This window comes from Corvus kubaryi, unplaced genomic scaffold (genome assembly GCF_017639235.1).
Source record: "Corvus kubaryi isolate FWS band 111438036 unplaced genomic scaffold, C.kubaryi_AGA036_p1.0 37397, whole genome shotgun sequence".
In the NCBI taxonomy this organism is placed as follows: domain Eukaryota; kingdom Metazoa; phylum Chordata; class Aves; order Passeriformes; family Corvidae; genus Corvus; species Corvus kubaryi.
The window spans coordinates 1-111,222 of NW_024581136.1; the positions used below are offsets into that span (position 1 = coordinate 1).

The 111,222-nt window shown below is 44.3% G+C and overlaps 4 protein-coding genes across 4 annotated transcripts; 2 read left to right on the plus strand and 2 right to left on the minus strand.

The window, feature by feature from the left end:
- Window positions 1–3,984: 3,984 nt before the first annotated feature.
- Window positions 3,985–18,273, minus strand: AMER3 (APC membrane recruitment protein 3). Its single transcript, XM_042042413.1, has 3 exons — window positions 18,156–18,273; window positions 8,308–11,358; window positions 3,985–6,179 (listed from the first exon to the last, which is right to left on the minus strand). The coding sequence occupies exon 2, from the start codon at window positions 11,335–11,337 to the stop codon at window positions 8,326–8,328; it is 3,012 nt and encodes a 1,003-aa protein (XP_041898347.1). The 5' UTR covers window positions 11,338–11,358; window positions 18,156–18,273; the 3' UTR covers window positions 3,985–6,179; window positions 8,308–8,325.
- A 21,540-nt stretch (window positions 18,274–39,813) lies between these two features.
- GPR148 (G protein-coupled receptor 148) lies at window positions 39,814–41,143 on the plus strand. Its single transcript, XM_042042500.1, has one exon. It carries the CDS (start codon window positions 39,814–39,816, stop codon window positions 40,870–40,872), a length of 1,059 nt encoding a protein of 352 aa, XP_041898434.1. The 3' UTR covers window positions 40,873–41,143.
- Window positions 41,144–47,039: 5,896 nt separating this feature from the next.
- On the minus strand, window positions 47,040–68,622 carry KLHL6 (kelch like family member 6). Its single transcript, XM_042042355.1, has 7 exons — window positions 68,267–68,622; window positions 63,077–63,242; window positions 57,029–57,478; window positions 55,049–55,286; window positions 51,552–51,754; window positions 50,398–50,611; window positions 47,040–48,031 (listed from the first exon to the last, which is right to left on the minus strand). The coding sequence occupies exons 1-7, from the start codon at window positions 68,524–68,526 to the stop codon at window positions 47,730–47,732; spliced, it is 1,833 nt and encodes a 610-aa protein (XP_041898289.1). The 5' UTR covers window positions 68,527–68,622; the 3' UTR covers window positions 47,040–47,729.
- An 18,596-nt stretch (window positions 68,623–87,218) lies between these two features.
- Window positions 87,219–109,108, plus strand: KLHL24 (kelch like family member 24). Its single transcript, XM_042041774.1, has 8 exons — window positions 87,219–87,343; window positions 89,283–89,388; window positions 92,751–93,738; window positions 98,735–98,919; window positions 99,824–99,942; window positions 101,017–101,205; window positions 101,635–101,823; window positions 103,001–109,108. The coding sequence occupies exons 3-8, from the start codon at window positions 92,819–92,821 to the stop codon at window positions 103,199–103,201; spliced, it is 1,803 nt and encodes a 600-aa protein (XP_041897708.1). The 5' UTR covers window positions 87,219–87,343; window positions 89,283–89,388; window positions 92,751–92,818; the 3' UTR covers window positions 103,202–109,108.
- Window positions 109,109–111,222: the final 2,114 nt, after the last annotated feature.

A 111,222-nucleotide genomic window follows, 5' to 3' on the forward strand; every position in this document is an offset into this window, starting at 1 on the left:
AAAAAAAAAAACTGAGGGCATTTTTAAATTTGCCAGTATTATTCAAAATTTTACAGATTATAGTTGAAGAATACTTTCAAGAGATGAAATGATTCAAGTACTATCTTGTTATTGATTGAAACTTTAAGAAATCTAGCTAAAAAAAGCATCTTGCATTGCAACCCTGCTGTTTCCTGGCATCCTTTTGCTATTTCAGCAGCAAACTACTTCCAAAGACATAATCACTCTTGCCATCCCACCTAACCAGCCTTGCCCTGATCAGATGGACTCACTGTAAAAACACACAGTTGTTATTTGGGAAGCAACAAACCTGGGGGTTTTGCAGGATGTATTTTTTGGGTGGCTAGACCACCATCTTAATTATAAATGGGTTTCAGGGAGTTGGTTGCTATAGCAACAGTCTACTTAGTGCTTTTTCCAGAGCAAAACCCTACTTGCCTGTATGTTCAAGGGAAGACAGAATGGCTAAGGAAGGGAAATTGAGCTTTTATTTCTACAAGAGCCATAAATTGCAGCATCCTCTATTTTAAGTACACAGACGGAAGAGCTGCTCCTTTTCCTCAGTGTTTTTTCTGCTGCTGAGAAGCCCCATTGGATGTTTGTGTGAAATACAACCCTCCCTTATTTCAGAAATGCAACTGCACCAGGGTTAATTAAGGCTAACACCCAATCAGATTTTTCCTAAAAGTGCAGCTGAAAGCGGAGGGCACAATGTCTTTGAAAAGCTGGAGCTGTGAAAATTTCTGATGCAGTCTTTTGTCTAATGTCTCCTGCTGTAAATCAGGGTCCCTCTCCATCCTACTGAAGTCAGATAGAATTTCTCTTGCCATCAATTTCTCTGCAGCTCCCTGGTTGTGTATCACAGACCCAAAGCCACCTTGACTTGATTTTTTTCCCCTCTGTTGGCTGTGAGGTGGAGAAATATAACAAACAGGTTGGGGGATGTCAAAATTCCTTAATCCTGCCTGGCCATAGGTTGTGATCCTCCCACGTCCTTCAGTGATCATCTGCACCTGTGCAGCATGAGCAACGCACAGAACACAAGGCTCAGTTCTGGGGAGTTAAGTAGAGCTTGGATGGCATTTGCAGGCATGGCACCGTGTGTGCTGGGCAAACATGTATGCTCTCAGTGTGCTGAGCACTCTGTTTCCATTTTGTGCATAATCAATTACAACATGCTGCATGTTTGGAGTCTGTGGAGTCTGTACATTTCCTTTGCAGAATGAAAGAGGGAGAGGGAGAGGAGCCCATGACAGCAAAGGGCCAGGTTTAAATTATGGCTTTGCTTCTTTTATGTGGAACTCATTTCCCAGCTGTTCCCCACTGCTTCAGACCAGTGAGGTGGGGATGCAGGGAACTTAGGAGTCTAGGGAGGAAACTACCTGCCTGAAGAGGGGTTTCCAGGCTCTTGAGGGTGGGGAGAATTGTCTGGTAGGGGTGTCAGCTTCACAGGCATATGGGAAGGGGAAAAGGGTTTTGAAGTAGGTTCAGTCTCAAGAGGGAGCAGAAAGAATGTGAAGCATGTGATAGGGAAGAGTTGAGACTGTCTGGGGCAAGTTAGATGGAAAGTTGTCATGAAAGAAAAAATAAATCTATTTGGAAAGGAAAGTATTGCAGCTGGAGAAGACTAGTGAAGAGGAGATGGAGAAATACCCTTTCTTTGTTCTCTGTAAGACAAAAAGGACCTTCCTCTTTATGGATCTCCAGTAATCTTTCCTGTATCTTGACCTGCAGACTGACAGTTTCCCCTTGGATAATATAATCATCTCAAAGTGGAGGATAGCTGATTGTGGGAGGAGAGAAATTTATGGCTGTACTACCTTGGTATCACTTGTGTATTTGTCATCACTGGCCGACACTATTATTAATTGCCACAAGATCTTTAAAGCTTTCCTTGAGCAGGCCTGCCACATGCCTGTAGAGAGAAGCTCAGAATATTTCCTTACTCCACAGGAAAACCCTAACATACAGTACTTCTTTGTGTCTCTTTCTCCTGAGCTCTATTTCTGTCCAAGAACTCTGAATATCTTTCTCACCTTCAAATGTAAAAGAGATGCAGTCCCCATGATTTGAGTGACAGAAGAAACTTGCCACACCAGATATATACCTTCCAATCTTTCTGGAAGAACTGAGCAGTAGGAGAGTTTGCTTAAAACAGAACAGCCTTCCATAAGACCTGATGGGGAACGGTGTTCATTTTGGACATTTCAGCAAAACAGTGCAGGCTCCCAGTGCTCCAGTGCTCATGACTAGTCCTTCATGCCTTTCACTGAATGGTTATTTTTTTCACTCTTAGTTTAGCCAGATTTAAAATTATCGGGGTTGGGGTTTTGGGTTTTCTTGTTGGATTTGAGTTGGTTTTGTTTGTTTGTTTGGTGGGGTTTTTTTAGACAAATACAGAAAATCTATTGATGCTGGGGATTTCTGTGCTTTCCATCTCCCTGAACTCTGTCTTCATTTACACAGAGACCCCAGACTTACATACTGAGGCATGGCCTCTGCCCTGAATCACAAAAGGTCTGTAATCTTCCCAGTGTTGCTAGACCACAAAAGGGACAGTGCCTGTTTTAGGAACAAACAGATGTCAGAAAAGGAGAAAATTCAAAAGGAATATTTTTGAAGTTTTGCAAAGCGTAACTGATAAGTGTAGCACAAAAGACAGGAGATTTTAAGAGTTGCCTTAAAGACATTAAACGATGAAAGGTTCATAACAGATATTAAAAGGCTTTGAAGTTCCCATGCTTAAGGGAGTTTGGAAAAGGGAGGGAGCATTAAACCCAGACATCCAGGAGGAGCCAAGGTCTATCTCAGAGAGTACTGATTGCCAGAAGATAGGAGATTGATTATTTCAGGTTTCAAAATTCTCCATTTGCCCTGTTTCTGACACTCCTTTTCCAAACACCTACTGCAGCCCCTTGGCAGAGTAAAATAGAGAGTTGTCTGGAGGCCTCTCTTTCTGCCCCTCTGCATTTTCTGATGGAGGAAATAGAACGAAATATTTTACATTTGAGATCCAAAAAGCTGAAGTCACCAGGCTCTTCATCCTACTCTTTTTTTACTTGCTGACTTGTGAGTATAAATGCCGTCAGACTCTTACAGCCCATTCTCAGGGTGAGGATCTCCTTTGCATTCAGTTTCTCTGTATTCCAGAGGGGGCCGGATTCTCTCCTAGATGAAAGAAGAAGCCTGCTTTGGATACAAGGCTCTCACTTCCCCCTTCTTCCCACTCTTATGCCTTCCTGACCTGAAGCACGTTTTCTTCAGAATGGTAACAACTGATTCATTTGAACAAAAAGGGCCCAATTCCATGCAGATAATTTTGTAGCCAACCTTCTGTAGCCCAAATCTGACTTGTATTTTTGCACTTAAATCTCAGGCAAGACACAAAACCTCTTACTGAGTTAGTGTGTTTGCATTCTGCCTTGACTTCTCCCCATTTCTCATACAGAGGCACTGTGGGTTTCATATATCCTCTCCCTCAGACCATGCTGCTGTTCTTTTCCTTTTTTCCCTCCATTGCCATCCCCTTTGAAACCTCAAATTCAGGGCTGAAGGAGACTGGGAGCCAACTTCTGCTCTCAGGGTTAAATCCTGGAATCATTCCCCTAGCTTCAAATTTATGCTGGTGCAGTGAAGATGAGAATTTAGCTTTCTGTACTGTTGTCAACAGGGGGAAAATAGAGTCCCTATAAGGCTGTATCCATGGAAACCATCCTGCTGCAATAGCGGGTAAAGCAGCAAATCAATTTCTTCAGTTTTAAAATGAAACACATTATAGTGCATCTGGCATATAAGAGATTATCTGTGCTGATAACTGTGTGGAAAAACCCTCCTCTAGCAAGTACTCTGGAAAGAACATTTCCTCCTGATAGAATTCTGATTTTGGGTAGAATTAGCACTGATGACAAAGTACCATGAAGACAGTACAGTGAGACAGAGCCAAGTCCAGAAGCAACAACATTTAATGAAGGAGAAAATTGTTTAAATTTATCATTTAGCCCAAGTATCTGGGCACATGGTGACTAACATTCAAATGTATTCGCAGAGGCAGTGACCTGTCACCTCTGTCTCCCTGCTCTTTGCTACCACATGTGACAAACAGTACATTTGTACTCTGTGATGCATTTGTCTGAACAGGAGTAACAGGAGTGTGTGTGTGTGTGTATGGCCGGTGGGCTGTCAGATGAGATTTCAATATCCACTGCAACATGGTCTGGGCAGCTGACTTTACACAGGTGTATGTTTCAGAGCCAGAGGCGTTTCCAGTGCACAAAATGTGCTGGCTGTCTCTGTGCTGTATTCTTGTTATGTTCCATCCAGTGCAGCTTGAGAGACCATCCCTTTACTGTGCCATGAAGGGAGCATGGAAAGAGGAGGATTTCTTACACCAGACTTCAGAAGCTACCACACACTTTCCCTGCTGTGTGCACAGAGGTTCTGCCTTTATTTTTCCATCTGTTAAGGTATCTCTCTGACCATTTTGAGAAATAATACCCTGCTTGAGCAGAAAACTGCCTATGTGCGGATGAGAGTTTATTCTGCTTTTCCTTTTTATCAAATCCAAATATTGCAGTCTGCCTTCTCTATACCTATCAGATAGAGAAATTACCTGTCTGAGAGAAGTACAACCTTATTTAAGAGAGAGGGAGTGAAGTTGAACCAGGAGGGAATAAAAAGCTTTACAGGAATTGCCTAGACTTGAGTAGCCCTTCAGTTAGTGATGATCAGATACACATTCCTCTGTCACTTCGCAGTGCCTTGGTTGTATTTTTTCTGCTTCTGAATCTCAGTTCCTTGATAACAGCAATCACATATGCAATGCTGTCTTCTTTTATCTACAGCTGCCCTATCTATTATAGCAATTCCTGTTTGATTGACAGTTATGTACTTTTTTCTGACCTGAGGGCAAGCTTATTGCAATGCACTCCTTTAAGGGCTATCACTGAAACACATCCAAAATCTTCAACTGGTGCATAATGTGGCAGTTCTGCATTTGAATGAAGTGAGCACATATTGTTGGGGGCACAAGAGGTTTTGTTGCTCTGCCACATCTACCAGTTAATGGAAGATGCAGTTCAAAACCCATTAAGTGGTGGAAATGGCTCAGTGGTCTGAAATGATGTTGTTTGCAGAGTGTTTTGTTCTGCATGTGTCCAACTGCTGTGACATCCAGTGTTGTCTGGTCAGTTCCAGATATTTTAAGAGTCAGGAAAAGACCTCCCAATGCACTGCTTGAGGACTGTGCTTCCTTTCTAAAGATGAAGTTTCCTGATGAAAAACATCTGGTTGAAAATCACGAACTTCTGTGCTTGTTTTCTATGATCCATGAAGGTACAGATCTAGGAATCCTCCCAGTACACAAGGGTTGGACTGAGTTCACTTAAGTCCTAACCTTTAGACACTGAAGAATGAAAATTATGGTTTTCATTGCAATTTTTTATCTGTAATTCCCACTTTCTACATAAGCCTTCCATATTCCCATGTGAGGATGCCTGGGGTTCCTTTACAGTCAGGGTTCAGATTCCTGGTGAGCTCAGATACAAGGCATTTGCAGATTTCTCTCTAAAAGGCCAGGGAAGGGAGAAATGGAAGAGGAGCTGTGACTGGCATTTCTTGTACCATTCTTCATCACAGTCCTGTGTCTGTTTGCCAGGGTAGTAAAGCCCAAGCGACCAGGCATGGCCCAGGGGAACCCTGCACACTCCTTGGAGCAGAGAGGATGGGCTTGTTTGTTACTATGGGTCCTGGGATATGTTGAGATGGGCTGACAAAACCTGGAGATTTTAATAACTTTTGATAAGGGATTTTCCTCTGCCCTGCAACCAATGGCAAGAAAGGTGACCTTCTTCCCACCTCCTTCAGGTCAGACCTGGGAGTCCATGGCAGGATCAGGGGCTGCGTTTGCTCTGAGGGACAAAGGAGGAGCCCCCTCTGGATCTGTCACTTGTTTCACAGCTCCCAAGTGTGGCATTTTAGAGTATTCTTTGTGTATAAGCTCTTGCAGTTTGCACAATCATGTCCAGCGTAGGAGTGTTTCTCAGTGCTGTCTGTCTCCATGGAGTCGGAGGTGACACCATGTTTGTACATTGCCTCTCTTGCACTACCACCCCCGTGATTAAGGCAAAGCTCCTGAGTCATCTTCACAAAGATTTAAAATTTCCAGCAAACCTGTAGGCCATCTGTTAATGTGGGCAGGCAAGAAAATATTGAGTAGGAAAACTCAGTCACATGCCAGTGTTTGTCCCCACAGCCAGTTCTTTTAACCATGGTAAATGACATTTTAAAAATTGTCTAAATTCTTTTTCTGCAAAAAATTATAAGAAACAGCAACCCTGCTGTTAAATGATTCCTTAAAATGAGCCCAGTCCTCAAAGTCACTTTATGAATACATAAATCCCATCTATATTCTAAAATTTAATTCATTTTACTGTTTGAGAAACCTTTATCAAAAATCAGCAGTTCCCTATTGGAAAAAAACTTGAATTGTCTTTTCTCTGGGACTCAGGTGAAAGCGTGACCTGGTCCCATTCCTGCCATGGCAGGTATTATCAGTGTGGGCATGTGGTGGCACACAACAGCTGCCACTTGATACAATGCAAAGAGCGTGCCCCAAGCCCAGTAATGTCTACTTGTGTTACGTCTTGTTCAGTGTAAAGATACAGTCTGTTACCACTCCTGACAGTCACACAGCCATGGCTCCCTTCTCTGTTTCTATCAGAAAGCTACTCAGAATTAGAATCCTTTTGCATTCCTAGCCTGCAAAGGCAGGGATATTCCTAGCAGTACCCTGTGGATTAATATTCACAGCAAAATAAAAATGTCAGGCCAATGTATACATTGATCTGTTCTTTTAACCCCAAGAAGCTGTGCCTAGTCGTGGTTCCATACATATGCTAGCTGTAAGCACAAACCTTGCCCCATCTGTACTCAGTCTATCATTTCAGAAATATCTAAAAGAGATGAGTAGTTCTAAGGACTATGGTGTGTCCTTGGACAGCAAGTTCTGCTAATAATTCTGGTGACACAAAAAGGTAACTGGCTAATCAGAAGAACCACCACAAATGCAGTGTTGTTTACAACACAAATGGGAAAAAACCAAGATGACTTTTTTCTGTTGAGAAAGACCTAATTTACTGATGAGCAGATTATAACTAAACAATGTGTTGGTTAAGGATATGGAAGACTGACAGTCTCTGGCCCTTAACCTCATGCAGACCCCTGAAAAATATCCCTGTCTGCAGTGGGAGACTTGTCATTGTGGGCAAGGTCATTTTCACAATGATGTAAATAGAAAAGCAGGTGGCTGAATCTACCCAGACTTTTAAAAGTAAGGGTGTTCTTGCCTCATGCAGAGAGAAACACTGTCCTTTTTAGTTTGTGCTGCTTAGGAAGCCTTTAGAGATGACCAGAAAGCAGTCACACTGCTGTGAGCAGCAAGAGCCAGAGAAATGTTGTGTTCCCTGTATCCTTCTCTTCAATAGTGAGCTGTTCCTTAATTCTCTATCCTGGGCCATGCTGCAGCCTCCTCTTTGTCTTCCACCACCTCCAAAGGGGCCTTCTCAGAGGCCCAGGCTGGGCAGAGCCCAGCCACTCTGTCAGTTTTGGCAGGGCACATGATAGAGAGTTTACCCAAGTTTCCTACTTCTACAACAAATTCCTCTCAGCAGCTGGGGGCCAGAGGATTTCTCAGCTGGCACAGAGTTAGAACTCTCTGTACAGATAGTACCTACTCTGGCCTAAAGCCTCACAGGACAGGTAAACCTGAGCCAGCACAATCACTGTGTGCTTCATCAGCTGTTTCTGGTTTGCAGCAAAGGTGTTTCTTACCCGCAGCACAGGGCAGATTCTGGATCTCCCTATACTATGTGAGTGTGGCTGAAGGATTTTCAAATGCTTGAGTTGCAGCACAGACCCTGTAATCCCTCTCCTGAGAAGCCTGTCAAGCCTTGCATGTGGAGTATGCCTTGGCTTCAGCTCTTGCTCTGCCACAGCACAGTTTGGACAGAGACCAACTGCACCTTCTGAAGAAAGACCTCAGGCTTGGAAGAAGGAGGACCATCCTTTGGGTGCACTTAGGAGCAGCAGCACAGTTCTGTGGCTTTTCCCTTGTGCTTGACAGCAACTGCGGGACAGGGCACTTCTGCACTGTGGTTTCACACTGCAGATCCTGGCTTTCTCATGCGACCCCCTGCATAAATGACAGACCCTGAATACCTCAGACTCCACTGCTGTTAAGTGTCCCTCTGTGAGACGGGAACAGATGTTATTTGTTTCACATTTAATTTTACCCTTCCCCTGAGCACTCACCTTCTCCGTGCAGGTGTGTCACTGGTGGTTCCTGGCTGTCACTGCTGTATCCCGGGCCACTGCCTCTAGGAGAGGGGACAGAGCACTCCCTCCAGCCAGGCCATGGCAGGGGGTCTCTGCATAGTTCCAGGGCCCTGGGCTGCACTGCTTGGCCTCCTCAGGCTGCAGCGAGTCAGACAGAGAGACAGCCGTGCTGTGTGAGGCTTTTGAGAAGGTACCAGCTATGTCTGGGCAGATGGAGTTAAAGAGAGGTAAAAATGTTGGTCTACTAAGAGATGTCTCAGGGCCAGAATCACTTGAACTGAGACCAAAGTCCTTTAAATAGGAGAGTGCTTGATTATTCAGCTGGGAGTATTCAAAATTTATCTTGCTTTGAGTAACCTCATCGGTCATTTTTGCTCTACTTTTCTGATCTTCAGAGCAAATTTGCTCCCCATTTTGCTTCAAATGATACAGACTGCTAGGTTGGAAACTTGTCTCATAGTTGTATTGGTTTGTGCTAGGAATACTGGGATATTCTGGATTTTGAGCAACGCAGTTGCATTCATTTTGCAAAAATAACTTGTTTTTGTACAGAGACATCTTATGAATGATACTGTTCATTTCATTACCGATGTATTTGTCTTCCAGGTGCTTGTTTTCATAGCTAATTTTTAATGATGCCACCTGTGTTACACAGTGCTCTAAGAGCTGCACTATGTTAGTGCTGCTCTCTGTTGGTGTGGGGCTCATGTAGCTCTGGAAGTGATTGAGGGTTAGAGGCTGTGGTGGTTTGTCACAGGAGATAGAGCGAGAGCGATACACTGGTTTATTTCTGTCTTCCCTCTCAAGAGGATCTCGGAGTGAGGTCGCAGCAGTCTTGTAGGAGTAACATGATTCTACTTCGTGATTATCATCTAATGAAGGATTTTCAGACCTCTGGGAGCCACTCTCTCTGTTCAGCTTTTCTGGCAGTGGGTTTTTATCTCCAGATGTCTCACATCCCAATGAAATTGCTAGCTTCTCACTCTCAGTCGAAGATGTCTGCAGAGTGTCTCTGTTAGCCTGTGATTGTGATGCATAACTTGATGATCTGGTGGTTTCCACAGTCCCAGGTGCTGTAGATAAGTCCTTGTGGTGACTCCCTTCTTTTCCTCGGAAACCCAGATTAGATGTGTTCAGGCAGGAGTCCAGGCTGTGGTCTCTTCCAGCAAAGTTTACTGAAGAGGCCTGGGTTGTGTGTTTGCTTTCCTCCAAAGGCACACATACATTAAATATATTAGATTCACCCTTGCCTGGTGTCTCCTGCTGAGCTTCTGTGCTCCCTTTCTGCTCTGGACTGTGACTGGGCAGGATCAATGAATCATTAGACTTTTCTGGCTGTGATTGAGGACTCTGAAGAGAATCAGGGGAGGAAATGAGTCCTGAGTGTTTTCGTAGCCAGTTTATTATCCCCATGGTCAGTGAAAGCTCAGTATCACAGAGCTTTAGCAAACATTCTTTGCCTTTCCATGTGCTGTGGAAAAAACCCTGGCTGATGATATCTAGAGTTGGTTGGGAAGCCATGTTCTCCTCAGCTCCAACATGAAAGCTGTAAATGGACAAAGGGATTTCAATGGCTTGCTCTGAAACACTTTCAGATGCACACAAGTCATCATCAAGGATAGGGTTTACTTTGACTTCATTTGGGTCATAGAAGAGCTCATAAAGGGCATCTCCGCTGTAACTGTCTCTTGGAAATCTACCTGGGACACCAGGGGTCTGAGCTTCCTTCAGTTCATCATCTTGTCCAGGAGAGAATGAATCATAGTAGCCTTCATCACTTGTAGATGTGGATTCCTGGTTTTCACTTTTCGGTGTTTCTGTTTCTGTGGAGCTGTCTTTGGAATTGTCACCTTCTTTATCAGGTGAGTCCTGGGGGTCTGTGACCGGTACAGCAGCCTGATTTCTATCCTTTTCTAAGTCAGAACTAGGTGTCTTCAGTAACTTCTTTTCAAACAGAGCACTCTGATGTAGCCTTACTGATTTGTTGATGTTGTCCCAAAACTTTGCAAATTCCACTGTCTCATTCTGGCCAGGAGAGGCCAGCTGCTCCACCCCTCCTTGGAAGGAGCCCATGCCAGGGCTGTCTTTGTGCTTGCTTCGCCTCAGCAGAAGGTCTTTGCTGTTCTCCAGCTCCAGATGAGCAGAAGTCTCATCAGCAAAGATTTCCCCACAGCCAGTGAGGGAGTCAAAGCTCTTCAGAGAGGCAACATCTTCACACAGGGCATTGCAGTAGTCATAGGAGGAGTCAGACTGCAGTTCACTGTCTGAGCAGTCCTGTGACAAGCAATCAGCTGCACAAGTTTCTCCAGTTTTGAAAAGATACTTTGCAAGACGTCCAGACAACTCACTCCTGCAGCCTGGAGAGGACAGGTTCTTGTCCTTCTCCACCAGAAATGAGAGGCTGTCTGGTTTATTTTTTCTTATGTGAAATATATCTCTGAGCCCTTTCTTAGATCTCTTGAGGGAAATCCTCTTCCTGGGAATGGTTTTTGCGACAGCTGGTACAAAAGGCATCTGTGGCACAAAGTTCCTGTAATCTATCATCTGACTGCTGCATGCAGACTGGCTGGGGCTGACCACACACTCCTTCTTACTGCTGGAGCTGGACATCCCTGTAAAGCTGATGCTATTGACAAGTCGGCCCTTGCCCTTTCCAAAAAATCCTTCTTCGCAAGCCCTGCTGCTGGGGCTGCAGTGCTCTGTTTTGTCTGCCTCAGTAACACAGTCATGGGTTTTACTCTTCCTTACAAGCTTGTAGGAGGATCCAGATGATTTTTCCAGGTTGTGATCACCAGCTCCATTCCTTGCTGCTCTGGTAGAAAATCTGTAGTTCTTGTGTGTGGCCAAACATGCCAGCTGGACTTCAGCCACACTTTGGTTTCCCTCCAGAACTGCCTTTTTGTCTTTGCCCATCTCATCTTTGTTGGTAGGAGCTGTATGCACCGGTGGCACTTTCTCATGTTGTACACTGGATTTTATGAAAGTCTTTCCTCTCTTGAGCTCCATACTGCTTCCTCACATCTGTTTCTGTAAAGAAAACAGCAGAACACAACCATTGTGAGGTTGGTGGGTAGCACTTGTAAATTTTGAAAGCAACTGGAGAACAAAGGAAGGAATATTAAGCACCAAAAAATTGAGCTTGTCTGTCACCAGACATTTCCATCATTGAGTCATGGTACTGCATGAGGAACAGATTGAGTGAAACTAAGGGTGTGTTGGCTGGAAGATCCAACAAGGAGAAAACAGTGCACATTATGGGTTGGTAGCTGAGGCTCAGAGAACATTTTGTCTGTTAGAAATACGCAGATTTGCACTGAGGATTATGACTTCAGGATGGCTTTTAACAAGGTAAAGGTTCTGTTCTGAAGGTAGAAGAGGCATCAACAAAAAGCAATGCCTGAAAAACTTCAACATGCAAATGTGTGCATCAGGGAGGCAGCAGTTCATACATCTATACCTTAGAGGAGAACAAAGATCCCAAGTTGGAAAATCTCCTGAGAAAACAGATCAAACTTTTGACACATGACACTCACTTTATATTAAAATAATTCTTATCTGTGAATAGAAAATCCATAAACCTTGGTACCACCCTGGAAGCATGCAGAAACTGAATTACGGATTTTGCTTCCCCCTGAGCATAATGTATCATTTTCTACACAGCTACTTTTATTGTCAAAAATCAAAAACGCCATATTGAAAATCATTGTTAGTCATGACAAAAGTGTCATCTCCAATTTACAAAGACCCGTGTAGCACGCAGAGGAATCGCCACAGTGAATCTGCACTGTGCATTGATTAGCTGTTTCTAAAAATACTCTAGTACCTGTATCAATGCCCATTTCAGGCTCTGCCTATATAGTTTAATATTGAACCTGTTTTATGTTTTCATTAATTTAATTAGTCATTAATTATTTTAGCCATGTCACTTTCAGTTTTCCGGCAGTTCTTTTGTAGAAACATTTGACCCTTTCCTGTCATACATCAACTTGAATATTGAGTAAGTCAATGGAGTTACATAAAGGTAGGTCAGGGACGAAGTAAGCACTACCTAAAAGCTGTCAGAGCAACCAGATTTTTACTTGGTGGGAAGCAGCACAATAACTCAGAGTCCTGTTCTTGAAAGAGCATGCTTGAATCTCTCCTTAATGAAACCTCATTTAATGATTTATCTTGTTTTGAATTGGTTAGACATAAATAAACAATTGGAGACACTGAACAGGAGATTTTAAATTCAGCACCAAGCCAAGCCTTTGTACTCCTAATAGAGAACTTAAAGCAGTCTTCAGTCTATTTTGAACTATAACAGCTGTCTGTAGCCTCCAGAAGCTTTCCAGTTGCCAGGCCTTGCTGGAACAGCCACACTCTGACCAGCAACTCACAAGATGCGGGACTGTGTATTTGGGAGCATTTCTCCAGCAGGCAGATCAGTGACAGCCCCTTTCTTACAGAAGCTGCAAACTAGCAGGTGATTAGCAATATTTACAGCTAAATGTAGGTCAGTGACAAAAGGTAGAGAACGTAAGGGCAAAGTGTGAATATTTGACATGCGGTGGAAAACGTGGTGGGTAGTGATAGATGGGCGTCTATCAGTGTGATTGAGATGTTGGCACATTTATTTGCACTTGGCACTACATGTGAATGTTACAGAACACCCTTAATGAAAGCCAGGAAACATTTTACTACACTGACAGGTATCTGGAGTTCACTGATGCTGCGGGAAAATTGTTTTGCATATTTAGAAATAGGTCACTGGGACACGATTACACTCCTCTTCTGAAAAGCAAGGTGTGATCAACAAGCAATTCAGTGTGCAGAACTCCAGCAGGGTGGAGAAAACAATCAGAAACAGCTGATGCAAGACCAGTTATTAATATCCCAGAAATAAAGTGTCTGACATCTCAGTCCTTTGCAAGTGCAGAAGTAGGTACCATGTCCCTGTGGGAAGCTCCTGATGCTGCCGAGAAGCTCCTTAGAGGTCTGTGACATTGGCAAGTGCCAGCCTTACAACAATGTTATGTAGGACTCTTTGAAGTCCTGCAGCTGTTTCTGCCCATTCTGAGTATTAAGCAAAGGTCACTTTTGTAGGATATTGCATACTTGGGAACTTTTCTGCAGATGCATTAAAAAGGCTTTCAGGGATGGATTTATTTACTGTCAAGTATGAAATGTATTAAAGCTAAGAATTTAGAATGATATAAGTTAATCTTTGGAATAAAGTAATGTTTGATCTGAATTGTATTTCCTTGATAAGAAACACAATGGATGACCAGTTTGATAACTGGGTATAGAAATTTCAAGGCTTGTTCTTCCATCTTTTTTTTTTTTTATAGATTAGATGAACAGTTTTAACATGAAAGCCAAAATGGCCCAAGTAACATTTTTACTGAGAATATCTGTAGTATAATAATGTAAGATACACTTATGGTAGCCTGTGCTACCTTTTCCATTTCTTCTGATGAGGAAAAAAGTGTTAGCTGTTGTTTTGGTTTTGTGGGGGTTTTGTGGTTTGGTTTGTTGGGTTTTTTAATATCTAGTAGATAGATAGGTAGATAGATAGATAGAATCACCAAGTATATATTCTAATTATTTAATGTCTCTATTTATTCCCATATATTCTTTCTCTAATACTCCCTCAGGATTCATGCCAGACCTCGTATCTAGTTCATTGTGTCATCCTGCTTATTCTAAGACTGTCACATCTTTGTAAAACTTCCCCATTAAAATTGTTATTTAAAATGAACAACAAGAAAGACAGGACCTCCTCAGTCAACTTCTTTGAGGGCTCTTCAGGGCAGACTACCAGAGTCTGCAGATTTTTTAAAACATTCATCTTAGTTGCTGTTTTGTAACTTCCCATACTCTGGGTTTCTCCTCATACTCATGTGACATAAACTACCAATGAACTTCTTTCCAAAAACAGACCAGAAATATTTATGTGATGATTCTCTCTTTCTATATCTATTAATACTTTTAGCCCTTCTGGTTATAATGGATTATACCATGATACCTTTTTTTTTGGTCTCTGCAGGGACACAAGTTCTATCTCTAACCCCAGAAGCTGTACCAGTGAAGTTAGAAACAGATTAAAGTGCTGTAAGGGAAAGTTACCCTCCAGTGGTTGTGTAAAGCTAATCAAAATTCTATGAAATATTATTATAGACATTTAAAACATAGTACATTTTTCTGGGATTTATTGACCCATGCACTCGGCTACACTAGTGCCCATCTCTGTTCCTTTTCAATTATTTTTCTCTTGGACTTGCAGTATATTGCCTCTTCGACAGGGATAAAAGATATACTAGGGCCTGATTTCCACCTTTGCAAAGGAAATACAATTTGCAACTAAAAATCACTGTAAAGAACAGAAACCTGTGGAAACCAGCAGTCAGTGTACTGAGAGTCTCAATGTTTTCTTCATTAATAACAAATTAATGGGTTTTTACTATCTGCAAAATTGCTTATGGAATGATTTTAAATAAAGGACATCCTTGAATCTTACACTGGGCTATGTTTAGTTTTCTTTTACAATAAGATTTGGTGCAGCAGCAGCACTGAGGCTTCCCATCTACAGTAAACAGTACTTTTTATCTGGCTTGATCAGACCAGCTGCTCACTTTTAGGATTTCACAGGTGTCTAGGCAGGCAATTAGAACCAGATTTGAGGCTTATACTATAATGGAAATAAGGTTTTCTTTTAAATTTGGATAATACTGCTCATAAAATGCAGAGATACTTCATGCTCAAACATATACCATCTGTGCAGGGTGTGTGACAGCCTTCTCGTAAAACCAGAAGGTTTTACTGTGTTTGTGATTCATCTAAAAGTAAATTAAAGTTTTAGAATGGAAAGATGAATACACTCCTGTGGGCTGAGGAGACTTGATTTTAGGACAGTCAAAGCAATTGCTTCTGGTTCTGGGTTATGAGGACCTGAACAAGTCTAAGTTAGGTAACTGTTCTCGTTAATAAGAGCCATATTCAGAAAGCCTAAATCCTTCCTAAGTCCAGGCCAACATACAAGGGCCAAAGAGGGGTGCAGTGGAGCTAGATATTCATTAGGAAAGTGGGTGGAGACAGGATTCAAACTGTCCAGATATTGCTTCTGTCATGTGAGTCAAAGAGAAGGGTCACATTTGCCTCTGCCCATGGCCCTCAACACTTTCTGCCAGCCATCTACAAGTTTCCCTCCGTGGTGGAATGTGAGAGAGCCTTGCTTTGTGTTTTGGGCTGGGTGAAAGTTGTATCTTGCTAGCTGATAACAGAGTAGAAAGGTTTGTTTAGGTTATCTTCAAAGAAAAGGTAAAATATCAGTCCTCTTGCATGTAATTCTAGGAATATCATCCTGCTGGGAAAGTAGAAGTATCTGTTTCAGTGAGGTTGCATGGGTAGAAGTAATACTATTACAAAGAGGAAATTTAGATAAAGTCTCCAGCTTCAGCAAGTTTGGTTCAAAAATAACTTTGCTCAAGTAGGAAAAAATATAATTGAGGTTCATTTACTTAAAAATCTTTTCAGCTATCCATCTTGGACCTCTCTTACTTGCTCATTTGATGTGTAATTTATGTATAATTATCTCTCTTGGAGATAGAAATACATAAAATTCAGAATATAGTGGTTTTGAAGGGGAGATAGGACTTTTCTTTCTTTACATTTAGATTTCTTTACATTTAGATCACGCTTACAACTGGCAGGTTGTGGAGGTGGTGCCTTGCTGTCTCTTGTTAAGCAGAGTTCTGCATGTCACTTGGCATCTGAATTTCACCTCCCTCCAAGCATTTTCCCTTTATTAAATGAAGAATTTGATAAACCCTGAATAGTCTTTTAGGCCTTGTAATTCAAAAAGAAGGGAAAACCTCACTTTGTACTGCTTTTATGTTTTTGAATACAAGTTTGGAGTGAGTCCAAAATCCCTTCTCCACAAGTGGCTTCATATCAATCAGACTTAAGATGCTGAGTATCAGAGGTACCTTTGAAAATGTTACCCTGCTTTTCCATCAGAAATTGTAGCATAATAAATTTCCCGAAAGCATCTCTCTGGTTTGGGTATATGGACATGCATTATGCTTCAAATCCATGCATTTTAGGATGAAAATTTTTTAAAGATATTTCTTGATAAATTGTGTAATGGGAAAGGGGAAAAGAACAGAGCACTCTGGGAGGCTCTCCCATTTCTTAACCTCAGGAGGATTTTTACTGGCCACCAGTTGGAAGTCCTAAAATGCAAAAACAAGCAAGCATGAGGTGGTGAAAGCCATAGCTACTTTTAAAGTCAGTGAACAACACTAATTTTTAGTGTTTAGTATCTAATCAATTAGCAGCACATAAGGAACAGCTGGTGCTCCCAGTAAAGTGTGTGAGGGAGGTAGTTTTGGAATAACACTGTTTATTTACAGGCAAAAACATTAACTCTCTATTTCAGAAGATGGAAGTTAATAATGGAAATACTTAGTAATAATCATGAACGTATATTCCATTCTGTTAATTTGATTTTTAATTGCAAAGCAGAATACGGCTTCCTTGCCAGAGAATAGTGATGTTCTCACTGCAGTTATTGTAACAGTGTTTCTAGTAAGCAAATAAACATAACAGTTCTTCTGGTAAAAACCAAAGAGGATTTTAAAGCAGGGCTCATCTTCTCCCTTAAACTGATTACCCTGCTACTATCTCATCTCCATTAGGAAGCAGAAAAGAACAGGTTGGAAAGGATGGAGGATGTAATCAGGGACAGTCATGATTCAGGAAACAGCAGAATGTTTATTTTTAAAGACGCCTGTGTGACACACAAACCTGCATTGAGATCACGCCTCTCCTTAGGAGTACTCCTCTCATCATTGTTAGTGGCTGTATTGTATCATTCCCCTTAATCATTTGGCTCTCTTGGGTAACCCAGGATGCCTAATTATTTGCATATACATTTAGGTCAGGCAATGGCTTTCTCATGAAGAACCAGTGAAAAGCACATTGATTTGTTTTTAATTCAACCCTCATTCCATTGAGCACACAAAGTAAAATCTTAGACTCCGCAGCAGAATACTAGAAAGATGTGTAGTTAAATGCTTAATCTTATTAGCAATGTGCTATAGGGAAGTCTGAACCTTCCTTTAAGCCCTGACAACTGTTTCGTGGAGCTCAGGATTTTTCGTAGTAAAATTAGCCACGTTTCTACTCCCAGCACACTGTCCTGCTGCATGCTGACAGGAAGGATCCCTGGGGACACAGCAGCACCCAGTGCTTCCCCCGGCCCCATCCAGGGCACCCACAGCTTCCCCCAGCCACGCATGGGGTGTGTGGCAGGGCAGAGGGAGGCTGAGGCCATGACAAAAGGAGGCTCCTTCTCTGACAAAACCTCTGCACCCCTCACTCAGTTTTCTTCTATACCTGAGGCTGAAAGAAACATAACTGCTTGAAATATTCCAATTACATCATGTAAAAGGGCAGCTTTAATTCCTGCGCAGGAAGCTTCCGAATCATCGCTGTATTGCTAAGAGAAGGCAGCAGAGCAGAAATTTCCACTGCATACCTGAGAAGGAAACAGGGCTTTTTTTTTTTGCCCTGACCAGCAGCCTGTTGGTACCAGACAGCAAAGTGTTAATACTGACAGCTTTGGCTGTCCTCAGTAATTTATTGCTTTAAAAGGAGATAGGATGTGCATTTTTATAAATACAGGCACAGGCTTGTCAGATGTATGGAGAAAGAGGTAAAAAGCAATGCTTCAGAAAGAAACAGTCATCCCAAAATAATAGTCACTCAGAGTTGCCGTGTCAGAGCAAAAGAAATGCCATTGCATCAGAACAAGCGAGGCAGATCACAAAAATCCTACTCACCATGTTTTATTACTGAGCAGAAATCCTCTGTCTCCTAGCCTTGCTCCTGAAGCTGGTCTTTATCCGGAGGCTCCGGTGATGCTTTCAGATTCTGAGGGGCTGGACCACTGCTGCTCTCCAGTGTTACTCTCCACCCCCCTGTCTTTTCCTCCTCCTTCTTCCTTCATCCCCACCCCCTCATTCCTTCAGCTTGTAGCTTTTTCATACCTTACATAGATCCTAAGCTTCCACATGGAGCTTGATATAGGAAAGATGCTTATTTCAGCCATCTGCTTGATGCCATGGAAATGCCTTCTTTGCTTCAGGAATAAAAAGCCCAGGACGTAAGCTCGGGAGTTTCTGATCCAGCATTTTGGTTTCTCTCTATATGACTGCTTATTAAATAGGGAGGAATACATCCAAATTAATTTCACTTCTCACATGTTGTTTTGTTTCAGACTAGGATTCAGGAAAAGTGATCTGAATGTGTTTTAGGTTAGTGTGATGCTTCACTGGCAGTGTATGCAGGCTATTGGATTGTGCCACCCTTTGTAGAGCTTGTGTTACTGGAGTCGGAAGAGATTTCATGTGGGAGCAAAGTGGTGTGAGGGGAAAGAGTCACTATTTCAGCTGCCCAAGGCTGGAGTGCCTGGTGCTAGCCTCATACCGCCTTCAACAATCATTTACCAAATTCTCCTTACAGTCAGTCTAATTTCTGCTTCAGTGTGCAGAGAAGGCAACATCTGATGTTACAACATCATTCTTTGTTATATAGGTGAGTTTATTACCATCACAAACACTAGGGCTCTAATTTCACAAAAGTGTGAAGCTGGCATCTTCCCCCAGCCCTCTCTCCTGAAGGGCTCCCAACCTGATCGTACCTTGATTGTCCCATTAATTCCTATCTAAGTCCTTTACATCAGCCTCTCAAGCCCCCTGCCTTCTTCCTGCTTGTTGAAACACCTCTGCTGAGGGCATGATAGGAGCCTCTTAAAAGCCAGAGTGTATGCCATGAAGCAGTGGCTTAATCCACTTCAGTAGCTCTCATGTGAGCTCCATTTTAGAGCTGCACTCAGGATAACACAGCAGTTGTTGCAGACTGGTGTATCTGCAGGGAAGATGCCCTCCTGATGTAGGGGCTACTTCAGCTGCTCTAAGGCAACAAACAGGCAGCTCTTGGATGTCTGCGACAGAGCAACTTCAGACAAGTCCAATCCATGGAGGCATTTAGAAAATCTCCAGCTCTGCATGAACTGAAAATGAGCATCCCCTCACAACTGGAGCAGGTGCATCAGCCAGAGAGCTAATCTCTTCTGTCCCCATATCACAGCAGAAAGGGAACAAAAGCCTTAACCTGCTACCTGTTCTCATCTTCCTTTTCACTGTGTGCTTTAGGTGAATCTTGGAGACGGGGAGGAAAGGAGCTTGAACTTTTATGCCGTCTAAGCTTCTAAAGCTGAAAAATCAGCCTGTTAACTTTAAAGCCGGCAGAACAGAGTGCTCCTGCTGTGAGTGTCAGGCAGTAAGCTACTCAAGTGCCCCTGATGGTAGAGACTGGAAAATTACACCTTGGGGGGAAAAAAACGGGTTAAATCCAACCTGCAACAAGTAGAAATCCTTTGTGTGACTTCACCAAGAGACTGGTGGGAGGAAAGAACAAGCTGTGGGTGAATCCCAGTAGTTCTGGCAAGTAGATTAAGAACAATCGTGAGAAGAAATACATTAATTAGAAATAGATTTGATGGGTTTTATTCTGCATGAGATATCTGTGTTAGTATAGGAGGAACCTTTCTTCATGAGAGGTATACAAAGCCACCAAATTTTCAGGTAGTACCTCATTGCTCTGCAGTGATGTTGCTTTTGAGAGCCTCCCCTTTGTTTTGGAAAGAGGAGGCCCATAAAATGCTGAAGTCTTTCTTTGCTCAAAGTAACACCGAGGCATGTTAGAAGTGCTGATAGACATGAGAATCAATCAGAGGTCACAGCTGTCACCTGTGCCCAGGTGGCCAAGAAGGCCAATGGCATCCTGGCTTGTATCAGCAATAGTGTGGCCAGCAGGACCAGGGCAGTGACCATCCCCCTGTGCTGGACAATGGTGAGACCACACCTCAAGTACTAATTTTGGGCCTCTCACTTCAAGAAAAATGATGAGAGGCTGGAGTGTGTCCAGAGAGGGGAATGGAGCTGGGGAAGGGGCTGGAGCACGAGTCCAGTGAGGAGCAACTGAGGGAGCTGGGGGTGTTTAGGCTGGAGAAAAGGAGGCTCAGGGGGAGCTTCTCACTCTCTAAGACTCCCTGAAGGAGGCTGCAGCCAGGTGGGGATTGGACCCTGCCTCCAGGTAACAAGGAACAGGACAGGACAGGAGGAAATGGCCTCAAGTTGTGCCAGGGAAGGGTTCAGATTAGATATTCGGAAAAGTTTCTTCACCAAAAGGGTTGTCAAGCATTGGAGCAGGCTGCCCGGGGCAGTGGTGGAGTCCCCATCACTGGAAGTGTACATAAAGCACGCAGATGTGGCGCCTGGGGATACGCTTTAGCCATGAACATCGTGGTGGTTCTGGGTTAGCGGTGGGTCTGGATAGTCTTACAGGTCTACTTCCACCCTTAATGATTCTGTGATTCTGGTGCTGATTCCAGACTGGTGTTGGTACTGTCTGAGCAAAACTAGGAGCTTAGATTTTCTATTTGAAAGTTATTCACACATACAATTTCTGAGCTGAGTTTCTGAACTCTGAAGTTTAGGCATTAAAGGTAAAGGTACATCAGAAAAGATATACCCAAATATGCCATGTGAAGGATGTAGGGAACAGAGAGCACTTAGAATTACATTTAAAGCCTACTTCATGTTCAAATCAAGTTCAATAAACAAGGAATTGGAGAAAATAATCTGGACAGGGAGGAGCTCTTACCTCCAACATCATTTCAGGTAGTTTCCATACATGCAGTCTCTAGAACAGTCTGTTGCTGCTCCTCAGGAACTGGGAAAGCTCTCATGTAGTGTCCTCATTTCTAACAAATGGGACCTTTTGTCCCTTTGCTGGAGAAGTTAGAGGGGATCACTCTAGACCTGGATGAGATACCCAAAATTGTTCTTGGTGATTCAGGTAAAGCATCTTCCATGATGAGAGAATTCCAGGTTTTAGGATGTTGACTTTGGGATGCCCATATGGACAGAAATTTCCAGCTTTAGAGCCTTTTATTTCCCTCCCTCATGGGAAGTAGCTTAAATCCATCAGCCGTCCATGGCCATAACCTGCATTGACTTAAATCACAGTGCCATTGCACACACTGCTAAATGCACAGTGTGTTGAATAGCAGCTGATCCATGGTAGCCCCTCATGCATTACAGTAGAGCTTTTTTTACTTCCTAAATAATCCTCAACTTGCAGTTCCCTCAACTATCCTTTTTTGCTATCACTTCATTTCAGGCTATTTCACCATGGCTGTTGATCAACTTGGCTCAAAATGTTGGCCATTGGAGAACCTAATCATCCTCTCTGATTAATTCTGAATAATTCAGCCCATCCAAGAATTGTTTGGGGCATCGATGGGCATAAAAGGGAAGGGAAATCAAAAACCTGTAAATGAGGGGCACATGGCACAGCTGCCATCTGTTCAGCAGATGCACACAGCCCTTGGCATGGTGAGTAGGAGGAGGGCCCTTGAAGGAAGAGGGACTAAGGAATGTACAGTCCCTGGCAAGGGAAGAGTAGGGTGGCAGAGATCCTTGGTATGAGGACGGTTGGGGAAAGGTGGAGGAAAACCTTCATGAGGGGCAGTGTGGAAAAACAAAGAGGGAGTTTTTAGATGAAGCAGGCCCAGCCTCCCAGACATGGAAGCCTGAGTCTCCTCATGGTGGGTAGGAAATGTTTGCATCCAGTGATTAAAGACAACTATTAGCATAAGCAATTCACAAAAAGCAGTCTATGCTATTTTTTAATTTTGTGCCATGGAATAATGTAGCAGATTCTTTAACCCTGAGACTCAGAACAAAAGTGTTTGCTGAGCTAGCTCTATTTGTTTCCAAGGAATTGCTTACAGAATGAATTTGATCCAGGCTATTTCCTGCCAGTGAACTAATGAAGAGCCTAACATCCCCAATCCAGTTTCTGCTAACATCAGATTAAACTTAATTATTCATGGATTCTTATCAGTATTTCTTGGGCTTGCATGTTGAAGAGAATTGGTAATGGGATATGGAGCTTTTTCTGTCCGGATTGCTAGCAGGAGACTGCCCTAGGTGGAAGGGAGCAATCCTTGCTACTTATCTGACTCCTTCCCAGGGCTTTCATTAAGTTAATTGTTACTCTCTTCTCAGTTGCTTGGTGAGCTAGTGTATGCTGCAAATTTTAGAATCGTGAATTGCTGTTAATAACATCAGTACTTAGCAAAAGAAATAAAGAGATTTGCATCCACAGATTTCTGCAAGGATGCTCTGCCTCAACGTCTCCTGCTTGTCTTCCCTGTGAGGAACTGATGTTGCCCTATTTGCAGTCAAAGGCATGATGAGGTGCAGCAGGTAGGGTATTAAAAAGCTTGGCTGTCCTGCCTGCCAGCCAGGCCTCCCAGCTGCACCAATGATGCCATCAGGGGCAGGAAGGAATGCCAAGTGCCTTTGGAATGGGACTGATCACAGTCTCATTATTGCTATCCTGGGGACTGTGGATGACTGATTGTGAACTGCTTGTTGCCCCAAAGAATTTAAAGGGCTTTTGAGGAAGAAAAGAAAGTATTGAAGATGTTTCTCCAGCTGCTTCTGTTGGAGTAGTGACTGCCCTTAAGCTTTCTGCTTTAAACAAAAAGCTCTTGAGTAATAAATATTTGTCTATTAAAATCAATGTGGAAAAATTAGCTGCATTATATGCTACGAAGAACTATGTCAAAAGAACTGTTTTACCAAATCACGAAAAACTCCAGGGCTCTAGAGACCAGAGACAACACCTGGGAGGGACAAGAAACCTCAGGGACATGACTACAGAAATGTTTAAATACAAGGCATATTTTCAGAAGCTTTTTCCTTCCAGATATGCCTGTGTGTCATAGACATCTGTCCAGATGAGGCAAGAATACCTCCAGTTTATTGAACTTCATTAGCAGGCACTGCTGTCTGAAAGGCAAAATAATTATTCAGCACAAAGCATGGGGATGGCAAAATGTGCTATTCCACAGCCATCCCAGAGCAACCTATAAGCAAAATTTTCTCAGCTTCTGCTGGGGAAGATGCTGTAGTGATGCCTTGAGGGAAGGTTATAGGAAATATTTTGTTACTGTTTTGTGTGACTTGGTTTCCCTGCTTAATTTTATATTGCTCTCTGCCTGAATACATCGAATGCTCTGAAGACTTTGTTAAAGACTCAGTCAGGAAGCCGAAAAAAGAGATATATAGGTGTAAGTAGCCATAGATACACAGCTTCAAATAATACATACAGTCCATCAGTGAGGCAGAAATTTTTTCAGTGGCTCTCATGGGACAGCCTTTCAAACAATAAAGTTGGGATCAAAGGAGGCCTAAAAGCAAAACAGCTTAAACAAGAAAGAAGTGAGTGAGGATGAATGCAATAACACAGCAGGCTCAGATCTAAATGGAGGGACAGTGGCACATCGAGTTGTGAGCAGGACAGGCTGCTGCTCCCTTTCACTGTTCTCTTTCACTGCTCCCTTCCACTGCTTCTATGCTTGTATTTCATATCCCACTGAAATAAACAACCGTGCGTTGTACAGAAGCTGGCTTGCTCACACTGCAGAAGACACACCTGTCACAGGATCTTGTAAAGGAGTCCTCATGGCTCGTGTGGAGGCCAGGAACCAAATCACAAGTCCTGTTCTGAGGAAAGAAACCTCTTGGCTGAGTGTAAGTGGTTGGTCCTTGAGGAAAACAAGCACTACAGCCAGTTTGTGAACTGTGACATGTAGCCCTGTGCTGTGTGTAAAATCCCACTGGTCTTCCAGTCAGTATTTAAATGCAGACAAACAAAAGAACATTTGGAAGATGGATGAGAGATGAAGCCTTTGAAATTGCCAGCAGTGCAGGTGGTAACAATGCGGTTAGCAACGCTTCTGCTTGACTTATTTGGTGGAACATACATTTTTGAAATAAATCTGTGTGTTTGATTTATGTTGTTAGGGGCAATGTTACGGCCAGATTTCATTTTGAAGTGGCAAGCTGTAAATCTTAGAAGAGAATAAAACACACAGTTTTAAATGCAGTTGGCTAGCAGACCTAGAGATAATCTTGGCAGTGTTGGTTGCTCTTGTTGTCCTGCCTTCCACATCCTGGGTGGTGGTGGCCGACTCCAGAAGCTTCCTGCCTGCTGCTGCCTGAGTTGCCATCATAGCTGGAAGGTGAAACCTCTATGTTCCTCAAGATCACCAAATGATGTTTGTGGTAGAGTATGGCATTACAAGCAAGGCTCTTCTGGTGGTGAAATATGACCACTAATGTATTTTTGCAGTAACAGTAAATAAAGCAGTGAAACTGAAAGGACTCAGCATCTGACGAAATGCTCCATTAATGGATCATGAGTATTGACAATGCCAAGGTCATAATTTGGTTTGCAGTTACACTAATTACCAGCAAGTTTTAAAATATGATCTTTCATGTGTCTTGTAGCTGGCAGGCTATTTAGGGAGGGATGGTTTGCTGAGTACTATTCTTTGGGTTTATCCTTTCATGGTTTTGGCTGCTGCCATCACTCCAACAAAACAATCTCTCACAGCAGTTTGATTTTTCACAGAGGGGTTATTAATGTTTCTGAGCCAGCTGATAGGCCTAGGCGGGACTCAAGCACATTAATCTGTATCACATTTCTCTAACAAATGTGCAGAAGCCATTTTGAGCCAGTAGCTGAGTGCCAGTGCAGGGCTGGGAGATGGGAACAGTTGCTGGGAGGACAGACAGCCTGGAGCCGAGCGCAGTGGGACCATGCAAGTGAGGCTGTGTTAGTGTGGGGTGGATGCTCTGTTCTTTGTTGCTGTGTGTTGAGGAGGGTGGTAAGCCTGCGAAATAGGACACTTTGATTTTGGGAAAGAGATTCAGAAATTATTCTTGAACTGTAATACAGAGATTATAGAAACATAGAATGGTTTGGGTTGGAAGGTACCTTAAAGATCATCTCATTCCAACCCCCCTGCCATGGTCAGGGACATCTTTCACTGGACCAGATTGCTCAAAGCCCCATTCAGCCTGGTCTTGGAGATGGAAATTTCTTGCCCTAAAATCCACTTCCAGAACCTGCACCTTTCAAAAAAAGTGTCTATGTAACTGGTTTGAAACAAGCAGTCTAACTTTTCTTGAAAATCAGACACTTTAAGGTGCTTCAAGGCCCTTGATATGTTGGGATTTTGCTGTGGGAAAAAAAAAGCAGCAGGTGACTGATGAGTTTGCAGAATTTGAGTGGGAGGTGTATGAGAGTGAAGTGGGGAGTGCTGCTGACTGCACAGTTATAGCTGTGAAGTTATTTGGAGCTTGGCAATATCTCAAAGAGCCTGGTTCTTTTAGAACTGACAGTGTGGTATCCCAAAGTGGACAGAATCCCACCACAAAATGAATTAACTTCTTCCTCAGCTCATTAAATGAGCTGCCCAGTCAAGAATGACGTCTGGGTTCACATGTAGGTACGTGTGTTTAGACAGAAATGGCATGAGGATGACAGACCTTGCTTTCCTCATTTGTTGCTTTAGTATGAAGTTCTGTACAAGACGTGTTGCTGCATCCCCTCACTCGAAGGGGAGGGGGTCTGTGGTGGACGCCCTGCAAATCGGTCACAGGAGTGCCAGACAGGGCTGGAGCAGGCAGATTTCCCTGCCTTTGGCTCTTTCCCTTTACAGATGTTTTCCCTAATGCCAGCATGGATCAAACTCAGGTTAGTCTACTCCAGATTGGGAAGCATTGCCCCAGTAATTAGAAATTATCTCAAATAACAAGGTGCTGAAATACCTGAGTAGTGGAAGAGCCCAGGTAATATGCAGAGAAGCATGAGTCAGGGAGGAGGCCAGCTGTGAACTGCTGTGATCTTCTTCCCACAAGTGGCAGTGAGGGGAGGAATGGGCAGCCAGGTGGGCAGGAATCACCTGCTTTCCCAGCAGTGGCTCCCAGGTGAGTCTGTGTGCCTGGCACCGTGCCCCCAAGACATTCTGATCAGGGCTTCAAGATTCACTGACTGTAATATTGCTTTCCCTATCCCTTAAAGGTCTTTTTTTGACACTTGAGCAGGTATTTGAAGTTGTGAATTTTTTGCCTGATCTACCTAATATGTGCTGCTGTTTTTCCAGGTGAAACGTCTGATGTAGTTCTGATTATCGAGGTGCTGGCCTGTCACATCCCTTCAGTGTCCAAGCATATCAGTAATGTGTGCTTTATTTCAGAGTTCTCCCATTTGGCTGTTCATAGGTGAACAAAAGCCTTCAGCGGAGGTGATGTGCCTGTCAGACTGTGGCAGTCATCAGCCCTTTCTGTGAGGAGGGGGACACCAGACCCACTTCTGAAGCAAACAGGAGTAATGACACTGCTCTCAGCAGCCCAGCAGTGGATTATTGGCTGGGCTCAGCCCCCATCCCAAGCCGTGGGGAATGCGCTGGTGACAGCCCAGCTCTGCAGGGACCGAGGACAGGAGGCAGGGGGAGGGGGCACAGCTCCTGCACCTCCAGCTGGGGCCTCCGTGCTCTTGGGGCTGGGGCTGCCGCACGAGCGCTGCAAGAGGCCCCAGAGCAGCTCCAGGGTCCCTCTGGATCTCGCCCTGCTTTGTGGGCAGTGCATACACAGGGCACTCGGGTAAGAGAGGAAGAGGAGGAAAGTGTGGGCAAAAGGAGTCAGAAGAACAGCTGTCATTTTTTAAAATTAATTTGAAATATTTCTAGGCAGAAAAAAATGTTTAGGCGAATGTGAGGATTTATTGTTTCAATTAATTTTTTGGGCTTTTTCAATTTTCTGGTTGAATTAGGCATAATTTGTACTAATATATTTAACTGCTGTACTTATAAGAAAGATGTGGGTTGGTTAGAGAACAGTCCAAACTCTGCTTTCACACTCTGCATATTCTTATTTAATATAATTGTTCTTTAATTTAATAATAAAGAAGAAATAAATAGTCAATGTCAGCTTTCATGGAATGAAATAATTGGTTGCACAGCTTTAAAGAGTTTTTAACCGGAACATTTATCTTAATATTGTAGCTTCTTTTTAGCTTAATTTCCAGATCAGAAAGATTTACGAAATCTTGTTCTTTGTACCTGCCTACTTGCCCCTCCCTTTGAAGAACTTCTACACCTATTAGCCAGGCTTAGCCTAACTTGACAAAGTGAGAGAGGCCTCAGAAAATACTGCCTTTATTTAAAGGTTTCATGAAACTAGGTAGAGACAGGTTGTGTAAGGGGCTCCATGGGGGGGAAAAGGCTGGAAAAGAAACTCCAATTTAATTAGAAATCAGAAAAGCTGCATTGCTGGCAGGTAAACATCTTAGCAAAAGCAGTTGATTAACAAGGTCCCAGAAAAGAAGGCTTTGTTACAGGGCTTGAACTATTACTTCATATGTAAATTGGGGGGGGAGGGGGAACGACCTGTTTGTTAAGCAGCAATGCTTTTATAAGCTTTAATGTAGTAGTAAATAAAACATGAGAAAATGGTAAAAACTTAAATATGAGCGATTTTCCCATGCTTTTGGAAAACCTAGTTGTTTTCCAGATTCACAGTGGAATTTATAGGTAACCCTGCAAATGCTGTAAACCCCACTTCTCACCCTCCTCACTGCACAGATGTGGGAATTAATCTGAAGGGACACCAGCATTCCCTGGGTTATCACAGTCATTTGACCAGAGAATCTGACTCAGAACATTCGATATTTCTGTGAAAAATTACTGAGTCCCAGCCAGCACCCCTATCTGCTTAATTCAATCCAATACCAGAGATGGAGTGTTACACATAAACCAATGCCTTTCTGCTCCATCACACAGTGCTGCCTGATAGTGCCACTGAGCCTTTTTTGCACCTGTATTAATGAGAAGAAAAACTGAAAATTAGGGTTTGGGGGGTCTTGTTGTTGTTGCTTCCTTTTTTTGAGAAATCTTCCCAAAGTCACTGGCCAAAAGAAATTAATTTTAGGAAATGCACCCTTTTGTAGCACAGGATCCTGCAGCAAGACAGGCTTGATTCCTTGTTCCACAGGCTCTCCTGGGGATGCTGTACTGTCTCAGCAGGGAAGCATTCCGTCTGGAGACAAAAACTCGTAAAATGCACTTCTGAGATGTGACAGCCAAAGATGCCTTTGTTCAGGCTGTTGTGAAACGCTGTTTGTTTGGGCTGCTGTTGCACACAGAGACTTCCCACTAGATGGCCCTGCACATCCAACATTGGATGCGTGTCCTGGCGAACACGGAAACAACTTGGCTCTGACTTTCAGAAACTGTGAGCTTTGTCAACAAACCCTCTTTTCCACAATTCACGTAGGGCAAGCTCAAGTCATCTAAATTCCTGAAACTGGGCAGCCTTCCTACATTAAAAATCCTTGTCTTTTTTTACTGTCAACCTGTACCCTGAATATATATGCTTAAAATCCTGTATTCTTGTGTGTGGGAGCTATAGAAGTGGCTGTTAAATGTGCTTTTCATTCACAAACAACAAACTGAGACCTGAAAATTTAGGCTGTGAGACTCTCATACATGTTCATTGACAAAAGAGAGAGCAGAGATACTACATCCTGCTCAGTTGGCTTCTTGCACCTGTTCTGCTTAAAATATTTACATCTGGCAGGGTTTCCTAAGAGTGGAAAAACACAGAACACTTTCAGAGGATGTAAACTAACATTACTGACATTTAAAGAACTGCATTAAATAACCTCAATGTTGATTTTGCGAGAGATCCCTTCTGATTATTTGGCCTATGACAAGCCCACAGGAGGCCATTTCTGCAGGCATCTTCCTTGGAGTGTGACAGAGAATACTTCCTTGTGTTTGTTCCTCCAAGTCACTGCTGTTTGTCCAAATTACACCTTCCTTGGATTTTGCTGATGCTGCCTAGCATTAAATTGCTGGATGCTTGACACAAGTCTCATCTCCCTGCCAAGAGCTCCAAGTTCCATGCAGCCTTTTCAGTGCTCCTTATTCCCAGAGGACAACTCATGGCCCATTAGGGTCACACAACCACTACAAAGCAGGATATATGAGCCTGAGGGCGGATGTGTAGCACAGACTGTCTGATTCTGCTGATGTGCAGGTGCTTACAAAGGGAGTTTCACTAAGGAGCTGACCAGGAGTTCACGTGAAACAGGTCCCTGGTGCTGACTTGGTGCTTTGTGCACAAATGGCAACTCACAGCACCTGCAGCAATCATACACCAATTTAAGAGATGAAAACAGGCCTGAGGAAGGGACAGAGTCTGAGGTGTTGAAGGTTTGGAAGGATATAAAAGCAAAAGTCTTCCTTCTCATTTGTGAAGTGACTCATGGACTTCAGGTCTTAAATGGCTGCAAATATGAAATAGGTTCAGGAAAATTTGAAGTAAGGAGTTGCTTGGCAGGAAAAGGGCAAACACTGGTGTGGGGTGCTACCAACTGTGGCTGGCAATGAGTAAATTAAAACTGCTATTAACAAGGTACATGTGGTTGGCATTCAAGCAGTGCTCAGAAGGGTTAAAAGTTGAAATTAAGCGATCATGACTATCAAAAACAAAAGAAGAAAACATATCCCAAAGTGTGCTTTTGTGAGTAGGCAGAACTGGTGCATTCACTGGGAGGAAAATGCAGCAAGTTAACGAGAATGAGACCAAATATTGCTGTGGGCCCTGGTGAGTGCTCTGTGTCTCACTACATTGCCTTCAAGGGGCTGGAATTAGTTTTTCTTGCTGAGAAGGGTGGTGCTGCTAAATGGTATTATGATAACATAATGAGAAATCAGAGCAGCTAAGTCTTGACAAGGCATCCGGCTCGAGTTAATTAAAATAGAGAAGTCGTACCATGGTGCCAAGGGAAAGAGTAAAAGCACAGATGGGGAGATTTGATTGCTTACTGAGGATTAGTGTGGTTAGTGCAGAGGTCTTAAAAGGACAAAGGGACAATCTGGACAACCTCAAGGCTGGAAACAGAAGCTGAGAATAGATGTGGGCATGTGAATTGCAGTTAGAATAATTTTAAGCACCGCTACTGGTGTGAATTTGTGAAGGAAAAGGCAAGCTTTCAGGTTAAGCCAACCTTTGTAATTGTGGGAGTTGGGTCTATGAAAAAGGGGACTTGTACACAGTCTTGCCTTGTCATAATAAATGTCATCACACTCATACTGTAGCAGCACCAAACCCAGGCCAGGTCTGCTAAACAAAAGACAAACTGTGCCCAGTCCCAACAAGGCTGGCCCATCCTTTTCAGTGTTTCAAGGTAGATGTGGTTCCAAGTGCACCTCAGCACACGAAGTGAGCCCTGGAGGTGTCAGTCACAGCTCTGCTGGGGGCTCCAGTAGCAAGAACCTGTGTGCTCTGGCCCGGAGGGGAAAATGCACGTAGCAGGGGGCAGGCAAGAGTGGCTTTTCTGTGCCACTCACAGCAGCCGTGACCCACTCGTGTCCAGTCCCCACAAGGGATCAGAGGGCAGAAATGTAAGTGGATCAGATGGAGGTGCCTTCCACGCTCTGCCTGCTCAGAGCACACTGAATTAGACAGCCACAATCTCTCTCTCCTCCTCCGCGCATCCTCTCATGGCTGGCCCAATTCCTGCACAGATTCCAAGGCGCAGGACATTGGGGTATTGCATTTGTTGCTGTCTTTACTGGACTCCACAGAGACACAGGAGGCCTGGGCTGATCAGGTCCTAGGACAGGTTTGAACAGAAAAGCCCTTCCCTCCACCACCCCCCTACACCCCCAAAAAGACCCCAACACCTAACCAAGGAAAAGATCAGAGCAGGAATGATACTTCCATGAGAAGAGGAAAGGGATAGTCTGGAGGCAGAAAAAGGGAAATTCCAGAGCGGGTGAAAATTGATTAAGATTTCCAGATTAGGAGAGGTCTTCTGAAAAATAAATAAGGTCCATGAGTGTAGGAACATGTTTCTTCCCACTGTTGAGCTGATGAGATGCTGCTTAACCTCTAGATGTCTCTCCATTAGGCTAGAGATCTTGTGCCTAAAAGAGGAACACAGGCTGCTTGTTCCTAAGGCTACTATATTAATTGAAAACAAAATCAGTAAATTACTTAGTAGTTCAGAGCAGCTTTTGTTGGGCCACTTGCTGAAAACAGTCCCAATTATGCATAAATTATCAGAGAAGCTGGTCATTTATAGCACACTAGAACCAGAAAGGACAGCATGAAGGGTGGGTAGGAGGAGCTGACTCTCTTCCAGTTCATTTACAAAAACAAATACCTTTTTATAATTCTGTATCCCTGCAGACACCCTGTGAAGCTCCAAGGACCCCATCTTGGTCTGACAAAGAGAGAGTTAACCCACTGCAAGCTGTTCCCCAACAGACTGAAAGGCTTTGCTTGGTGGGGGGAAAAGTCCCCAAGCTGGTGTTTATTGATGGTTTATAATGGGACAGACTTCTCTCTATTTTGGGAACAGAAAGAGTAGGCCTGGAATCTTGCCAGTAAACAGCTTGGGGTGTAGCCTCAAGGGCCCCTGCCTTCCTCTGGTCTGTCCTTTTATGCCTTTCTCTCCCTTCAGGGCTGAGGTCACTGCTTCTGTAATGCTTTTAGCAGTGTCAAGGTGAGACACTGGCTGTGAAACCAAGTGCAGACCACGTGGCAGGCAGCTCCTGTGTCAGCCCAAGCAGACAGCAGGGGTTCAGGAACTTTTGACTTGTGTGGAAAGCCTGTATTCCTCTCTGATGAAGACAAGCTGAGAGAATTGGGGCTGTTCAGCCTGGAGAAGAGAAGGCTCTGGGAAGACCCTATAAAACCTTCCAGCATCCAGAGGAGCTCAAAGAGGGATTTTGGACAATGATGTGCAGGACAGGGCCCTGAGCAACCTGGTCTAGTGGAAGGTGTCTCTGCCCATGGCAGGGGGGTTAGATGGTCTTTAAGGTCCCTTCCAACCCAAACTATTCTTTGATTCTGTGAGACTGGTGGTGTAGATTTGAGGGTGTGGGAGCAGGGGGGTTAGATGGTCTTTAAGGTCCCTTCCAACCCAAACTATTCTTTGATTCTGTGAGACTGGTGGTGTAGATTTGAGGGTATGGGAGCAGGGGGGTTCCCCTTATCTTGACTCCTCAGCTTGCCAGGCTGCCAAGAGCAGAAACAGCCTTAGACACATGATGGCTTCAACTAAAATTGGGGGGCAGTGCTGCACATCAGAAACTGCCTCACAGAGGGTCTTGACAGCAGCTGAAGAGGTTCACAAATAGGCATTGTAGGAGACTTTCAGGACAGAGAGCTGGGGATGAAAAGTGGCACTGTGTGTCTCACTTTCACCATCATTCCAATCTCCAGCAGCAGGCAGGAGAGAGAAATAAGTAGAGAGGAGGTCTCAACTTAGAAATTGATGTGGAAGAAATTGGCATGATACTTGGCAGGAAATGAAGAGACGCAAGTGGCAGGGGTTGAGGTGGTGTCCTGGGGGATGGCACACATAATTCCACAGCTGCTGTGCTGGAGCTGTAGCTGGCACTGATGTCACTGCACTGGTTTGAACACAAGATCCAAAATCATGAGAATATTGTCGGCTTCCCAGGGGAACCAGGTGTTTGAAAGGGGGAGGAGTGCTGGGGCAGCTGGTATTGGGGTGACCGACAGAACATCTGATGGTGGTAGTGCTTCCAGGAATGGGAACTGCACAAGAGTGCGTGCCCCTGAACTGTCCCAGAGCATCACTGCGGGGCTTTGGTGAGAGACTGGGGCAGTTCTGATCTGGTTCAACTCACAGCTTGTTGAAATGGCTTCTTAATAAGAATTGCTAATTCATTTAAGTTTTCTTCCTGTATATATTGCCTTGAAGCTTTTGTGCTCTATAGCAGTTTTGTGCATCTTTATATTTCCCGCAGCTGCTATCCATTGTGCTGGGCTGGCATTGAAATGTTTTCTTTGGAGAAAGAAACTGCTGCTTTATGGGAGGAAAAAACAGCTCAATTAAAAGGACCTAGGAATTCCTGAGAAAATGCTAAGCATGGGTTAGAAAAATAGTTTGGTTACTAGTCACACCAGTAGCTGCAAATGTAATGAACTCCTACACGACAGGCATTTGCCTGTGGACAGCTGAGCTATCTCTGAGCTACCTGGAGGCAGTTTGGAGCTGCTTTTGGCTCTTGGTGCTGCAGAGGACAACAGTAAAGGAGAAGAGAGGATGTGTCTCCTCTGGTGCTTCTCATGAACATTGTTTAATGAGCTGGAATTTGAACTGGAGAAGAAGTAAACAAATAATTAAACTAGAAATTATATTAACAATGTCTAGTGAGGATTTCAGCTTGCTGTTCTGTCCATGGCTTGGTCTCTCCCTGTGGTGAGCTGTAACTCTGCCGGTTTGGTGAGAAGTTCTGGACATACCAGGGGGTTATGTGCCCTCCACCCTGTGCCTGTGGAGGTCACCAGGAGAGTAAGACTAATGTGGGCTTACATAACAGTAGTAAAGTTACATTTTGCTCTTCCCCCTCAAAAAAAAGAATTCTCTTCTCTTTATAATTTTGGAACATTTGTGTTTGTACTCCCACCCTAACAGTGTTTTCCTATCAGGAAGTCTGAACCTCGGGTGTGAGACGACAGGGTATTGCTATGGAAATGAGTGGAAGCAGTACAAAGCCATTGTTAGAAGAACAAGGCAGAGTCAGGACTCATGTGGAGAAAACCTAATTTTTAAGCACCTGTGCTGGATAAGTAACAAAGGAAGTGCTGGGAAGGGACAACAGAGCTTGTGAATGGCACTGTGTATGCGGCCCACGGCATGTTCCCTGCTTGGCTAATAAGACTGTGACTCGTATTCAGCACATGCTGGCAGTTAATCTCTCTGCCATATGGCAGCTGTGCCTGGCACCTGCTTCCATCAGTGCGAGATAAGGTCAGCATCTCCCTGTGGGTAGAGTGATTGCAGAGAATCAATGTTGCTTCAGTGTCTTTACCAGCCAGGAACCACTGCTGTTCCTAGGTGCAGCGCTGGGAACTGGAAAGGAGCATCTTAACTTTGGCAGCGACGCTCCTTCCTCCCCAGGATGGTGCTGTGCCTTGTGCCATGGACAGACTGTATCCATTCACTCACAGCTGTCATCAAAAGGCATGAATAGGAAGACATAATGTGTATTTTCTTTCACACTGCGTTTTTCCTCCCTCTTCTGTTTCAACTCCACTTCTGGAGTGTTTCCTTCCATCTTGATTCCTATATTGTCTTTGCCCCCGGGATGTGCAGTCAGGCGAGCATTTCCCAGCTCTCAGGGAGGAGCTGTGACAGTGTGCAGCTGTGGCTGGGGTCCTCTTGGCTGCTGCATCACCACTGAAGCCCCTGCCTGTCAAGCTGTATATGCCAACCTGTCTCTTCTACCCTTTCCAATTCCAGCTCTGTTTTGGTATTTCATTTTGGCTTGCACTTAACGCTCTGCAGCCATCTGTATCCCTTCTCAGCAAGCCATCCTTCAAGGAACCATCATGCTACACGTCTCCTGTATTGCCTGGCTTTTTACGTGAGACAAGATATAGTGAGACAGGGACAGAGCCAGATAACTTCTGCTTTTGCCTGCCTGCAGCAGCCCTTCCTAAGCAATGTTGGAGATCATCGCAGGTGAGACAGGACAGGAACATAAAACTTCTGGTGCCAGCCACCACCAGAAAGACAGCCTGAGATGGATGGGTGCTCTAAGGAGGTTGGGAGATGTATCTCCCCATCTGAGAAGCTTTCTCTCAGGAGGAGCTTTCTCTCAGGAGAAGGAGCTTTCTCCTGTCTTAAAGGAGTCAAGGAGTCACAAATTCAGATGTGTATTTCTAGTTCTGCTCATCACTCTGTGTGGTATTGAATATTGGTTTAATCTCTTCTGATAGCTGCTAAATACCCAGATAAGAATAATGTTATTGTTCTTTATCTAAAGGACTTAGATTTCTGCAGGTAACTCCTGTTAGCACCAGTGTTGTTGTATAGCATTCAGAAGTTAAGCAAGATTTCTCCTTATAAATTAAACTGCTTCAGGAAAGAAGCTAATATTTTAAAAATAGGCCTTATTTAGTAGACTATTTGTCCTGTTTCACAGATGCATTTTTATAAAAAGTAGGAAGGCAGGAGAGATCATTGAATCAAAGGAACAGTCTAGGATGGCTTCTCTTGAAGTCCTGTGAGTCTGTCCATAAATGACCATAAAAAGTAGCAGTTGTTTGCTATAAATCTCTGGTCACATCTGCAGCTTGTCACAGGAAAACATGTTAATGTGTCCTTTCAGCACAAAAGAGGAAAACCTGTCTTTCTTTGCTTTGCCAGGCTCGGGGAATGAAAATGGGTGAGTTCTGCTGGCCTCAGCTCGCAGCAGTGAGGGCCGTGCAGTGATCTGCAGGAAAGCAGGAGGTGTCTGGTACTTAAACTGTTACTTCTCAAAACTTTTGTTGAAATATTTGTCAAATATTTCAGAATTCCATTCTTCTGACATCCAGCTTATTTCTCAATATTGCTTCTGCAACGCCAAATTGGTACAAAATTTTTTTTGACTTTGTGATCACCGTGGCTTGATGGTATTTGGAATTAGGAAAAGTGATGTAGGGATTTAATGCTGAGTCCTCCCAGTCTCTCTCAATGTCCTCTTTAGTTTGAGAGCCTCATTAAAACATCTTCAAACCAGCACTTTCTAATCCCTGTTTTCTTTTGTTCCGAGTTTCCTTTGACCTTTCAAAGCATTGTAATATGTGCTTAGTTTTCACACCCATTTTTTCACTCCCTTAACTTTAGTAATTGCTCTGCCTGATTTGTGGACTTTGTACAGTTACTAGAGCAGTGTGTATGTCTCTTATCTACAGCAAATAACAAGCAGGGCACTGAACAATCCTTCTGGAGCCACGTGGGGACAGATGGCTGAGGCACGGACAAGTTGTACCTCTCCCTGTGGCTTGCAGAAAACTTTAGAGGGAATCTTAAAGGTTTAGAAAAAAGTTGTCTTCTAACTGACTTTTTTTTAAAGGAGAAGAAAAAGGGAAAGCTTAACCAGAAAAACACCACAGTTAAACTGCTCTGATTACTTTCTTCACTGGCAGCAGCAGCTCATTTCCCCAGAGTGAGAACATGGATATAGGCAAAAACTTGGTTCTTCCTGCCCTTCTGGGAGGAGTTGGCCTGCTCATGAGCACTTGGCTATTCATGACTGGGAAAGCTTCACCAGCAAGGGAGGTGCCTTCTGGTCCTACATAAGCCTGGAAGGGGCAGGGGGCATTCGTAGAAGGAAGGTGAAGAAACTCTAACAGCTCATAAAGACTCCTGAGGCCAAGGCTCTGTTACTAAGCATAGCTGGAAATAGACCCATGGAACAACATCCCAGTAAAAATATTGATTTGTTGCACCCAACTGTCTCATCCAAAACACTTCTGTATGAGGAGGTGTGATGGAGTCTGAGGCAGTCTTTCTGCCTTACAGTGCTCTCCCTGGCTCCTGGCCAGGAGCAGCAGTCTCTGGGGCAGACCCACAGCACAGTATACATTTTTTAGGCTGGGACATGGCAGTCGCATCAAAGATTCTGTGATCACACTGAGACAGTGACATGATGGCACCCAGGGAGCCTCAGAGGTGAATGTGGGCATTCCTCTGGGTATCCCCTTCTAACACAGTCTCTTGGGATGAAGGGCTGGAGAAATCCTAGCATTATTCTGTTGGCTTCTCTTTGTTGTCTGGTGCTCCCCGTCTGGCAGCAGTGTACCTGTTGACTTGTTGAATGGATCAGGTAAACTCTGTGAAGCAGGAACTTTCTCTATGTGCGTATGCAGTTATACCTGTGCCCAATGCTGTAAGACAGTAATATTTCTAACCCTTTCTGCTCAGTTTGACAATACCTGTTTATAGTCAGTAAGAGAATACGATGCAGGACAGTCTTTGCAGGAGTTACAGTGCTCAGTATGGCTGGCTGCATCCTTTCTGAGATCTCCCAAACCCATCAGATAATATAACTAAGCTTTCAGCGGGATGCTTATCGAAGCAGAAATGAGTAAAGTAATTAACAGTGCGTGGCTCAGCTTGAAAATCAATACAGAATAAGAGCCAGAAGAGAGGCTGCTAACACAGTGTGTCTGCATCAGCAAGATACATAAAAAGTGCGCCCACCCAACATAAATTTACTAGAGAGCATTTAAAAAAATCAATAACCAGAGCATTAAGGAGAGGTTTGCAGGAAATTTCAAGAGGATCATTCAGGTTGGCACCACAAACTATTGAACGCTGAGGTGCAATGGCAAAAGGAGCTAAATTCAGAATCCTCAGGAGTGGTTCTCAGATCTGTCAACCCCTTGCAAATGTCCAGACGTGGAAATGCCTCCTAAGGTCAAGAAAATGAAAGGAAACAACAAACAGGTATTCTTCAGAACCACCTATTCTGGGTTATATCAGTGTGCCAAGACACCAGCCTTTCACATTTCTAAATCTAGCACAACTATACTGAGCAGTTAAAAGCCCCTGTGGAAGTCTGAGGGGAGTGGCTTTGGCTGGACCTGCCCAGGTCTGGTGGGGTTGAATCTGCCTTCCAGTTATTTGCTGTTGTCCATTTTTGTAAAACTGAAGCCCTCCTGCGCTCCTAAGACTTTTACAGGAGCACAGTTAAAACTGAACAAGCTCATGCCTTAGGGCTTACTCTGCCAGCTGTAGCAGAGGAATAGCTGAGCACAGGACACACAGGGCTGTGCACCTGTGTTGCCTTGTGAGCTATGTGGTACTCTTTGTAGGTGGGCTGAACGAGAGAGTCATGAGATACTTTCCCTTTGTCATGAGGATGTCAACTGAGTGAGCCTTCAGTCACTCATCTAGAACTGGATGAACTTTAAGTTCCCTTCCTACCCAAACCATTCTATGATTAATTTTTCTATCAGCCAAAAGTGTGCAGCTGATACGACAATGAACTACTGTTTTTTCACATTGAATCCTAAGCAGTTGGTGGAAAATACAGTTGTGATTTTATATGGAAATTAGAGATTCTGACCATTAATAGGACATCCTTGGAGTGCCAGGAGCTGGGAGGCAAAAAACACCTCCACTATTAACAGAGATCTGAAATTACAGTTGGAAGTGATTTACACGCCTGAGTTTTCATTCCTTCCCTTCTATTTTGTGACAAAAGTATAATTCAACAGTTTTGAATACTACTGTCTACTTAAGGTATTAACTGTTTTGTGACTCAGTTATAGATGCAGGGCATGACCCTGAAGCCAAATGCATAATTGCATCAATATTGCTCACACACTTTTCAGTGGATGCAGGATTGAGTGAGCAAAAATAATCACCTTGTTTTGCCTGCCCCAGACACCATAGCAACAGAAATACTGTGCTTAAAATTATCGTTGGTTTTTCCTTCTATCTTTTTGTTCCATATGGTGCACCCTGTCAACTGTCTTAACATCCAGTTCCATGGATGCCAGCTATCAGTGTGACAGGAAATGAAATGTGCACAAGATTTGATGACTGATGCTGAGTTTCATGAGCTGTCTGCTTCGTTACTTGGCATGCCCTGAGGCAGCATGTCCATGGCACAGCAGGGCTTTCGGACTTCCTGCATGGTGAGCTGTGCCCTTGCTCCTGTGGAGGAAAGCTGCACTGCTGTGGGCTGGTAGCGCTGGGAAGAAAATGAATACAATAATGCCAAGTTAGGTGGGCCTATAAAAAAACAAAAATCAGCTTTTCTTTCGGTCACACCACCCATGGAAGAATTTGAAATGTTCCTGCTCCACAGTCCAGATCCTTCACAATTCTCTCATTGCACCCCCAGCTCTGATACTGAGATCTGGCATTAAAAGCAGCACAGTGCAGCAAGAGTGTGCGGGCCAGGAAACCAGGAATTGGTCTCCAAATGGACATTGGAAGTGCCAAGTCTGCTGTAGGGTATGCTGGTTCATGACAGTGTATGTCACTCATCCCAGACAATGCACAGATTGACTGGAAGGCTGCAATAGGTGAGAATTCAGTATTGTGTATCATGCATGAAAAAAGGTAGGGGAAGGTTTATCATTCATGAATAACATGGATTGATTCACTGAACCAAAAATGGTTTTCATCTACAAATAAGATCATTTCGTTCACTAGAGTGATTGTGCTACAATTTTACAACAGGATTGAGAGCATTTTTGATTGATCACTTCAAATCAATTGTGTTGTTGCATACAAATTGGTACAATCACATTTATGACTCTTCTACATCAGTACACATGGTATGTTGCTCTGTATCATCGCATATTTGTTTAATCAGGTTAGTATTTCATCTGCCTCATTGGAGTGATAATGTGATGAGAAAAAACAAATTACTGAAAATGATCAGCCCATTCACTTCTGTTCATAGAGCTAGCTGAGGGATTTAGTCTTTTTTAAGCCACCCAGAGATTCATTCTCTTTTCTAAACATTAGGTTTTGCAGAAAGAAAATAAAATCTCCTCTTTAGGCTAAACCATTTTTGGCACCTTGAACTTTCTGTCCTTGAGGAGAGCTGGTAGAATTGGCTACAGAAATCACTTGCTTCCATGGGCTTTTTGCATCCTCTGCTTCATTTGCCTTTCTAAGGACTCAGCATAGAAGATCTGCTTTCTCCAAGTCAGACAATCATCCCAAAATCCTAAGGAAATGGACTTCCCTGGCTGTGCCTCAGTAAGGAGAGCAAATGGAACTGTGCACCACCTCAGGGAGACAGAGTTCAACAGTTCCTCAAATTTGGATGACACAACTTTGCTCTTTTTGCTGGAGGAATGGTCTCTCACCCCATCAGGCACAAACATGAAGATGTTTTTAATCTCTCCAGTTGTCTGCCTCGTGGCAGGTGTCCTCATCATCCCTACCATCTTATTTGTGATCTTCTCTCGGTTTGACATCCGTCAGGAAACAAGGTACATGCTGCTGGGAAATACTCTGCTTTCTGATCTGATCTACCTGTTGGTTTACACCCTGTCAGCTGCTCTCAATACAGCACATCTACACCTCCCAAAGGAAGCTTGTGTCCTCCTCTTATTTTTGCTGGCAGTGGCTTACTGTGGAGGACTGTTCACAGCTGTTGCAATAGTCTTGGACACGTACATAGCTGTTTCATTTCCTTTGCGCTACATTGTTATTTTGCCTCCTTCACGAACTAAAAAAATCATTGCATTACTATGGATGTGTTCTGGAGCTTTCTCTGGGATTTTCTTCTGTGTGCTATGGACTACGCACAGCTTTGTGCCCTGCGTCCTGGAAACATGCTCAGTTCCAGTAATACTAATATTAACTCTGAATGGGACTGAAACTGTGAAACTCTGTTTCTGGGTTTCTACCACAGTTATCTTTCTCTGCCTGTCTGTAATATTTGGTTGCTATGCTATTCTGTATTTTAAAACCAAACACTCGGGTATATGGGAGAGCATCTGCTCCAGAGCCAGTGTGACATTCTTAATGCACAACACTGTGTTATTTTTTTACCTCTTTCCACTCTTGGCTCTTTTTATAGAATCATTCTTGTATGTTAATGTTGCCATCAGACTGCAGACAGGAATCCTGGTCTCCCTGACAGTCTGCAATGTCCTCATGATTCTTCCTAAAGTTCTGTTTCCTTTTCTGTATGGGCTTCGATACAGAGAGATCTCAGCCTCTCTCAAATCCATTGTCAGGAGGAAGCAGCTTCGCACGGTGTCACCTGCTCCACCACCATCCTGAGGCAACGCAGGGCACAGCCACAGCGGAGGAGTTGTCCTTACCTTGTTATCGTGCAGGACTGATGGAAATCATGCAGCTTCTGAAGTGGAGAAGCGATCAACCCGTGGTAAGAAGACAAGGGTTCATCACTGCCTCCTCCGTGCCAAAAGGCTACAGATCTTTCATCATGACACAGCTGAGAATATAGTGAATGCTACCCTGGATGAAGTTCCAAGTTTTGTTCTGATGTGAAAGGCGGGACTTTTAAAAGGAGATCTTGAATTAAGGTCATTTTCACCCAGCTGTTGCAGGTACCTTTCTGGAAAAAGAAAATTAGAAGTAGATAATGCAAAGCAAAGGAGTAACTACAGGTCTTGTGACAGCATCACCTACAGCAGAGGATCCTTAACCAAACACACTGTGAAAACAACAACCATTTCTTTCATACATGCTATATTCTTGCAAGTTTGGCAGCCAAAGTCCTGTTCTTTAAAACACGCGCTGAGAGGTGCCTCTGGAAACTGCTGCACTCAGTGAAACATCATTCCTTAGCTTGTGCAGTGTGCTGGTGTATTCGCTGCCTTATGCAGTCTGTCTGACAGTCTGCAAAACATTGATGTTTGATAAAATCTCTGTCTGCTGGGAAGCCAGCTTTGATCAGTGTCTGCTGGGCAGCCCAGCACATGACACTGCCAGGTCGTTACAGAGGTGGGTGAGGGAGGAAGAGCAGTGAGCAGCGGGTGGCATTCCCTCCCTGCTGGGCACAGAACTGCTGTGCCTGCGGAGCTGAGGGGGTGCTGTGGGAGCCTGGGGTAGCCCAGAGCCCTGAGTCCCTGCTGGAGCCGTGCAGAGCTGACCCAGCCAAGGCTGAGCCCAGCAGCTGGGACAGCAGGGCAGAAGCAGAGAGGTGCCAGGCTGGGTACAAGGGTACCCACACCGTGGCTCAGACAGGACCTGGGGCAAGGGACTAAGCATAAACACCGCTTCTGAGTCTCTGCCGAGGCAACTTCCAGTTCTGCCTCCCAAAAATCTTCTCCAGCAGCTTGATCTCAGTTTACAGCTACACCATGTCAGAGCTGCTGCTGGGTACCTGCCACCAAAGCCTTAGGAAGGTCAGGAGGAGAGGCTGCAGAGCTGGTTGGTGTATTGGGGCAAGAAAAATGAGATCCTGTAAGAGCCTGTTAGGTTTTCCAAATCAGCCACCTACCTACAGAAGACAAGTGAAACATATTTCTGACTTTTGAAGAAACCAAAATTTCATTAGATATAAACATCAGTGTGGGAAATTTAAATTGCTGTTCTGTTCCTTGGACTTGAGAAAAGAATTCTGTATTTCTAAGGATAATATTTATGGAAAAATACATTGGACTTTAGAAAAAGGTCCTTGATTTCACTCTGTGCAGTATTTTCCTTGTGCAGACTCTCTCCACCTTCTGTTTGCTTAAAGCGATACACAGAAAGTGCTGAAAGTGGCTTTTGGCTATTTCACACTCATCTGAAGAGTTCCACTAAGTGTGAGCCAGGAGGAGATCGGTGTCTGGTTGCATGAAATGTTTTTGGCAGAGAAGCCAGTTCGAGCAGTTCCTGCTGATCCTCTCTCCTCATTCCCGAACTGCTTGTTACTCTCCTCACATTGCAGTGTCTGCTCTCTCCTGTTTGCTGATGCAACTGCTTCTGGGGTTGCAGGTTAAAAATATCTCTTCAAAGAGAAGTGGTGTTTTCATTTTAACTGAGATTACCTCAGTTATCTGTTTTATAGGATGTTCTGAAAACAGCTGCATCAGCACAACTGAGGGTGTAACAAATTCCAGTTCAGAGGTGGGGGGAATGAGCAGGGACATCTTAGAGGCTTTGCTGCTAAGGGATACTTCTTGTGTGAGAAGTATCTCTAAGGTAAAATTGTTGCAAGTGAATAAACTGAAATATTGCATATTTGCTTTAACCATGGTTCTGTGCTTCTCAATCCTCTTCAATAAAAGGATCAAGAAGTTGCTTTTTACTGGCTGCTTTTATTTTTGTCCAAGATGAATGTACCTTTGACATCTGTCACAGAAATTATGTTTGTATACCTCATATTCAGCCTGTAACAGGGGTCTTCGATAACACTAGGAAGGATGGGGAAAATGTCTGCATGCTGGGTCAGGTTCTTTCTGCTGAACCCCTTTGGCATGTTGGAAGATCAAGAATGGAAGAGGTACTTGTGAATCCCCAGGCTCTCATATCCTGGGCCAAATTTTTATGCCAGTGCTTAATGACAAGGATGCTGATAACTTACAGGTTGTTTTGCCCATGCAAGGTCCATTCATGTTTACCTCTATTGGAAATTTTCATGATAAGTCATAAAGATCACTGTGTAAATAGCATAAAGGTAATTCCATATGGAGCCATAGGTGACTTTGTGTAACAGCAGGTTAGCAGTACTTGGTCTTCCTGCTGACCTCTGGCAATTATGAAGGTATAATCTCCTGGGCAGGATTCTGTTGCCAATTCTGTAACTCTCTCTTACATACACATCCCATGGATATATTTAAATACAACTAGAAGTTTGGAAACATAAAGAAGGATGCTGAAAGACAGAGCAAGTGTGTGGATGCTAGGAAGGGCTGGCAGAGGAACTTTCCTGTGAAATTTTCTTTCTCATGAGAGGGCAGTTAGAGAAATCCAGCTTTTCACAGCTTCTCTGTGAAAGCTTTCGTTCTCACGCGAACTGGATGGACAACAGTTTGAGAGAATGTAAACCATTTTTACACCTGCAGGTTGTTATGAGAACTGTGAAAATTATTTTCCTTCTTTAAGAATAATATTTGGAAATGAGTGTCTTACTGCTCAACCTATCACCTTGAGAGGTGGTGGGTCAATAGGCCAGTCATGTAATTTCTCTTTTGCGAACCATGCTATAAAAGGTATGGGTGATTAAACGAGGTCGCTTCAGCCATATCAGCTGACCTGGACTTACGTTGTGATTTTCGCCGTCTCTCTGGGGATAACAGCGACACAAGTGAATCAGTGATTGCAGCAAGTTTATGTATGTATAAAGCCTGCCCACAGTGATATCACAAGGACCAGGCAAACAAAACACTGCTCTGTGGAGATGATCTTCTAAGAAAGATCATTGCAAGCTGACGTTAGTTCTCTTTAAAATGGTTTAACATTAGATAGGTACATTCTTCTTAAGTGACTGCTTGTAAACAACTTCTTTCCGTGGACTCTTACTGTGCTGTTTGGTACAAAGCAGCGGGTTATAGCGTGCATACAAGAAACACACCATGTGCCTGAACCATTTGCCTTTGGGATTTCCCCAGTCTATCTGAATAGGATCAAAGGGCTCGCCAGGGCAACGTCACAAGCACTAGGTTCCTACAATGCTTTTCATAAATGTCTCGAGTTTTGTCTTAAAGAATGTTTGGCTTCTGCATTTTCCAGAACCTCTCGGGTGCAGTGATCACCAGCCTTGTAAGGATGTCTACACATAAGCTCTGGAAATTCAAACTGAGACTGTTTACCAGAGGCCAGTAATCGACCTTTCCCAGGTCACATAAGTGAACTTCTTGGATGTCACGGTGGCTGCCCCGCATTTTAATTTGAAACGAAATGGAGAGCAGTTGGCTTTAACATGTGATTTGGCAGCTGGGGGCAGTAATCCTGTAATGAATTGCAATAGCATGAATCACTAAAGGTATTCTACTTTATAGCCTAAATATATTCCTGTTAGTTTTTCCCCTCTTTTCTTGAGCCAAGATTGTCACAACGTTTACCACTGCTCTCTTCCCCCTCCCAGCTGGATTTACAGTTCAGTTTGCTGTCTGTAACCTGCCGACTGAAGGGAGTCAGACCTGCATTCCAGGAGCTGGGGCTGTGCTATACATCACTGCAGACATCATTACATCAGAGATAGGTCTGTGCCTCAAATGAGATCAGTTTCGCTGTCAGGAGATACAGAGGATCTCCACGCAAGTAAACAAGCACACAGCTTTGGATTTGAGGTACAGTTCATTGCAAGCATTTGAGTAATCATTCAGTTAAACTAATTAACCTCCTGCAGTTTTAGTAATTACTATTGGAGTGTCTACTTCTGCTCCATCAGTTGGCTGTGTCATTTTCTACTGGAAGTGTAATATAGAAATAGGGCAGAAGGAAAGTGGCATTTGCCTGGTTGCACTGGGGGCAGCCCCGAGACCGCCAGGGCTGTGTCCCAGTGCTGGGGAACAGCACCAGCTCCCCCGAGACAGCTCAGGCAGCTCCTGCAGGGGAGTTGGCTCTTTGCTTCGCTGTCGCTGTTTTGTACATCGAGATACTCTGTGTTCCTTGGGCAGAAACTGTGATTGTGGTCATTCCCTGCCGGAGGCGGGTATCCACGGCAGATGAGAAAGAGCCTGTGATAGGAAAAGGAAATTGCAAGGTTACTTGAAACTTGATTTCTGTTGTCTCCTGCCCCCACCTCCACCTTGCTGCTGGCAAATGAGTGCCCAGCACAGCTGGTTCTTGTCATTTTTTCACAAACCTTGTGATTTTTGTTGTCTGTATAAAACTACTGATTTCCAATGTTTTTGTTTTTCAATATACTTCAAGCCCTTCAGATTGCAACACGAATCCAGAAGGTACAAAGAGCAGAGAGGCAAATAAACTCAATTCTTCATGCACTGCTATTAAAACGTCAGAATTTCTGAGAGATTCATGAGTTAGGAGAGGGAAAGGAGCCAAGCTGTGGTTGTGCTGTCTCGTGTTTGTTAATGAGGGCTGTTTTGGCTTATGATTGCCCAAGGTTTGCACATGTGACTAGGAAACTACCTTAGGAGAGACAAGAGGATGTTTTCTGCCTTTGAGATGTGGAGTTAAGAATTTGCTTTAGGAAGTTTATTTGAACAACTTTTTTCCAACTCAGTGATTTATCTTTCTCAAGAAAAAAGTATACAAGTTTTTGCTATGGACATTACAGGAAAAAAACCAGCAACCAGTTCCTGAGAGCTGCTGGTTTTAAGGATGATTCCCAGTAGGAAGAACTAGTCAGCTTCAGCAGCTGCTATAATTAGTTTTTCCAACAGGTAAAGATACAGAAATGCAGCTCCTCAAGGGGAGAGGGAGACTCCCCATTCATCCACCTTCTCTGTCCCTCTAGACCAGCCAAGTCAAAGGTAACTGTTCTTCAAAAAATCCTTTTGAAATTAAATACTCTGCTTGGAGGGTATTTCTTCATGCCCTCTGAAAAGCAGAGTGGGATGGGAGAGTGTGGGACAGCATGGAAGTGTGAGACGTGCTGGACCTGCAGAATGACAGGAATGTAAAGAAGGAAGGGGAGCAATTAAAAAGTAGTTGAAAATGGAAGGCCTGTGGGAAAATTAGAGTGAGAAAATATGGGGATTGGCTGGAATTACAGAGACGAGTTCAAGGCATGGGGCAAATTGCAGAAGAAACAGGATTTCTTGCAGTTTTTCTGAGGAAAGGATGCAGTGGAGACCTGTTGGAAGGCTGCACCCACCCCACAGGCTGTCTGCCCTGCTCAGCCTGCACCAGGACTGTCTGCAGGCACTGCCACATCACTGAGCTCTCTGGCATTAGTGTGCTGAAATTCAGGAATCCATGTTTTTTTCTCAGCCTAAGATGACAGAAATATTATTTTTAATACTGTATAAGGCAAAAGGAGACATTACAGAGAGGGAGGGAAGGCTGGAAGGAGTCACTGATCTCTCACTTGGAGAGATTTGTTTTGCACAGTGTTTTCTGTCTTGATTTAATAGTGAGTTGGCTCTTTCCAGCAACTAGGCAGGGGAGGAGGGACGGGAATATGTTCCCAGTCTTTGGCCAAGAGTGTCCCAGGGCGTCCCGGGCGTGACCTCTTCAATGTTTGTTTTTCTTTCCCTGCAACTGACCTAGATGCTGGGACTCGCGACTTGGGCCCTCCTGGCCCGATGAACATTTGCCCCTTCTGGTACAGCACGTGATAATCTCAGGAACCAGGCTGGGAACAGTACCTGGAACTGTTTTTCTCTCCAGCAGACCGTTTTGTACGATTGCGTTCCAGGAAACCAAAACGCGTGAGAAAAATCCTGTGAGTGCACTGCCACCCAGTGGGGATGGAGGCAGGGATGGAGCAGTCGGGCTCCGCTGCTCTGCCGGGGCACAACAACCGGGAGAGGAAAATGCCTTCCAGGCAGAACAGTCACCCGACACAGAACAAAGAAAAGGGAAACTAGGTTTTGGTCTGTTTTATTTAGAAAACAGCCGCAGTGAATGTTCAGTGGAAACAAATTAGCGTTCATTTACATTTGCAGCCTGTGCAGTCTCTTCCTTGGGAATGAGAGCAAGGTTTGCGAACTGAGGTGGATTCTTTTTGGTCATGCAAAACTGAAAAACCCAACAAAGTATCTTCAAACAAACAAACAAGCTGGTTCAAGCTTAATCTAATGTGCCAAACACTGCGGGGAAAAAGCACAGCTTTGGAAGACACAACATTATGTTCCACCAATGTCACAAATATTTAATTCCAAAAGCAACTTCTCTTTTTTCACTAGTAGGTATTGCAAATCCAACTTAATACAATAAATAGTTGACCAAACTCTGGGACCAGACTGAGACAGTTCAAGCACATTTCAAGGTAGATATAGCTGGGAAGTTACTTTCCCACCTACATTTCTTTGCCTGATTCGAGGTATTGTGTTGGCAGGAGTAAACTGCAGCTGGTCCCTTTGTTTTTCCACGGAGGGAAGGAATTAAGATAATTTAAGGATATACTATACAGGGGAAATGCAAGGACTGAGCATATATACAGATACTCCCCAGAGGACCTGTGGTGGTGTTTCCATTCATTGCTACCTGAAGCTAAAAACCATCCTCACTGCAGTCTGTGCCACCGGGCACGGAGGCACTGGGTTTCTCTGCGCTCAGACAGAAACTGCCCCGGGCACAATCTTACGGATGTGCGTGTAAGACTTCCTGAGGGTAACGCTCCCGTGGTGAGACACCCCCCGAGGCAGGACACACTCTTCTGTCAGCTTCTGAGTTTCAGGGTCCCAGCAGAGCACTGTTGCAATGACTTCGTTCTTTTCATCTCGGCCCCCGGTGATAAACAGCTTGTTGTTGCAAGGAGAAATCCCACAACTGGCTCTCTCGTGGGTGAACTGAGTCACCAGGCACCACGTGTCCTCCTGGGGGCTGTAGGCATAGAGCGCTTTCATTGCCCCACCTGGGAAGGAAATGGATATTTGTTTGCACTGACCATTCCTGAAGCGAGTTTAGTTAAACCATCCACTTCAACAAGACTCTCTTCCTGACATTCGTAAGAACGATTTCTGCCCCAAAGCCAAGAAAAAACAAGGTCACAGGATACTTTATTGTTTTGAAAGCCTGAGCTGCAGAAGGCCACTCATAAGGCTGTGGAATTTAAGGCCAGAACAAACTGCTGTGATCATTCATTGTGACCACAGTGCATCTAGCAACAGACCTTTCTCATACCTACTGCTCCAGCTAAGGACACAGCTTCAGGAAAATATGATCTTGTTTAAAAGAGCTTAGATCACGGAGTACCAGCTGTGGTAAACCATCACTGTTAGAAATGGGTATAGGATTTTTCCACTCACTCCTCTAACTTCATTGTCCATCAAACTTCCTTCTTCCTGGAGCTGGCTGCTCTCAAAAACCCTTCCTTGTTTAGGGTTTGTCAGACTGAATCAATAATCTTCCTATGGGTTTGTTAAACACAGAGTGACCTTCCGTTTCTCTGTGTTTCCCGAAATGAAGTAATTCATTAAACTTTTAGTACACCTTTTCAATCTTGCAGTGTCCTTTTCTCTTGAAAAAATGGTCAATACCTCAATTCTTAAGAAAGGCTATGAAAAAATATTTGCTCCTGAGACTACCAACAGCTAAATGGTTCTTATTCTGAAATTTGCAGGGACTGAATGTGTCTTCTGTAGTAGCTGTACAGAATCACAGAATTGTTAGGGTTGGAAGAAACCTCTGGAGATTATCCAGTCCAACCCCTATGCCAAGGCAGGGTTACCTGGAGTACGTTACACAGGAACACATCCCAGTGGGTTTGGAATGTCTCCAGAGAGGGAGACTCCACAACCTCACTGGGAAGCTGTTCCAGTGCTCTGCCACCCTCAACATAAAGAAGTCCTTCCTCAGGCTGAGGTGGAACTTCTTAGGTTGCAGTTATGGTCATTGCTCCTTGTCCTGTCCCTGGGCACCACTGGAAAGAGTCTGGCACCATCTTCTTGGATAGGGTTGGGGAAACCCTGAAGCCATGGTCTTACTGATGAGGTGCAGCAATGCCTGGGATCCTCCCTGCTGGCAAGTGAGCATTTATCTGTGGTAGTTATTATAGATGCTGAGTTTGACAATACTGGTCCAGTACCTGAGGGGCGATCAAATCATTGAGAGGTGACTTAATTGGAACAGACTGAAAACAGACATTGTAAGTTGTAGTGATTCACCTGGCAGTTGGTAATTCATCAGTCTGGGTAATTTGATTGCTTTGGATGCAGTAACCAATGCCCTTTTATCTTCTTAACTTCAGAAGGGGCTGATTTCTACCCAATTGAAGTAGATTTGTTTCTCAGATAAGTAAACAAGATATTTATTCATGGATGTTCCTGGCTGAAAGATGCTGAATGAATGCATCTGGAGTATCATATCCATTTTATCAGGAGTTATATCAGCTAGCCCCTAAGTCATGTGCCTTCTCTCTCTGTCATCCTGTACAAACAGGGTGAGGTCGACTCCTGTGCTGAGGACAAGCATGAGGTATTTATGTAAACAAAAGGGGGGGGGAGGGGTGTGTATATATATGTGTGCACACACATGCAGATTATAAATCTCCCTCCAGAGCACCATTAATTATTTGGTGAATACTCCAGCTCTATGCCAGCTCTCAGCACCATATTGATTATATTGCAAGTGGGAAATTCCCTGCTCCAAGGCTGAGAGAGGGAGGGGAATCTTTTCAGAGTTCCCGTTTTGGAAACAAATGTTCTTCTTTCCTTTTGGTTTTTCCAGCACCATCTGGAGATGTGTGCAGGCTCCCTCCTCCCTCCATAGTTCAGCTCACCACCATCCAACTCTTGTTCTTCCATTTTTTCTTCCAATTCTGATGGTTGACTGAATTAATCCCCGCTACAATCTAGTGAAGAGCTCTGGGTCTTTGGGTATCAGTGGCTCTGCTCCTATGACCTGCTCCTAGTACTCTTCTCCCTACATAAATCCTGTATGCAGTGGGTTGTGCAATGCCCCTGGAGAGGAGACGGGACATGATGTAGCCATGAGATCATGCCCTTGCCACTATGAACACCTTTTTGGATGGCTTTAAGCTGTCTCTGGGCTACCTCCAGCTTTCCAAGATAGCTACCATGCTAACAGGGATTTTGACTTGGTGACCTTTCCCTACTGCTTGTGAATGTCCTGGATTCCCATCCCTCGCTAACCTCAATGGGAAGAGCCAGCTGACTCTATGACTACACTCCATGGAGCGTGTGGGTAAAACTAACACAGAAGCACAGAGACAAGCCCTGCTGGGGTGTAGACAAGGAGAGGCACTGGTGCTTCACTTACCCACCACATAAATGTGGTCACGGAAGCTGGCGGCATTGATGCACTTGGCCTCCACGGGCATGGCAGCCTTCAGGCTCCACGTGTTGGTGGCAGGGTCGTAGCACTGCGTCTTGTCTGTCGCCAGCTTCCCATTGGGGCCTCCCCCAATCACGTACAGCCTCTTCTTGTAGCTGGCTGCAGCAAAGGAGCTCACGTTGACCAGGAGGGGAGCAGCCTGTGGACCAAAAATAATCATTAGTAACCATCTGAAGCAGTCAGACTGATGCCTGTGGGGAGAGAGCCTAGGGAATTTTAAGTCAGACATCCCTTTTTAAGCAGGGTCCAGAAGATGATGTTTCTAAGGATAAGGGAGAAATATGTTTCAGCTTTTTCTTAAGACTACAAAAACATAATAAAATTTAATAAAATTTAATAAAAATAAGCTCTGTTCAAATGCTGAAATTAAAATTATTTTAGCAATAATTCAAAAGCTAGGAAATGTCAGAAGTACCAAAGATCTCCTTTACATACTTACATACATTGCAAAAAAGCACAAGGAATTTGTTCATACTGATCTTTCTACTTGCAGCTGTGATTGTTAGAGTCATCCACGTTGCTTTGTATAATCCAGAGACAATGGGTTGTATCTGCTGTTATGATACCTAATCTCATTACTGTCGTGGATTAATTGGTTGCCTAATTCTCTCCTCTCACTGCTTGAAGTACAGTGAGTAGAACTGGGGGGAGTTTTCCTGTTTACCTTCAAACCTGTAGTTTCAATTTAAATGTATAACCCACACCATATATAATGCACAGGTTGATATACACATTTTATATACATATAAAATGTGTCAGAGCAGTAGTTTTCAGCCTGTGCTCTGGCTCATGTGTACTATATTCTTACTCCTTGATTTACGGACTACTAACTTTAAAAGCCAACTAAGGAAAGGAAAGCCAGGTATTAGATGTCTCACAGGAAATGACAGACTGGCAATCCAGGGATTTTTACCTTCTAAAGGGTATGCATATCTATAGAAAAAAAAAAAAATTATGCTTTTTAAAGACCAGAAGTACTTCAAAGAATTATACAAGGACACTTTTAGGAATCCAAGCCCTAAGATTTTCTGATTTAAATGTTCCAAATGATTAAAATGTTACATGATGCAGCCTCTTACCTCTGACCAGCAGTTATGAAAGGGATCATATGCTTCCATGCTGTTGATTCTCTGCATGCCATCGAACCCACCAATGACATACACTTTGCCACCCAACACTGCCATTTTATGTCTCCAGCGCCCAATATTGAGATACTCAATTTGTATCCATTTGTTGATGGAAGCGTTGTATTTCCAGACATCATGCTTTGTTTCTTTGCCACCTGTAGTGTACATGACATATGTAAATATGATAGCACAGTTTGTATTTAGTTAAAAACTCCAATATGTTTAAATTTAAGTGTGTTCTCTCACAATGGAAATCATTATTACTGATTGTTAACTGGTCCTGTTACAACAGAAGAAAATTTCTGAATTTAGTTTATTTAACAGTGAAGGAAATGGAACAATTTCTACAGCCAAATATTGAGTGAAGACAAATCACTGTTCCTCACTTTACCAGACCACAACCACTTTCATTTTAATACCGAGTGCACAACCAACCACACAGCAGGGTGAAATGCAGGAGATTTTTGTGCACCACGAGGGCTTTGCAGAACTGCTGCAAAGGGACAAATAAACAAACATGATTTAAGTAAGGTAGTGGAGGATGCTGCAGCTGGTAGTGCCAAATCCCTTGAAGACAGTCCTGCACTGGAGAACTGCCAGGTTGTGCAGGGCAGATCCAGCCAGCCCTGTGGTTTGCATCATAAAGCAAAAGACCTGACTGAACTCCTACCAACAATAGTCCTGCACGACTTGGAGGTTTTACTATTCAACCTTGGCACCATATGGCTGGGATCTCATTTTTGTGCCTCTCCTTCTGGTCTCTTTCTCTACAGACCTGGGTGTGCTTCATATTTATAGCCTGAAGATCAAAACTGGACCCTGCAAACTCATGCTAGAGCTGACTCGCAAGTGAATCTTTGCTTGTGCTAAAGCAGAGAGCAGTGTTTTAAACAAGCGCTGTTGTTTGCGTACAGTTTCTGGTGTAACTGTAATACAAATGGATCTAGTTAAGCCTGAACCCACATTTACAGACTGAGCAGCTTATTCCATCATCTGCAACCTGATTAAACATTTGCTTCACTGGTGAATATACTGAAAAGAGAATTCATATTCCATTGAGAAAATGTCTGCCTTCATTGGTATTCTGTACTGCAGCCAGATCACTGCAAACTGATGGAGCCTATCTCTCGGCCAAATAGCAGATTGAATGGGAGATAATTAGCATGCTAGAAAGAGTCGTTTGTAATGCTTTTGTCTCAGTATTTTTCACATGTATGTGTTGAATTTTATTTGCACTCAAATAGCTGAAGTGGCCAAAGGGCCTGAATGAAGCATTCATGGCTACAATGGGGCTGAGAGACTGCAGGTGTTCCCCCTACTCTCCCTTGAAATTTCCCTTTGACATGAGCTTGTGCTTTCCTCCACAGGCTGAAACTCATGTAGTAGCTTGAGCTGGACCAGTGGGTGAATTTGTTGAGATCACCAGTGGGTGATTTTTGAGAGAATTGGAGGTTTATTTTGTTTCTGTTTTTCCTCAGGACAACAATTCTTCTTAATTTGAAGAGAAATTGTACCTAAATTAGTAAAAGTATCAGAATGGTGAATGATAGTTCATGTCACTTTTAGTTATGCTACAAATGTAGTTTTTCAGGCCATCCAGTCAAAGCATTTACACTGTTTTGGGGAAATCATGATCTAACAGTAGTCATAATCTTGTGCAAAGGTCTTTCCTATTTTTCAGATGCTAAAGGAGCAGGGAAGACTCCAGACTGTACTCCAGAAGATATGGAGGAAAATGAGCACATGCAAGGGGAGATCAAGTTAGGAAAAATTAAAGTCAAGTTAGAGAAGAAGCAAAGTACAGGAGCTAAAGAATGAAAACAAAAGTAGAAGGACATGCAGGAGGAAGCAGATGTTTAATCAGGATTGAGACACTAATAATTGGTTTAGCTGAGAAAAAAACGCTAACAGCTTTGGTCCACTCAGCCTTTTATTTGTGTGCAAAGGGCAAAAAGGTGAAAGGCAAAGAGGGAATAGAGAGAGGGAATCAGAGATATGCAAGTAAGCAGAGAAGGAAGAAAGAGAACCTGTGAGAACAGAAGCAAAGGGAAAGCCAGCTAGACTCACCACAGCAGGGAATGTTAGCCTGGCCTGGAGGTAGCCTGGATAGACCGTAAAATAAAGGTGAAGAGACATTGGAAAAGATGTCAGAAATAAAAGAATGCAAAAAGCCTTGAAAAAGATGGAAGGGTAACAAATTGAAGGCAAATGGAAAAAAGACCTCTCAACTCAAGAGGGTGAAGGTGAGGGGAATATTCCCTAGTTGGAATGTTTGACTTAGATTCCTCTCTACAACTAACTTTTAACAGAGGGACTGATGCCAGAAACTCTCTATGGTGGGCTGAAAGGAAAAACGTTCTGTATTTGTAGTTATGGGAGGAGTAATCAAATTCTTATCCCAGGATAAAGCTTTAATAAATGTTAAATGGTAATGAAGTATCAAAAATATGTGGATTCCCAAAAGAAAGAATGCAATGGAAGATATTTGAATAAAGGCAGTAGACCACTATTCACGCTTAAGCAAAGCATTCACACTGTGGCCTACCCTCCTCCTTTCTACTCTTCTGTTTTAAGGGAGTATAGAATTTGGTGGCTAGCTTTGCAGAAAAGAAAGTATTCTACCTACAAAGGCCCTGCTCTGTATCATGGTCTGTAATGCGACAGTGATGGACAGCGTGCTGTCACTTTTCCTCTGGAAGCAGAACAAGATCCTCAAACTTGTTTTTTGACAGGCCATCAAAAGCAGCTCTCAAACTGGCTAACAAGCTTGATTTTAACCTTTTTGGTTGTCAGAGTAAAATCTCTGTAGCTCTGGGATCAAACCCCTGTGTGGAGCTCAACTGTATTTGTGTGGGAAGTTAAATACACCTCCTGAAGCTCTTGGGATGATGATCAGCCCCACACTGGGTATCTGGACCATGGGATTTCATCTGGCTTTGACAGTTTATACTGCCAAGGTAACAGTTGCGGGTGGGCAGTCCTAGAGTTCTCTGTGATGGCAGCTTTCAGGGGCAGCCCAACATCAGTGACAGTTCCCTGCAGGTTCTTGACTGACTTTTGCAGAATGACTCAGATTCTGGCAGGATTTTGCTTATGCATATGTAGCTTCAAATGGACTTGTCGTGAGAAGATGCTGAAGCAATTTGTCACTTTATGTTTGGTAAACTGTTCCCAAGAACCTTTCTGTGACCTCAGTCACTGTTTAGGGTGCTGCACACAAGTACCCAAGCATATAGATTAATACTGGTAAAAAGGAATCCTGTGCTCAAATCGGAGCTAGGCAGTGTCCTTACACAGCCAGTGCTCTCTGGAGCATGGCCAAAGCCAAAGCATTAAAATGTAGTGCTTAATTTTTCTAAAGCTGCCTCAAGCATGGTCTTGATAAAAGCTGGAAATAATTGTGAGAACCCTTTGCTCCCCTCTTGCACTCCCAATGTCTTGTACCTTACCCGATATGTAGACTTCATTTTTTAGAGTAATGCATGCAAACTCCACCCATTTTTTATTCTCACTCTCCGGCTCCTGCTCTGTGATTGGTAATTTTGCTACTTCCAGACGGCTTCGCCTCAAAGGATCCAGGCAAGTCACTTCTGCTACAAATTTCTCTTCCTTTGTACAGCCCCCTATGATCATAAACACCTCAGACTGGAACTCGTGCATCCTGGGCTTGGTTCTTTCTGTAATAATCTAAACGCAAGTGAGACAGAGTGAGTACACAAGGCACTTACATCTACAATAACAGAAAGGCCAGGTGACCTTTTTTTTGATTACCTGTTTTTCAAATCACAGCAGGCTTACATCAGCTGAACCAATTAGCCAATGCTTTGTAAGTTGAAAGCCTGAAAAGCATCCTAGAAGCATTCAATAGAGGTTGCTCTATCCTTCTTTCAGCAGGATTTTTCCAACTATGGACTTAGTTGCTTTTGCCTACCTACTAGGACCCTTTCAGATCCTTTTAGGAATTACCAGGATGGCACCAAGAAGGTCACTTGCCAGGTAGGTGTTCACCAGGAGCAAAGAGTGCAAGGGGTGCTTGGAAACTCGTGTTCTGCTTGGAGGAAATGCTTGCAAACAAGAGCCACAGGTTAAATGCTGTGTCAGGAGGCATCTTGCTTAAAGTTTTACTTCTCTTTCTGCTTTTAACATGTTTCTATAAATCGGTATAATTTATCTATATTACAAAATATTATCTACACAGACATGAATCTTGCATTTTGACTATGTCTAGGAAATGATTAGGCACATTCTGATTTTTACAGAACATGAGTCGCAGAACTTGCCAGCTTCCAGGACTCTGTTTTAACCTGTCTGCCACCACTGCCAGGCGTCAGCCCCGGGGGAGGGCAGCTGGCAGCGCTGCCTCTCGCGGCTGTCCCTTTGAAGATGAGTGTAATGCGTGTTCAGCCCGGGGTAACGCTCCCTTTATCTATCCCGCATGCACCTGACAGCACTGCTCAGTGGGACAAGGCTTCCTCAGGGAGTTCCCACCAGACTGGCCGGCACTGCCCCAGGTCACCGTGCAGAGTCTCATGCAGTCCCCAGCACAAGGAGCACTTGGTTTCTCCCCCTTGGCCGTGCCGGTGACACATCCGCTGTGAGTGATGGGCCCACAGCTTGCTCCTGCCCTCCTCTGACTCTGACTGAGGAGGTACACCTTTCTTCACACACTCACGTGCTTTGCTCCTGTTGTGAAATCTGACCTCTTGGTTGCTCTCCCCTCTCCTCCGTACTTTGGGCAAGAAGATGTGACTGATACCTAACTTTCCAAAGGGGACAGGCAATTGAAGAACCGGAGCTCCATCACAGCCTGCACTGAGCAGGCAGGACAGGACTCGACTGGATGTCAGGATTAATCTGTCTCTGCGGGTGCAGGGACCTCTGCAAATGGCACATGGGCAGTCCTCTCCTCCGGAAAGAGACTGTCTTCTTCACAGGAGGAAGAATGTTTCCCTTTATGAAACATTTTCCCACATAAGTAACAGGGGAAGATGTTACATATTCACATTTGAAAGTCATTACAGATTGTGGCACAGTTCGGTGGGAAAATTATTCCTCTTTTCTTAGGCTTGAAGTAATAGCTGAGAGGGCGAGGTGTCAGGGCTAACACCATTTGCCTTTTTACTAGGGAAGCTACCTGGGCTCTTCATCTAGCAAGAGTGAGCAAGAGTGCGTGTGAAGGGTCAAGCTCAGATGTTCATAAACAGGAAGCCATACACTTTGTCTTTAAACAACCCGCCAAAAGCTTCTGAACTCTCTAAGACAGCAGGATAAATTCTGAGGCCCATTTTGACTTTTCAGTAGCATCAGTTAGTGAAACTTCAGTGTAAGTACCTTTTTCTGCCCCGTGGCACTGCTCCTTCCAAAACGATTTTTGAGCTGAAGCATGAGACTTTTACGAAGAGTGGCTAATACCTTCCTGTTTTACTCACCTCATTGCCTGACAGATGGTACATTCTTGCTTCTTGGAGCAAAGGAAAGACATCTGGACACTGTCTAATGAGTTGATCGGCTTCAACAGTCTCTACAAAATACCAAGGGTCCAAGAGAGGCAGCCGGACGTTCTCCAGCACGTACGGCAGGAGAGAAAACCTTTCTGACTCCTTGTAACGGACCCAGTTCATCACAGTTTCGAACACCTGTGCCTCTTCCGTGACGTAGAGGTCGTCGCTCTTCAGTGTGCTGCACAGGATGTCCGCTGGCAGCTCCAGGAACTCCTCGTAGTTCAGGACCTGGGTGAAGTTCTGGATAATGTAGTTCTGCACTTGTTGCTTCAGGCTGTGCAGGGAGTGGGCATCAGCCAGCCTCAGGATGCCAACGCAGTTCTCTGGCTGGAGCGCTTCAGTGAGAAAACTGGCACAAGCATCTACCATGCGAAGGAACTGTGGGCAGAAAAAGCTTGTATAAGCACAGAAGGGTTACTGAGCGACTGCATCACAGGAGAGCTATGGAGCAACCAGCCATGCCCAATACAGCAAAGAGCCTGGGGAGACAAGAATTAGATCATCTGGGGACAGGTATCTCCCAAGATCTGCAGTTTGAAATGAGAATTTCTTCCTTCCATTGTTTTTATTCCTCTGCATGCAATTGCTCCTTTTCCCTCATGCAGAAGATGCAGAAGACCTGTGACAGTCATGAATTTTGTTTCACAAAAGAGTTTCCTAGCATTCCCTTCTCCTCCATGAGATCTCAAAGCACTAGCAATCATGGAGTTACAAAGTATAGATAAGGACCCCAGGTTTCTGATTTGCTTACCCTGCTTCATCTTGCATGTCAGCTCAGACCAACTAGAACAGAGTCTGGCTGACTCAGAGTGAAGGTGGCTCCACTGTCTGCATTTATGTTCCCACCCTCCAAACACCAAGTGTATCTGAGGCCTTGTGAGAGTGGCGCTGAGGTCTGGGAGGTTTGGACCAGCATGCTGCCCCAGGAGGTACGGGCAGCAGTCCTAGGCTGGGGTAAGTGGTAGGAAGAGATTGGCCATCAGCAATTCTTTTGAGCTTCCTGACAGACAGGGTTTTCTGGGAAGAGTCTGTTGTGGGGGAGGCCTTCAGAGGGTCTAGTGACCTTTGTCATCACCATCGGCTGAAAAAAATATTGATGCACATTTTACACACAGAGTGTCCTTAATCAGAGAGCTGTCTGTGTTTGCATTCAACAAGGCATCACAACTACTCATAAATTTCCTTGGCAAAATAATCCCACCTGAGTGTCCCAAATGCACATATTCTGGGCCACAGGTGTCTGCGGGGTATTTCCAAAAAACTATGATCTGAGTTGGATTGCTGATGATTATTCAGGAACTGGGAACCAGTTTTGGGTAGAACTGATCAGTTACAGTGCTTCATCCTAATGGGTTTTCCGTCACCTCTGTGATTTCAGATACAGATAATTGCCACTGAACAGCACAATAAATATGGATCAGAGCTAATGTTGTACATTGCCATCTGTGCTTTTTGGGTCGTTTTTCCATCCAGTGGCAGCAAGCAAACCATTTTAACTCATGCTGTCTCACGGGGGAAAGTTGCACAACAGTAATTGAGAGGCAAAGAGGAAGCGAAACATTTTTAAACACTGTAGTATGTAGATTTGTTTCAGTAATTAGGGTAGAATCTTCCAGACCCATCGGTGTCGTGTTGACATATTTAGACTGTTTATCAGAGCTGAGTGATTGTAGACGTTGTGTACAGACTGCCTGGTTCCTGTTTTACATTTAGATGTGGTCAAAAGTTTAGAGAAATGCAACTGACTGATGAACGAGGCTATGTGAGGTCTCAGAATGTGTTGCCGCCATTGTGATAAAAATATGTCAGCGGCCCGCGGTGGCACCACGGCACAGCTCGGTGACCCCTCAGCACCTGCCACCTTCACCCTGCCTGCTCTCCGGGCTAGCACAAGGCAAGCACTTTGAACTCACCAGGGCATTTTCTTGAGGATCTGAAAGGGCTTTGCCACCAGGTAGGCTTCAGACCTGAGGCAGGTTAAGCATCAGCATTATTAAGCTTATTAAGCATAAGCATTCAAAGTTGTCAGTAATGAGACACAAAAAAAACAAACCTAGGATTTGCCAAGGTCATTCATAGAGTCATGTCTGGGAATAGACCCCAAAAGAACGTTCTCACGAGCCTGCAGCAAACCTCTGTAGAGCTCTCTAATTATTTATACATGGCTTGTTAAGAGCGATACTGACGAGGTGACAGCAGAGGTTTTCTCCCAGGCGGTGCACACTGGTCTCATGGCCAGCAGGCCCCACTGCCTCGCTGGGTAGCTGTTTGTGGCCAGGCGAATGCAGAACTGCGAGGTGTGGGTGTGAGAAACGGCCCCGCTGAGGGCTTCACCAGAGAGGCTGGGCTGCTTAGGAGTGAATCAAGGCAGGACTTTCCCTGGTTCTGCTCCTCATCTCTGCGCTGCACTGTCTCCCCACCACTGCCTTCATTTAGAGATTAAATTCCCCCTAAAATTCCCCGAAAACTTCCTGGGCATATGTCAGTCAGTCTTAGAAGAGCAGGTGGGTGACTCAAGAGAGCATCAGAATGAAGACACCCCTGAGCCTCTGCTTCATCTGCTCTGATTATTCTGGCAGAGCTCTGAATTTTCTGCTTGTCCACTGAGTACCCCTCCTAATGCCACTCCAGGCACTTTAAAAGCCCTGTTCCCTGGGAACAGTTTCTTCAATAAGTTAGTCCTTCTCCCAGTATCCATTTGAATCCAGGTTCTCACTTGCTAGAGACATCCCATATGCTTACTTGGCCTCCAGCTGGCTTTCACTCTGAATAGTAAAATTTATTCTCCCCATATAAGTCCTTGCTTGTCCCAGCTTTGATTCAATGGTCTACTGTAAGCAGTGCCAGCAGCCCTGCCTCTGGCTAGAACCCCCAGAAAGGGAAGGGAATGGTGACTGAAAGGGGTCTCATTCATAATCCCTCTCTGTATGCAGCACACTTCGGGGTCGGATCCTGCACCCTGCAGCTGGTGGCCCTCGGCCACCGGCTCTGCTGTGGCTGCAGGGACAGCATGTCCCGGCTCAGCAGTGACACCTGCACCCCGAGGGAGCCCCGGCCGGAGCCAGCCGGGCGGCTGAGGGGCACAGCCACCCTTGCAGGGCTGCTCTCCGCGGAGCTGGCGGCTTCCCGAGCCTGCCAGCCCTTCTCCCACCGGGAGCTGCCCTGAAGGCCTTTGATAGCAAATCGTGCCCCCTTGTCAGGCACGGTCGGCTCTGCGCGGTGGCACCGGCCTGCAGCAGCCACCCTGCCTCTTCTCTGCTCGGTAGCCTCAGGATGGCTGTCACTATTGGAACAGTATTTCCCTTAGAGTGCCTTGTTCATGGAAAGTGGTTTAACACAGGGATAAGGGGCGCTTTGGGGATCAGTCAGGCCACCAGGCTGGTGGTGCTTCAGCCACGCCCTGAGGGTAGAGCAGCCCTGCTCTGCTTAGAGGAGGCAGCTCGGGGCATCCTCCATTGTTCCCACTGCATGTGGCATTTCCATCCCAGCGGGCATCACAGCCTTCGGTGACAATACTGTTTCTTTTCATCTGCTCAGAAGCCTGCTTCCCTCTCACCATTTCTTTGCTTCCACCACAGCAGTTGATGTGGTCCCTCACCCAAACGCTGCTGAGGGAATGGGTAATGCAGAGGTTCCTAGTGGGGCAGGAGCAGTGTAGACAGGTCTGAATGTTGCTGCTGAGTTACAGTGAGGGAAGCAGGGCTCCCTGCCATGGCCCTGGGAAACAGCTGGGATCTTGACTCTTCCCAGAGGTGAAAGGATGAGCAGCTCTGCAGGCAGTGTGGGTGGCAGAGGGTGCTGGGCGGGATCCAGGGTAGGCACCAACCTTGCAAGCGCAGTGGCTGGGCAGCCACCAGCCCAGACAGAGGAGGTGACTATTGAACTCATGTTGCAACTGTGCTTTAGGTGGAAAAAATTTGTCTGGGTCACTTGAGGATGAGGCTTAGCTGTTCAGCAGCTCCCTGTTCCAAACCCTTCACCTGCTTCCCACCAGAGGAAAGCACACTGCAGCAGGGATGTCTGTTCTCTCCAAATAGCCCTCCACCTCTTCCTGCTGTCAGTTTTGACTGCATTTGGTCAAAACTTACTAGAAGGGAGTAAGGGAAGGCATAATTATGTAAAACTTTTTCAAAAACAGTTTCTAGAGAAAAGTAGATAATTTATATTGGAATATTTATACTGCAATATCTAGAACTGTGCAAGGTATTTATTCTTTGCTTCTTTTCCAAGTCTGCAAGATTAAAAAGACTGCCACAAGTTCTTGCCAGTCAGATAAAAAGATTATATTTTGAATTTGGATTTCTCACATGTCACTAATTTGAAAGAATTTATCAAACACAAATGTTACAATAAATTGCAGAAATAATCTTTTCAGCTGTTGATATATCCAAATGAACCATTTGACTCTTTCAACTCTGTTCTTCAGCATAAATAGCACGGACAAGCTGGCAGAACTCTAGTTCTGTCAGCTTGATTTAGTAGATTACTAAAAATTTAGTAGTTACTAAATCTTTTTTGCACAAAATACATTTTCAGCCCAAACCCTCACATTGATAATGTGAGGTTTTAAGGCCTTATAAATCTCGATAGTATCCAAAACAACCACTGTTTTTAGCTGAACATTCCTGGTGTTCTAGGTTTATCTATTTTTTTCTAGTTTACTATTCTTGCTTATAGTACCCTCACAATTTCATCCTTATTCTCACAGAGTTTGATGGTTTTCTTCAAGCACCAGGCTTGGGAATCATATTTAATCTTAATTTTAATGAAAAATAGGGAAGATACATGAAAAAACATATGTTTATACTTTTGGTAGTTCCAGAAGGGAAAAAAAAACAAAACAAAAAGCTGAGGAATGATCCTAAGGAAAAAAGGTTGAAAAGAAAACACAAGACAGAAAAGTGTCCTGAAAATGAATGCTACCAGTTGGTAGTGTTGGTGTGCTGAAAATGTCAGTGAGTTACTGCACTGCAGGCCCAGGTGACATTAAAGTTACCTTGGGGAGCACTTTGTGAAATTTTTCCTCATATCCAATCTAAACCTCCCTTGGTACAAGTCGAGATAATTTCCTCTTGTCCTATCACTTTTTGCCTGGGAGAAGAGCCTGACTCCCACCTGGCTACAACCTCCTGTCAGGGAGTCAAAGAGAGCAATGGGGTTCCCCCTGGGCCTCCTTTTCTCCAGATTGAACACCCCCAGCTCCATCAGCCCCTCCTCATGGGATGTGTGTTCTAAAAAGCAGAGTTCTAGAACTCCAGAGCAAAATTCCCATGTAAGATGCAAGAATCTGAACTCCCTCATGAACCACGATGATCATGGAGTCGGGTGTTTCTTGCCGTCCTTAATGAGAGGCCTGGACACACACGCACATTGGCACTTGGCAGGTTATGTTGGTTACAATTTGTTAGCAATTTGCAGCGTGGTACCAGACACTGCAATTTGGTAGACCTCACAGATGATTTACAGGACACGTGAATACCTCACGGACCAAAGACTGAGTAACACTGCCCAAGTCTGACTTCCCACAAGACCCAGGCCATGACTAAAACCTTTTACATCACGAGTTCTACAAAGAAGCATGCTAACTTTGGCTGGCAAGCCTCCATCTCAAGGCAGGGGAGACAGAGAGGCAAAGTAGCTTCCTGCTGTGGCCAGCCATGCCAGCTGCTGCCCACTAATACTTCTGACTGGCCTTGACAGGCTGACCTCAATTTTGGGGAGCACTGCCAGGCAGGCAGCACGTGGGAGAAGCTCTTGGAGGCAGAGCCCGGCTCTTTCCCTGTTTGCATGGCACTCAGCACAGCAAAATTCCAGTACATGGCTGCCACTGCCTTTTTTTACCTTCATGTAAGTAAATATGAAGCAAAATGCTTCCGGAACCCATGAAATCAGGGAAGTTTGCAGTGTGCTAACCAGGGTAAGACATGGTGTTGCCAGAGCAGTCAGATTGGGTCAGTGCGCTTGACTTATCTGTACCTGAAAGAGGCTGGCAGCTTCCAAGACTTTCTGTACATTTTGCTTTGTGATGAGCATCTTGCTGGTGTAGGTATAGTCCAAGAGTATATTCATGGTTTCTGCATCAACCCCTTTTAGTATTATCTTCTCCTCATATTTCTCTCTTAAATCATTGCAGAACATGGCCCTGGAAAGAAAGACATTTATCTTTTACTGCATTCCAGTCAGGATGAGGCATTCTGAAAACACTGGGCTATTTAGATTTCAACACAGAACACTCTGATTGCTTCATGTTTTATGCAATTACTCCTGTTGAAAAGAAACAAGAAAAATCTTTTTGTTGCTCTTCTACCTCTGTACTCATGAGTTTGATAAGGCATGCACACATGATGGATACCTCTGAGCTGTTCTCTATGGCAGACTGGGGGCTCCATGGCAGCAAAAGGCAGCTGGGACCTTGCCTGAGTGGGCCTAGTGCCCGTGTCTGGACTGGTGCTGTGGAGCAGTTGTGGTGTCTCACCTGCTGGCCTCTTACTCAGTCTGTTTCTAGTCCAGATGCAGCTTGTTAAGGCCCGGCATTCTCCAAACTTCGTTAACACTTAGCACATGTACTTTGTACCCCTTGGCAGGTCAATACCCTCCTGCTTCCGGGCTGCAGGACACTGCTGGGACTGTACTCTGAGGCCAGACCAGATCCGCCTGGCTGAGAGCCTCACTTCTCAGCTTCCCAACATATCTTTGACCACATTAATACCAGCAGTGGGCCAGGGGAAAATGGCTTATGGATTTTCTTCTGATTTAGAGTCTGACTCTTCCTCTGCTAAATTTTAGGATTGTAGAGTTGGTACTGCTTGGCTAGACAAGCAATTGAATATGCATGAGTTGGTACTACTGTTAGGCAGAAAGTGCAATGATTTCATACATGTTGATACCAACTCTTCTTTGATGGATAATACTGCATTGGAAAGGTGACCACCACACATAGCTTTGGCACTAGGCAGATATTTAATGTGGGGTATAAATCAGAAATTCTCTAAGGTCTATTTAAATCCATTTTTCATTGTGACAGCTGCAAGACAAACACACGCATCTTCCTCTGCATTTTCAGTTCATAGATTTCAGTATTTCTTCCAGTGTTTTTTGCTTTTACTTAGGATTTTGATCAGCCCCTTCTTGTTCACTGCATTCAGAGAATGAGATGTCACATCATTTGGAATCTGTCTCAACAGATCAGAATTACATGAGTCTACTTGTAACTGCATTGGTGAAAAACATGTGCAGATCTAAAGTGTAATTAGAAGCGCTCTTTACCCTGCATTCCAAGCCCTTCTTTATTAGTCATATACAATGTTGACAGGACAATGCAACCTGGGAAATGGAAAGAAGTCCCAAGACTTAGGCCATACTATTCTTGTAAAAGAAGTGCCTGAATAAAGCTGTTTGATTGACACATCTTACTGGAATCAAGATGTAAACAGATTTTATTGCAAAGCAGTTAGGCATGATGAATGGCAAATGGATGGAAGATACCAGCTGCTACTTGCTCTAAGAACTACCTGCTCCTTACCTCAGCAGAAATTTTATAGCAAGGTCGTAGTTACCTCAGTGTGCAAAACTGCCTTTAGATAGGGAGGCCTATATTTTGAGCAGGAAATTTGGGCAGAGAAGTTACTTGTCAGAAAAATTGTTCTGCCAAAATTCTCATTTTTCCTTTCACTCACCTCAGTTCCTTAGAGGTTTTTGCTTCACTGCCCTGCCTCATGGTCCAGCTTCTGCTACTACTGAAATCAGGATATTTCAAAGGCATTTAGACAAATGCTCCTTAACTTCAGTGGCCACGAGACTGGGATTCATTTAGCTTCTCTCCCTCTGGCAGTGTCAAGTGACGTATGAGGGGATGTGTGGGCAGGTGGCCATTTGAAAACAGCAGCTCTCTGTTCCCACTTCTCCCTGGGAATGCGCTTCAGCACGGAGAGGCAGGTTGGCACAGAACAGCTGCTTCAATTGTGCGGGATTCACGGGTGCCGGATGCTTCATCTGAATGACAATGGGCCCATGGAGGGTGCAGGTGTTGTCTGCTCTTCTTCCTTTCATCTCTTAAGCTGGTGACTCCAGTCTTGTATTGAACTGTCGGGGAGGTGAGAGTCTCACTTCCGTCCCACAAACCAGAGCGTTTGATGGGGTCAGTCAGAGATACCCAATGTTACACTTCTGCAAGGCTGCTCAGAAACCAGCCTCAGGAGTGTGGTGGTGGCTTTGTACAGGGGTCTGGTCAAAGTGCTTTGGCCTATCTGTCTCCTAATCTTTGTAATTGGTTTAGAGCTGCCATCCACTCCCAATTTTGTAGGGTGTGGATTCATGTAACACGGCTGTGAGCTGCAGAAATCACACATCTAAAGTGCTGTGCTTTTGCACCTGTACTCTGCTCTAGATGGTGGCTGGGCTAAATAGGGCAGTGCTGGACAGGAGAGCTGACTCCTGTGGCCTTCCTTCTGCTCAGATGGAGTGGTTCTCATTCCCATCCTGTGTGCCAGCCAGAGGGAACACCTGACACCACTCAGGCTGATCAGGCTGAGCTTCTCCCCTAGGGATTAAAAAGCTGCCTCTGAATCTTTCTGAATTTACCCTCAGGAGGCTCTTAATCCTTCAGATGTGGCTACTAATTCCATTGTCTGTTTCCCTGGTTCTTGTCCCTGTGTAATTCTAAACTGCACCTTTGAACCAATATGTACTCTAAGAAATGCACATCTGAAGTGAGGGCCCAGTGCCAAATTTAGATACCCAAAAATGGATAAATTTAGAAAAATTTCTGAATTTTTTCTAATTTAAAATTAGAGAAATCTCAATAAAATAAATGAGGGGTTGCAGTTTGTGAAGCACTTTTTAAGCACCCACCCACACTGGAATGCTTATGCTTGGAATTATGAACCTGACTTCAAACAATCATGCTGGAGCTCAAGGATGCTCTGGAAAATGGCTTCAACCTCTCCCAGCCCCATTCTCCCATTACCTTGGGCAGTGCAGGATTAAAGAACTACTGTTCCACCTTAGTCAGCTGCTATTTGCCTTCTCTGCTTTGTTACCATCACACAGGCAAATGGAGAGTTAATGTTTTTATGTCTACGGGTGCAGGATGTCACAAGAACTAGTCTATCTACTCTTGAGCAGTGCTGAAGAAGGACTAGAAGTGGTTAGCTCTGTTTAACTGTCTTCCAGTCAGCTGCTGTGGATTGCCTGCACTGTGGCACCCAACGTTCAGGAAGGGGGTTGTGTAACTTGCTCCTGCAGGGGAATGAAGCCCATGAGTCACTGGGTCCCTTTGCTTTGCTCCGGTGCATGGCTGTTAGAGGTCCTGTAATAGCGCGGAAAGTACTCACAGGAACAGTGTGATTTAAGAATTCCTTCTTTCTCTGGGGCCATGCAGCTTCTAGCGAATTATGGCAAGATGAATGAAGCCTCCTTGTGAGCAGCAGAAGCAGTGAAGCTCAGTTCCCTGCAGACTTGCGTCCTCTTTTCCCTCCTCACAGTAACCTCAGCTTCCCCTTCCTGAGCCCTCCATTCTCCCTCGTTATTCCTCTCACACACATTTCGGGGTCCCTCCCAGGATGCTCAGCTCTGTGCTGGCTGTGCCCAGTGGAGCAGGGCAGTGTGGTTGTTCTGAGCATTGTGTGTGCTGGCTGGCCGGGACACCCTGCTCATTACCCTGTGGAGCGCCAGGGGTGCCAGTCCAGCATCTCTCCTCTCCTAGCTGCAGACTTCCATCAAACTCACAGGAACTTCAGGTTTGAGATTTCCATCCTGTGCCAAACATGACTGAAACTAACCCAAAGAGACATGACAAGGGGCACTGGAAGAGAGGCCAACAGTGAGATGTAATAAATCTCAGCTCTGTGGGAAGCCAAGCCAAAGAGAAGCACCCAGAGGGGCAGACCCTGCACACGTGTGCAGTTGCCTTGGGATGAGATGACCTCCAGGCATGTATCCCCCCTCCTTCCAATGGACAGGCTGTAGCTCAGGGGTCAGTGGAAAGCTGGCCAACAGCTGTTGTCATAAAACTATCTTGCCCAATTTTAACTGTGAAGTCCTTCTGATTGCAGTACCTTTCCTTATAGAGGAATTGGGGTTTTTTGTCAAAGTATCATTATGATAATTTTGATTTTAATTTGTGCATCTGCTGTCCATTCTGCACACAATGCTGGTAAGAAATACTTGGGCGTCTCTGCTTTTAGCTGTACATTTTCTCATCTGCAATAAATATAGCCTCTCTGTAGAAATAATACCTGTCTCCAAATATTCACAGACACAGTCTCTATACTAGATTAGAAAAGCAGAACTGTTCTTCCAGGCACTACCAGCAAAGCTTACCAGACTCCATTAAAATTAGCTTTCTGCTCATGTCACAAGTGGTCACAGGTTCTTTTTTCTCGTGTTTCCTCTGTAGCTTTTCAGTCATCTGACCACTTTAGCAGTAAAAGAAAAAAAGAAAAAAATCCCAGCCATGCAAATGTGATGGTCTAAATGATGTTGTCTAAATGATAATGGAAAATCTGTGCTAAAACTGATACCGAGTTCCCCTGTGTGTCTAAAATTTGTTCTTGTTGGCCAGTAGCCTCAGAATGTCTATTGTACTGAAAGAATGAAAAGTTCAAGCGGACCAGAAGGAGATGGTGAAGTGGCAAAATTGCTTTCAAGGGGATATTTCCCATTGCAACTGATTTCCAGTAACCCTAGGACAGACTGAAAATTCCTTCTCTTTCCTCCTCAACAATTTAATACAATGTATATTTTTACCCCAGAATGGTAACAGGAAAAATCAGCAAGTTCCAGAAACCCACCCCTATTTCAATAAAAATAGCCTGTTATCTGAATAGGTATTCCTTTTTGCCCAGGTCCCAAAGGGACAAGACAAGCAGCTACAGAAACTTGCTTAAAACACCCTTTTCTCACGCACTTGACTGCCAATATTCTGTCTTCCTTTGCACGCCTCCAGCAGACTTTGTGAGTGCTGGTATCAGAACTCCAGCAAATCCACAACTTGGCACCTGCCTTATTTAAATCTAGAACTTTAAAAAACAAGCTGAAAGATGTAAGGAATTAGAGGCTCAGTGCAAATTTGCAGACTTTAGCACCCAGTTTGCACTCCTTGGAGACGTACAGTTCAAGTCTAAGAAGCAAAATAAGTTTATTGGTTTTGTTTGTTACAAACCTTACCTGAAATAATTGCTTGCTGCAGCAAGGACCACTCGGTGACAGGAGAATTCCCTGCTGTCCACGCACAGGATGACATCTGTGAGGGAATTTTCAAGCCGAAGGTTCTCCAGGCCATTCTGGAGCACCAGAGAGAGACCCGTATCGTCAAACTTGACCTTTTCACAGCTCGAGACTTCCACCAGGTCCCCCATTTTCATCGAACACTCATTGTCCAAAGAGATCTGGGGCTCCTCAGAGCTCTTCTCCAGTGTGTCCCCCATTTTCTGGCCAGCCCCGTCTCATTCTGTTGGTGCTTCGATCTAAAAAGAGCTCCTCAGCTTCGGGCGAATCACACTGCAGAAGTTGGGCGGATTTCCTGTCCAGAGGTCTCTGCTTATCTGTAGCTGTCACACACACATAACAGGAAGCCTTGCACTTTCTCATCCTGTTAACACAAACAAAGGGAGGGTTTTTTTCAGTGATTTTCAGGCATATTACATGTTTAGAAAGGCCTTAAGATGCCTCTGGATGTGAGAAGATTACAAGTGACAGGGACAGCCTGCTTCCCACCCTCAATCCAGTCCCTCGCTGTTATCTGGGTCTGCTGGTTGTATTGATAGGTGCACCACATGCTTATCAAGCCACTCCTAGTGGACTGGGCTGCTAAGGGAAAAAGTGTAATAATTTATATTTCTTTCTGCAGGTATGTGGTTATTAATAACTGAGCTGGTTTGGGGTTTGGCTTTGTTTTTTTAATAATATGCTTGCATATTCAGAAAGCCCTAAAGTGGATGTTTCTGTCCCTCATGACTTGTTAGCTGGCAAACATTGCATGGCTTTTCTTTAAGGCTAAATGGGCACAACTCTCTTAAGGACATGGAGCAGCATCAAAGATCTCAGAGCTGAGTGTCTTCAGGCCACACTGCTGGGCACAGGGATGTGGTCCATGCAGCCAGTGCCATGCCATCAGTTCTGACTAGCAGGCAAAGCTAAGGGAGAGAGCCTGGGGAGCAGTGTACCCATGCTCATCCCCACCATCCTCACTGCTGGGCATAGCTTGAGTCACAGCTGCATCTGACTTGTCCCCAAGACAGACTTGGACAGTGGCGGGACCAAGGCCTGCTCACCTGGCAGTGGGGACACTGCAGGGGAGCTCTGGGGCTGACCCTCCAGCATGACAGGAGCACACAGTGCTGAAGGTTTCGCTTTCACCTAAGGATGGACCAGATCTACTTGGACATCACCTAGATGAGAAGCTGATCCAAGCTGAATTAAAAAGCAACACAGCCTACTCAGAGTAACAGAGCAAATCCCCGGCTTGCTTAGGAAACTCTCACGCTGGGAAGTAGAAAAGCTTACCTCTATCTCCCCCTGAGAGGAATGTAGGGCCAGCTCCTCACCTTGGTAGCTTGAGTGCTAACCAACCTTGCTTTTGTGATAATTACTTCTAGGAATCCTTGTTTTGCCAATCCGCAGGTTCTTACTGCGTGTTTGGTTTCCTCTTTTGTCTCCAGCTTGTATAGCTGAGCTCACAGTGTTATGGGAAGCTTGGCTTCCCCCTCTTCTAGAAGGAGGTGAAAGCGGGTCTGCGAGAGACGGATTAGAAGATGAAGAGGAAGGAAAGCAAAAAATCTCCTTCCTGCTTTCCTCTACCTCCTTGTAATGGGGTTTTCTTCATTTTGTATAGTCTGTGCAGCCCTTTGGCTTTTTCCTTTCCCAGCTGATGTAAATGTGTTCCTGCTGCCTTTTGCGCTAACTTTTGCTAATGAATGCTCCCTTTTCTAAAGCCAGCCCCTTCTTTCCTAAGTACTCCTGTAGGAATACCATGAGAAAATTAGGGAAACCTCTCAAAAGTACTAGGTGTGCTTTCAAAATCAGAATACTTTAACCCTATCTTGGTCTAGGTTCTCTTTGTTTATCATCAAGACTTTTGACCTTTGGGAATTCACCTTATCAGGCTTTTCTCTGACGGTGAGAAGCTTCACATTGTCCTTATCTGTTTAAGCAAAGCTGAGATTCCGCAGCAATCACTTGATTCCAGTTGCTGAAGCTTTAAGCAAAGCATTACTAATTGTGAAATTGAAGTAAGACTGTGCTGGCTGTGAGTGCTGGGAACGGAAACCCTGCAGTAACTAGGTCGGTCGATGGCTGTGGTATTGTGAGTGCGCTACACAGTAACTGCACTGCAGGAGTGACCTCGGCAGCTCAAGGAACTGTTGACTATTAGTAGCAGTGATCATTCTCCACAGTCTGTCTCCTTCTGTGCCATTGCTAACCCATATGGTGTATTTTTAATCCCTAAAATTGTTTTTTTCCTGACAAGCAGCTCCCCTCCTTTCTTCTGCTGCCACGGTGGTGTGGTTTAACCCCAGCCAGCAGCCCAGCCCCAGGCAGCCGCTCACTCACTCCCCCACCAGTGGGACCAGGGAGAGAATTGGGAGGACAAAAGATGGAAAACTAATGGGTTGAGATAAAGGCAGTTTAATAGGCAAAGCAAAAGCCACACACGGAAGCAAAGCAAAGCAGGGACTCCATTCACTGCTTCCCACGGCAGGCAGGTGTTCAGCCCCTCCAGGAGAGCAGGGCCCATCACACATGATGGTTACTTGGGACGACAAACCCCATCACTCCAATTGTCCCCTCGTCCTCCTTCTTCCCCCCACAATACATACTGAGCATGATGTCATACAGTCTGGAATATCCCTTTGATCCGTTGGGGTTCCCTGTCCTGGCTGCGTCTCCTCTCAACTTCCCGGGCACTTCCAGCCTTCCCACTGGTGGGGTGGCACAAAAAGCAGAGGAGGCCTTGGCTCTGTGTAAGCCCTGCTCAGCAATGACAAAGACACCTCTAAATTATCAACCCTGTGCCCACCACAAATCCAAAACAAAGCCCCACACTAGCCACTGTGAAGAAAATCAACCCTGCCCCAGACAAAACAAACACATTCCACCCCGTACTCCGTATCATTCACATCATGCTTGGGTCCCACACTATTCAGCACAACTTCATTCTCCACCACCCCACCTCCCACCCTTGGATATAATACACAGATGTCATTCCCTTAGTCTATGGATCGCCCTTGCACAATGTCCACAAAATGTCCTTTGAGTTAATCTAGTTTGCGACTTCGGGCTCAATCTGTTCTGGTGGCTACTTGGGACAGGAAAGGCACTGTGTAAGGTGGAGTTCCTGGGCACCAAGGCCAGCTTAGATCAGGTCACTTCTGCACTGCAGCTGCTTCTTGGGAGGCTTCTCCTCCATTGATTTGGGTGGTTCCTCTTACAGTAATTCCTGTAACATACAACTCAAATCATGGCTTACAGCAAAGGTGTATCCATTACAATCTCCACCCCAGGTCCTTTTGGACCAGGTTACAGGGTTTAACATTGCAATGACTCCTCCCCTTGTCCCCAACCTGGCTGAAACAAGGGGTTCCTTCTATAGCCCACCATTGGCATAGTCCACACCACAGTCCTCTATGGGCTCCAGGGGCACAGCTGATTCACCATAGTCTTCACCATGGGCTGCAGGGGAATCCCTGCCTCCCCTGTTCCAGTGTGGGGTACCACCACAGGAGGCAGTCCTTGAACTTCTCCAGCATGGGTCCTTCCCGTGGGCTGCAGTTCACAAGCTGCTCCAGTGTGGGTCCCCTCTGGAATCACAGGTCCTGCCAGCAAACCTGCTCCAGCACAGGCTTCTTACGGGGTCACATCCTCCTTCAAGAATCCCCCTGCTCTGTCATGGGGTGCTCCACAGGCTGAAGGGGGATCTCTGCTCCACCATGGACTCTGACTCAGGACACAGTCTGTTCCACCCCAGTTCTCACTGGAGTTCCAGTGTGCCCAGTGCAGCGGCACAGACACTGCAGTGACACCCTGGCCACCTGCCAGCCCAGGCCCATCACCATGGCTGTCACCAAAGTGCTCCCAGGCACAACACAGTGAGGTGATCAGCAGCACAGCAGCAGCGACCACCAATGAGCACCAGAATGTAATTTACAGGCAGGCAAGCGAGCCCCGTGGCAGGCATAGCAGCCTACTCATTACTAGCTAAACTGCAATAACAGCTATAAATTCAGTCTAGTACATCCCAATGAAAATCTCTGCCCTTTGTGCCGCACACTGGGCTGCCTTGTATTCAGAGAATCCCTTGCTCAGGGATTAATCTGCAAACGTAGTAGCTAGTTTCACTTTTTGGACTAGCACGAGGACAGTGCTGAAGTGTTGTGCCTTTGCAGGTATAAGGGAACAACAAACGCAGCAACCAGGCAGCTGCTCTCGTGAGGTGCTCTATGGCCCAAGACTGCAGTAGCAATGTGTTATTTAATCCTGGGGCAAATCCAGCTTGTTACTTCATGGTAGAAGCTTCCAGATACATTCTTCTATTTGGCCTTTAGAGACTTGTTCTGTCTGCACTTTTATACTGTTTTCAGTAAAGAATTACCTGCTAGCTAAATGAACACTGAACTGGTGAGAGCTGAAGGTTTGTCTGTTCACAACTTGTTTGTCTGTTGTCTTTACCTTAGGAATACTGAGCTGACCTAGTATACTCTGTATCAGCTTGAGAGAACGGGCTAACTGGCTGGAATTACTGTGTAAGTAATCTTGTTGTCATAGCAAGTTTACAGAGCTCTGTAACATCACAGGCTGCTGCTGGTACCTATGAATCTGTACTGCTGGTACAGCACATTTGAGCTGAGTTCAGAGGCTGCTTTCCATTCTGCTCTGACTTCCTTACCTTTGCGCCTTCTGTTCCCCCTTGACCGTGTTCCCTGTTTAAATGTTGGTCTGTAGCCAATACCAGCCCATTTTCAACTGTCTGTTCCTGAATCCACGGTCTCATCACTGTGGCATTTCAGCACTGTAAAGTTTGACCATGACAGATTAATCTGCCCAGACTAGCCAGGAGTCCTGGTTCCCATCTTGTAAAGTGAAAGATTCAGGAGGTCCCAGGAAAGAGTCGTGGACTTGCGGCCAGGATTAAGAGGAGGGACAGAAGAAATCTCACCTGGGACACCCACCAATGATGGATCAAGAGCAAAGAGCTGAGGCATTCTTTAAAGAAAGGCAGAAACATAGGAACCTATTTCTGACAGCTCTTGTTACTTGTTTTTCTTCCCATGTCGTTGTACTTTAGCTAACAGAGCCCTTAGGGACCAGATAAGAGGAACCAGCTATGAAACATGGCAGTGTGAGGCTGTCTCAAGGAAGAGGCCAGATAAAGCCTGGCAGGAGGTTTTCTGGAGTGAGAAAGAAGATGCTCAGCCATCCTGGTATCACAATGGGATCTGGAAACTTCATACTCTAAGTAGTGAGCAGGTTGCTGAACTTGTAGATGGCAGTGACTTCATATTTCTGACCTGGAGCTCACACAATGTGATCCTTGCCATTTGTCTTCTTCCTCCTATTCCAGACCATGTCCATTTTGTTGCCACCAGTGATACTCCAAGTATGTGTGTTCTGTGACCAAGTGGCTTTTGTTCCAGGCTATTCTGCCTTATACTTCTTACACTCCAGATAGGTTGCAAAGCTGAAGCCACCCAACAACATGTTGACAGCTACATCCCCAGGGCTCAACATGCGTCCTCATGGCTGTGGATGGCAGCGTTCCTTCATCTGAGAGAGCCTGTTTAAAGGTGCTGGCCTCCAAGAGGGGAAGGACACAACAGCAGAAGAAAGGTCTTGGCAAGGTTTTGACTTCTTCAAGTAGAACTACACTGCAATTGCTTCCACTGTGCATCCCAATAAGCACTGCAGAAAACACCTCACAGTGCAGAGGATTCTGCTGGGGAGCAGAGACTTCCTTGGTGTGGGAGCAGGGGTGGGCACTGCAGCTGGACATGTATCAGGGCTCATCTTACTCTCAGCTGTTTTCTAGCACAGTGCAAAGCAAGATAGCTGAGGCCTGAGATAATCTTGTCAACCCTGGAAAGTTGCTGGATTTCTGTCTGTGTTTTCAGTACATTGGGATAATGTTCACTAGCTTAAAATAGCACGTTCTTAATTTAGCTATGGGAGAACAAATGGGATTCTAGTTTTTGAAAATACATACAGAACTTTTGGACCAGATTTTCTATAAACTGCAAACTGGAATCTTTGTTTCATTGCAGTTTACTTCCTCTGCTGAACCAGCACCACCTTCCATTTCAAAAACTACTGCTTGAGCCTTCTCATATCCCTCCCTCTGGGGAGCTGCAGTTGTTCAAAGTCAGCAAACAATGGTGATTCTGTGAAGCTGGCCTGTCTCGTCCCCTCACTCTTGAAAATTGCCTCTTATTTAGAGAAGATTGCAGTGTTACCCTGCTGTGGTGCATTTATTACCTGTCCATCTTTTGCTCTCTCAGTGTTCCTGCATGTATTTTAAGACACTAGGATGTTTCTAGAAAAACTGCTGCTTCCATGTATTGTTTTCTTCGGGATAGTCAGGCATTGTGCTAACAATCCAGATGAGTGACTCCAAACCGTGCTTTCAGCTTGTATAAAAGAGAGGTCCCAGCTGACCAAGCTGTAAATGCCACATTATTTGGGTTCAGTATTTGAAGTCTGGTTGTTACATTGCTCCCATGTGTGTTACTGGCTATGGAGGTCACCCTGACATGTGAATGGGCCAGTTGAGCTTAAGAATCTTTGATCCCCTGCTCATTAGCTTTTGAGAGAGTGGTGGAGGAAGGCTGCTATTTAAATAAGTGTTTGTTCTATTTGAAGCAGCTGAATTGCAGTCTGGGGGTGTAGTATGGCCACTCCCAAAGCAGCAGGCAGAACAAGCTGAGACATCACTTAGCACTGTATTTTAAGATTTTATAGCCCAAGATGAGATGCATCCAAATGAAACTGGAAGGGCCGAGGCCTAGGAATGTGGCTGTAGGTAAGAACCAAAAGAAATGCAGTAGGTGCCAGCCATGGCAGTTGAGAACTGTAACAAGCCTTCCCCAGTCAGAACAGTGTTTTCCTTCTCCCTGGAAGAAGGATGTCCCTTCGACAACACCTTACACTACTGCAGGTTTTTCATGACAACAGTGTTCCTCCTTTTCCGTCTCAAGATAATCTGTCTTTGAAACAAAATAGCAGCAGTTACTTCCATTTCTTGTTGTATGTGAAGAGGGAAAGAAGTTGCTAAAGTTAGTTTCTAGTAGGAAAGAAGAGCCCCATTTTCTTTAACTTAAGAGTTGAGTTGTTCTCTAAAAGATTTTGCCCGTGTTACTCACAAAAAGGCTTTGTCATCAGCATCAGACTCCCTCTTGCTTCAGTTTATGTAACAAGATGCTCAGGTCACTTGTCTAGTGCTGTCTGCTCTGCCACCCATTAGAATTTATTAGCATCTTCTCTGTATTATTAGCCAGTGGCTGTTTATGCACAAATAATTCTTCCTCTAAGTAAATTACACCTTTGACCTCCATAATTGGACAGCAGGAGCAAGGTCCATGCTAGAAGAAGTAGAGGCCTGTTGTCCTCAGTGATATTTTGATCTTCTATTTTTCATGCACCTCCATCTGCTGCTGTGGCTAGGCTCTGTCATCCAGCACACAAGTTAAGGAACACAGCCTTGGCAAGAGTAACAGCACTATAGCTCAGACACTTGTTCCACAGTGTAACAAAACCTGACCAACTAAGCGGCTCTTGAAATGAAGGAGAGCTGTTCTGCTTGGCAGGAGCTGGGAAATGGAGGGAACTGCCATTGCAGTGAATTATGTGGAGGTCTGTGTTTTAGGGCTATTACAGGACCTCTAACAGCCATGCACCGGAGCAAAGCAAAGGGACCCAGTGACTCATGGGCTTCATTCCCCTGCAGGAGCAAGTTACACAACCCCCTTCCTGAACGTTGGGTGCCACAGTGCAGGCAATCCACAGCAGCTGACTGGAAGACAGTTAAACAGAGCTAACCACTTCTAGTCCTTCTTCAGCACTGCTCAAGAGTAGATAGACTAGTTCTTGTGACATCCTGCACCCGTAGACATAAAAACATTAACTCTCCATTTGCCTGTGTGATGGTAACAAAGCAGAGAAGGCAAATAGCAGCTGACTAAGGTGGAACAGTAGTTCTTTAATCCTGCACTGCCCAAGGTAATGGGAGAATGGGGCTGGGAGAGGTTGAAGCCATTTTCCAGAGCATCCTTGAGCTCCAGCATGATTGTTTGAAGTCAGGTTCATAATTCCAAGCATAAGCATTCCAGTGTGGGTGGGTGCTTAAAAAGTGCTTCACAAACTGCAACCCCTCATTTATTTTATTGAGATTTCTCTAATTTTAAATTAGAAAAAATTCAGAAATTTTTCTAAATTTATCCATTTTTGGGTATCTAAATTTGGCACTGGGCCCTCACTTCAGATGTGCATTTCTTAGAGTACATATTGGTTCAAAGGTGCAGTTTAGAATTACACAGGGACAAGAACCAGGGAAACAGACAATGGAATTAGTAGCCACATCTGAAGGATTAAGAGCCTCCTGAGGGTAAATTCAGAAAGATTCAGAGGCAGCTTTTTAATCCCTAGGGGAGAAGCTCAGCCTGATCAGCCTGAGTGGTGTCAGGTGTTCCCTCTGGCTGGCACACAGGATGGGAATGAGAACCACTCCATCTGAGCAGAAGGAAGGCCACAGGAGTCAGCTCTCCTGTCCAGCACTGCCCTATTTAGCCCAGCCACCATCTAGAGCAGAGTACAGGTGCAAAAGCACAGCACTTTAGATGTGTGAATGGGACATTGGTTGGACTAAGACTCAAGTTCCTGAGTCTATTCATAGCATTTGCTGAGTGGCCTTGCGAAAAGCTCCCAGAGTGACCCCAAACCATGGGAAATAAATCTAGTCTCTGATTGATGTCTAAAGCAACACTGACTTGTATTTCTCATAATGCTTGTTGATCTCAGCCAGCTCTGTGCACACATACCTAACTGATGAGTTCGCACTCTGAGTGATGGTCCAGAGCTGTGACCGAATTTTCCTTTGGTTTTTCGACTGCGTGAAGCTTAGAAATGCTGGCCCCAAAATCGGTGTGGTCCTTCCTTACCTTCCTTGTGGTGGGATTCTGCTAATTTGCAACACAGATAACCTTCCTGGGTTGTAAAGCCTCTCAACCTCCTACTTGGGAAGACCACAAGCGGAGAAGCCAATGTGATGGTCTGTGTGCTCTGTATCCTCACCACTTGCTGACTTGCATCAGGTTGCTTTGTTTGCTTCCCTGCAGGACTGAGTCTATCAGACTAGAAACCCACATGGACCCAAAGCAAAAGAATGAAGTCCAATCTAAACTTTCTGAAGCCAAATGAGATTTTTTTTTTCTGGAGATGGTAACAGAAGGGAGCAGGACTCTTTGCAAGAGGGAGTGACAACCTGTGTGGTGCACACAGCAGATCACAGAGTCAGTCATTCCTTTTGACCATCATATGGTACAGCTTACACTGCTGGCTGACATGGGGTCATTTACTAGCTTGTCTAACTATCAAAAAAAATAGGGGTGGCATTGGCAAATATTGCTACTCTTGGAACATAAGTTTATCCCTGGGATAAACTTATCCCAAAGTTTCTGTAATTAATTCTTGTGTTTCCTATTCTGACATAATGAAGGGGGTAATCAATTGGTTCACTGACAGTTGACTGCTGAAAGTTGAGCCTTGTTTGGTCTAGGGGAAAGAAGCAAACTGGAAAGAAGCAGAAATCTACATGTTTTCAATTAATAAATACATAACTTTTGGTCAAAGTGCAATTTGACTTAATACATCCACATACAAGTGCTCTCCTGTACAAAACCACTACCTACGTCCATCTGATTTTCCAGTTGACTCTTTTCATCTGCAGCTACTTTTTTTAGCTCAAACCTGACATTTAAACTTGCAGTTTAACGGTGGCAAGAATGGTGAATGTCTGGTGAACCTGAATGTTAGTTTAAGAAAACAGACTGTAGTTCTCAGTTAGTTCCACATCATTACAGCAACTGAAGCTTCATCAGGTTTTAAAATACTGTTAAAAAAATTGAACTTCTGCAGTTTTTCAGCAGGGTGTCTTACCTGTCTCTTTAGTAAGAAATTTAAACTTGTGTGAAACTGGTCTTTAGGCAGTGTTGTTAGATAGCTTTCAAGAGAATTCAACATTACTTATAGAGGAAGGGTCTTTAATCTTAACTCTTGTATGAACCATAGAATCATAGAATGGTTTGGGTTGGAAGGGACCTTAAAGATCATCTCGTTCCAACCCCCTGTCACAGACAGAGACACTGTCCACTAGAATCATATGGTGTGAGCCAGGGAGCTTGGGGATGTGGATAAGCCCTGCTTCACAGCTTCCAGCTACATGCAGCCTACGGAAGAATTGAGTTGGCAGATTGTTAGCTAAGTAGCTGAGCAGGTGGGAAAATATTTATCTGAGCAGAGATTATGCTGTAGAAAAGTACATTTTGCTAATTATTACCAGTAGCAAAAACCGTTACTGCCTTTTACGTAAGTGAATTATGAATGACCTAAAGTTAGAAACAGTGTAGGTGAGTTGTTACAATCTGTATGCAAATAAAGGTATTGCGTGAAGTGCAAAGATTTCAAATATTAAAAGAGGAAGCACTGAAAAAGTTGTACTATTTCCTGTTGAGGAAGGGAATTCTTTGAGTGTGCTTTAACTGCCTGCGTACCAAATTTGAAGGAATTCTGCTCTTAGGAGCCTATGCCTTTGCTAGTTTGGTTTTTAAGCTGATCAGAGTCATCTTAGCTCAACACAGCCGTAACTGCCTGCCTCTGAACATCAGATTCCCAGCAGCAGTGGCCAGAAAAGCACATAGAGTTTCCAGAGCCGGCCCTCCTCCTCGTGTGCAATGCAGGCCAGGCAGGACAGGTGCCCAGGCTCTGCTCTCCGCAGGCTCCCGGGCATCGAGGGCAGCCCCGCCTGGTCCCTCTGCATCTCCAGCACAGCGCAGCTCCCGCTGACCACCCTGCGGGTGGGTGTCTGAGCGTGGCCCCAAGCTCCTCGTGGGGCACAGCGGCACTCGGGCACTCGGGCAGGGAGCCGAGGGTGCCCGCGAGCTCTGGTTTTCCTCACGGGAGCGTGCAGGGAAGCTCCAGGAGCAGGGGGCGAGGTGTCCTTACAGGAGCCGCTGGACCGCGGCTCTGCAGTGCTGACATACCCCGAGAGCCTCCAGAGCCAGTGCCGGCCTTGGCGCTGGCATAGCCAGGGGCCCGCCGAGGTGCTGTGAGGGCTCCTTGGTGGCTGGCAGGGCTCTGCGATCCAGCAGGGAAGCTGTCTGGAATGTAGGGCATTGGGACAGCCGCGCGAGGCCAGGCGCGCAGCTCGGGAGCACCGCAACGCCTCGAGGGTGGAAACTGTGACAGCTCCGGCAGAGCCAGGAGGCGGAGCCCGGCTCGGAGCTGAGCGCTACCGAGCAGCAGGGAGGGAGCACAAGTCCGCCTGACTGTGTGTGAAATTTTGGAGGTGTGACATTGGAGAAAGAGGAGACCAAAGCCATCTTAGAGTGGAGAAAGCAGGGAACTTTTAAAAGTTTGCCACTTCCAATTATGGCGTTTTAGCTTTAGAAGTGCTACTGTAATTTTTGTGCCAACCACTATTGATTTAAGAAAAATTTAATTTTTCCCTCAAAATTTTCTCCTAAAAAGAGAATGGAGAATTTTAATATTCCAGTGCTGTTTCCATAATATCTGCCCTGGGGAAAGACAGGAGTTCTTCAGAACTTCATGCTCTTATTAGTGTGTTTCTGAGTTAAAGGGCATTATTAGGTTTATTAAATTTTAGAGAAAAATATGAATAATATAAATATAGCATACATTTTTTAAAAATGAGACATGTATTTGCCTTGTTTTGCTTCCTGCTTGTGGTAATGATTTGTTCCTCATTTCAGTCTCCTCTCCTTTTAAAATTATAAAATATTGTATCCTATACACAAAAATGTTAATAAAAAAGTCCAAGAAAGCTTATCATACCATATGGGATATTTTACATAATCCAGGTTAATGCATGCCAGCATAGTCTAGCAGCTATCCGTGACATGACAAGTCAATTTGTTTTTTATCAGCAGCTCACTGACAAACCGATCTTAGTTTTACAATCATTTCTGACTAATGATACTGCTTATGAAAACATGGGTAAGGAAGGCTTAGGATCAAAGAGTAAAGCGCAGATTTCACAATGTTTCCTTGGCAAAGCAAGGTGTTGATTTAGCTGCTGCATTGGAATCTGCAAACCATCATTACGAGTGTTTTTCTTGGGATTACTTTGGCTAACATTTTCTTTCCTGTCTTCGTGTGACAAATCTTTGTCCAAGACTAGTGATCTGAAGTTGCTTTAGTCTGGCTGAGCATTTTAATAGAGCTAAGGATTTTGTCTAGAGAAGGACACAACTCTTTTCCATAGGATTATTCCAGGTCCAGAAACAGTCCCATTTTATATCTCAGAACAGGTGCTCAAAAGCTTGTTTACAAAGCAGGGGGTGACCAGGGTGTTGATCTGAGCTGGGATTTTGAGTGCTGTTCCAAAGCAGATGTATGGGCACAGCAGCTATTCCACATCCCTCCCCAGCTGTCCATGCCCAAGGCACCCACCACTTTTAGACAAGGCAGCAGCTTTCAGGCTGGGAATGGTGAGTCCAGCCAGTGATTTCTGGGTAGTAGGGGGCTTTTACTCTGCTGCTCTCCTGTGTGTAGGAAGCAGGAAGCACAGGATTTGAGGACAGAATTGTCAGCTGTCCTTCTGGCATCCTTTATTCCTCCATCCTTGGAGAGCCAAGTCAGGCTGGAGAGAGATTGCTTTGCACCCCTGTGCCAGTAACAGAGGAGCAGCTCAGTGTGTATTAGAATGCAGATGCTGAGCCATTCAGCAGCTCTGGCTGCAAGCAGAGGAGGAAGAAATCACAGAGCTCCTGGTGAACTAACTCTTCTGGATTAACTTTACTGATGAAGCTTTGTTGATGAACAACGTGAAGGGGTAGACAAGAATATAAGATAGCAAATATCATCTAGATATCTGCCCAAGAACCACCCCAAAGGCACAGCAGCCCAGACCAGTGTGAGGACCTTGGCACATAGAATGGGTGGTCCTACAACTGCAAACATGCTGTCCACTGCCACTGTTAGGGGTAGCAAGGGTATTAGTCCAAGCTATCCAATTTCTAAACTTTCCATTCCTCAGTCTATTGCCAGAGGGGCACCAGAAGCAGGTGGTGGCAGGGATCTGCAAGCCTGGAGGTCACTTACAGCTTTGAAAGTCTGAGATTCTCTATTCTGGGAGACTGACATGCATCTGCCCATTCAAAATACTGTTTATTTGAAACCTGTCTGTTTTCTTCACTGTCAGACTAAGCTTTTCATGGTTACTTGGGTTGGCGAAAGGATTCATTTAACTTGTGAAATGCCTGAAGGTCTTGGAGGTGAAGAGGTGCAATGCTCCTGTCTATTAATTGGTCCTGGCATTGGCAAATGGTTTGAGGAGCTATTTAGTGTGGCTGAAGGGCAGAGCTGGAGTTCTGCCGCAGGGTGTTCCGTGGCAGCGTGGCATAAAGGGAAGGCCTGTGGCGTAGGGATGTGTGAAAAAGTACTGTTGTGAGAGAATATTTAATGCAAACAGTTGTGGGGCTGTGGTTGGGCTTGAGGTTACGGGGCTGGGTGGGAACACAGCAGTAACACCACGTGGGCTCAGGGAACTGTTTTTGTAGGTCCCTACTAATCTCTTGCTGGGTTAGTGGTTGCATGTGTCTTGTCTGCCATTCCACAGGAACAACTCCCTTCAAGTCATCACCTGTGTGACCAACAAGAACTCAAACATCTTTCATTTCTTTGTTTCTTACTGCTCCCCAAAGTGAGGAACCGGACAAACACCAGCACAACACTCTATCTCCCCAGCTAGGCACTGGTTTCATGGTGTCTCGATACTCTGCTGTACAAAAGAAATAGTTCAGTATTTATGGCAGCAGTGATGCAATTTTCATTCTTCTCAGCTCTGCAATTACACTCCCATAGTCATCTCCCAAGCTTGGAACATGGGAGATACTGGGTGGAAAAAATTAGACACATACTTTCTGCACAGGAGGACTGTTGGCATGGGCCTTGTTTTGAGGTGCTTATAGCAGTGAATGAGTGGGAATCACTGGGATGAGTGGAAAGACAGGGGACTTGCATGGGATAGGAACATGGGCTGGCCTAGGACCAGGGTGTACAGGGGGATAGGCAATACTAATTGCAGTGCTAAATGTGTAAATGTATTACTGATGTTTTACACAGTGGCTTTTGTCTGTACTGGAAGTAACTGACTGTCATCTCAGAGCCTCCCTGGCTGAGCAGGAGTGAGCACTGAGCGTGCAGGCAGTGGGACAGCACCCAGCTGGGCACGGGGCATGCAGGACCAAGCACAGCACCTGGCTCTGAGGAATGTCCATTCCTTCCCCATCCTCCTGCCTCGCCACAGCAGAGACACCCAGGGAAGCACTGCCAGCCTGAACAAAGGGCTAGGATGAGCAGCATAACTGTCCAAAGGAAAGGGGGATCTACAGAGTCAGCCAGGAGGGAGAAAATGAAAAAAATAACTGGAGGGCAGTAGTATTTTTTTGCCAGGGCCCTTCCTATGCAAGTGCCAGTGCAACAACCCATGTTGCAGATGACATTTCCTGGTGCAGGTGCCATTTCAAACAGGTGATGGGAAGAGGAGAGGCTGAAAGAGACTGGTCCTGGAAAAATGCCTTCCAGCCTAAATGAGTGTACCTGCTGATTATCCCAGCAGAGCAGCTCAAGTCAACATGACCCACAGGACTTTTGGTAGGATAATGAAAGAGTCCAGAGTAATGGGAAGGATTTTAGAAAATTTGGGTGTGTTGACTGTATTTCTGTGAGATGTCTTTTATCATAGAACAACAGAATTATGGAATCATAGAATGGTTTGTGTTGGAAAGGACCTTAAAGATCATCTCATTCCAAGCCCCCTGCACTGGGCTGGGACACCTTCCATTTGACCAGGTTGCTCAGGGCCCCCTGGAACATTGCCAGGGATGGGGCAGCCACAATTTCTCTGGGAAACCTGTTCCAGTGCCTCAGCCACCTCACAGTAAAGAATTTCTTCCGTATATCTAACCTAAATTTCCCCTCTTTAAGTTTGAACCCATTACTGCTTGTCCTATCACCACAGTTCCTGACCAGGAGTTCCTCTCTGGCTTCCCAGCAGGCCCATTCAGGTACTGGAAGGTTGCCATGAGTTCTCCACACAACCTTTTCTTCTCTGGGCTGAACAGCCCCAACTTTCTCAGCCTGTCTTCACAGGGAAGCTACTCTAGTCCCCTTATCAATTCTGTGGCCTCCTCTGGACTTCCTCCAACAGTTCCACATCCTTCTTCTGCTGGGGGCACCACAGCTGTGTTCAGTACTCCAAGTGGGGTCTCACGAGAGCAGAATGGAAGGGGAGAATCATCCCCTTGTCACATGAAGAGACTTGGCTGTACTTTCATCTTCATTTCATCCAGCCTTTTTTTTTTTTAATGCTATTTCCATACACATCTTCCCTTTTACTTACTGCACCTTAGTGCTTTTTTTGGCATACTCAAAAAGCAGATTCTGCAATAGTTACTGAACTCACTCTTCTGCTTTTCCTCACACATTCCTAGTAACGTCACCTTTCCTTTTGCTCAGCATATTTGTAATCCTGCTGAATGGTTTCTGCCATTACATTCTGTGCATACTTGCATCAGGCTCTGCAGTGATGTCACTCAACAACACCTCTTTTTTTTTTTTTTTAAGCTTTCTGACCACTAAAACTTTTCATAGAAATCTCAGAATCTGTTCTCCCTCCTTGTACGGAAGGATTTGTTTCATCTCTGCTCCATTTGTTGCACAGCTCTTCATAACGTTCCTTGTGTTGGTTACTAGTTGCCAGTGTGTACTCATCTTTGTCTTAACCCAAATGTGTAAATCCTCTCTTTTACCCAGTGATACCCTCCCCATGTTGCATTCAGGGTTTTTACTGTTGTCCACAGTTTAATGTTGCTCTCTTCTCTCCGATCAGTGATCAGGGTAAGGGATGCGGTGCTTAGACTGTCCTCTCCCTTCCTATTCTTCTTCAGCCTCCTCCTCTGGTCGTTGTGGCTCATCTTCACCTCTTCCCTCGTTCAGATCTGAGCCCTTCCCCAGACTGTTTGGCATAGGTGTCCAGGAGCACTAATCATGGACTTTCTTTGGGTTTTTCCCCGTGTATGAACTACTTGAAAACCTTTGGGTTTTCCTTAATTTTAGAAAAAAGCTACCACGCTCCCCACAGCAGAGGAAAGTTTCCAGGCACAAACTTCCCAAAATAGCTAATACCTTTACCTGGAAGAATGCACGGACCATTTAGGTGGCCCAGTGCATCGGTGCAATGTGTCTGAAAAGTGCCCAGCAGTGGTATTCAAATCCAACACCACCAGCAAAACACATGAACATTGGTGGATACATGCCAAAACCTTCACACAGGCTTCTAATTTTAGGTTTTAACCTTTCCAGTGCTCTGAAGAAGCCTTCAAAATCTCCAAAATCACCGACATGTTTGGAAAACATTGGCCTAAATGCTTTACAAGCCCTTTACATTGTTAAAAAAGTATTAACAAAGCTTTATAGAAATGAGTAATCTTTAATAATTGGTTTCAGCTTCTCAGACAGCATGCAACTGCTTATTTTGAGAGAAATGCTTGGCACAGCTTGAGAAAAAACAGCCAATGCCCCTGCTAGCAGAGGAATGAAGAGCAATAGGATGTAGTGGCAACTCAAGTATCCTTAATTTCAGACATCCTCGGTGACGTTGGCTTTCAGAGCTGGAAGTGCCTGGATGTGACCACATGCATACATGAGCACATTATGAAATGACTGATTGCTCAATGAGTATTTTGAATTAGTATTTTCTTTTTAAATGCTCCATTTACCCTCTTCACTCAAGATATTTTTGCCACGTGCAGTTTTTATTGGAGTAAACGTAGTCCCTTCAGATAGCTCCTTCAAGCCAGTTCAGAGGTATCTTGATCCTGTTTTGATTTTTTCCTTCCTCTGACTCATTCCTTTAATCCCAGTTATGTTTTCTCAAGTGAACTCTATGTATTCATATTGACCCCAAGAGTTACAAACTCAAAGAACTGGGGCAGACAAGAGGAAATACAGGATAAGAAATCTATTTTAAGCAAAACATTTTTCTTAGGTCATATACTTTTAGATTTAATGTCTTTGTAACAAGTAAGACTTCAGATTATTAATATTTCCTATATTCAGTGAGTGAAATACATTATTGCAACAGACCTGTATTGTAGACGGTGAACTTGCTGCTGATTTTCTCTTTGCTGTCTATGTTGTTTGGGGTCCCTTTTGCTTTTCCAGGCAGAGGATGAGAAATGGACTGAATGCTCTCACTTCTAATGAAGTCTGTTAAGCAGTTCTACGTTTTAGCTCTCAGGAAAACGGTTGAAGGTTTAAGATCTATGTGGAAACATAGATCAAATGGACATTTTCCAAAATCAATTGACATTTTCAGTCTATTTTCATAACTTAGCCTTTTAATTTTTAATCAGTAATTCTAGCTGTTTTGCAAAGCTGCAATTTACCTGACCCCAGGAGAAAGCAGAGCTTGTTTAGCCTATGAAAATCTGAGCCCAGTTTGCTCCGGAGGGGGTCAGTCCTGGACTCCTGAGTACACACTGCTGCTCTTCAAGTTTCAGTGACAGAGAACAGTCAGCTACTGCCAAGAGCACACGGCCGGGTACGCTTCCCGGGAAGGGCCCAAGAGGGAATATCCTGGGGTCAGAAGATTGGGAGGTTCACCAAAAGGTAAAGATATACTATGCCTGGGATTGATATCCAACATTTAGGAGAGTAAAGTAGTGGGGAGCTTATACAAGAACCTGTATTTCTTCCTTTCCCTTGGCAGTAAGGGGCCAGAGGGGGAGGTCATCTTTCTAGGAAGGAGAACACAGCCAGTTACCTGCCTACATCAGCTCCACGACGTTGCATAAGGCCTCATTTAGTACCAGGTAATGATCTTAATTTAAGCATGCACACCCCTGCCTTTGCCTCGCTACTCTGCATTATGGGCTTGCAAGTTTGCTTATGCTAAAGGGCAGAACAGAAATAAATTTCCATACTCCCAGGCATGTTCCACCAGCCTGTGTTGGAGCATGGGCCAGTGTCCAAATACTTTGGATATGAAGTGAATTTGGGCTCCAGGACAGGCTCAGACCTGCTCATGAAATTGCAGGGTGATGACACCAGGGTCCTGCTTTTACATTTGCTCTTGACTGGCTGCCACCACTGCGACCCCCAGCTGTGACAGCAGAGCTCTCCGTGTCCCAGCTTAAAGATGACCTTGGCTTTCCGTGGTCAGCAGGGACAGGGACACTCTGTTTTGTGTTACTGTTGAAGAGGAACTGGAAATTCTGAATTAATTGGGTGGAGCTGTGGCTCAGGTAGACAAAGATTCTATCTTGGTTAATATTTTTCATGTAATAGTTTTTGTTTCGGTCATGTAGGCTGAACACCTACCCCGAGACAGGGTGTTGCTTTCAGTTTGGGAGACGGCTCTTGCTGGAGGGCTTCGGTAGAGCTCCCCAGAGCTGGCACAAGGGACTGTCCCAGTGGAAGGTGCCATCCCGATGCACCGCTTGCTTCCATGCACGTGAAGCTTCTGCTGACGGGGTGGGGTGGGGTGGGTCGGGTATACTCGGGGGGTACGCGGGGTGTTCTCCCCCCGGTCCCGGCACCCCGGGGGTGTGCTCTCCCAGCCCCGGCAAAGGGACGGCGATGGCAAGAGCTCGCAGCGACGGAAGGCGCTGCCGTCCATCGCTGCTGCCACCGAGGCTCTCCCGTTCCCGCCGTTTGTCCCCGACTCCTCCCGGGACGCTGACGGCCGCCCAGCAGCGGGGCCGTCTCCGGGCGGGGCGGCAGAACTACAGCTCCCAGGGCCGCGCGGAGCCGGTGACATCATGTGCGGTGTTCGGAGGTCACATGCCCCGCCAGCCCCTTTGTTTTGAGCGGCGCTGGCAGCGCGACCGCCGGCGGCGGAGAGGCCCGAGCGCGCTGCACCGCTCCGCATCGCACCGCTCCGCGCCCACGCACCCGACTCATCCCCGGCGGCGGCGGCTCCCGCGGGGCGCAGCGCGGCAGGGCGCGCTCCCGGCTGTGAGTGCGGGGCGGAGGGGCGCGCTCCCGGCTGTGAGTGCGGGGCGGAGGGGCGCGCTCCGGCTGTGAGGGCGCGGGGCCAGGGGTGCGATGCCCCGCGGCGGGCCGGGAACCCCCGGGGAGGGTGGGGAGGCCACTGCGGGACAGCCGGGGCGCGGGGCCGAGACGCGGGGTAGGCCGGCACCGTTAGTCGCGGCGGCAGGGACAGCGCGTCCGCGGCTCTGCGGGCAGCGCGCAGCGGCGGTGCCACGGTGGAGGAGGGCTGTTGGCAGCGCCAGAGCCCCGCGAGCCAGGGCCGTGTGTGTCCTGTGGTGTGCGATGGTGCTGCTGTTGTTCCCCCCCAGCCCCGTGCGCGCACCGGTGTCGGCAGGCGGGCGCTGCGCTCCCGTCCCGTCGGGCAGAGCGGGCAGGGGGCGCGCGGGGCCCCCGCGCCGCCCGCGGCCGTTTCGTAACGCGGGTCTGCCCCGAGCCCCCCGCGGGCGCGGATTGGCCGGGCGGGCGGGGGGAGGCGGGGCCGCGGGCGCGGATTGGCCGGGGCGCGGGGGGGCCGCGCCGGGCGGCCCGGGGTGAAGGTGAGCTGGAGGGCGGGACGGAAGGAGCCATTTTGTGCCGCCGCCTCCGGCCGCGGTTTCCTTGCCTTTGCTCGGTTTCGGCGCTGCGCTGTTCCTTGCGGGAGCGGCTGCAACGCCCTGGGATGGAGCCGCGGCAGCTCCCGCGGGCTCCCTGCCCGGCTGTGCTGGGGCTGGGCACGGGCGGGTCCGTTCTGCAGCTTTCCCGGCGGGGTTCCCGCTCGCTCGGGTGGCCGGGCCGCGCTCCAGCCCGATGGGCACTGCCCGGTGTCAGGTGTGCTGGCATCTGGCTGAACCCCGAGAGCCTTGGGGACACTGCGGCCGGGGCTCAGGCTCTGGTTTGGTTTAGCAAAATCTGGATTACTTCTGAATCCTTCCCAAAGGGGAGGGATTGTGACTTTTTCGCGGTTTCTTCCCCATACATGAATAATACTGCGCAGTGTGCTTTTTTCCCCACTTCAGTGGATGTGTGCCTTTCTGAGGGATGTTTTGGCTTACAAAACGGCACATAAAGGGTTCTGCACTTTTAAGGTGTCCCTTTTCGATGCTTGTTTTTGTTTTGTTTTACATAGTAATTATGACTCTCATTTCCAAATCAGTTCCTGTTTTTTGCTGGGTGACTTTTGAGGGCACTTAAGGATTTTTTGTGTGTGTGTCATTAGCTTGGATTACTATTGAATTTTGATATTCTTTCTTTTTTAAAGGTCACAATAGTGTCTTACATGAGAATAAAAACTTCTGCAGTTCAACTAAGTCTTACCATGTCAGTCAGTTTGATCACTATGAATTCTTGCTTACTAGTTAATCGGTATTCTTAAAGACTTCATCTTAGACATTCAGATCTTCGATATCTATTGTAAAACAAGAATTTTTATTTTTAAAAGACTTCTTTAAAACCAACAGCCTTTTGGTCTTTTTCATAAATCACAAAAAAAGACGAAAGAAAGCTAAATGCTGTGTTTGTATTTTATTAGAGGGAAGGGTTATGCTTTTTTTTCCCCACCCCCGTCTTCCTTTCAAAACAAAAAGAGCACGTGCTGTGGTTTCGCCAGGCTGCTGCCGTGGGGAGTTTGTTCTCTCTGACTCTGTGCTAACCACACACCTGAGGTGAAGCGAGCCTGCGACCGCCTTATCTCCAATCACAAAATACGCGGAACTGGCCAAGCCTGAGCTGCAGTTCCCAGGCCTCGGAATGAAAACACCGTTGCCATAGTTGGGTTTCGTTTCTCAGGGGTGTTCGGCTTGCTTGTTATATACCGGGGGGTGCTGCTGCTCACACCGCACCAGGTGACAGCGGGCAGGACCCGTCTTGTGCTGCTGGCTCTGCCCTTCCCCGCCCCTTCCCAGCTCCTCCTTTTCTCCCCTCACAGGCGGTCAGCGGTCCAGCCACGCCAGGCGAGCGCCGGTGCTGGCAGCGGTGGGCACGGGCCGGACGTCACCTCCACTGGCAGCCGCAGAAGCCCAGCACAGCCTCAGGTACTCGGAAATTGCACCCCGAGGGCAAGCTCTGGAGGCAGAGCTCAGGCACAGCTGGTGACAAGGTGTTGCTGAAGGGCCTCGCCCAGGGAGCTCAGTGACACACAGGTCACAGAAACCCAGCTGCTGGCAGAGCTGTGGGTGAAGGGAGCGGGGGTAACACACAGGACGGTTTGGCAGTAGAGGAAGGAGGAGTTTAGTGCAACATAAAAGTATTTTGCATAAGAGGATTTACTGATAGAAGGTGTCAGGGCAAACGTTTTATGAGCTCTTTTACCAGCCTCTGAATTGGGCTCGTAGGGTATTTCTGAGGAACAACTTATGTAGACAAGCCTACAGTGTAGGTGAAGGAAATAGAGGAACCTGAACTCATGGTGAACCCAGCTTAACTCAGAAATATGTGTGTGAGGTAACATCCATGTCAGAGTTATGTCTGTGTTTGTAAAACACTTCATTTTGGAAGTGTGATCTTTTTTCTTTTCCAGTTTTTCAAACGGGCAGATTCTGAATGCTTAAGATCCATCCTTGTTGACCCTTGCTCAGACAAGCAATCCAGTAGATTTTGTATTATTTTTTTCTCTTTGATCAAATAATTCCCAATACTTGTCTTCGGGAAAAAAAATGTATTTTGCTTTGTTTAAACTTATTGGAGAGAGATGAGTGTTAACTTCTCTAAATGACTGGAGTTTTACAGTGCAGGGCCTGTAGGCAGGTAAGGCTTATAAGTACCTCTGCATACAGGAAAGGTGCTGACAGGTCTGTCTTGCCGTGTTTCCCCAGCTCAGCCTCAGGCACAGGTTCTCCTCTGCCTTTCCCACTTCGGGGCAGGCTGCTGTAAGGTGACATTTTAAAACTGCCAGAGCAAGATTTGCAGGAAGGCAGCATGTATATGTGATAGAGCTGAACATGTGACACTGTTACTGATAGGCCTGTGAAATTGTTTTGCTGAAGCAAACCTGCAGAAGTAATTAACTGGGCAGAAATTGAAGGAAAGTACAAAAAACAAAACCAGTAAGTTCTGCAGTGAAGTGGAATTCTTTCTCCTTTTTAGTATCTTATTTGTGAATTTATGATATTTATCCCCTTGATTAGTTTTTAATCTGGATTTTTTTTTTATTCTCCCATCTCTTTAAACCATTAGGACATTAAAAAAAAATCATTTTCTGACCACTAATTTTGTGATGTTCCAAGCATAAGGAAGACATTGCTTCCTTCAGTGAGCAGTTGTAACCCAGAGCCCTTGTTTCTGGTTATTAGTGATTGCATAATACAGTGCTGTCTTAACTTCTCACATAATGAGAAAGATATCTTGAAGAATTTTTACTTAGTTGCTGTGCTTTGCCCTTTTATGCAGTGTGTCAGGGTCTTGCTTCTCATTTCAGGCTACCTTTCTTTGGAAAGGGTCCATTAGCTTTTGTGAAATTCATCTGATTTAAATCTGTGAGACTGGAATTCAGCCTTTAGTGTTTATATTTTTATTTGCATTGTTATATTTCTCTTTGCTAGTGCTGCTTTGTTTCTGCCTACTTTCTCATGCTAGTAATATGTAGTTAGTTGCAGATGAAATTCAATTTAGGGGGTAGGATTTTAGCAGCAGAGCTGGTGAGATGCTGGGGGCGGTTGTTGGTGTTGTTTTGTGTCGGGCCTGTGTCATTACAGGGTGAAGTAATTGTGCAATACAGTGGATAGAATGTCAGCTACAGATCAGATTGTCCATTTGTGTTTCATTAGTCTCTCTGAGGCAATCAGTTATTAGATAGGCTCATTGCAACAGTGTTTTTCGGGCATCAGAGTGACAACTGGTCCTATTTTAAGTCAAATTAAAGTATTTTGTAGGGTAAATGAGCCCCATACCAAGAATCTACCGTGTAAATGTGTGTAAAAAATTTTGTTGGGAACATGATAGTTTTAGAACCTCTTTTCTCAATGAATAAGGTACAGCACACATTCTTTCCTTGCTCTTTGTTCAGATGGTGCCTTTTAAAGGTGCTGTGTAAAAAGGCTGTTTAAAAAAAGCTCGTTTATTGTGTTGTATTTTAAGTGATGACGTGGCCAGTCTGGGACTGGGTAATTGCAGCTCTAAGGATGGGAGCTCATCAGGAAATGAAGTTGCCGTGAGGAGCTGGTGTTTCCTGACTGTGCAGTCTGGGAAACTGAATAAAGCCTTTGGGAGGCATGAAAAAAATTTCCATAAATTTGAAAATAATTCAGTTTGTGGCCTTTTAGACATACAAATAAATATTACAAGCATTTGTACCAATGCCAGGCTGGAGAGGATGCTTTGCCTGCCTCTTGCTGCCTCAGTACGTCTTGGTGTACATTCATCCAGGGCATTTTTAAGCTCAGGAAAGGCAAAAAGCCTTGTTGTGGTAGATTGGTTGCTCTCACTACCTCTAACATGCGCTGTTTGCAAAGTCAATGCATTTTCTTCACTTACACACTTTAATATTGGCATGTGCAAACGTTTGAGTATTTGATTTTTGCAACTTCAGTGCTCTGATAATGTGAGTATGTGTTTGCATGCTGGGAGGAACCTTTACACTTCTACTTGAAACTGGAAGGTGTTCAAGCAAAAACTTCTGCTAATAATTATTTGCCTGTAGTGCTTTGGAAACAGAAAATCTCCCTGTCCTCAGCAAGTTGCCCTTTGTTCATATTTCCAGTAGTTTTACACAAACAAATCTTGTTCATCTTCTGTTTTGTGTGCTAGTACATTAATTTTTAATTGAGTAATGGATTATCAGTGAACAAATTTGTAGATGTTACGAATGAACAGGTAAAAACTTACAGTCAAGGTTATTTGTTGAGATCACAGATTGTTATTTAACACTAGTGTTAAAAGACTTCATTATGATAGACTTCCTAATGAAAATGGAGTGGTTATTAAATTTTTGCTTTTGGAATTTCAGTCTTTCCTCCCGCCCCCCCACCCCTTTTGACTAGTGCTGTTATATTAGTACTTTGGAGGCTCCAGCTGAAATGAGGATCCCACTGAAAAAAGGGAAAAGTTCAAGCTCTGGATCATTATCCAGGAAATCTTTGGCTTCTGTCAGCCAGTTGATTTGCTGGAGCTGAGATATTGAGGTTTTTTATCTTGCACACTAATGCGGTACCAGTGATGCTGGGACGTTCAGAAGTTGCCATCCAGGACAGTTGTTTTCTGGGTATATTTTGCATTTAACATGTGGCAGGTAGAGCTGCACTGCCCTGGGCAAGGTGCACACTGATTTGCCCTGTACCACCTCCAAGAAAGGTCAACAATTTCAGCAATTCTTAGGGTGAGCAAACAAGTATCTTGTCTAACTCCTGTGATGAAGCCAAGAGTCTGCCAGACTGAATACTGAAGTGTTTTAATTTTTCAGACCGTTACACTGAGAAGGAGAACCTCTGCGAATTTTTCTCAATGACTCTATAGCCAACTGATGTAACAATGGTACTAATATTGGGACGCAGACTGAATAGAGAGGATAGTGGGATACGAGATTCCCCTGCAACCAAGCGGAAAGTTTTTGAAATGGACCCAAAATCGTTGTCAGGCCCTGAGTTTTTCGACTTCTCCTCGGGATCATCCCACGCAGAAAGCATTCTCCAGATCTTCAATGAATTCCGAGACAGCCGGCTGTTCACAGATGTCATCATCTGTGTGGAGGGCCGGGAGTTTCCCTGCCACCGTGCCGTCCTCTCGGCCTGCAGCAGCTACTTCAGAGCCATGTTCTGCAACGACCACAGGGAGAGCAGAGAGATGCTGGTGGAGATCAATGGCATTTTTGCCGAAGCCATGGATTGCTTTTTACAGTACGTGTACACAGGCAAGGTGAAAATCACGACGGAGAACGTGCAGTATCTCTTTGAAACATCGAGTCTCTTCCAGATCAGCGTTCTGCGCGATGCCTGCGCCAAGTTCCTGGAGGAGCAGCTGGATCCTTGCAATTGCCTGGGCATCCAGCGCTTCGCAGATACGCACTCGCTCAAGACACTGTTCACCAAGTGCAGGAATTTCGCGCTGCAGACGTTTGAGGATGTGTCCCAGCACGAAGAATTCCTAGAACTGGGGAAGGACGAGCTTATTGATTACATTTGCAGTGACGAGCTGGTGATCAGTAAGGAGGAGATGGTGTTCGAGGCCGTGATGCGCTGGGTGTACCGCGCGGTCGAGCTGCGCCGGCCGGTGCTCCACGAACTCCTGACGCACGTCAGGCTCCCGCTCTTGCACCCCAACTACTTTGTTCAGACTGTGGAGGTGGACCAGCTGATTCAGAATTCCCCAGAGTGCTATCAGCTGCTGCACGAAGCCAGGCGATACCATATCCTTGGAAACGAGATGATGTCTCCCAGAACTAGGCCACGCAGGTGAGGAAATGTTTTTAACCTTTTTTTCTGCAGAAGGACATAATTTGATGTACGGATGTTTGATGTACACATGCCTGGAGAAAAATCTCTTGCAGATAATTTTACTTTGCTAAATTCTGGAGCTGCTGCAGTTATGCTTCTGTACTTCCCCACATGTGTGAAGCTCACATGTCTCTTGAGAATGTGCATAAATGACTCTTTTTGCACAGAGCACTTCATTGCTCTGAAAAAAGGTAAGTGAAGTTATATTACCTTGCAAGTAAAGTATAAGGTTAATGTTTGCTAGGGGAGATCTTAAGGTACTTCATATAATAGCAGTGTCTTGAAGAGAGCTTACTGTGCTGTGGCAGGTAAACCACTCCATTTCCCCATCTTTCTTTTTGTAACAAAGTCATGTAAATGTACAGCACACCACAAAGGATGTGGATGGGGGTATTATGTATTCAGAGCATTTCCTTGCTACATCACAAATATTTTACAGATGGAGTAGCACATGTATTTGTATTAGACAGAAGAACAACTGGTTCTTAACTGCAAAGAAACCAAATATTGTATTTTTAAAGAATCATGAAACAGTTCCTGAAGTATTTCATGCTCATTCGGTGACATTTTAATAATTCAGAATTGCTGCCACTTAATAATGTGTTGCACAAATAGGTGACTGAGGTTGCAAGAAGAAATGAGGAAGAATCCATTAGTGGCATTTATGAGCAATGGCTATTATGATTCTTTTTTTCTTGAAAAATATTTTCCCAGCCTCATGTCAACGATAGTAGACACAATAGTTTAAAGTTAACTCCAGCTGATTTAAGCTGTTTTTTATAAAATCGTGTTATGTTAAGGTGATGCAATGATGGTCTAGACAAAGAGATTGTGTTAGGAGTTACTCCTCTTTGTTTACTCTGACTCATATGTGGTTGCTGTACAGTGACTGTGCAGGGAGCCTTTATTTTTTTGGCAGGTGTTAAAGGCTTGCTTAAGGGGAAAAAAAATACTTGGCAATGTTTGCCCCATTAGTGGCTTTCCAATTTCCAGTCCTGCCATGAGAGAAGAAACTCTTCTTAAAAGTCCTTGCAGCCCTGCTCCCAGGCTTTCTCAGCTGTGCACTGCTGTGGGGAGTCTTTGCAAGCGTTTGGATCCCGGCAGTTTGGAAACTGCGGCAGTGATTGTTTCTGAGTCTGGGCCTGAGGGAGGGACCATGGGAATTCAGACAGTTGGAGGGGGCTGCAAGCTGCAGTATTTGGTTTAGTGTTTGTTCTGCTTTTCTTATTTAATTGGCTGAGGAAGGCAAATACACTCAGAAGTTTTGTCAGTGTGTGGGGTGTATGTGCTTGAGAATCTGAGCATCCCCAGAGTGGTCCTCCAGTTTGCAAATGAAGTATCTTGCCTAATACAGGTGATTTCTGAAGCAAGGGGGATTGTTGGTTTTATTGCTGACTTTATTAAACTGCAGTGGGAGTTTGAGTAGGCAGGAACAAGAGAAGTAATTTACAAAGAGAAAAACTGGCTGGCCTCCCAGCAGGAATTTTTTCCCCTTTTCTATATTACATTCATGGAATAGTTCTTTGTCATTTGTTTCTGTTGTCTATTTGTTTCTGTTGCCTATAGCAAAACGAGATCATGTTTTAAAATAGTTGCCAGGTCCCCCTTCCCCCATGTTTTCATCGCACCTTTTCTGGGCATTTTGAGGGGCCTTGGGGAGGGGAGGACGATGGAGAGCTCTTTTTCTTTTTTCTTGCCTTCCTGCAACATCTCTTCTATATAAACTGTTTCTAAAAGGAGACAGGCTACAGGATAAAAAATTCCCACATCAGTGCTTTTACTGAAACTTTGGGAAATAAATTGTGATTGGTTGTATGGCTATGGATGTGGCTATGGATGCACCTATGGCTGCAGTGGGTTCTGCTTGTTTTTCAAAGAACAGACTACATTGCAATTCACAAGTTGATTTTTTTTTTTCTTTTTGAAGCCATTGAAGAGTTACGTGAAGTAAATAAATGTTTGAAGTGTGGCATAACTGTTCCCTTTGCTACTAAGGCATTGTTGGCAAATGCAGGTCTTTGTGAGAGAGCTTTCAGTTATGGACTTGTAACGACACAGTGACGTCTTGAGGCTGTCCCTCCTGCTCCCTGTGAGGCTGTCCTGTCCCTCCTGGTTGTGTTGCACACGAAATCTCCAAGCTGAGACCAAGCAGTGAGCAGGAACACGTTTCCATACCCAAAACTGGAGGGGCTCTTCCTGTTGCGTGCTTTGAGTTATCTTCAGACTCTCATCAGAGCTTCTGTTAAGCTGTCTGGTAACAATCCATGAGTGTCCTCTTTAGCTAGAAGTTATGATGTTTATACATTTTGACATGTCCTTTTTGATTGCCTTTGGAAAACTTAAATGTAGTCCCTTATTTTTCCCACTTAGAGATGGGTTTCTATTTCACTTTACATTTTGTCTGCTGCCTCATTTACTACCCAAAATTGATTGAACAGTGAGAAAGAAAAAGGTAGTGATCTACCAGAATTTGTGTAATTTATTTTCTGAACTTACCATGGTTTTGAATGTAATTTGTTTGAACTACCGAAAGTTCTTCTGTCCAGCTCATGTTGTGCTGGTTGGTGTTTTCACCTCATCAAGAGGTGTGTGTGTAGCTCAGGACCCCTGGAAAGCCTGCTCTTGGGAATGCATGGAATAGTATGACACTGTTGATTGTCTTCCACTCCCTCTTTTCTATTTAATGCACCTGTTCTTGGTGGGATAATGTCTCCTGGAGTCTTTAGAGCCTGTTTCAGTGCCTGTGTTACTTTGCTCACACTGTTTCTTCTGAGGGCTACAAGAGAAGCTTCCTGGTCGAGGTCACAGTTTTTCTAACCTTCATTTAAGTATATCCATAGTTCTTTTCTGGAATTAGCCTTTGCCTGGATGTTCTTTTTGTGTATTCCTACCACATTTTACCTGTTTAAAAAATGGATGTGCCCTCTGTCATTTTGAGGAAGAAAAAAAAAAAAAAGTGAAACTAACCATAAAACCTGCACAATGCAAGACTTTTTCTAGAAAATATAATGGAGAAAAATTTTCTTAAGGGAAGAAAGAATGTGGTCATATAGGTACTAAAATGTTAGGAAATTTTTTTGTTCTCCTTGGATTTGAAATACTGTGCTAAATGAATATTTTTCTTGAAAAACTCCATCACAGCAATTCATAAAGAGCTCTCTCTGAGCAAAGATTTTCAGTTCATATATTTTTAAACCAAAGATTGATAATCTGGCACAGTCATCTTTTCAGTGAGTAAATGGAGACCTTAATTCTAATCTATAAAGTAATCCACAGACAAACCTCTTTGTACACAGTTAGCTGGTGTCTTTGGGCTTGCTTCTAAGGCAAATTAGGAGATGAGTGTCTTGCTTTTATGGAAGTTCTTTTCCTGGGTAGTGCTTTGTTGGCACAGGAACTTCCCCTCTCTTACCCTTTGAGAGATTCTTTTCGGAGTTGTTCCTCAAAAAAGCAAAAACCAGTAAACAGTAAATATACAGAAACCGAGGAGGAGGATGACTTCAAAGCTGAGCAGCTGACAAGAGTTTCTTCTGATAGGTTCAGGTGTGTAAATGCCATTTCTCAGACACATCTCATTTATATCATCCTATAGGATGTTACCATTTAGCATTGCCTTTACCTGTTTACAATGTTCTGAGTGGAAACATGTATGGAATATTTCAATATGGTGTGTGGTGACAAGGAGATAGAAGGGCTAACTAGTTTTATTCATGATGTTTCAAAACAGGGAAAGCCTCATCAGGATTTATAGGTGAATATGTGATAAGTTCATGTTAGGAATTTTAGGGACAGGTCATGCAACTTTTACCTCAAATCCACTCATAACTCTTTCTTACGTTATTATTGAGAGAAGACTGCAGTACTCAGCAATGATACGAATGTCTGTTCTATGAGATACCTATTCACAGTGGAATCATAGTACAAAGCACAACACAACAAATAGGCTCATCAAAAATAAAATCAGTCCTGCATTCAGTTTTGCTTAACTGACAGCAGTCCTTGAAATAACTATTGTCAGTGCAAAGTACTTTATTTTAAAAATGCCCTGAAAAGATAGGAGTTTGACAAACGCTGACAAGAAATTATAAGTCTGAAAGGAGGAATAAAGGTGGTCGCGGTTTGATTTGCACATCAGAGGTAGCTGGTTGATTCTCTACATTCAAATGTGGATTAATTTTTGTTAGGTAAGTTTTGTTACTGCTGTGAATATTGAATATGTATAATGCAGAAGCATCTGGTTAGTAGAAGGAGGATGAGTGTGTGGAATAGAACTTAAAGGTCTATTTGGGGACTTTGCAGACTGTCTAATGCCTAATTTATTCCTGAGTTTTATAACACTGAGTTTTAGTTTTTGGTTTTAGGTTTGAATTTTTATTTCAGTATTCTTTAATGTTTCCTCCTATCACTGCTGTTTTCTGTTTTACTGTGCATTGGCTCTAAGGTCTTTTTGGTTTTCCTTATTTTGGTGACTACATTCCTTCTGCTTTTAAACACTTGGAATATTTAGGGATGTAAAGTACTATTAATTTTGTAAAGCTCAGGAGGGGAATGAAGTCTGATTTCATTGTGAAACAGATTGCTCATCTCATTGTCTCCAGCCCTGCTTGAACTGTTTTGGATCTAGGTGTACAGTCAAAGGAAAAATATTATTAGAGTAAGGGCTTTCTGTGTTATTTAATTACATGGTTTTTACATAGAACATTGTGCAGTGCAACTCCACCACTTATGCAGGGCACCTGTCAGTGTGGTAACTTGCTGTGTAATGAGACAGCTGGAAAGGGTGAAAACCCATTTGCTAAATGACTTTCTTCTATTTTCTTTTTTCATTGTTGTGGAAGTTAAAGCTAAATAGTATTTTTTCTGATTTTCATACAGTTTTGAAGACAATGTTGTTTCGCCTCCATGTACTAATAAATATCTCCTCCATCTTAATTTTCTGTGTTCACTTTTTTAGATCAACTGGTTATTCTGAGGTGATAGTTGTTGTTGGAGGATGTGAACGAGTTGGAGGGTTTAATTTGCCATACACGGAGTGCTATGATCCTGTGACAGGAGAGTGGAAGTCACTGGCAAAACTTCCAGAGTTTACCAAGTCTGAGTATGCGGTGTGTGCTCTGCGGAATGATATTCTTGTTTCAGGTGAATAATCGTAAAAAATTCAAGAGTTCTTTCTTTGCTTGGTTGGTTGGTTTTCATTTTGTGCTGTTTGTGGGGTGTGTTTGTTTTGGTTTGCTTTTTAAATGGTGTGGCAGATCTTTGTACTGTGAACTTCCAGAAGCTCAACTGAAAGTCACTTTCTGCTGTGAACACCAGCCCCAGCACAATCTTACTATAAACAAAAGTGTTTTCTGGAGTTTTTGTTTGGCATGAATCTGCAGTTTTTTACAGCTGATTCCAGGACATCAATTGTATTTAAAGAGACCGGCTTACGGCTGCTTTAAAATACAGCAGGAGCCTGTGTGCAGCAACAGCTGGGAAAACTACAGACAAAAAATCCCAAGCAGGCTTTTCCCAGCAGCATATTCAGTCCTTCAGCAAGCGACAATGACAGGGTGCAGCTGATGGTTTAGACACCAGTGTGTGTTGGTTTAACCAAAGAAATCGTCTCCTCAGGTGTGTGTGCCTGTCATTTGAACAAAGTGTGAAATGAAAGAGATGCTCACAGGGCAGGCAGAGGAGCAGCGGGCAGGAGGGATGTGCCACAGGCATGGGATTTCGAGGGTCTCACCCGGGTAGTGACACTACAGGAAATCTGAAGAGCTTGGGCAAAAGCCATTAAAATGCATTCCAACTTCTAGAAATAATCTAGTGTGATCTCAGCGTTATGGGAAAGGAAAGCATGAGGAAAACAACTTACTGTGTGATTTCATCTTTGAAAGCCACTGCAACTTACTTTTTCAGTGTAATGTATAAATACTGGTAGATCCTTATTACATCCCAAAAAGGGATATGAAATTTTCATTGCCCACTCTAGGGCAGCATGTTAATAGTTAGCATTACCTATTCAGTAATTACTCAAATTGGCATATGTTTCATTTTAAAGGTGGAAGAATCAATAGCCGGGATGTATGGATTTATAACTCTCAACTTAACATTTGGATCAGAGTTGCCTCCTTAAATAAAGGCAGATGGAGACATAAAATGGCTGTTCTTCTGGGTAAAGTAAGAGAAGTATATTTTACTTTTTTTACAATGGGAATGTTTGCTGTATATAAGAAAACAGTGGAGAAAACACTTAAGCATTACTTTGTATTTAATATCAAATTATTTTAAAAATATGTATTTTCAAATAATTATTTTAAACAATTTAAACAATTAGGCTCTTCATCAGACACTACCCATGGACATGAAAATCATCTTACTGCTCAGTCATTTATTTTTTGAAGGTTTTTTTTTCATCACTGAAGTGGCTTATTTCCAAGAAGCAATTTTTCGGGAAGCAAAGAAGCGTCTTGATTTGCCTGGGCTTCTAAAGTGCTGCCTAACAGTTACTGTAGTTATTAACAGAAACTGATACTACTCTGAATGTCAGCAGTTTTATTTAATGTTTTATATTGAAGTTAAGCAAACACATGGATTGTGGAAATGGGAGGTTTTTCTGTATTTTGAAGGGATATGTGCCTGTACATGAAATCCCTACTTGGGACTCACTTAGTGAAAGTTAGAAAAGATGTGCATGTGGTGTCACTTGATCTTCTTAGAGATGAAATGTGCAGCTAAGCAAGCAGAGGGCAGAAGGTAGACACTAATAGTAAGGAGCTCTGCTTCCTAAATATGAAAGAAGAGACAAGAAAGTAGAGTTTATGAACTGAGAGGAGGAAATACTTCTGTAAGCAAGTAGGGAAAAGGCAAAATGCCAAAAAGCAAAGATAAACTCAGCTGGGTGTTTGCTGCTGCTGTTGTTGTTGAATGTTATGTAAAAAAAGAGAAATACAGAGAAATGCCTTTTCTAACAAATGCTATTCAAATAGGAAGCTTCTATTGCAGTATTAATAATACTATGCTTTGGTGTGTGTTTGCAGTGTCATTCCTCATGTGACTGAATGGAACTCTCCAGGGAGTCCTTACCTTTTATTTTTAGACCATATTCTTCTCCTCCTGTGTATAAATTAAAAATTTGAGGAATGCATCCCTTGACAAACCTAGCAAATTAGCTTTAAATTAATTTAATTTTATATTTAAATGTAGTACCTGCTGTAAACACGAAATGATGGTGGTTTCCACCACTTTGTGCAGGTGTATGTGGTCGGAGGATACGATGGGCAGAACCGCCTGAGCAGTGTGGAGTGCTACGACTCGTTCTCCAATCGCTGGACCGAGGTGGCTCCCCTAAAGGAGGCTGTGAGCTCCCCAGCTGTCACCAGCTGTGTTGGCAAACTCTTTGTCATTGGAGGTGGCCCTGATGACAACACCTGTTCTGACAAGGTCAGTTACCTGTGTTTGGTTGCATCTTCTATCCACAGCAAACAGCATTGCTGGTTTAAAACCAGATCCTACAGGACATCTGCTTGAACTGTTTTTTGCTGGATGGAGTGTGGGATTATTCTAATAAAAAAATATGGAGTAGAAAATGTTAATTGAGTGATACACTGTTACTGTGGTCTTTTCTCATGGATACATTGCTCGTGTCATTGGCTTCACAAGTTCTGTGAATTCTTAAATGTGAGTGTTCGGAAAACAGTGTCAAATATTGTGCATATATATAAATTATTGATATATGGATCTGCATTTACATTGACTCTGTTTTTTTGGGGCGGTACTGCTGCCTTGTCTCTCCTTGTGTAACCTGTGTGGGCATGCTAGGCTGTTAGTTAAGTTGGGCTTTCAATCTGAAAGTGTTGTCCTTCCTTCCAGGTTCAGTCGTATGATCCTGATACCAATTCCTGGTTGCTCCGTGCAACCATCCCCATTGCCAAGAGATGTATCACGGCTGTGTCCCTGAACAACCTCATCTACGTTGCTGGTGGGCTCACCAAAGCCATTTACTGCTATGACCCGATCGAGGACTACTGGATGCATGTACAGAACACATTCAGCAGACAGGTAATTACCAATCAAAAACCTGTAGACAGCTGAAAGGTAGTTTTTGATGTTGTTATCTTGGCATTAAATAAGCATACATTTGCTTAACCCTGATAAAATTGCATTTCTGATTCCATTCTTGCTTTACCTCTTCATCTCCATAACTCAACCTCACAGAAGAGGAAGTTTCTAAACCAGTAGCTTTTCAGCTGGGTGTCACTGTTAGCCATTCCAGACTTTGCTTGAGAGCTGGTACTGTTGAACAACAGTATAGTGGATGATGATTTCATTGTATAGAAATTATCTTCTGTTGCATGTTTTCCTTTAGACTGAGGGAATTAATTTCCTTATAATTGATTAAAGCCTTTCAGTGTAACAGGAAATACTGAAGGCTGTTTTCACAGTGTAAAAAAGCCCCACTGTATAGCACAGAAACCATCTGACTTCAGCAGTGAGAGCTCTATCACTTCCACATACGGGATACTGAGCAGGATTTGAACATGTGTCCCCTCAATAGTGAAGTGTGTGTGTGTAGCAGTTACATTTCCCCATGTTTCTAAAACACCAGTCACATACTCTGTGGTATTACCTTAAGAGAAATTTGTTCTTTTTTCCCAGCCTTCCCTCTGTTCCTTTGTTTTAATCTGTGTTCTCTATTTAACTGAGTATTTTTTCCATGCCTGCTTTTAAGGAAGAAATAAAATCCTATCTCTGTTTCAAGTAAGACATAGCACTGTCTTTCCTTGTGCACTCTTTTTAGTCATGCCTTTTTTCCTCTCCCCATTTACATCCCTCTTCATTATCTGTTACTCCTCTAAGTTGCTTCTCCTTGTTCCCATTCTTTGCATTAATAGTACCTACTGTGGTCCCTCTTCTGAAAACCTTTGTTCTCTCCTCCTTTCCCTATCTCAGATCTTTAAATGGTAAGTACAGTGTTCAGTTGTATTCCATTGTTTCCTTTGTCTGAGCTACACGTAGTAAATGCTTAGACCTGAAATAGTCTTTTCTGTAGGCTTGTGCTGCTGCTTTCCCTAATTTTTGTCCTTTCTGCACTGGCCCTTTCAGGAGGGAATAGTATAGGCCAGGCTGTTTACAAAAGGCAGTCTACAATGCTGCCCTCCTGCACTGGGGCAGACACGCATGAATCTAATCTTGCTTTTGAAATAACTGGGTATTCCCTTGTGTTTTCTTGAAACAGGAGAATTGTGGCATGTCTGTGTGTAATGGAAAAATCTATATCCTTGGTGGAAGACGGGAAAATGGTGAAGCCACAGACACTATTCTTTGTTATGACCCTGCAACGGGCATTATCACAGGAGCAGCAGCCATGCCCAGGCCAGTATCGTATCATGGCTGTGTGACCATTCATAGATATAATGAAAAAGGCTTTAAACTGTAATTTTTTTTTTTCTTGAAAAAAGAAGAAGAATGAATCCGGTGGTCTGCTGCAAGACAGGCTTTTTAAAGATTCCTGAAGTGGGAATTCCCTGCCTAAGTGTCGTATGAAAATTATATCCTGTGCCTTTAGAAGAAGGGTTAATTTAACTTACCAAACAAGTCTACAAACCTATCCAGTAACCAGAGTTCAGTTATATCTGCTGTGGGCTCTGATATGAGAGCAGTACGTTGTACTGGTGGTCGGAAAGTTTGCCCTGTGTGTGATTAGTAATTAAAATCTTGAAAAGCTTTTTGGGGAAAGTGCCTTCAGCATTTGTGCCTGTGTCTTAAAAGCAATATCTGCAAGGTGTTTCCAGTTCTGCTAAATGGGAAAAATAATATCGGCAAGTAAATCCCAAAGAATCATCTAGGATAATAATCTGCAATTTAAAAAGCTCAATTCTAATTCATATGCATCGTTCTTACAAGTGGATTACTTGGCTTAACCAAGTAGATTTTTTGTCAGGTCACGCATGGGTTGGAATTTAAAAAAAAAAACAAAAAACAAACAAAAACCCACCAAAAAACCAAACCAAAACGCCAACAAAACAAGCTACATTGGACAAATACGAGAATCTTTGAGGAATGCTTTCTTCTGAAGGAGAAACTGGTGGTTTGGTGAACCACTACAACAGTCTGCGATGATGGTAATGTACCTTAACCCTGTGGAACTTATTCAGAGTGTTGATAAATATCCAGCAAAGAAGTACAAGGCCACATGACATGGAAAACCAGTGGGTTCAGGCATGCATCTGTGAGGCAAAGTTTGAATCCCAGTTTTTACCTTTTTGAATAGTATGGGTGAAGGCTGAAAATTACTGGGTTCACTCTTTGCTCACTGCAATGTCTAAACTATTTAAGAAATAAAGGATGTTGAACTCTGGATTCTCCCAGTTTTCTGAATCACATTATAAATTACCTGATGACAGAGGTGGGGACTTGCCTTTGTGCCCTACAGCTATAAATTAGTATTTTGGCCATCTCATCTGCAGAGATGGCAGAGTATCCACCAAGTATTTCTTGGCCTTTCTTCAGACAATCACTTACTGTAGCACAGTTAAACCACTGTATAAACTGCTTGGCCACAGATAAAGAAGTTCTGGAAAGGTCCCTCCTTTCACCAGAAAAATATCTGTGGACCTGTCCATGTAGCCATATGACGTGTTTTGGAAAATTTTGAAGCCTAGGAAGCACCTGTATTTTGATGCACCACCATTATTGGGTTAGGTTTTTTTCAGTAAAGGTATTTCTTTATGTCCTCCCTACATTTCTCTACTAGGACTCCTTATTTCCAGTACACAGTTGTACAGTTGAGGCACAAAGTTCATAAAAACTGAAATAGCACTTGAGAGTTGGAAAATGAATATCGTCTGTGTACCAATTTCCTGTAAATCACCAAAAACCTCAGGAACTGCCTTTCAAAGGAATTCTGAGGACAGCAGCCAGTAGGGAAGTTGGTCAGTGCCAGGGCAGAAAAACCCCATGAAACCCCTGCAGAGCCAGCCCTGGCCTCGGGGTTTTGGTCTCTGTGCTTGCTCAGGAGGGTGAAAACAAGCACCATCTCTGGAACGTTGTTTGTTCCAATGCACTTTCCTCATCTGTTTTCCCAGAGTATTTCTTCATGAGATGGAAATTCTGACCCTCAGTGAAGCTATGCCAAACTGGGAGTCACCATTTTCAGTAACATGGTCATGACTTTTAAAGAGCACTGGGAGCTGCACTTTGGGATGCATTAACTTGTAACCTCAGGAAAGGACACAAATTTAATTTCTGGCTGAATACCAAACACTGTTTTGGATATGGTAAGAATACTGATAAAATACAAATCATTGCATATCAGTGATGTAATCAGGAGGTCAATCCCTGAGCATGTACATTCACATTGCCCTAAAAAGAAAATCCCTTGGTGTAATGTAAGACAAATGAATCAGATAAATTAATCCTTTTCTAAGTTTCATCTGCTTCTGCTCACCAAGTTTTACTTTGGAATGGCAATTTCAGTACCTGTAAATAAGGTCTGTTAATTGCAATGGTAATTGCCCTGTAACTGATTTTTATGTACTAACAGTGTATATAGCTTGTGCCATCATTGTAAATGAAAATGTCAAAGACTATAGGAGTACTTAATTAGAGATGCAATTTGAAAAATATCCTCCTTTCCTTTGATTTCCTCTTGTTTGTATTCAGACTTGTAATGTTGTCATGCTATACTGTTTTTAAACAGTCCTTATTCTGTAGGTGTAGAACAGTGTCATTTAATCTCTGTTTATAATACTGCACTACTCTGTAAATAACAAGATACTGCTTTCCATGGTTTTGAAGATTCATTTTATAGTTTAGTTGTCTTTTCTTAACAATTTATGTACTGTTACATATTTTTGAAAATGATAGTGTTTAATGAACCAGTAAATGCAGAAGTGTAGATGCAGAGAACTTCTGCTTACAGTTCTTGAGAACTTTTATCAAAGCTGAACAGTTACAGGTGTGGAGCACTGCTAAATGTCAGTTACTTATGCAATGATTTCCTTAAAATGGGCAGTGAGTTTTTCTTCTTGCTTGTTAACTCTGTAAATAATTTGCACTTGTGGCCTGCTCTGTAACGACAATTATTTTTAGATGTACTAGAAAAGAAAAATTTGACCTTGATCTAATGAAAATGTACCATTTTTCTAGAAGGATGCATTAATTTGGAAGTTGCATTCCTGAGCCACTTGTTCTCCAATGCATTTCACTTAGATATAGATGAATTCCAAGATTTAAACTCTCACTCTTATGCATATCTAGATGCTTGCAGTTTATGGGCTTGAGCAGCAAGTTGGTTTTAGTTTTTTCCTTTGTCTCAGCTAGGAGAGAAAATTATTAAGGTCATCTACTATAATAAAAATATTTCTATCATAAATGGTAGTAGGTTTGGTAGCTCTAGAGCACCGGCACAAAGATGTAACTTCAGTCCAACCATACATATGAGGGCTCAAGCATCTCCAAGTCACACCTGAAAAATAAATTCTAGGAGTTGTCTTTACTCCACTAAACAAAAATGAGTAAATATTTTTCTTCTCTGTTTTGATGTCCACTTCTGTTCTTAGCAGTGTGATGTTAATTGAAAAGACAGTTGATGCTTTCTTGCAGCCAGGCTTCTGGAAGGTTCTGAATCACTTACTGATCACTGCACCACATGCAGCCTCTAGCCCTTGGCTTCTGGCTGAAGCATTCCCCTTCTACAGCCATCAGCCACTGGTACATTGCCTGGTAGTCATGTAGCTGTACCTGTAGGCTCCCTCCTTGGTAATGGTTAAGTAGGCATAATTTGTAAAATCTCTTCCATGTGTACCGTCAGATAAATCATTTTATACTGTGTGTCTGGTATGCATTTGGGAGATTGGGCACTGTCCTTTCCCCTCCAGCACCAAAGGGTCCAGATTGTACTGTTATTTTTTCTTTTAATTGGCACCAATGCAGTTCTCATCAAAGATTGCTTTGTTTGTACTCTCTTGAAGCAGAGATACTAAAGCAGATTATGTTGATACAGACCCTTATCATAATTTACTGAAGCTTTTAAAATAGTATTTTTAACATTGCAAAGTTTTGAGAGAGGCTGATGATGGAGGAAGAGGAAATGCTCACCTCAACAGAGATTCAGAGGAAGCTTTGGTCACCTGTGCTTGAGAGCAAGGATGCTACTGCCTGTTCAGTTTCTTCCTCAAAATAGTTGAGTTCACCTCATTATCTTAGGTAAACACTTTGTTTATCCTGTTTTTCTTTGACTTGCTGCAAGGACAGAACAAGAAGCAGGCCCACTCACTGCCTGTGACGTGATGTTTCCCCTTGCCCGAGGCACAGTGGGGTGCTGGTCAGCAGAGCCCGAGCTTAGTTCGCCTCCAAAGAGCAGAGACAGGAGAAACGCATTGGAGTGGGCTCAGAGATGGCAGGAGGAGACCCTGTGTGTTTGGGGGTTGTAGTTTGGCTGGGCTTGCTGAAACCAAGGTGTTCTGGATGCTCGTAAGTTTGCAATTCCAGATGCTGAAGCTCAGGTGGTAAAAATGTTTCATATTTGTAAATTCACTGAACTCAGCTGGAGCAATAAAGATACAGATATGCTTATGGCCTGCTAGCAGCAATACTCAGGAAAGCCAGGGGTTCATTTTTCTGAATCGCCCAACTAGACAAGTAGATGTGAGGTTCTTTTTTACCACTGAAGATGGCAAAAACCAATTCAAGAGCATTAAGAAACTCACAAGGCTTGATGACTGTGAGGCACAATGAATATTTTCATCTGAATGTAGTCTCATGTACACAAGAAATTACAAATGAAATTATTTGTTGTGCCTGGTTAAAAAAAATCTGAGCACCGTATACTCAGAAAAGGAGCCTACAGGGTAAGATGAACTTTCTAAGCAGAAACCTGCTCTCTGGATGGGGGCCAAGCAGTGTTTTGGGTTTTGTAAAATTTGTTTAACACACAAGTTTCCTCAGTATGGAATTATTTCAGATGGCATTAATTAAAATGGATCGTGATTGTGTCAGTGCTGTGAGCATTGCCACAAACCAGCAGCCTCCCACCAAGCCCCAACCAGCTGTGACTCCATGTTCTCTGCATGCTGCCTCTGTGTCAGCCCTCTTTAAGCAGCATTACACTCAAGTTCATGATAACATCACTGTCTAAGAACTGTAAGCTATTTACAGGAATATTTCTTTTTTTCTACTGTAGAGATCCAGTCTATGCTTATATGTTTATGTGCACATCTGTATGTGAATAATTTTGTGATCACTTTCTCATAGTGCTGTTACAAGTGATGCACATAAAGGCCCTGTGTACAGCTTTTTAGTAATTAGGCCTTAGTTTGTATTATTAGCTCCAAAGAAAATAATGTGTGTTAATTTTGAAAATACCCGTGCCTTGAATTCACCTGTATTTTTATCTATTGTGAAAAAGAGCTTGGATTACTCCTCCCCGTTTGTTACCTTCATTATGACTTGTCTTACTGTCCAGACTGTTAAATGTCCTCGTAGGAGAAATAAATATTGCCATTCATTAATTAGAACAGTTAAACTTCTTGTTTAGAATATGCATAGAATGCTTCCATTATTGCAGTGCTATGGCAGATTTAATCTAGGGAAATCAGTATTTGTTTTTTTCTATTTTTTGTTTCCAGCACACCTCAGTGACAAAGGACTGAGTTTAGTCTTTGACTTCCTGTCCTTAACATGTACAGTTTCTTGTATTAGTCAGTAGCCTCTGTGATATTTCTGAACTCTCTGAAGTCATCAACCTCTTGTTCAAGATACAAAATAAGAAGCAATAATGTGGTGCAGCATGGCAATAAGCAAATCAAGAGACTTGAATGTAATGTACTGTTTCATCTGTGTAAATGCTGGACCTATGAGTCGTTCTCCTTTTGGTGCACCTGTAGCACTTTGGAGTCGGATTAATAGGAACTACTTGCCCATGGAAAGAGAGTTTACCTCCTGAACTATTACTCATACAATATTTTCACATGAAACCATATTTGGATTTTCCTGTTTTTGCTGAGGAAAACAGCAGTTCTTGTTATTCCTTGCCAGTTCCTTTATCTACTGAAACATAAAAGCTGTAGTTCCACAGAGAGCTGATCTTGCCCTCAAGAACAGCCTGGTGCAGCACAAATGACATTTGAACAGGAAAGCTCAGACCACTTACTGTGTGCCAGAGTCAATGTAACAGAGCTTGCATATAACATTAAGGTCTTCAGATTGTGCTGACAGTAGAAAAGTGATTTTGTAATGTAGCACAATTGCAGTAACACCTGTTATATTTAAATATACTTCTTGCATAATTCTTTGAAAGTTTTTTAAAGTTCAGTGTATCTAATAAACATTTGCCTTTTGAATAGTTCACTGTGGTTTATTTAGTTCAGGAGAAGTTTGGGGTGGGGGGGGGCTTGGTGGTACAAGGAGGACACTCCCTCCTGGTTTTTTGGGGGTCATTTACCTTGTTGGATTCCGCCCCTTGTGCAGTCTCTCTCCATTGATCTGTGCTCCTGTCTCCCAGTCCAGGTGTTTTCCCTCTTCATCTTTCTGTCCTCAACACGGAACTTGCTACCAAGGGGAATAAAGGCAAGCTGGAGGCTTCACAGAAGAGTAAACTTGAAAGAAAACTGGCAAAAGTAAAAAGCAGGGGGTGGGATGTTGAAATATTGGTTAGTACTGGGTATTGTGATGAGAAAATATGAATGGACTTGGAAGACAAAACCAGCATGGGAAATTGGGAAAAAGTAACAAAATATCGGGAAGGTGACTGGCAAAACGGGTTGGAAATAATCCTGTAGAAGGTTTATTCTCCTAAAATTAGACACTTGGCCATTTCAAGATCCCACACACACATGGTAGAGCAGGGTCAAGACTGGTAGAGCACTACTGAAAATGTGGCAGGCTAGCAGTGCCTGCTGCAGTTCTGCAGTCTGGCCAGGCTTGGGTACAGCCCCAGAGTGGCTCTTGGCTGGAGTGCCAAAAGCAGCTTCCAATCAAGTTCAATGCTTGCAGAAGCTCAGCTTACTTCAGAAAGAAGTAATCTGCAAAAAAAAAAAAAAGAGAATCCACAGACTGCAAAGCAATGGAAATATTTTTGAGAGCTGGAAAGCCCACCTTAAGATATTTTAAGTCTTAAGCATAGTCAACTAGTGGCACTATTCTAACAACAGCTTCTTCCTCTTTCCATTAAGCAGAAATAAGGAAGAAAATAAAATTGAACTACCTTCTAGTCACTCCTGGTGAGCAGGATACTATCAATCTGCCATATTTCACATTTGTTGCCTGGCAGAAAGGCTAGTAGTGTCAAAAAGGATAGTAGTGATCCTGAAATCAGAAGAAAAGAGGACTTTAAGGGTTAAGCTTTGAACATTCAGCATAAACTTGCTAATCAGTGGCCTCATAAATAAGTTTGCAAATCCATGAGTGAACAGGTTAATTTATGCTGGTTCAGGGCTCACTGCATGAGTGAGACTGCCACAGGCCATAGCATTAATGCCATTAGCTGCGCCCGACAGAGGTATTGCAACCTGGCCAGAACCAAGCAGAAACCGTGGCATTAACGGCACTCATTTGTACCAGTTTAGCTCTGATTTGAGAGAATACGAAGTATTATCAGCACTAAATATGGTATAAAGGTTTTTTGAAGCCTATCTAAGGGTAGGCCAGGCCTCCCATCCTGGCCCATGCTGTGGGCTCCTACTATCCTGCACCTCAATCCAATCAGCCCAGGACTCCTTTCTTGGGTCTTTTCTTTTGCTAATCATAGAAACACAGAATCCATTAGGCTGAAAGGACCTCAGAGATCATCGAGTCCAACCTATGACTGAACATCACCTTGACAACTAGACCACAGCACTAAGTGCCACATTCAGTCTTTCCTTAAAATACCCTCAGGGAAGGTGACTTCACCAGCTCCCCGGGGAGCCCATTCCAATGTCTAATCACCCTTTCTGTGAAGAATTTCTTCCTAATGTCCAACCTGACTCTCCACTGGCACAGTTTAATGCTAAGTCCTCTCATCCTGTCCCTTGTTCCCTGGGAGCAGGGCCGACCCCCACCTGGCTACAACCTCGTAGGGAGTCATAAGGTCCCCCCTGAGCCTCCTTTGCTCCGGGCTAAACACCCCCAGCTCGCTCAGCTGCTCCTGCTTCGGCTCGTGCTCCTGCCCCTTCCCCAGCTCCGTTGCCATTCTCTGGACACACTGCAGCACCTCGATCTTCCTTTCGTGAAATATCCTCCACATTAAGTCTTCCTCAAATCTTTTTACACGCTAAAACACGATCGTTCCAGGCAACAAGTCAGGATCAAGTCACTGCATTCATCTCTCTATATACGAACTCGACCGCGTCGCCCATCTCGGTTTCTCCGCTACCGCGGGCGAGCTCCCGCCCTGCCCACAGCCTGTGCTCGCCCGCCGCGGGGGTGGCGCGGCCGGAGCTCGCAGCCCCCTGGGGCTCGGCCGCTCCGCCCTGAGGG

Excerpts from the sequence above, each read along its gene's own strand:
- AMER3 (XM_042042413.1), bottom strand. The coding sequence starts at position 11,337 with ATGGAGCTCAAGAGAGGAAAGACTTTCATAAAATCCAGTGTACAACAT.
- GPR148 (XM_042042500.1), top strand. The coding sequence starts at position 39,814 with ATGGACTTCCCTGGCTGTGCCTCAGTAAGGAGAGCAAATGGAACTGTG.
- KLHL6 (XM_042042355.1), bottom strand. The coding sequence starts at position 68,526 with ATGGGGGACACACTGGAGAAGAGCTCTGAGGAGCCCCAGATCTCTTTG. Across the intron at positions 63,243-68,266 it reads GCAGCAAGCAATTATTTCAG|GGCCATGTTCTGCAATGATT; the intron begins GTAAGGTTTGTA and ends CTTTCTTTCCAG. Across the intron at positions 51,755-55,048 it reads AAATGAAGTCTACATATCGG|GTGGCAAAGAAACAAAGCAT; the intron begins GTAAGGTACAAG and ends TGTACACTACAG.
- KLHL24 (XM_042041774.1), top strand. The coding sequence starts at position 92,819 with ATGGTACTAATATTGGGACGCAGACTGAATAGAGAGGATAGTGGGATA. Across the intron at positions 93,739-98,734 it reads CCCAGAACTAGGCCACGCAG|ATCAACTGGTTATTCTGAGG; the intron begins GTGAGGAAATGT and ends TCACTTTTTTAG. Across the intron at positions 101,824-103,000 it reads AGAACACATTCAGCAGACAG|GAGAATTGTGGCATGTCTGT; the intron begins GTAATTACCAAT and ends TTCTTGAAACAG.